The sequence below is a fragment of the Pelodiscus sinensis genome, chromosome 8, assembly GCF_052426305.1.
Source record: "Pelodiscus sinensis isolate ZL-2025 chromosome 8, ASM5242630v1, whole genome shotgun sequence".
NCBI classification, from domain to species: Eukaryota; Metazoa; Chordata; order Testudines; family Trionychidae; genus Pelodiscus; species Pelodiscus sinensis.
Genome location: NC_143059.1, coordinates 53,918,550 through 54,062,728, shown reverse-complemented (window position 1 = coordinate 54,062,728; position 144,179 = coordinate 53,918,550). Strand labels below are relative to the sequence as shown.

The 144,179-nt window shown below is 41.8% G+C and overlaps 1 protein-coding gene across 9 annotated transcripts; it reads right to left on the bottom strand.

Annotated features, from left to right (window-relative positions):
• Nucleotides 1-33,374: 33,374 nt before the first annotated feature.
• CHST15 (carbohydrate sulfotransferase 15) lies at nt 33,375-127,245 on the bottom strand. 9 transcript variants are annotated; one of them, XM_075935307.2, is made up of 9 exons: nt 126,882-127,245; nt 111,317-111,382; nt 77,966-79,032; nt 74,290-74,629; nt 67,439-67,618; nt 61,825-61,981; nt 48,799-48,955; nt 40,871-41,018; nt 33,375-38,128 (listed from the first exon to the last, which is right to left on the bottom strand). In XM_075935307.2, exons 3-9 carry the CDS (start codon nt 78,503-78,505, stop codon nt 37,938-37,940), a joined length of 1,713 nt encoding a protein of 570 aa, XP_075791422.1. In that variant the 5' UTR covers nt 78,506-79,032; nt 111,317-111,382; nt 126,882-127,245; the 3' UTR covers nt 33,375-37,937. The 9 variants fall into 9 exon arrangements, with proteins under 9 accessions (XP_075791422.1, XP_025033778.2, XP_075791421.1 ...); XM_025177993.3 differs by lacking the exon at nt 126,882-127,245 and adding an exon at nt 125,778-126,069; XM_075935306.2 differs by lacking the exon at nt 111,317-111,382.
• Between the last annotated feature and the right edge of the window lie 16,934 nt (nt 127,246-144,179).

Sequence of the window (144,179 nt, the reverse complement as noted above, 5' to 3'; positions counted from 1 at the left end):
CAAATCAGCTCCCAGCAGTTTAGGACTACCTAGAGCAAATTAGCATCAGAGTGATTTAACAATCAGATCAGAACTTTTTCAAATAACTTGTGGGATTTGGAACAATAATCTTGCCAAACTCTTTTAAGTACATGAATTTCTAAAGACTCACCATTTTCTGCATTCCATCATTTCTAGATGTAGTTAGTAAGTTGGGTGCAATATATTTCATTCGTTTTGACCAATAGCTCTAAAAAGTTTCAGTAGCCATGCTACCGTTGTAAGAACAGCACCTATTTGTTGCCAACTTGTGTCCGAGCTGAATCAAAGGAAGGGGCATCCTCTTGCAGGATGCCACGGGAGAATCCTAGACTAAGGAATGAAGGACCTGATCCAAAACCTGTGAAAACTTAATTCAACCTCCTTGGGCATATGCATTGTGATAGCATTTAATTACATAGTTAATAGGCTATAGTCACCTTGATGCAGAAGTTATCAGTAAGCTTTTTCAACTGTGTTATGCAGAAGATCAAATTAGATCGTCATAATGGTCACTTCTGTCCTTAAAACCTATTAATCTGTGATCACATTATTTTTTCCCACAGGACTATCACTTTTGCCCCCATATTCTGTGGCACTTGTGCAACCACTTGCAGTTAACTCTTCCCCACTTACCTTTGTCACCATTCTGCAATGGTTCTCAAAGTATGGGGCACACCTCCCTAAGGGGCACAGACAAACATTCAGGGGGGCATGTGGCAGGGCTAAAGCCAATCCCAATAGGGAGGGAGCGCCACACTTCTAACTCTACTCTGCTTCCAACCTGGTGCAACCCCCACTTCTGCTTCACCGCTACACCTAGCTCCACCCTCACTTCTTCTACAACCCCAAACCAGTTCCAACCCCAGCTGCAAATTCACTTTGCCCCTCCCCCCCAAACCAAGCTTTCCCTGAGTCTGTCTCCACCACCAGATCAGCATTGGCCCGCAGTCCCAGCTCCACTTGCCTAGCTCTGCCTTCATTCCCTTTCTGAACCCAGACTAGCTCCACCTCCTGCTCCAGCTCCTTCCCCATCCCCAGTTCCACCTCCAGCTCCACCTTCAGCCAAAACTGCACTGCTGAGGAAGCCTCGGTTGTGTGGTAAAGGAGGGGGGCCATAGATAGATTCCATAACTGGTAAGGGAAGGATGACTTGGAAACATTTGAGCCCCACTGCCCTTCCACATTATAGTAATGTAATTTCCTCCTTCCCCTTCATGCTGCTTGGACAACAGCATGGGGAGCATTGAGTCGAGAGAAAAGACAGTGTCCTAGTTCTCAGTTCCTTTGCCTAGGATCACTGTGACACATAGGAGAAGCAACCTTCTCAGTCCCTGCAGCCCTGGGACAGAGAATGCTCAGCTGCTCTGGAAGTTGGCTCACGGGTGCTATGAAGGGGCAGAGCAGGTTCTGTGCAGACAGAACCTTTAGAGAATTTAGCTGCCAATGTCATGCTGTCTGAAGTGGTTTACAACAGTGAGTGTCAACTGCACAGCAGACTGTTAAAAGCATGGCTGACACCCCGGACTGATGATATGTTCTATAATTACTAGGGTCTTACCAAATTCACAATCCATTTTGGTCGATCTCACGGTCATAGGAATTTTAAAATGATAAATTTCATTATTTCAGTTACTTAAATCTGAAACTTCTCAGTGTTGTAATTGTGGGGGTCCTGACACAAAAAATGAGTGGGGGGGGGTATGGCAAGGGGTATTGTGGTACTGCTATCCTTTCTTCTGCACTGCTGCTGGAGGGGACACTGTCTTCAGAGCTGAGTGGCCAGAGAGTGGCAGCTGCTGGCAGAAAGATGGCATGGTAGAGTATTACCACCCTTACTTCTGTGCTGCTGCCTGCAGAGCTGGGTGCTCACTCAGCAGCCACCACTCCCCAGCCATCTAGCTCTGAAGGCAGCAGTGAAAAAGTAAAAGTTGCATATTATGTTATTGCCACCCTTCCTTAAGCCGGGGTGCTGCTTTCAGGGCTGAGCAGCCGGCCAATAGCCGCCACCCTCCAGTTGCCCAGCTCTGACAGCAACACGGAAGTAAGGGTGGCAATAAGCTTCCCCAAAATAAACTTGTGGCCTCCCCTGCTATTGCCATTTAGATCAGGACCCCTCTGGTCTCCACTCTGAAATCTGTATAGTATAGAGTAAGAGCGTACAGAAGACCAGATTTCACAGTCTGTGAAACTGGCTGTGAATTTGGTATGGCCCTTATAATTAGATTTCATCAACCCAGTAACTAGTGCAAACTCCAGAGGCACTTTAAGGGTACATCTAGACTACAGATACTGTCGACAAAGCTCTGTCAACAAAGAGAATTTAAACTACATCCAGTTCCGCAGACAAAGCAAGCCACTTTGTCGACATGAGAGTGTAGACGCAAAGGACAGTGTAGATACAACAATGCCTTCTATCGACAGAACTCTGTCGACAAAAGGTGTTATTCCTCACAGAATGAGGTTTACTGCTGTCAACAAAACTGCCGAGTTGTGTCAACATTATTTCGATTGAACTCGGCGGTAGTGTAGATGCAGGTATAGTTTTGTCGACAAAAGTCCACTTTTGTTGACAAAACCCTGTAGTCTAGACACACCCTAACTGTCCTACTATGGACTCATATGGACAGTCCCCTTGGTCATGCCACTCTTACCACGTAGGCAAACTGGACTAAGTGATAGTTGGTTGCCATACACCAAAGTTCACAAAGGATTCAGGTTACTTCCAGTCCCAAGAGATCAGTCACTCCAGGTTAATTTGTGTTTTAGATCTCACACCAAAACTAACACTTGCAGCCAATCCTATAGGATTTATTAACTTGAAAAAGAAATGAATAAAATGAACCATTTAAAACTGCTGGAACCATTCCATCTTAATATCAGCCAATAATGTAATCCATACCTCAAATACTTGCATCAAACTTTTAGTTCCTAAAAACATTATTTTTTGTGTGTAGACAGATGGGAAAAATCTGTGAATTTGTATCTCAACCCAGAATAAAGGCATCTCTTTTTTTAGCAGAAAAGAAAGATTATTTAATTTAACTATTCCTCCCCCCCTAAAAAAAATGTAGATGGCTCACTCTAAGGGTATGTCTACACTACCCCGCTAGTTCGAACTAGCGGGGTAATGTAGGCATATCGCACTTGCAAATGAAGCCCGGGATTTGAATTTCCCGGGCTGCATTTGCATAAGCCGGGCGCCGCCATTTTTAAATCCCGGCTGGTTCGAACCCCGTGCCGCACGGCTACACGCGGCACGAACTAGGTAGTTTGACTAGGCTTCCTAGTTCGAACTACCGTTACTCCTCGTGGAATGAGGAGTAACGGTAGTTCGAACTAGGAAGCCTAGTCCGAACTACCTAGTTCGTGCCGCGTGTAGCCGCGCGGCACAGGGTTCGAACCAGCCGGGATTTAAAAATGGCGGCGCCCGGCTTATGCAAATGAAGCCCGGGAAATTCAAATCCCGGGCTTCATTTGCAAGTGCGGTATGCCTACATTACCCCGCTAGTTCGAACTAGCGGGGTAGTGTAGACATACCCTAAGGGATAACACTTAATGGTATCATTTATAAGTATTCTTCATGGAGATTTGGTTTGCTTGCAATGTCTGAACCATAGGAATGAAAGAGGATTCCTTTGGACTCTACATTAAAATCTCACATATATAGATAATATATATTATATAGATAATCTACATTTCCCCTTCATACTTTAATTAAAGTTCTTTGAGCTCTAGTACCTTTCCCTGATTTTTTTTTCCTCTTGGACATCCATTTCTGATATCCCAGACATATGTCATTTATGTGCCTGCAACAGTCTACAATTATTGTTATAAGCACCAAGATCCTAAGCTATATTAAAATTTGATGAGGCCTTCTCTCATATGGGTTAAAGGATTCAGCATTTCACCTAAAAGAACCCCTTCTATTTAAATTCGTTTAGATCAGTCAACTCTCCAGTCAGATAGTCTCACCACAAGTTGTACTTTAGCTTTGTATTGGTTTGCTACTGAAAACCAGATTCCTATTCTGAAAAGGACTATGTAAAAATAATAATAGAGAGAGAAAATGGGCTGAGCAATATCTTCTATTGCTTCCTGGGGAAAGAGGCAAGCTTCTTACACAGAGCTCTTCTTTATTCCTGGGAAAGGTAGACAGAGTGTCACAGCTAAATATAAGGTAGAACAGATTGTTAAACATTAAGGAGTTAACATATGTTGCAAGAGACCATTCAGAGTGAAGTGGGAAGTTAACGCCTATGCATTCCATGGACAAAGGTGGGTTAGTAGGTTACAGACTGCGGTTATGGCTCATTATAACAATGTAAAAATAAAAACAGCAGGGTGGTCTCTACCAATTCCCAAACTATGCAGGTGTGTGAGGCCTCAGGGCATTTGGGGGCCCTACACAGCTGCTGGACTGGAGAGACAGCGTTCCAAGCATTCCTCAGGAGTCAGCCAGCTCATGTGCCCCTCCCTTCCAAGCAAATGAGTACACACCAAACTGGGGTGCTGCAGAACGTGGCATGGGTAACAAGTCCCCCTCTAGCCCCCACAAGGAGAGCCCAGCTCCAGACCGGCCCCTCAGCATTGAGTAGCAGCCCCTTGTGGGAGGTTAGGGTCCCCCAGCCCTGGTGGGGGAAAGGGTTGCTGATCAGCTCTGGTCCAGGTGCTTGAGCTGGCTGGCTCAGCTGAGTGATTCACACTTGCACCTCAGCAGCTGACCCCAGTGGGTGGGCCTCAGGTGTTAACTGGGAAAGCAGATCCAAGCCCACCACTGCACAGCCCCTCCAGTGCCCCCCTCCCATGCCCATTTACTGGCTCCCCTGCTCCCTACCTCCCACTTCACTGCCCCCTCCTCTGCCCTTGTCCATCCCCCATTACTGCTTCCCTTCCCCTGAGGGAGGCAGTGAAGGGAGCAGGGGAACAGGGGGAATTATGTCCTAGGTCCCCCCTCACTGTCTCCCCTCCCCGAACTGTTCCCCTAATCCCTACTCACTGCCTTTCCTCCCCTGACTATCCTCCTGCCCCCCCCACACACACACTCAATGCCCTCCCTATGCCCCCCGTCTTCATGTTCCTCTCCTGTTCCCCTCCCCAGGTCTGTCCTCCTTTTTTCCCTGGCCTTCTCCATCCACTGTTCTCCTGTCCCTCTGCTCTTTCAACCTCACCATGGTCCCCATTACCTGCCTCCCCTCCCCGACTATCCCTCTGCCCCTCACTCATTGCTTTCCCTGCCCCACACTGTCCTCCTACCTCCTCTTTTCCACACTGTACTCTGTTCCCCCTCACCCTTCCCACTGTTTTTGTTCCACTGGCCCCCATCACTAGTCCCACACACACACACTGTCTCCCTGTTCCCCAGTCACTGCATGGGGAAGGAGGAGCAACTGCTGCCTCGTAAGTCCCCCATCCTAGAGATGCCAGGCAACAGTGACAGGTGGTGGGACGTGATCTGAGGGTTTGCTGCTGCTTTTAGCACTCTGCACCCCAAGAGATGGATTTTTGAGTTCCACAGATTCCATCTATTGTGGCCATTGGACCAGCTGGCTAAGAGTGAGCCAATTTGCAGTGCTGCTATTGATCAGCTTTGAACATGAACAAGTTCTTAGCAACAGAACATTATCATAAGATCAGAGCTAGTTTTTATTGTGGGTTATTTTCTCTTTTTTACATGTTTTCAACCATATGTTTTGAGCAGGGTTCATAATGGACTGGTTCTCTCTCTTTTTTTTTTTTTTTTTTTTTTTTTTTGCCAGCTTTGGTGACATTTTAAATACCTTTATCAAAACCATGTGAGATTATCATTTAACAAATGGGCTGCCAAATATGCTTCCCAAATAATCCTCAATCCAATTTCAATACTTAAAAACAAAACAATATCTTAGCCAAACATAGAAAATTAAGTTGACAGTTATTTGTGACAAACTTGGTTTGGGGGGGTGAGTGGGACAGTTTTCATCGGAGAAACAAAAAATGTGGACATTGACATTATAATCCTGTTACTTCTAAATAGATGGCTTAGTCTATCAGCATTGTAGTATGCTTAATTTGTTTAAACTGGTTTTAATACAATACATGTAGCAAGTTTTCCAGTACTGTAACCTTATGTTTGTTTTGCTAAAAGCAAGTCAGGCATAGGCACTGCAGTTTATTAGTACTGTGTAGGGCACCAAAAATCTAAATTACAGTCCTGGAGAACAGTTCCTGCTATGTATTCAGAATCCATGTGACACACATTCACTTAGGCCAAGTTTGTGCTTGGTCAGTGCCAAGTGGAGAAGTTGAAACTAGTCTTCCCCTGACCTAGCACATTTGCCATAGGGCCAGGTGGAATTGTAGTGGAACGAGGTGTACCGGTAGTTCAGAATAGGAACCCTAGTCCGAACTACCTAGTTCGAGCCCCGTGTAGCCGCGCTACACGGGGTTCGAACCAGCGGGGATTTAAAAATGGCGGCTCCCCGCTTATGCAAATGAAGCCCGGGAAATTCAAATCCCAGGCTTCATTTGCAAGTGCGGTATGCCTACATTACCCCGCTAGTTCGAACTAGGGGGGTAGTGTAGACATACCCTTGTAGCTCTTGGAAACACTAGAACTGCTCTATCCCGACTCCAATGCGGTGACTGGTGTTCCAATGTCATGGGAGGCAGCTACCACTATATTCCACAAATCAGGAAGACAATTGTGTACCACAAAAGGGACATAAAGAGATTGCACACCTAGTAGCCAGTGTGGGAACTGTTCTGATTCCTTGAGGGACAATGCCTGCAGCTACTCAATCTGGGACACTACAGCTCTGCATCCCCTTTTACTATGGGCTCTGTGGAACTGTAAATAAGACTTTACTACTGTTTATCTTATCAGCCATGCAGGGCCAATACACCTAGAAAAGGCTGGGCTGGATTTGGTTCTTTCTTGTGCATCGTTAACATAATTGTTCACAGAATACTAATTAAACAGTCAATCAGAAAGTGAGAAAAGGTAGCCCTATCCTCAGGAAAGTGAAAGAAGAGCAACCTCCCTTTAGAATGGTGGGAAGTGCCCATTGGAGGAAAAGGGGGAGGGGAATTGAGGGACAGCAGACAGAGGAAGCCTGAGAGAGAGAGAGATGGGAGTGACAGAGAGTCTGTGAATAAACTGGGAGAAACAGATTGAGGAGAACAGGCAGCCAGAGGAATGCAGGGAAACTGGGACTGAGGAAAACCAAGAATAAGTTTGGAGATCGAGGCTGAGCAGGACAGACATGCAGAAGAGGGTCTCTTTAGTTTACAGCTGGCTGGTCAAGTCTATTCAGTTTTGAGGGTGTGTTCCTGAGTCTGAGTTCCTGCTTGTTCCTGACCACTAATCTATCACCTCTCTTTACTCCATGTGATATCAGAACTCCATGAAAGGAGAATCAAAGGTCATTCATATCTAGTGAGTCTGGTCTAATGGGCTCCACCCTAAGCAAGTGTCACTGGAGATGGGTCCATCTCTTCAATAAGTCACAAGAAGTGCCTGGGACTTTATAGACTGATGGGCATTTGACAGTACCCAGTGAGACCTTGGAGGAAAGGAGAGCCTTGAAAGAAAATAATAACAACCTATAATAACCTGTGGTTACAGCGAAATATATATCTATATTTCTTTATCTAGGTAAATAATACTACCGCTGTGATGGCACATTACTAATGCTATGTCTATGCTAAGGAACTCACACTGTATAGTTACTATTTGCTGGGGGAGAGAACTCTCCTATGGTCATAATTAAACCACCACTAATGAATGCTGGTAGGTATGTCGGCTGGAAAGCATCCCTCACCAACATAAGCGCTGTCCCCACTGGTGCATTTGTCAGTGAAACTTATGTTGCTCAGGGGGGTGCTTTTATTCATGCCCCTAACCAACAGAAGTTTTGCCAATGAAAGCACTGGTATACACGAAGCTTTAATCTTCGTTGGTGGTTTTGGGCCAGGATGACATATGTATTTCAAATTATAACACATTAATCTTCCTCTGAGTGGTCTGTTCACAGCACCTTAAGAAATAAATCATCTCAAAATGAACATCAGCTGTGATCATGTGATCCAGAACCTCACCAGTTAAAATTATTATAATTCAAGATGGGCTGGACCACTTGGGAGGGCCCCAGAGTTCCCTTTAATTATTACACTTCCCTGTAAGATTGTCATGAAGCTGAACCATCTATTACATAAGTACCATAGATATGGCATGTCATAATCAGGAGTGCTGACCAGCACCTGGTGACTAAGGGGTTAACTAAAGTCTCCTGTACCTAGCTAGGTATCAGGTGGTCAGCCAATAACAATGCAGGAAGGAATTTCAAACTGGAAAATAGGGGGTTTTCTCTCTCTTCTGTGTTTGAGATGCAGAGCAGTTTCCTCCCAGACTGAGGAAAATGGGAGACACTTCTCTCTCCAAGAATGGACTGCTTAAAATGTGTAAGTAGGGAAAAGTTTAGATAGTCCATCAGGATTTGTTGTTTTCCTTGTTTGGGAATTTGGAAATAATGTCTGAGCTGTTAATTGTGTTTTTCTTTTTTCTTTGTAACTAAGTTTTAGCTCAGGGGGCTTTCCTGAGTATCAAATGGTGGTTCTTTCCATCTAGCCACTTTACTATGCTTGCAACTGTAGCTTTGTTTTGATAATAAAGGATTGTTTTCTTTTCTAATTAACCAGAATTGGTTGATTGTTGTGTCCTTAGGACTTAACACCTAGTTACAAGGGTAGACTCCATTGTTGGCTGTGAATTCCCTCTGTTTTAACCAACTCCAAGTAAAACGGAGATCAGGGTTGGGGGAGAGTTTTACCTTAAGGAGGAGATTTCCCAAGTGATCTCTTCCCTGGTTTTCTTGGAATTACTTGGGTGGTGGCAGCAGATTCCTCAAACTCTGTGTATTAGGATTGGGGGGGGGGAGGGAGTTTTTTCTTACCAGAGCCTGTAGAGGCAAGGTTTTGAAGTGCTCTTGCAGGTCCCCACTTCTGCATTCGTCATGCCAAAGTGGAGAACAGCCTTGACACAGCAAATGAAAAAGAATGATAAACAAACAGTTGCAGCTCTTGAGAAATGATGTCAGCTAAATGGATTTTCTCATTGCTCAGAATAAAAGCATAACTAAGAGATTGTTTGGATTACATAAGGAGCTTGAAATTAATGATTCTTATCACATTTTCAGTCATGCTTTTGGAAAGGCATGGCAGCAGTCTCACTGAAACTTACAAGACATTTTTACATTTATATTTTAAAGGTATGTCTCACAGAACCTTACAGTGCCACATTCAGACCAGTTTAATTGAATATAGATAGCTAAAGTACAATATTTCCCTGAAAATAATATCTGATGCACTACATGTTTGTTTCTGTAATTTTTGCCCCCTCCCAAGTGTAGGGGTTAATTGAGGAAGAACTGTGTACGTGCAAGTTTACGGGTGGTGAGACATGCATTCCCCCCTTCCCCTTTTCTCTATATCTGATGAGCCAGAAGTAAGCCTCTAGGAACATACACCATTTAAGATAAGCAATGGTGCCAATGTAGCAAAAACAAATTATAGATAAGGGTAAAGGGCAGGAACATATAAACAATCCTGTTTACCCTAATGTACTGATCATGTAAACAAGGCCAAACGACAAGTAGAACCAGATCAGTACCAGATCGATAGTTAACAGCTAAGCCACACACCAGCAAGTAATGAGTAACTCCTGGGAATTTCCAAACTGCAAAACAAGGCAGAGACATTGTATTTAAAGCTGCACCAGAGCACAGCAATTTGGACTTCACCGATGGGCTTTAATATCAGCGCCTCGAAGCTTAGACAGTCTCCCACTTTGTCCGCAGCTGTAATGGGGTCCCTAACTTGCAGAAAAGATGTAAGATGCCGCTTTTCCTATCATGTTGTTCTTTTAGTTAAAGGGTGCAGCTGATAAATGTCAGAAAATTAACTCCTTGTGTTTGTCATATACCTGTGCAGCATGTTTTTGTACTTAGAGAACCCAGTATCGGACCTGAGTTTTTTGCCAGCAACTCCAAGAAACTTGGAAACAATTTGGTTTCAGTATGCAGTAAATCATCATAAACACAATTGACTTAAAAATCATTACTTCTGCCACTATACATTTTAGATAGATTATTAATATGTGATGGGATTTTTAAATTGTGGTAAATATTACTCTGCACATCTTTCTAGTATTTCATTTTTCTCTTATGACTAATTCACATTAATTGTTGTTACTGACCAATGATTCCTGTGGATGGCAATGCTAAAATAGGATATTGTTTTGGTCTGTAAATTTGGTGATATGTCACACTGGTGTTACCAAGAGACTAAGCCTTCATTTGTAATACTTAAAGTCACAACTCATTCTTCTTCTTGACCTTTTGAAACATTGGACTGCAATCTCATGATTTGGCATAGGCCAAGCACGTTGGGTCTGATCAATAAAAGGCCAGGAGGTCTCTATGAAAAACAATGGTACAGCAGGTGATTCAGTAGATGCTGTTCTCCCTCTGAATCAATGTCGAACAAATGTCCCTTCATGACATTAGCTAAGTGAAGCTTAAGACACCAGCATGTGGTGAGATGAGCAGTCATGTGGAGGCAAATGAGGAGCTGCAGTTGCCCTCCTGGCTTTGGAGTCAGAGGAAGTTAGAGCACCCTCACGATTGTTCTAGCTGGCGCCTGCTTTCAAAGCCCTCCAGGAGTCTCTGAAGCACAAAGGAATGCTGGCCACATCCAGGGGTGGCCTGTGCATATAGGCCTACTAGGCCATCGCCTAGGGCGCCGCGTTAAATGGACGCCCAGTGATGACATCACACTGTTGAGGGCTGTGGATGCGGGGATGCCGATCACGCATTCTGCCTGGGGTGCCAGCTGCCGGCTGCTTGCCTCGGGCCGCCCCTGGCCATACCTCCCTCCTTCAGCTGGCATCTGCCAGTATGCTGGAACTAGCTATACCAGCCCTATCAAATGTAGGTGTTCCCCTAAAGGAGGTAAGAATACAGGCCATGGTTAAAATTAAACATACAATGCACAGAAGGCATTATTGATGTAAAAATAAACAGGGTCCACTGATAGACTTTTCCAGGCTCTGGACAAAGTGGGGAGGCTCAAATCCAGCCCCTCCCCCCAAAGTGGCAGGACCCCTGGTGAAAGGGCTAGGGCTAGGGACCACACCATGTGGGGCTCCTTCCCAAGGGCCTGTTCTCCTCCCTCCTCAGGCCACCTCCGCCAGCCTGCCTGGGGCCTGTTCTTCCCTCCCCCTGGCCACTCCATAGCCTACCTGGGGCTTGTTTTCCCCCTCGGCCCATCCTGTTCTACCTGTCCCCAGTCCCTTCTCTGGCCACCTCCCCAGCTGCCAGCGATGTGTTCTTCCCTCCCCGCCTCAGACCACGTCCCAGCCTATTCATGGCCTGTTCTCTCCTGCTTGTCCCCCCACCCTGGATGATCCCAGCCTGTCCCAGGGCCTGTTCTCTACCCCCCACGACATTGTGGCCAGGAACTGGGAGTCGGAGAAATGGTTTGGGGTAAGGAGGCTACTTACCGGTGTGCTGCCAGACAAGATGGCCAAGCCCCAGCTCTGGATGGCCACTACCTTAGTGCTGCAGCTGCCCCCAGTGGACACTGCATGATAGCTCTACCTCATATTGCATCCCTTGGAGAAGCAGCCCCTCCCTTTGCATTTTATGGAAACTGCATACCAAATTTTGTGGCCCTAGCTCTTAGGAGTCTTGAACAATCAGACTCACAGACAGACACACAGACAAATGCACTTTAAGACAAACAGATAATAAGTCAATATAACACACTACTCACACCCCACTCACATCTCCTGCCCCAGAAGTACAACTATCAAAAGAAGAGATTCAAACAAACCTCGCTGTTTTAAATGTATACTGGACATGGTCAGAAACTTAACTTAGTTATTAGCATCGTCGTTCCCTCATTAACATCTTTATAAAGACAAAATACAGATGTAGCAGCCGATACACATGGTGATAGAGGGATAGATATTGATTGCATCCACAGGAAAGAAAGTCCACAAAGAAAACCCATTAAAGCTAGTAGAAAAATTATGAATTTAAAAACTCTTCAACAAATAAAGGGACACATTTTTTGCCAAATTTTTGCTACCAGCTTGAGATGCTAACTTTTTGAAAATGTGGGGTAAGATGTAATATTATGGTGAAAGTGAGCAAAAAATTACAATGACCATCTTGTACACAATACATGTGGACTGATTATGGTCATTTAAACTTTATAAGTAACTAAATATAAGGAAACCAATAGAAACTCTGAGTACAACTGTGATGATGATTTATTCACTTCAGATATAGCTTACACAAGCACCTAACCTGCAAATCTGTTGCTTTGTTATTTCTGTTTGTCAGTTCTGCTCATTAAAACATGGCCAGTATGAAAGATGCTTTGAAGATCACAAAGAACAAGAGTCTGCTTATCATGGAGATCTTGTGTGGGCTGCAGAAACAAAAAGCTACAGAACTTGTCCAGGCTTCAGTCACCTTGAGGAAAACTAGCACAAATATATCATGACAAAATGGAATAAAATGCAAATAAAATAAAATACAGGCAGTCCCCGGGTTATGTACAAGATAGGGACTGTAGGTTTGTTCTTAAGTTGAATTTGTATGTAAGTCGGAACTGGTACATATTGTAGGGGAAACTCTAGCCAAACATTTCTCCAGAGCTCAGTTTTATTCTCCCACACTTCACTTCCCTCAGTCCTTTATTCTCAAGCTGAGGTGTCTGCTGAGAAAAGCCACTCCGCATCTCCCTGCTCTGCTGGGGGGAAGCAGCTAGTGCGGGGTTGCCTCGCCCCATTTGTAAGTAGGGATCCGATGTAAGTCGGATCCATGTAACCCGGGGACTGCCTGTAAAATAAAATAAAATACTTTCTTTGGAGTGAAAATACCTTAAACTAACAATACATTTTGATATAGCCTTAATACATTAGAAATTATGCTTCATGGACATACCACAAACATAGTAGCAAACAGAAGTTATAAAGCCTCCTAAAAGAGTAGACAGCACACCAAGGACATTTCATGGGACTTTGTTGATACTGCTGGCATGCTCTAGGGGAAAAAAGTGAGGTACTGTACTAGTAACCTGTGCTGTTGATGTTTGCTGGAGATATTGCTCCATTGCTTTGAGTTCTGTTACTGCTTTCTGACCTTTGGAAGCATTAGTTCAGAAGGCTCATCTCTTCAGTTTGCAATTGTTCCGTACAAGGTAATGAATACATCATAAAAAAACATTCAGTGAGAAACCTGTCTCAACTGAATGTCTTTCAACCACAGGACTCTGCTGGGGGAGGGAAAAACTATGTGTAAAATGACAGTTAAGAAAAGAAAAGTATGTTTATCTTCTCTGGACAGAAATATGATAAAACAGCCAAAATGGTTTCATTACACTTGGCTTCGAAGACACACAGTAGCTGGCAGCTTTCAGATTGTTGTACCTATACTGTGTGAAAAAGTCCAATTTTAAAAGGACATGGTGAGCTATTTGAAACCCAGATTGAATATATTTTTCAAGCTGCATAGTTTAAAGGGTTTTCCTGTTCATCTTATTATACTTTAATGTTGCTAAGTCCTTTGATCCAGCAGGAAACAAGTTGGTCATTTGCAGCAGTGAAATTTCTCCCCACATTTCTCCTACCACAGACCTTACAAAGCTGGCTAGGTTCTCTGAGGGAAGGCTTTTCTTTTCTTTGAGGCATCTCTGTCTTGGTACCCCGTTAGAGTAGAAGCTTAACACCTGAAAAATGGGAATGAATTGTGCCTCACAACACCCCATGTGAGGTTGGGAACTTCTATTATCTCTGCAGAGGGCAGAGGAGCTGAAGAGCCTCCACAGGCCCCTGGGCAATGTGTGTGTGTGTGTGTGTGGGGAGGGTGGCTCTGTGCTCCCAGAAGGGGTAGGACTGTGAGCAGCTGGCCCTCAGTGCCACCCGGAGCATGGTGCTTTTCACCCTCTCCCCTCGCCAGCCCTCAGACCTGCACAAAGCATGCAGTGCAGCCCTCCAGCAGCTATTTTTAAAGGGCCCAGAGCTTCAATAACTGTCACTGCCACAGTAGCGGCGGTGGTGGCCAGGAGCCCCAGTCGCCTTTGAATTGCCGGGCTCCGAAGCAACTGCTCCCTTTGCCCCTCAGACCACACCACCTCTGTCAGTGGGCCTGCCAATACAGCACAAAGAGACTTACTGGCATGCCCAAGAGCAGACAGGAGTTCTGTGACAGGGCTGATTAGTGGTTACTGCTGAGATATTTTACTGGATTAAATCTCTGACCCAACAAGGCACCTAATAAAAATAAAGAAAATGTAAACAAAAATGTGGGCACATAGGGCCACGTTATCAACAGAGCTCAGGGCTATATTTTAAAGCACTCAGCATTCACCATCGGCAACACCTTCAACTTTAATATTATATATTATAAAACAACTTTAATGATAAATAATCAGTTAACATTACAGAACTTTAGTTCAAAACTAATATACCTTGGAATATAGCAGGCCTTTTGCAGCTATCATAAACTCCCCTGGCTGACACACTTAGCATTCCAACAAGTCTAGTCTCTGAGTCTCAACAGAGGATCATTTCTTCATTCCCTGAAGCCTAGTGAGGACAGGAAGCAGTCCCTATTGTGCAAATGGAGAGGTATTCACTTCCCTTTACAACATAGTCAAACTATTCTGGCATGCTAATAGAATCCCACTGAAGAAAAGTTGCTTCTTCTGCATACTAGACCTGCACCTGGCCCTTTTTTTGGGTTTCAATCTTGAATCTTCTCTATTGCTTCAAGTTCCTGAACCTCAGAGTACTCAGATCATCAACTTCTTGCCTCCTACTGCTCCTGCCTCCTACAATTCTTATCAAATCTGAATTATGAATGCTTTGAATATTCTGGATGCATAACCTTCTGAGTTTGATTGATTGCTGAATTAGTCTCTTTCAAACACCCTTCTTAGTTCATGTGTTTCTTTCAGCCCCCACCTCAAATTACATAAAAATGCTCCCTGACAGCTACATTAATTTTTGCGTAAGTAATTCAGACATTTATAGTCATAAGGACCCTTTAAAAACATTTCACAAATACAATAACATAAATCATTGCAAAAGTTACATTTTCCTTAAACCAAAATGAAACTGCTCAGGACTGCCATCTAGTGACATGGAGCACACTTTGCATACAATCAAACTTCCAGAGCTGCCATAATACCCATGACACCTGTTGTCATAGATAGCATGCTTAGTTAGCTTTGTGTTTGGAAGAAATGCTCGGGGAATGAACCTGACCTGTGATACACAACACTAACTAAATCTTTCATTGCAAATGCCAGCAGAAGTATTGAGCCTTAAGTGTCTTTGGGGGAGTTTTGTTTTTAAAAGTGTATTTACTTCTGCAGCATGGTAAAACGGAAACCTGCAAAAGAGAAACAGTCATTCCAGGAAGGACTGCTTGGCGGAGATGGAGTTCACCTTTCTAGGAGCGGGAAGGCCTTGTTTGGACACAGACTGGCTAACCTTGTGAGGAGGGCTTTAAACTAGGTTTGTCGGGGGCAGGTGAGCAAAGCCCACAGGTAAGTGCTGCATGTGCGGGACTGGGAGATGGGTTGGAAATGGGGGGGACTACGGCCTATAATGGCAAGGAGAAAGGAGGGTCAGGGCACAACAGGGAGGCAAGATCAAATCAGTATCTTAGATGCCTATATACAAATGCGAGAAGTATGGGTAATAAGCAGGAAGAACTGGAATTGCTAACCAATAAATACAACTATGATATCATTGGTATTACAGAAACCTGGTGGGATGGGACGCATGATTGGAATGTTGGTATGGAAGGGTACGGCTTGCTCAGGAAGGACAGACAGGGAAAAAAGGGAGGAGGGGTTGCCTTGTATATTAAAAATGTACACACTTGGACTGAAGTGGAGATGAATGTAGGAGATAGCTGTGTAGAGAGTCTCTGGGTTAAGCTAAAAGGGGTAAAAAACGAGGGTGATATCATGCTAGGAGTCTACTACAGGCCACCTAGCCAGGTGGAAGAGGTGGATGAGGCCTTTTTTAAACAATTAACAAAACTATCCAAAGCCCAAGATTTGGTGGTGATGGGGGACTTCAACTATCCAGACATTTGTTGGGAAACTAACACAGCGAGGCACAGGCTATCCAATAAGTTTCTGGACTGCATTGGAGACAACTTTCTGTTTCAGAAGGTTGAAAAAGCTACCAGAGGAGAAGCTGTTCTGGATTTGGTTTTAACAAATAGGGAGGAACTAGTTGAGAACTTGAAAGTGGAAGACAGTATAGGGGACAGTGATCACGAAATAATAGAGTTCATGATCTTAAGGAAAGGTAGAAGGGAGACCAGCACAATTGAGGTAATGGATTTCAGGAAGGCAGATTTTGATAAGCTCAGAGAACTTGTAGGTAAGGTCCCATGGGAAGCAAGACTGAAGGGAAAAACAACTGAGGAGAGTTGGAAGTATTTCAAAGGGACGTTGTTAAGGGCCCAAAAGCAAACAATTCCGCTGTGTAGGAAAGATAGAAAATATGGCAAAAGACCAGCTTGGTTTAACAAGGAGATCTTGCACGATCTCAAAATAAAAAAGGAGTCATATAAAAAATGGAAACTAGGACAACTAACAAAGGATGAATATAGGCAAGCAACACGGGAATGCAGGGGCAAGATTAGAAAGGCAAAGGCACAAAATGAGATCAAACTAGCTACAGGCATAAAGGGAAACAAGAAGACTTTTTATAAATACATTAAAAGCAAGAGGAAGACCAAGGACAGGGTAGGCCCACTGCTTAGTGAGGAGGGAGAAGCAGTAACAGGAAACTTGGAAATGGCAGAGATGCTCAATGACTTCTTTGTTTCGGTCTTCACCGAGAAGTCTGGAGGTGTGCCTAACGTAGTGAATACAAGCAGAGAGAGGGTAGGTTTAGAAGATAGGATTCACAAAGAACAAGTTAAAAGTCACTTAGGAAAGTTAGATGTCAGCAAGTCACCAGGTCCTGATGAAATGCATCCCAGGATACTCAAGGAGCTGATAGAGGAGGTATCTGAGCCTTTAGCTATGATCTTTGAAAAATCATGGCAGACAGGGGAGATTCCAGAAGACTGGAAAAGGGCAAATATTGTGCCCATCTATAAAAAGGGGAATAAGAACAACCCAGGAAACTACAGACCGGTCAGTTTAACGTCTGTCCCAGGGAAGATAATGGAGCAGGTAATTAAGGAAATCCTATGCAAACACTTGGAAGGTAATAAAGTGATAGGGAATAGCCAGCATGGGTTTGTGAAGAACAAGTCATGCCAAACTAATCTGATAGCTTTCTTTGATAAGATAACGAGCCTTGTGGATAAGGGAGAAGCGGTGGATGTCATATACCTAGACTTTAGTAAGGCATTTGATACGGTCTCGCATGATATTCTTATTGATAAACTAGGCAAATATAACTTAGATAGGGCCACGATAAGGTGGGTGCATAATTGGCTGGATAACCGTAGTCAGAGAGTTGTTCTTAACGGTTCTAAATCTTGCTGGAAAGGGATAACAAGTGGAGTTCCTCAAGGGTCTGTTTTGGGACCCGTACTGTTCAATATCTTCATCAATGATGTAGATATTGGGATAGAGAGTACGCTTATTAAGTTTGCGGATGATACCAAACTGGGTGGGGTTGCGACTTCTTTGGAGGATAGGGACATAATTCAAAATGACCTTAGCAAGTTAGAGAAATGGTCAGAGGTAAACAGGATGAGGTTTAATAAAGAGAAATGCAAAGTGCTCCACTTAGGAAGGAACAATCAGTTCCATACATACAAGATGGGAAGCGACTGTCTAGGAAGGAGCATGGCAGAAAGGGATCTAGGGGTCATAGTGGACCACAAGTTGAATATGAGTCAACAGTGTGATGCTGTTGCCAAAAAAGCAAATATGATTCTAGGTTGTATCAACAGGTGTGTTGTAAGCAAAACTCGTGAAGTCATTCTGCCGCTCTACTCTGCACTAGTTAGGCCTCAGCTGGAGTACTGTGTCCAGTTCTGGGCGCCACATTTCAAGAAAGATGTGGAGAAATTGGAAAGGGTACAGAGAAGAGCGACAAGAATGATTAAAGGTCTAGAGAACATGACCTATGAAGCCAGGCTTCATGAACTGGGCTTGTTTAGTTTGGAAAAAAGAAGATTAAGGGGGGACATGATAGCGGTTTTCAAATATCTAAAAGGGTGTCACAAGGAGGAAGGAGAAAATTTGTTCCTCTTGGTTTCTGAGGACAGGACAAGGAGTAATGGGCTTAAAGTGCAGCAGGGGAGGTTTAGATTGGACATTAGGAAAAAATTCCTAACTGTCAGGGTGGTCAAAAATTGGAATAAATTGCCAAGGGAGGTGGTGGAATCTCCCTCTCTGGAGATATTTAAGAACAGGTTAGATAGACATCTGTCAGGGATGGTGTAGGTGGAGCTTGGTCCTGCCTTGAGGGCGGGGGGCTGGACTCGATGACCTCTTGAGGTCCCTTCCAGTCCTATTATTCTATGATTCTATGATTCTATGATTCCTTATCTCAACGCACAAGGCAAAATATGTTTTGGGCTTTAACACCTGGGAGATTTTGTATATGACTTTATTGGAAATTTTAAAAATACCTTTAAATAATTCAGTAAATTCATAAGCTGATGGTTTTATATAAACATAAATGTGCTAAAGAAATAAATGTATCTGTGAAACAGATATATATATATAACAAATGTGTCAGTGGAGATGACGAGTTATTAGAATGTCTTTTTTTCTGTTATATGAAGCTATGGGATATATAAATAATGCATCTAAATAACCTGACAGAAGTAAGATTGTCAAACTTAAGTTTGCCTCCAATAATGCCTGGCATCATAGAAAAATGGAGTTGTCACTTGGTACCACCTAAATACAGCAATTTATTGTGTACGAATTTGGGGTCGGAATCTTCAGGGTAGTAGACTGTAGTTGTTTTTTATGACCGCTGGTTTAGCTGTTAGACTTACCAGTCTGTAATTGCTGGTAAACAGGAAACAATCATAGATAATGTAAATATTTATGTCTGGACATAGTCAATACCGGGTCAAGTCTAAAAATCATTGTACTAAAACACTAGAGATTAATGCTGTTCCAGTTCTTATATTTTTCTCCTTTTCCACAACTCTCCCAGGGACTTTTTGTGCTGGTGAAACTGAATTTTTAAATGGACGTAAGCAGAGCAATAAATCTAATTCATGCTTTCCCTTGGGCTTTCATACAAAACAAAGATGTGAATTTAAAACTTCTTATCTCATCTTAGTGGCCTAGATTGTCTCATGAGCATTAGCATTAACCTTATCCTCATGAAGAACCCTTTCTTCCCCTTCCCCCTCCCCCACCTACATCTCCCCTGCCCAAGGATGTCATCTTTCCACACTGAATATGTTTGGGTGGGAAGAGAGTATCCTATAGCACCGTTTCCTTGCCCTGGATCTAGCTGCCTCTAGTGTGATTTAGGAATGGGTGTGACATAAGATGGAAGGCTGAAGTAGGTTAATGGAACATGCATTTCCAAGGCTCTCAGAAGAGTCAGCAGAGACCCAGCAATGCTTAGGGCTTTATTTACAGTTCTGCCACAGCCCTCTGTACTGTGTGTCCTGCACAGTGACACTGTGGGAAGGATTAGAAGTCCAGTGGTATTGGAACTGTGCTTTGACAGATAGGATTATAATTCAAAATGATACGGGAAAACTGGAGAAATGGTCTGAGGTAAATAAGATTATGTTCAATAAGGACAAATGCAAAGTACTCCACTTAGGAAGGAACAATCGGTTTCACACATACAGAACGGGAAGTGACTGTCTAGGAAGGTTTACTGAAGAAAGGGATCTAGGGGTAATAGTGGATCACAAGCTAAATATGAGTCAAAATTATTGCCAAAAAAAGCAAACATGATTCTGGGAAGCATTAACAGGAGTGTTGCAAGCAAGTCATGAGAAGTAATTCTTCTACTTTACTATGCACTGATTAAACCTCTGGACACCACATTTCAGAAAAGATGTGGAGAAGTTGGAGAAGGTCCAGAAAAGAGCAACAAGTATGATTCGAGGCCTTTAAAATATGACCTATGAGGGAACTGGGTTTAGTTTGGAAAAGAGAGGACTGAGAGGGGACATAACAGCTTTCAAGTACCTCAAAAGGTGTTATAAGGAGAAGGGAGAAAAATTATTCTCCTTAACCTCTGATGATAGGACAAGAAGCAAGGGGCTTAAATTGCAGCAAGAGAGGTTTAGGTTGGACATTAGGGCTTCCTGTCAGGGTAATTAAACAATGAAATAAATTTCCTAGGGAGGTTGTGGAATCTCCATCACTGGAGATATTTAGGAGCAGGTTGGATAGACATTTATCAGGATGATCTAGATGGTTCTTGGTTCTGCTGTGAGTGCAGGGGACTGGACTTGATGACCTCTCAAAGTCCTTTCCAGTCCTAATATTTTATGATTCTATGCTCTTTGGGCTGCAAGGAGAGCCACCTGGTGTCTTGAAGACAGTGGGGACAGCCCCTATGATGTATAACAGAACTACTGCCCACTTCTTAAGAGGGAAGGACAGAACTCATCCTTAAACCCTCTCAGAAGAAATGCCTCAAGACAAACTCCATGATGGAGTCTTCCCAGAGAATTCTTCAACCATTCATGCTTCCACAGCAGAACATGACTTATTTAGTTTGATTAGCCATGAAACTCATAGTAAAGTACCTTTCCAAGTGCCGTTCCTTTTCCTCACATTCCTTTCATCAGAAAGGGACCCAGTGAAGTCCACCTCCAGCAGCATCACTTTGGTATTAGCTGTGCTGAATTTTCTCTAGCTTTTACATTAATGAATCCTTTTTGATACTGCTGAATTTCCAGATTATCCTGCCCTCTTGTGGTCCTTTGTTTTATTAATCGTGCAGGAGAAGTAAAGGCAGGAGAAGTAAAAAATGCAGGTTGATCCAAATCTAAGTTGTATTTGTGTGCATAGGAGAGATGGATCATTGAGTGTTCCCACTGTCTTGTCAGAACACTGCTTTGAAATGCCATGTAAGAGTCTTCAGGCTGTTATAAATCACATTTTTGTAATTCCCATTTCCAGGCCCAGGATTCTATCATTTCCATCAACAGCTTCAAACTGTGAAGATTTGAATCTGGGAGGATGGGCCCTCTAAATAAAAAATTAAAACTTTATTTATATATACAAAAAAATATGTTCTCCAGGTCTGTGAGCTAAGGCAAGTCACCAAAAGCTGTCAGGAAAAGAGTATGCTTATCTCTCTCTCTTGCTGTTCTTGGGCAAATACCTCTGGAATGGAGACTGCTCCTATTTCTGAAATGTTCATAACTCTGAACAAAACATTATAGCTGTTATTTCAAAAATTTGCAACTGAACATTGATTTAATATAGCTGCAGAAGAAGAGTGCTCCTTTTAACAATATTAATTTAAATAAAAACCAGATAAACCATTACCTGGTCACATCTTTAACACAGTACAGTACTGATTTTTTTTGTCTCTGCTGTTTTTTGATTGCATAATTCTGGTTTCCAATGAGGTGTACTGTGGACCAGTCGGTTCGTATTGCTGGTGCTCACAACTCTGGGATGCTATCATATTGTATGATTCACAGTGGATGCTTATTTACAATCTGAACAAGATGAAAATCAATAGGTTGTATGGGCTGCAGGAAAAACAAAAACATCAGAGTTTATTCTAGTTAGCAGTAAAGATAATGAACATTTTAAACTATGAGGGTATGTCTACACTAAAGGGGAAGGTCGACTTAAGATACGCAACTCCAGTTACCTTAATTACGTAGCTCAAGTCGATGTATCTGAAATCACCATCCACACAGTGGGAGGTCGATGGGAGCAAACGCTCCCTTCGGCTTCCCTTATGCCTCGTGAGGAGCAGGAGTACTGATGGGGCTGCCATCTCAGTTCAAATAAGTAGGTCTTCACTACACCCACTAAATCGAATCCCAGAAGATCAACCACAGCAGTGTCGATCTGCCGCGTAGTATAGACATGGCCTAGCTGAGGTGCAGAAGAACCCCCAATTATCTTTCATTAGTGGAAGATAGATTGCCAGTGGGTTTGGCCTTATGACAGAAGAATCACAACCATCCTGATTAATAAACACTGCGAGCAGGACTTCGGGATACACAGTAACTTATTTATTAGACAAGAGGGCATCTTGTTAGTTGAGTGTAGGTTCTACAATGATTTTATTTTATATGTAACCCTTTGTTTCCAATGTTTCTCTGTTCTTTAAGTAAATGGGGATATTTAATAAATAAAGTTTGCTTTCAGTAAAAACTGGAAGTGCTCCGTGTTAAGCAGAGCTTGTTCTAAGGTGTAGCTAGCAAGCTGTGGTGTGCATTCCTTGGGGAACGGGGCGCCTGGTAATTCTGAGAGAGTTCAGTGACTAAGGGGCGGCACACTACAAGGGGATGCTTGCAGGGCTCAGGGCCTGTCGCTAGCCTGTACGCGGGACAGCAGAGCCTGTGTGGGCAGAGAGGAGTGCTTATGTGGCCTGTGATTGGGAAATCAGGGAACACATGCAGCAAAGTCCCTCAAAAACCTGGGTCTCCCTGGAAAGCATTGCACTCACTCATTTGGGAAATGAGATGTTGAACCTGCATTTCCCACATCCCACAAGAGTGCCATGACCAGCAGGCTATTAGCTACTCTGGTCATGAGTCTCACGATAATTATTGTTTTCCTTAAAGCCCCAACTTCTGGAGTCAAGGGGATGTGGGACAATTTCAGGCTTCATTCTGAAAGAAAAAGTAAGTTTCTAGCCCTGGTGGTTTGGGAGAAAGCGTCAAAATGTGGCCCCAGTGCACTTTAAAGTCTCAAAAAGCAGAATAAAAAAAGAACACCATACATAATCTCATGATTTTAAAGCTAGTCTCGTGATTTTTGCTAAGCCTGACTCATGATTTGATATCTGGGGTTGGCAATACTGTTTGGGTAGCTATTTCTAGGGCATTTTTGCAGTGAAGAATGATCATTCAGATACTCTCTGGGGTTCTAAAATGAAATCTCCAGGATCATGTTCACATTCCCTCTAAGGATCCAATCAATCCTTAAGGCCGTGTCCAGACTCAGGGGTTTTTTCGGGAAAAGTAGCCTTTTTCCCGAAAAAACTTCCCCTGCGTCCAGACTCAAGCCGCGTTCTTTCGAAATTATTTCGAAAGAATGCGGCTTTTCTTTCGATGGCGGTAAACCTCATTTACGAGGAAGAACGCCTTCTTTCGAAAGTTCCTCTTTCGAAAGAAGGCGTTCTTCAATGTAAAGAGGCCTCTTCGAAAGAGAGCATCCAGATTCGCTGGGTGCTCTCTTTCGAAAAAGCGGATTTCTCTTTCGAAAGATCCGCCTGCAGTCTAGACGCATTCTTTCGAAAGAGGCTCTTTCGAAAGATGCTTTCGAAAGAGCCTCTTTCGAAAGAAGCCTGCAGTCTAGACATAGCCTAAGTTATTATTTATTATTTATTTGTTTGTTTGTTTATATTGCCAAAGGAACTCAGAGCCTTAGTCATAGGCCAAGACTCCATTCTGCATTTGTATCCTGACTGGCACAAAGGGACAGTTCTTGCCCTAAGGAATTCATAATCTAAGTACGAGACAGGAGACAACAGACTTACAGGCAGACAGACCCATGAACAATGAGAGCACACTGAAAACTAATAGCCTGACCACTGTCATGTTTGTTTTCCTGGCAAGAGAGTTCGGAGGAGGGATTTAACTGTGAATAAGGAGGCAGTTTTGCCAGCGTTCATGGGGGAGGGGCACCTCTTAAGCTGTGGGGCAGCCTAGGGGAAAGCACAAAGGCTCTTGTATGAAATTTAACAAATGATCTGAAGTGAGCAGTGAGAGCTCTGTAGTGAATGAGAGATGTTAGGTAGGGTAAGGATTAACCACCAAGGGCCTTGAAAATGAATGCAAGCTAAGCAACTTATGTTTTATTCAACAGAGAATGAAGAGCTCATGGAAGAAAGTGATCTTTGCACTAAAATTTTCAATAGATTTGCGTGGAGCCAATTTTCATTTGTCACGATCAGAGAGAAGGATATTTACAATACTAGAGATGCAAGAGGTTGTGAGCTTGGATGAGAATTTGGGCTTTCTGTCCACCCATACAGCTATGTCTTTGAGATTTTATGCCGAAAGGATCTGCAAGATGTAGATATGAAGATCTAAGGGGAAGTCCAAGTCCAAGAGAATGCCCAGATTACTGCTCTAGGTGACAGACAAGATGGTGATGTTGGCCACAGTGACCAAATCCATACCTATTCAGTAAAACTACTACAAATTTGTGTTTAAATCCTGTAAAAGTCTGGAATTTAAGCATGCACTGATGGTTAATTATGTGCTTAAGTGCTTTGTGGAATAAGGATGGATGACTGATTTGGAACCAAGATAATGAAGTCTAGTTGTCAATAATTATTATTTAGTTAATAATCTTGTTCTGTTACTCTTTCTCCTCAATGTCTCTCTTGGGAAACCCCCAAAACCATGACCATGAACATAAATATTGCCATTATTACTTCTTTTCTGTTATAAACTGCTTCTATTCCATCAGTCCAAAGCTAAAACCAAATATTGATTAATGCAGACTTAGAATCCAAACCAATCCAATAAAATTAATAATTACAATACGTCTCATTCAAATGTTATAAACATAGGACCAGCTCCATAAAAGGCATTAAAGCAGGGGTGGGCAATAATTTTTAAAAGAGGGCCACTTAAGAAATTTCTGAAGTGGTCCCGGGCCACCCTGGAATGGGCGGGGTCACAGGCAGAAGGGGCGGGGCCAGGAGACTTCTTGTGCTTCCCCCCACCCTGATTGGCCTGGGGTGGGGGAGCACGAGTGCGTGTGGCAGCTAGAGAGCCTGGGGTGGGCAAAGGGCCCTCCATGGGCTAGATCTGGCCTGCAACCACCTTGCTGCTCCCCCACACCCAGGCCAATCAGGGGTGGGGGAGCATGCAAAGTCTCCTTGCCCCCCACAAGAGCATGCAGTGGCTAGAGAGACATGTCGGCTGTTTTAAAACAGCCAGAGTGTCTCTCTAGCCACTACACACCCCTGGCAGGGTGGGAAAAGGACACGAGAGACTTCACATACTCCCCATCCCCAGGCCCTGATTGGCCTGGGGCAGGGAGTGCACAAAGCTCCCCTCCTCCCCACCAAAGTTGTATAGCAGCTAGAGATAAAAACCAGCTGTTTTAAAACAGCTGGCGTGTCTCTCTAGCCACTGCGTGCTCTTGTGGGGGCAAAGAGACATCGCATGCTCCCCCGCCCGCAGGCCCTGATTGGCCTAGGAGCAGGGGAGCGGCAGAGTGGTCGCAGGCCGGATCCACCGGCTTCGTGGGTCAGATCCAGCCCGTGGACGGCCCTTTGCCTACCTCTGCATTAGAGCTACATCTACGTACTACACACAGGGCATGTTTGGTGTCAAGGTTTTTGTTAGTTTGTGTTTTCTTCTTTTGTCCCCACATTTCAGCTTATCAAAAGATCCATTTTTCTTTTTTCCCACCTACAGGAACTATATCTTTATTCTTTTTCTGATTTCTCAGTTTGATTTCTTTTATTTTGGGCTACATCTCCTGGTTTTATTTTCCACAGTGTAATTTTGACTTACTGATTTCTCTTACTACTTTTAGTTTTTTATTTGGCTCAAGTGCATTTGTTATTACTTTTCTTTCTTCATTTTCACTCCTTTATACTGTTTTGTAAATGCTATATATGGCATCTTTTTACTGCTCTTTTATTTAGAATTATACTGTTAGGGTACATCTACACTAGCTCTCTATCTTGAGATAGGGATGCAAATGAAATGTACCGAAATTACTAATGAAGCGTGGGCTTCATGTCCGGTCGCCATTTTGAAATCTCATTATTGCGAAATAAAATGCCCTGTGTAGCATCGTTATTTCAAGAGAAAAACCTTCTCTCTTGAGGTTTAACAGTTATTTCGAGAGAAGAGTTTTCTCTCGAAATCATGCTGCTACACAGGGTATTTTATTTCGCAATAATGAGATTTCAAAAAGGCAGCTGGACGCGATTATGCTAATGAAGTGCAGGATATTTAAATCCTGCGCTTCATTAGCAATTTCGGTACACTACATTTGCATCCCTATCTCGAGAAAGGGATGCAAATGTAGATGTACCCTTATTCCATATACTTCAGGAGAGTTTTTCTGCACTGTGTCCTTTTTATGCATAGTTGATACAAGGTTGGGTAGTGCTTAGTGTTTGATTTTATAGAAGCCCATAATTATTTCTCATTCTCATGTCAAGTATTTCAATGTGTACTGCATTTTTCAGACTCTTTATCCTTTACTTTGGTATAAACCTTAGAGAAGCATAGAACCATAGGGCTGGAAGGGATTACAAGGATCACCTAGTCTAACTTCCTGCCAAGATAACCATCCAAGAGAGATGCCTACCCAGACTTTCTGAAAACCTCCAATGGAAAAGCTTCCACAACTTCCCTCGCCTTCTACAACTCTTCCTAGTCATTCTGTTCTAACAGTTAAGAGGTTTTTTCCAGATTTAATTTATATATACTATGTTGTAGTTTGAACACATTGGCTCTTATCCTGCCCTCTGAGGCAAAAGAAAACAAATTTTCTCCATCTTTTTATGGCAGTTTTTCACATATTTGAAGACCACTATCGTGTCTCCCTTAATATCCTGTTTTTCCAAAAACTAAACATAACCTGTTCCTGAAGCTTTTGTTCATATGGGTTGTATTCCATCCCTTTGATCGCCTTTGTCACTCACCTCTGGATCCTTTCCAGTTTCTCTACATCCTTTCTATACATTGATGTTCAAAACTGGACTTAGTATTCCACCTGAGGTGTAATCACCATTGAGTAAAGTGGTACTATCAACTTGTATGACATGGCTCTGTTAACGCAAGCCAAAATTTAACATACTTTGGTTTTTTTACATCATGGTTCTCTGATTTTCCTCTTTTGTGTTTGTTTGTTATACTAACTAGCTTACTTTCATGCATATTTTATGGTAGTGCCATTTTTTAAAAAAATCTCACCATTGATTTATTTATTTAGGTATTTGTAACTCGATGTCCCACTTTAAGTTGGTGTCATGAACCCATCTATGATCTCACTTGACAGAATGACCAGACTGAATCCCACCCGGAGTGCTGTTGCATGTTCAGAGGCCTTAGCCAGCTTTTGGATACTGCATGAGGAAGAGGATTTGAATGGGCTCTCACCACTGGGCTAGATTCGATGCATGGCTAAAGTAAGGAATAGTTACAAGTGGGAATCAATCTAAGGATATGAAATGCTGTAGTTGAAAACGAGAGATAATGTTTTTTAATTGTCAATATTTAGACTACTGAAAATGTTGACAATTGAACAATCTGGTAAAAACAAAAGAAGGGAAAATATTATAAAATATTTTGATTTTTTCCACAAACCATTTGTTTGCAGTTTCAAAAATCTGAAAATGTTGAACCAGCTCAACTCTTTGCAAACAATAATCAATTGGGACTCTCAGTCCCCCAGGATGTCATCTTGGACAATGACAGGGACTGACCAACAAGTTTTAATTAAGTCTGTCACCTCAGACTTGCATTTCCCCTGAGAACTTTGCCCTTGAAATCCTGCTGGCTGGCTTTGACAAGGGGCTGGTAGTCTAAACAAATTCCATAAGAGCTGTTGCCACACTGCACCCCCTCTTTGACTCCAACCCCTTCCCATCAAACTTCAAACGCAATCCTGCCCCTTTCACTCTTCTATTCATTACTGAAATCTGTTTTAAAAGTGTGCAACTTCCAAAATATACTTCATTTAAAGAGAGCAGGTGTCTTAAACAATATTATTTTGTGACCCTATGAAGCATTGTTCACTAATAGCTCATCTATATTTTTCCTTAAAAGGTTGTCATGTACAGTAGTTCTCATATGCCACATGTGCCATGTGATAAGTTACCGCAGCAACTGCTACTTAGGTAACAAATAGCAGGCAGAAAGCTCTTGTCATTCACACATGTTCCTTCATACTTTTCTCCCTGAATTTTCCATTCCTGTTATGCATAACCAAAAGGTGACCACATACTGTGCCATATAAGGGGGGAAGGAATTGGTAAGTTTCAGGAAATAGTAAATTGTGCTTACAGCACATGGTCTTTGAACTTTTTTTCCCTTTGCTTCTGCAACCTGCAGGGAAAATAATAAAATGATCTATGCATAAATACAGGCCTGAGAGAACTGATGTTTTTCAATCTGACTACCAACATTCAAACTCAGATTTAATGCTACTATTAAGATGTTTATACATAGCAAGTTATAATCAGGGGCATCGTTTGCATGGGGCTGGAAGAGATGGCTGTTTCCCACCCAGACTTGAGGTTATTTCATCATTGCAAAGATTAGAAGTGCAAAAATGCCATGCATGTCTCATTTCTTCTCCAGTATGGTTTTGTTTACTTTGTTGCCTGAAGCCCCATGAATATACACAGGGCTCCAGAAATTCCTCTCCCTCCCCATCCCCCCAAACACCACCTGCCCTCCTGCAACAACTTTGAGACAGCCCAACAAGGCTGTGTTGTCAGTTACAGCGAAGGAAGCATTTCAAACTGAGTGACAGTCTAGTTAGAACATAGCTCTTCAGAATGACTGTTGGAAATCTTTTACACAGGAGAAGAGGTTTTGGTGTTTTGTAAAGTCAACCTTTCTAACGTCACTTAAAACGAGAGCTACTCACAACTTCTCACATAAGGCACAAACCAGTGAGCTGTGGCATTTTAGAGTGCTTACAATATTATGGGCCTGTTTCAAAGCCCTCCAAACTCAATGGAGATTCATGTTGACTTCAGGGAGGCTTGGACCAATCTGTAGAAACCTGACACTGCAGCTTTGCACCCACCGTCAGCTGCTGCCTCAGCCTAAATTAGCCCAAAGAGCCTGGCTAAGTTATGGTAACCTTCTTGGGCTGCCTTACAGGCTGCAGCACTGCTTGGAAACTTGCCAGCAGTGGGCTATGGCTCTGCTTCAGGCATGCCCCATGTATCTCATCACCTGCCCTAGCTTGCTGTCCCTTCCCCTGGGCATCTGAGAGAGCATTCTGAAGCTAGCCTTATGGCTGCCTTCAGCAGTGCCTGTGCAGGAGCTATCCTGCCATAGCTCATTGCAAAACTTGGAGAGTCCATCTGTGCTATTCCAACCCTGTTACCCAGAAGTATCCCCCCACACTGCAAAGTCCACAAGAACCCCTTGCCCCAGGGGATTAGCCTGTGTCTTTCCCTCAGCATCTCAACTGGTTTTATTTTGTTTTGCTTTGCCATGTCAAAAATGCCTAGCTCCCAAGAATAAGCGTTAACAGTGAAATATATTCTTGCCCTGGAAGCAAGAGGTTGAGGACCAAGTGCCTCCAGCGCTGCTGAAATGCATGTATCTCACTTCAACTCCTTGCCAAGGGTGTACCAGTGAAAGTAGCACTTGCTCTTACAAAATGTTTTTCCTGTGCATTTCACTAACTGAAGCATTACAAAAATTATACGTACTTTGCACAAGCAATAGTTTTTATTGTGTATATGGATACTAAAATCACAAAAAAAAAATCTCCTTCCTGTGAAGTGTGATATGGTGATTACTATTTGGAGCTCTTTAAAAAAATATTTCTGTTAATTGCAGCTTAGCATATACACTGCAGGATCCCAATTCTGTATGGCAGCTTTCAGCCTGGCTGTCCATTAACCTCCTGCCAGACAGACTTGACCAGTAATTACTTTAAATGCTTTGAAAATAGATTGACACAAAACAAGAATTTTCACCAAAGTCGATCATTAAAAATAGAGGTTCCCTGCAGAAGCTTCCAAGTGCGGAAATCAACTGAGGCCAGTATCTGTCAAGGGACTAAAGATGTGAGGCCTGATTCAGACTCATAATCTTTAAGGTCAAAAGCAACCATCCTGATAATCTAGGCTGACCTCCTGACCATCACAGGCCACAGAATTTCACCCATCCACTCCTGTAACAAGCTCATAACCTCTGGTGGATTAAAGTTCTCAACATTTTTATTTAATGGCTTCAAGTTACAGAAAACCCACCCTTCATTCTAGTTCAAACAAGCAAGTGACCTGTGCCATGCTCAACAGAAAAAGGTGATATTCTTCTACCCTTCACGGTCTCTGATTGGGGAAAATTCTTTCTGACACCACAATATGGTGGTGTTAGACCCTTAGCATTTGGTCAAGAACCACCAGCCTGATGGGAGAAAATTCTCTGTAGTATCTCAGAGCTCCCTTCAGCTAGTGTCCCATCTATGGTCATTGGAGATACTTGCTAATAGCAGTCCCAGATAGGCCATATGTTACTGGTAAAAACAAAAACAAAAAAAGGGAAAAGATTATAAAATATTTTGGGTTTTTTCCCACAAACTATTTGTTAGCAATTTCAAAAATCTGAACATTTTGAACCAGCTCAACTCTTTGCAAACAATAGTCAATTGGGACTCTCAGTCCCCCAAGATGTAGGTCATCTCAACTTGAACAAAGACAGGGACAATACAGGCAATGTTGTCGTACCATCTTCTCTGTAAACATATCCAGATCCATCATTAAACTAATGGAGTTCAATAAAGAACAATTTGTAAGACCTAGCAACATGGATTGCTAGTGGAAGTGTTAACAGGCTCCTTATCAGAGCTGGCTCTATGATGGTGTTGCTGGTGTATATATGTGGGCAGAGCTGGCACCGAGGTTTGTAGCAGGAGGCTTCTGGGTACACGTCTGGCTCTGTCAATCCCGAAAGCCTACCGACTGCTATGCTTACCTGCATGCCTCCAGCTTCCATCCCGGACACACCACACGATCCATTGTTTACATTCAAGCACTGAGGTACAACCGCATATGCTCCAACCCCTCAGAAAGAGACCTACACCTACAAGATCTTCAACAAGCATTCTGTAAACTACGATAGATTGACAGAGCCAGACGTGTACCCAGAAGCCTCCTGCTACGGGACAAGCCTAAGAAAGAAACCAACAGAACACCACTGGCCATCACCTACAGTCCTCAGCTAAAACCTCTCCAACGCATCATTAGTGATCTACAACCCATCCTGGACAACGATCCCTCACTTTCACAGGCCTTGGGAGGCAGGCCAGTCCTTGCCCACAGACAACCCACCAATCCGAAGCATTCTCACCAGCAACTACACACCGCACCATAATAACTCTAACTCAGGAACCAATCCTTGCAACAAACCTCGGTGCCAACTCTGCCCACATATATACACCAGCAACACCATCACAGGACCTAACCAGATCAGCCATACTGTCACTGGTTCATTCTCCTGCATATCTGCTAATGTAATATATGCCATTATGTGCCAACAATGCCCCACTGCTATATACATCGGCCAAACTGGACAGTCCCTATGTAAAAGAATCAATGGACACAAACCAGATATTAGGAATGGCAACATACAAAAACCTGTAGGGGAACACTTCAATCTTACTGGACACACAATTGCAGATCTAAAGGTAGCCATCTTGCAGCAAAAAAACGTCAGGACCAGACTTCAAAGAGAAGCTGCTGAGCTACAGTTCATCTTCAAGTTTGACACAATCAACTCTGGATTAAACAAAGACTGTGAATGGCTTGCTAACTACAAAAGCAGCTTCTCCTCTTTTGGAATTCACACCTCCAGATCAGCTACTAGAAGTGGGCCTCATCCTCTTTGATTGGATCCACCTCGTCATCTCCAGCCTGATTCTGGCCTGCATATTTATATCTGCCTCAGGAAATTTCCACTACCTGCATCTGACGAAATGGGTCTTTGCCCACGAAAGCTTATGCTCCTACACTTCACTTAGTCTATAAGGTGCCACAGGACTCCTCGCCGCTTTTACAGATTCAGACTAACCCGGCTACCCCTCTGATACTTTTCTGGAACAGATATTCCAAAAAAACTTCTTCTGAAAGAGAGCATTCACACTGCCAAAGCATGTTGAAAAAGCGGTCTACTTTTTTGAAAGATAGCATCCACATTGATTGGACGCTCTCTCACCCAGAACCAGTTCAGCCAGGGTTTTAGGTCACCAGTTGTTTCCGAGTGCTGTTGCCGAAGCCTAGCCAAGAGACACACTTGAAGGCACCTCCCTGGACAGCCGTTTTTCTGCTTCTGCTGCATGCTTGCCTACCTCTCCGAGGGATAGCAAAGCTCTTGCAGTGCCTGTTGTGGTTGCCCAGCCACACATACATGGAACTCCCCTCTGATTGCACAGGGGAACTCCAGGTGCTAGCTGCTGCCAGCGTCCAAGCTCCCACTGACATAACTGATGCTGGAACAAACTCCTTGTGTTCTTACGGGATCACATCCTATGTGTAAACACTGCTGCATAGTGAGTTTGGCTTGTGCTCACAGTAGAGTATACCAATGGAATCTTGGGACAAAGACCTGTGGTGTGGAAAGGCCACTGGAAAGAATTTTGTTGCAGCGTGCTGTGCCTTGCTGTGACCTCCTTGAAAGGGAACCACCCATGGATAAAAATGGACTTCGCTCGTCTCCCAGACATTATCTCCTGGCAGAGTTCCAAAGGAGCCTGAACTAAATTGTAAAGTTAGCTTTCCCCTCCCACCCCAGTGAAGAGCCACTGTGCAAACACTGCATGTCATTCACCAGTGCATGGGTCTCCATCATTGGAAGGATGTGCAATCTAAATCTTTCTGCACTAGTAAGGCTGAATTAAATCTCTTAAATGTTAAACATTATTGTATCAGAGACCTCATGAGAGTACTGTGAATTAGCAAATATAGCCCGTGGGTTGTCCATGTTTTTACCTACCATGCTTCCCCCCCACTCCCCGTGGGGTATATATGTCCGCGTCTTATGCAATTTGATTTTTACTCATATTACAAGAAGACAAGATCAACATAATAAAATCAGCATCACCAGATTCTTTTATGAAGGCAGCAGAAGTCTCTGCAGGTTACGTCCGTCCATGGGCATTCTAATATATTTTTTACACATGATAGAAAAACTGTGGGTAATACATGAGTGCATGTTATACTTGGATGCATGTTATATTCACTAATTTACAGTAATTAAACATGTTCTGTGCCTTTTCCAGCTCCTGCAAACACAGAGTTGAGAAATAAATTCCTGTTTTGCACACATTTGTGTAAAGAGAAATACTGATCCTTAGAGAAAATTGAAGTGGGTTCATTGGACAGTATTTCCCCCTTGTTGACCATAAGGTGGCACTGCAACATAAGTATTTTCTCTTAACTGTGATCCATATTTCAAACATCTTACAAGAGAGAGTCACATGGTACAGCGTTAATATTAAATATGCCTGTATTCGATTTACATGTTCCATCTATGTAAATCACATTCTGACACACAGTTTTGTCTTGTCTGGAGCTTTGCCTTTGTTGGGAATGGCATTAATTCTCGACAGGAAGACATTTTCAAAGCTGTAACAACTTAATTGTTTATTAAGCTGAAACATACAAGTCTCAACACTGGAATCAATAGACAGCAATGTATCATTTTTAATGTAAATAAGAAAGTTTGTTTATCTCAGAACAAGGCTTTTTTGTTGTGTGTTTACTTCATTTTTCCAACTGATCAAAAATTCTTAGATTTAATGTCGAGGATCTTACAGAAAACATATTTTGCATTCTCCTGCAGTTTGGCTGCACCATAATAAAAACATTTGGAAGTGTCCCTTTCATTAGTGACTCAGGAACCAGGCTTTCCTGATAGTTATGGCTTTCCTGATTACTATTATTTCAGGGGAGTAAGTGAAAACAGTAGGTGAGATATACATATTCCATTTTCTTCAAGTTGCAAAAAGCCACTGACACTTTGGCAAGCCTTAAAACACAGTATACTGAAAATACATACAAATTTTAAATTGTATGGAGTTGCTGGATGGTTCTGTGCTAGAGCAAATAGCACTATCACTTATGCTTTCCTCATCTGGTTTACCTCTTAGAATCCAACCCCCCATCCACAGTGTCAGAAAGTTACCATCCTTGAATTAGTGTCCAGCAGAGGAACAAAGAGTGAATTATCTCGGGAACTGAACTATTCATCTTCTGACCCATAGCGGCTTCTTGCCAAGTCAGGCTTCAAGTCCCTGGATAGGCAACGCCAGGAAGCTGGTATGATTCCACCCATAGTTTACTTGTTCTCTGGTGAAAAAGACAGGGTTTGGATCTCGAGAACCGTCAGTCTGGCATCTTTGAAGAACACTAATTTACCAAATGCTATTCTATGGGGAGAGACACTAGTCTCATATTTTCTTTTTCAGTCCTGGGAACAAACAGTGAATTCAGCACATAAATGGAAAAGTCCCACTTCATCGACCTGCTCCTACTGTTTTACCATGTGATATCACAATCTTATGTGATGCTGTTCTAATTTGTGATGTCACTTTTAGGCGGTACCTGAAGAGATGGGGCAATAAAATCAGCCTAGCTTCCATTTTCCTAGTTACTACAGTAACCTGAGAAATCATAAATGACCATTATTAGCATTTGATAAAGTACACAGTTTGCTGGAGTACAGCAGTACATCTTCAGTGTTGCTTTAGGACATAAAATCATGAACAAATGCATGATGATAACCTTAAAACATCCTAGCTTTTCTCAGATTCCTACTGGGACATTTTTCATTTTTACATTTAAAAAAGGCACACTTCAACAGAGACCCAGTCTGTGTACATTTAGCAGTCCTTCTTTTGAGCACAAATGAAATCTGATCTTTTCAAATCTTCATCTATTTTCAGAGTATGCTAGTTTTTCCTTTTCCCATTTTTGAATCAATAATCTTTGTACCAATTACCAGCTGGTATCTTTCCCATACGCTGCTGTACATGATCTGGCTGCGACCCAAGAGGTCTCTGGCTGTAGTCCCATTATTGTCCACACGAGAGTAGGCAATATCCACACAAAGTCAGGGTGCTGTGGGAAATAATGTTGGTGAACAAGTAGCGTCGGTTCTTCTGATCAATGGGTTACAACTGAACAATGCCTCAACATGGTGCTGGGGGCAAATAAGACTTACTACAAAGGTTGTGATCACTAAAGGTTAGGCTGTGATTTGGACTATGGCCCACAGCTGGGACTAGGGCAGGAAGTCCAGAAGGCAGCAATACCCAGAGACAGATGGCAGTCAGTTGGGATACAGAAGGGAGTGACCCAGAGAAGCTTAGTTGAGGCTGACACAAGATACCAGAGGGTGAGCGGAGCTGAACCAGCCTGCCAGGTAGGAACCCAGTAGAGCAGGAATGTTCGGGTTGCTTTTCCCCAGCCAGGAACTGTATCCATTCTGTCTGTAGAGCTGCTGCCTGGAATCTGAACCCACGAGGAAGAGCTGCTGTTTGTGGACTGGACCCACGAAGTTGAGTTCCCACCAACTGTATCCATTAGGTAAAGCTGCTGCTTGTGACCTGCACCCACTAGATGAGGTTGTCACCAGAGATGAACCATTGGGTATAACAGCCACCAGGAGCCCTAACCACTAGTGGAAGTCATTGCCTCTTGCCCAAAATCCCTTTTACAACCACTGAATTCAAAGGAACTAATCATGTGAGCTAGCACTGCTCAGCATAGATGAATGTTGTACAGTCCAGTTCAATACAGTTTGGTCATGTAGTCATTCCTGATACAAAGTGCTAAAAACAATATCTTTGCACTGGTAAATTTTGTACCACCAGTGCAAGATCTGTGCTATTGACAAATGAATGAAAACTAGTGAAAAATCTAATTTGGTACCATGAACTCTCCAAGAAAAATGCTTTTTGTAGTTTTCATCTGCCTTTCTGACAACAGATTACTGACTCTGATATACAATAGGACTGACAACATTGTTCAATGTAAAATAATAGTTGTTGAAAATAGACCTATTTAGACCTATGTCTGTTCATACATTATTTCAGCAAATATGTCAAATATTCATAAATATTCACTGAATAGTTCTCATAAACAATTTTGAATATATGTTTATAACCTATTTTTTCCTGACCTAAACAAGAGGTCTGTGTAGACTTGAAAACTTGTCTCTTTCACCACCAGAAGTCAGTACAATAGAACATACTAGCTCTCCTAATTTGCCTCTGTAAACTATTAACATTTGTGGTATGAGAATGGGTCACCTGCATCTCATGGTATTGTTTCTGTTCCCTAATTATTCGATGAATGAATCTTTTTAAACAGGAGATTTGCCAATAGTGACTACGCAGTGATGAACTTCTGGCATGAATTTTCACATGAAGAATCATTGGTGAAATGTTCAGGTTTTGTGAACAAAGGAGGATTGGTACATAATAAATAATATGACCCCACAAACAGCAATGCAGTGAAGTCAGTACAATTATTTGCTAATATATTTACACATCTGGTTTTTTGTTATTATTATTCAGCCAGCTCTACTATGGACACAGGCACAAGATCAGAATGACAGTATTAAAAAATAAGGGCACAATATACTGGTTAGAACCGGTTCTTTGGACTTTGGTGCATCAGCTTTAGTTGATCCAGTTTGGATGCACTTCAGTGAAGACATCATCCTAGCCCTTGAGAAGGAACTATACTAAAAGAAGTGATTTTGACTATCATCCACTGTGATTATTTAAAAATCAGCTTTACAGTTAGAATATGCTGGGCCAAATTCTTCCTTCACTGAGGCTATGTGAGTATAACTGAAAGGTGAATGTAGTTTGCCGTATTTTAAATAAAAAGCATGAAATATTGCACAGCTGAACTTGCTTTGGACTAGATGCATACAAATGGCCTCAGCAGGGAAACAAGGAATGTGTGAAACTTCAATCAGTTTATCTGCATCTATCCTACAAGAATGAAAAGCATTATACTGCAATGCATGATACTGTATGGTACCAGTATATACATTTAATGATTAGGTTTTTAAATAGTTTCATAAATTCAACATGTGTCTTTATAATGGAATATTACATAGTAATGCATGTAGGGCCTGATCTAAATCCCACTGAAATAAGACTTCCACTGACATCAATGGAGTTAATTATCAGACCCATTATTGGTTTCTTGAGAAAATATGTATGTGAATGAATTTTACATATCTGATTTTAAATAAATAACAGTTTAAAAAAATCAAATGGAAACTTGTAAATATGTTACTCTATATATACTCTACGTATAGCTTTTTCTTTAAGTTTATATTTTCCAGTTACTCATTCTTGCACTGAATATACAATTCTTCTCTTACTGCAAACTGTAAAATACTAGAAGAATTAATTAGGTTTGGGAATTTACCTAATTGCAGTCAGACACTGTATAGTCACTTGGTTATGCTTTTATATATCAAATTAATTAATTAATGTAAAGCAATAGTTTTAATCTGGGTGAACAGATTCCAAGCTATGTGTTGATGCACTGCAGTATTAAAACAGAATTTTGTATTCAATTCAAGTAAATGTTTTCGTGGCTAATGGATATATTTGATTTCTTTGGAAAGAGCGAGGGAAGAACATACCTTGAAAGTGATGACATAAGTGAAGTTTTAAGAGATCAATGCTAATTATGTATTGTACTGTTTTAGAGAAGATTAAACTTCGAAACCACAGCCAGATGGTGTAAAATAACTCCTTCATTCCAATTTTATTTCCACACTACTCTGTTGCTGGGGGGAAAGAAATGGATAAGCATAATGTTTTACAGACTCACAAGGAAAATGTGGTTTAGCTTCCGTGAAATATTGTACACTAAAGAAAGAGAACTCTCATCTCATTAGATCTGCTTTTTCTTGGAATGGATAAAATGTAAATATGTGCACACAAAAATAGACTTTAAAAAATAAAAACTCCTTAAAGAACTGTATTTGTGTAAGTGAATTTACATATTATGTCTTTTTCCATAAAAATGCATCATCAAAAAGAACTTGTGCCAGTTTTGTATTAAAAGGCCTATAGAAGTCTCTTAGGATCGCCTTTGTTGTTGGTAACATGGGTCCCAGATTTCGGTCCTCAGGCCGTCTAGTGTTTGATGCAGGACTCTTTGTAATTAGAGCTTCTTGTTTCTCACTTATAGGCCCTGCATTGAACAGAAAACTATTTTAATGTATTTTTTCTCAAAATATTCATATTAAAGAATGTAATTGGCTAAGTGAATAGGTTTGTCAAGAAAAGATTAATGGAATTTTTTTAGCAGTGGTTATGTCCCAGAATTAAGGATGTTAAGGTGCAGGTAACTGACTAATCGTATAGTCGATACAATTTGTATAAACTACACAATTAGTCAATAAGGCAGGCCTGGGCAAAGTACAGCCCATGGGCCACATCTGGCCCACCAACCCATCAGACCTGACCTGAGGACGCAGCAGAGCACCCCAGGCAGGCTCCCTGCTCGCCTTGCCCCACCCGCATGCCGCTCAGAAAAGCGGCTGCCAGGCCGTTTCTCTTTTGCAACTGTGAGCCCGGGCAGGGGGTGGGCAGGCGGGAAACTAAGACTTCAGGGGCTGCCCGCACCCCCAGCACACCCATTGGCTAGTTTCCGACAAGAAGCTGGCCAATGGAAGTTGCCTGTTTGAATAACAGGCAGCACATGAAGCATCACTCCTCACTCCCCTCTGGCTCATAGTTATTCACACATGCACCCAACTCCTGCAACCTGTACAGAGGTGGAGCAGGCAGACAAGCTGCCTCAGAAACATGCTGGTCTGCTAGCCATGAATTACCCTGGGAAATCTCCTGGCCAGAGCCTGCCTCTGTCACCTTAGCCCCTCCCTTCCCCAACCTTCTGCCCCCCACTCCACATAACCCAAACCTCTGCCCCCCCTCCTGTACCAATATCCCCTCCCAGATTCAGCACCCCGATCCTTGTCCCAGATCACAATTCCCTCCTGCCTTAGGTCCCGGACCAGTGTGAGCCAGGACAGAGCCGGGATCACTGTGGATCCGCATTTTAAATGTAGTAAGAGCCACCTGGCTCTTACTATGTTTAAAATGCAGAACTGCAGCAGTCCCAGGTCCAGCAGACCCTGTTCACAGCAGCCTGGGCTGGCCACAGGCAGAGGCTGCCCTTGCAGCAGCCCCTATCCATGGTCAGACCTGGCTGCTGCGAACAGAGGCTGCTCCAGCAGCAGCCCCTGTCCACGAGGGGGGCCCAGCTTTGAGGCAGCAGTGGGGCAGAGGGGAAGCGGCACCAGGGAGACAGTGCTGGGGGAGAATCAGCTTTTAAGCCAGCTCCCGTCAGCATTGCCTTCTGTTTCACTCCCCCCCCCCCTTTCTGCCTCTCATGAAAAGGCAGCAAGGGGGGGAAGCAAGTAGTCAAGCTGCCAACTCAACTACTCGCTTTCATCCCTATCCAGAATATTGTCTATGGGTTTAGTTTAGAAAAATAAATTACAATTTGAATACATGGAAATACTTTGTTTTCCTTTCATATCAATGAATCATCTGTGCTATAAGTAAATATATATCATGCCTAGAGGTAGAGCTTTTGTTTCAGGAAACAAGTATTACAGTAAAAATAACCATTAATGTGCAGGAAAAACTTAAAAAACAACTAATAGTCTAGTAGCACTTTCAAGATTAACAACACATGTAGATGTTATCATGAGCTTTCATGGACACCATTTGTTGCTGTTTAAGGTTCTCCTGATACAGACTAACGCGGCAACCCCTCTGAAGCTATTGAACATGAATGTGCATTCTTTGGTAACAATTATTTCATTTTATTTCCTGGTCTTTGTTATTTTAGGAAGGAGCCACCTGATACCTTTTAAAGTGAAGTTCACCTACTCAAACAGTGCAGCACTTATATCTGACTTCATCCCTCTTTAAGGACTTCAATGGGTTAGAAGTGGTGCATAGGTGCTATGAGGACTGTTAATGCAAGAGCCAATCTTCTCTCTCCTGAATCGTACTTAAGCATTCTGCTACCACTGGCCTCTTTCAATGCAACATGGATGGGAGAAACCAGGGCTCAGGTTAAATTCAATTACTTAGTCCAATATTTTGATTCAACTCAGTTAATTTGCAAACATATACTCCTCCTCCCCCTAACAAATAGGAGGCACCATTCTTTCTGCAGTGTTGTTCTGATGATTAGCTATACGTGTCTCAGTAAATGACAGCCAAAACATATTCTCCCAATACTAGAAATGCTGCTTTTTATATTAGATTTTGGATTGGCTTATCTAGCAGTGAAACGCATCATTTAGAGAGCTTGGGCCTGCTCTTGCTTCTGGCTCCAGTCCATCACAAAAACTCGCACTGACATCAAGAGAAGTAGTATCGGCCCTAACTAGGGATGTTAATGGTTAGCAGGTGAGGCTTACCAGTTACTGGATAACCAGAGGGACTGGAGCAACCCTCCACCCACGGCAGGCCCAACCCCGGTGTGCCGTGGATGAGACACTCCAACACAGCCAAAGCAGCCCCATCTGCAACAAAGGAGTCACTCCAGCTCATCCACAGCAGGAGGGGTGAGGGAAGCCACTCCAGCCCTAATTAAATGGGATTTTACACTCTGAGCCCTAACTGCTAAACACATGCATGGAGTACTGTGTTTCTGATTTTTTAATATAGTTTTTAATTCTTTATAAACTCTCTTGCACTGTCTTTACTCAGCCAAAACTCCCATTGAAAACAACAGGCACTTTGGAGTGCTGCCCCCTGCAAAAAAAAAAAAAAACTTGCTTGAGTTAGGACAGTACAATTTGCCCTTCTATCCACACAGTTTCACATTTTGAATCTCTCTCCATAAGCATTAATAATCCAGAAAGTAAATGTGATTTTTGCACTTCACTCAAACCAGCTAGACGATGCCTACCTAAATCCAGAAACTGGAACACCATGTGCATGGTGTATTTAACATTGGAGGCATGATCCTCTAAACGGAGAACTAGTATTTGATCTTTGTCAAAAACAGTCAGCCAGTCCAAGAGATACACAACATAAAGGCCAACCTGTAGCCTTACCTACAAAAAAACAAACAAAAGGAGGTGAGTTAATTCATTTATACTGTCTTGTATCAAAATCAATGAATATTCATTCCACTGTTCTCTATGAGAAGAAAAATCTATTTTGGATTTGATCTAGAAGACTTTTAAAATACAGTAAGATGCCTACAACATTTTAAACTTGATTATGTCGCTCTTATGCATGGAGTTGTCTATTGAGTTCAGTGGGGCTACTTACATAGTTAAATCCTTCCACACTGGACCCCTATATTTGTAAATTATGTCTCAATTTAGTAAGGGCCTGAGCCTGTGTGCTTAGGCTCCAGTACTGCTAAGTGCAGAGCGCTCTGACCTTCAACCATTGAACAGAATAGGCATTCATGCAGGTATTTCAAGCTAGACATATAGCTGAGTACATTCACTTTCACTAGAGTCTAAAGGCACAGGAGTCCGCACAATGGTAGCTGAAAGCACTCAGCACCTTTTAAATGTGTCTTATAAACCTTATGATATATTGGGGTTACAATTTATTCCTCTATTTTATCAAAAATGCATTCTGTCAGGATACTCACAATATCTGCACCTAGGGTTGCCAGGTGTCTGGTATTGTACCGGACCAGTCCAGTATTTGTGAGCTTTGTCCGGTAAAAAAAGAAAATCAGAAAATACTGGACATGTGCAATGTCCGGTATTTTCTGATTTTTCCGGCTGCACACCGGACGGAAGCCTGGCGTGGGCCAGGGAAGCAGTTGGAAGTCCCAGCTGGGAGGCGGGGCCACGATTGCTGCCGGGAGCTCTCAGTCGGTTGAGTGTAAGGAGGAGGAGAAGCCTCCTCCTCACTCGTGCGTCGCCGAGAGCCTGCACGGGACAGGCAGCAAGTCCCGAGGTCAGTCCCACTCCCCGCCGGGCAATTTGCTCCCCCTTCCCTTCCCAGCCGGCTGTTTCTCCCTCACTTCCCCTCCCTCGCTTCCCTGGCCAGCCCCCCTGCACCCTCCCCAGCTCCGCTTCCCGCTGGCCCGTTCCTCTTCCTGATCTCCCCAGCCAGCGCCATTGCACACCCCCCCCCCCACTGCCAGCTCTGCTTCCCGACCACCCTTCCTCCCAGCCAGCGCTGCTGCCCCCCCCAGCTCTGCTTCCCATGCCCCCTTATTCCCAGCCAGCCCCCCACCGGATATCCTGCAGACAGCCCCGTTCTGCCTGACCCCCCCCCCCCCCAACCAGCCCTGCTTCCCGTTGGCCCCCCATCTTCCCTGGCCAGACCCGTTCCCCCCGCTTCCCCCCATTAGCTGTTTCCAGGGCCCCCCTTCCTGGCCAGCACTGCTTCCTTCCTGTCTGGTCCTCCTCCCCGCCCCCTCCCCCCCCTCCCGATGAAGCATGTCTGGGTTTTTGTTTGTTTTTAAATGACTACCTGGTAACCCCTAGCAGTGATCCAGGTCCTTGGAGTCCCCCCCCCCCCCACACCTTTTTTTTTCCTTCAACAAAATTTTTTCCCGGTGTTTTTTCTTGGGGGGGGTTGGGATGTTCAGTGTTTTTGTTTCAGCCATCTGGTAATCCTATCTGCACCATCCTTAAACTGTTGGACTACTGCACAGAATGGCATGAATTGCTATGGTACACCCCTCAGGTTTTCAAACCAGTTAGAGTGTGAAGAGATAATCAGTTAAGTTTTGCTTTATGAAGATCAATCCTGAATAGTTCCGCCTGACAGATTCTGCCTCACAAATATCCAGAAGGAAAAAGTCACCAATGTTATCTTAAAATGAAGAAAGCAGAGGATTTCTGTACTATTAAATCATACTCCTGTCAGTCAATAATAATAATTCCTAGAGAACCAAATAGATGGTCAGATACTAAAATTAGGGGCATTGAAAAATACCTTGATAGACTTAGCAGTACACCATCTAACAGTTAGTCTCTAAGGGTATGTCTACACTTGCACCCTCTTTCAAAGAGAGGGATGCAAATGAAGACATTCGAAATTGCAAATGAAGCCAGGATTTAATATCCCGTGCTTCATTTGCATATTCGCGTTATGGCGCTATTTTGAAATAACAGACGCTGTTAAGACGCGGTTATTTCGAGAGAAAATCCTTCTCTTGAAATAACCCTTATTCCTCATACAATGAGGTTTACTAGTTATTTCAACAGAAGGGTTTTCTCTCGAAATAACCGCATCTTAACAGCGTCTATTATTTCAAAATAATCCTATTTCAAAATAGCGTCATAACGCAAATATGCAAATTAATTGTGGAATATTTAAATCCCGGCTTCATTTGCAATTTCGAATGTCTTCATTTGCATCCCTCTCTCAAAAGAGGGTGCAAATGTAGACATACCCTAACTGTTCAACAGAAGACCTATAGGCTACATCTACACAGGCACCCTTTTCCGGAAATGCTTAAAACGGAACAGTTTTCCATTATAAGTATTTCTGGAAAAAGCGCGTCTACATTCGCAGGATGCTTTTCCGGACAAGCACTTTTTCCGGAAAAGCGTCCGTGGCCAATGTAGACACGCTTTTCCAGAAAAAAGCCCCGATCGTCATTTTCGCGATCGGGGCTTTTTTGCGGAAAAGAAATCTCTGCTGTCTACACTGGCCCTTTTCCAGAACAGTTTTTCCAGAAAAGGACTTTTGCCTGAACAGGAGCAGCATAGTTTTTCCGGAAAAACACTGACAATTTTACAGTAGATCGTCATTACTTTTCCGGAAAAGCAAGCAGCCAGTGTAGACAGCTGGCAAGTTATTCCGGAAAAGCAGTTGCTTTTCCGGAATAAGTGGCCCAGTGTAGACACAGCCATTCTGTATTATACTATAGAGGAAAATATGATCATTCTCTTTTGTGTCAAGGGCCAAATTTTTAGTCTGGCCTTAATCAGGTCTCAATTTTTTGCATAATTTTGCACAATAATTTAAGGGTTTAAACAAACATTTAAAGGTGCAGACTAGGCTTCTTAAAACCCCAAGTGCTTGTTTGGGCTTATGTGTTGGTTTTTTATAATCATTCTTTCAGACACAGAAACAGAAGAATGTGAAAATGTGGCCTCAGGTGCCTTTGATAAGATAAATTTGGTACATCTCGGAGTCATATTCAGTACAGACTTGACAAAAGCAGACAACAAAGTCTTGTGCTCTTTTAGTTTGACTTCTGTAATGGCAGTTATGGCCTAAGTATTGCTGAAAGAATGAATGTTTTGAATCATTACTATCGAAAATTGAGAGCTTTTTAAAATTAATCTATAAAACAACTTACACATCAATAAACAACATGAAACCATTTAAAAAGACCCACTTTGCTGTCTCAGTTGCCAGAAAAGCACAAAAGGAACATTAATCCTATCCTCCAACAATTGTCAGAATATTATTAAATTAAAATTCCAACTCAAGAACACAAACAGAATATTTTGGTTTCTACTTTTATGAGATGACAACAAGCAGAGAAACTAATCTATGCAATCTGACTCAAAGTCTATTCAAACTGAAAAAATCAAGTTTCCAAAGCAGCCTCTGCATGTGCACTTTCAAAACTGCAGATCTACATTTTTTGGTATTTAAATATTAATTCCTGAGTTTTTGCATGGCAAACAACTTTTGATTTGCATTAAAGTAGCTACAGGTTGAACCTCCTATATCCGGGACTCCCTGGCAACATCTGTGATCCGGAAGGATCACAGATGTTGCTGGACCAGTGATCCCCGGCACCTGGAAGTGTGAGCTGGTCAGGAGTCCAGCGGTGGGGAGCACTGCCATCAGAACTGGACAGCCTTGTTCTGGGAAGCCCTAGCTGGTCTCAGCACAGCGGTGCAGCTGCAGAGCCCCAACCCCATGCAGCACAGTGGTGTAGCCGTGGCACCCCAACTCAGTGTGGCACAGACGCAGAGCATCAACCTGGAGCGGCACAGAGGGGCAGCTGTGGAGCCCCAACCATGGGAAGCCCTGGCCAGGTGGGAAAAAAGCAAGGCAGCTACAGAGCCCCGTTCATGGAAAGCCCCAGCTAGGTGGGACAGAAGCAGAGCCGTGGCAGCTGGGGAGCTCCGTCTCCAGAGAGCCCCAGCTGGCTGGCAGCAGCGGGCCAGAGCCAAGCCAAAGCCCTTTAGCAGCAGGGCTGGAGCGAAGCCACCCGGAGGGAGGGGCGGTGTCCTGGAAGGTCAGCGGCAGAGGAATTCCCCTAATCCAGCAAGCCTTCATTTGGGATGGTTCAGATCCCCAGGATGCTGGACCAGGGAAGTCCAATCTGTATTTTGCATATGCAAAACAGTCTTTGAGCAGAGAGATTTAGAAATCGTGATTCAAAAGGTCTCGCTACAAACTTAGTCTTTATTTTTGGCTCAGATTTTATGTGGAATATTTTCTGAGTAAACAGTGCCCACAGTTTATTAACTGCTTGTTATTATTTATACCGCAGTAGTGCCCAGAGGCACATTCATTATCATTATGATCCACTATGTCAGGTAACGAACAAACATTCAGTAGAAGACCGTTCCTTTCCCAAAAATTAATTATGGTTATCTTAAAAGCTGCAACCTGACATCAGTCTTGGGTTGCTTGGGTAACCTATATAACAAAATCCCTTATGTATGTATTGTATAGAATGGAAACATGTAGGGCAAGCTTCCCTCCACACAAGACATTATATGTGAATGCTATGAGCTCTAAATAATTTATTTTAATTATTAGCCTCACACATATTGCACTATTGCAGGATAAGGGCTAAATTAAGCTAGACACTGTACAATCATACAGCAAATCATCTCCATGTATTCCTCACCTTTATTCCTCTATCTCCCAACAGAACGGTACTGGGCAAGTGAAAGCCCAGTATCGGTTGTATAATGTAGGCTGGGATGCTGGATTTTATAGCATTTTTTTCTACACAAAAAACTCAAGTCTGTGTATGTCTCTCTCTCAGGTGCCACAGGACTACTCATTGAACTCAAACAGAAACTCATTGAACACTTCATCCAGAAAGAAGAACTTCAGATGTAAAGTCCCCGTTTTGCTCAGGATAGTCGTCTTCACTTCTCTTGGGACCTCTGAAAAAACGACATGATACACAAGCCTGTGTTTTCCCCCTATTGTTCCAAAACAAATTCCCCTTTTCAGGAAAGTCACTTGCTTTTTTTCCTATAAATTATGCAGTACAACTGAGCATTTTCCCAAGAATCCTCTGCAAATGCAGCCTCTCCCATTTGAGTTTAACACCTCTAGCTCTCCTTCCCTTTCCTTGCTTTCTATATTTTCTATTGATGGTAACTGAAGATAAACTGATGTATGCCCTTTCTCTGTACAGAGGATTACCTATCAGCAGACGCAGTCACTATAGTACTTGCTTTTCTTTTAGGAATACTGCTGTAGTCACACAACATACAGTGTCATAGAAAAAAATTCTACTCTTTCAATATATAACAAAATACACATATATAGACTGTGTCAGATATGCTTGCGAGGAAGCTGAAAAGTCCATTCATGAGTCTGGCTAGTGTTCCATGCTTTTTTAAGGATGCCCACTGGTAGCTGTCTGGACAGCTAAATGATCTCAGAAGAAAGAACAAGGAGTTAATTTTCAGAAGTACTTTCTTCAAGGTGCTAAGACAAGGAATAAACTGTGGGACAAATATTGACTTCTGGGTACCTGGGGGAATAAGAAGTTGTGAGCAATGGAAGCCCATTTTTCCATCAAATGTAGTTTTGCCACAATGCGATGGCATCTGTTCTAGGGAGAGAACTGACAAGCATTGCATTATAGTGGTGCAACTCCAGAGTGGGCATGACTGGAGACACTCAGAATTGGCCTCAGAGGGGAAGAGATTGTTGCAGCCATTGATTTTAGAGTTTTGTTCATATACTGTGTGATGTTATGATTAACTAATATTTTATATCACAAAGATTCATTGTCTGCTCAATAGAGTTAAGCTGTAGAATTAAGACTGATCAGTGGTTAGAAGTGGTAATTAGATATCTAAGTTAAGTAGGGCTGAAACACAAGGGCTACGTCTACACTGGCATGATTTTCCGGAAATGCTTTTAACGGAAAAGGTTTTCCGTTAAAAGTATTTCCGGAAAAGCACGTCTAGATTGGCAGGACGCTTTTCCAGAAAAGCACTTTTCCCGGAAAAGCGTCCGTGGCCAATCTAGACATGCTTTTCCGCAAAAAAGCCCCGATCGTCATTTTCGCAATCTGGGCTTTTTTGCGGAAAACAGTACTGTGCTGTCTACACCGGCCCTTTTCCGGAACAGTTTTCCGGAAAAAGACTTTTGCCCGAACGGGAGCAGCTTAGTTTTTCCAGAAAAGCACTGATGATTTTACATTAGATCGTCAGTGCTTTTCCGGAAATTCAAGCGGCCAGTGTAGACAGCTGGCAAGTTTTTCCGGAAAAGCGCTGATTTTCCGGAATAACTTGCCAGTGTAGACACAGCCAAGGCCTACAGGCTGAAACCTGTAAAATGTCAGCTTAACCTTACTAGGCTACAGGCTTAAGATGTGATTGACATAAATAGATGACCAAAGAATGACACTATGCTACACAAGATTACAGGGGAAAATGTACCAATAGGTGACATTACAAAAAATGAACTGTTTGCTTACAAGGTACCTGGTAGTCACATTTTTCTAACTTATGCCATAACTGCAAGGTGCACTATGCGTGTAAATGCTAGTAAGGTACAGTCAGAATCACATTATAATAAGAGGGTGTACAGGTTAGGAAAACTGAGCTCCCTGCAGGAGCATTCCAGCAGAAACCAGCCCTGTACGGATGATCAGCTGGCAAGGCCGCCACCAGACCTTGGGAATGGTCTCTGTGTGTGTCATAGCCAAAGCAAGTGGCAGAGGGGACTTTCATCTTGTGGAGCATTAAACTGTAGCCCCCAGAGACATGGGAGCATAATACCACATTACAAAATAACTTTAAATGAAATAAAAAGCTTCCCTCTCTCTTTAATATTCTATTTCAGTGTGATCAGAATAGCAGCACTATGGTATATGGAGCTTGATTCCCATTCCCAGTATGGGAAAGGCTTTCCTTTGACTTCAGTGGGCTTTGGCTAGAGCCTATGATGCATGATGCAATCTGGAGAAAGAGAAGAAAAGTATCCCTCCACTCCAATCAAGAAAATGGAATGCAAAGGTCTGGATCACACTGATCTGTTACTTTACAAGTACATCCCACAGTAAAGATGAAATACTGTTATGTATTGCCCTTTCCTCATCCTCAAATGAAATATAAAAAAAGCAACAGTAAAATTTGAATTTTGGAACAATCAACACTGAGAGTTAGCTGTGTTCTTTGCCAACATCTTATGTAATAGATTTCTCAATTTCTGCTGTGCACAGCTTAAAGGAGAGAGGGAGAGCATTTAATCTAGCTATCAATAGCCTTTTCTTGAGGAAAAAAAATCCAGCATAAATGATGTATTCTTACGGGAAGTTTGAAAATTGCCTTATCTTTGCCAGAGCTATTTTTTGGGTAGGTTTGCAAGTAAAGATTAAACTGTAATCTTTGCTAAATGTGCTCTTCATGCTCCTGCACACTAGAAAGAATGCATTATGACTGTCGGCATTCATCAGGGTACGGTCTGAAAAGACAGCTGAGGAAGCACATCAGTTTTTACATGCATGAATCTATTTTTTGTCACCAATTTTAAAAAAAGAAAGGGTTTTTTATAGTGACAAATTAAACCACATCTTGAGTATAATTATAACTATTATTACTATTTTATTAAGGATCCTGGTATTTTAAGAATCCAGACAAAATGTACTGTTGTTTAAGCAAGGAATAAAACATTTTTGGAAATACATACAGGCATGGCATTGTTAAGGGTGTTGTTGTAGACACAGGCTCTCAGTGAGTAATCCAACATGCAATTTTCAAACAGCTGCAGGGATTCTGCCACTTTTTCATGAAAGTCTTCTGCAGATTTATTCACACTTGCAAAGTATAGATAATCTGAGTACAATCTGTGAATGAAATACACATGCACAAAGACAAATGAAATTAAGGAAAATCAATTTAAATGATAATGAAAACAAGAGGGCAACATTACTTGAGAAAAGAGGACATGAATATAACATGTATCCATTAGCGGCTGATCCAAAACCTACTGAAGAAAATAACAGTCTTTGTTGATTTCAGAAGGCTTTGGCTCCGACCTTACAGGTCCAATCTTATGAAGTTGCTAAGCATCTGACACTCTTACTAAAGTCAGCATCTAGCCGGATTAAGCTGTAAACTGTTGGGAGCCAAACCTTTTCTCAAGAGAAACTCTTGAAATAAATTTTTGTTCATTCTGTATTATTAATTATTATTTATTATTTATTATTATTATTATTCTGTTTAGGTCTCAAACAAAATCAGGGTTCCATTGTGCTAAACCCAGAAGGTACCCATAATAAGCAACAGGCTTTGCTTCAAACTTTAGTGTCCAAACAGACAAAATGGACAAAGAGTGGGAGAAGAAACTGAGGCATAGGAAAGTGGAGTGACTTTTCCAAGGGGCCTATACAAGAGCTGAGAATAAAATCCGGGTTTCCTGAGACCACACTCCCACTCTGTAGCTTGGTAGGCAACCTGGGGAGGAGCTGTATCATGGCACAATCTCGTCTCACCCCTGCAGTCTCTATTTGGGCAAAGTTCCCATTTAATTCAACACAAGGTTTGCCTAAGTAAGAGTGTGGTCCACATATGTATGCAATGCCAATATCATAAGCAACTACAGCAGAAGTATTATAAGAAGTCCAGAGACCCTGAGTACATTCCATTCTCTGTAAGAGGTTGGGGGTGTGTCCAGACTCCATGCCTCCGTCGACGGAGGCATGTAGATTAGCCAGATCGGAAGAGGGAAATGAAGCCGCGATTAAAATAATCGCGGCTTCATTTAAATTTAAATGGCTGCCCCGATCTGCCGATCAGCTGTTTGTCGGCAGATCGGGAGAGTCTGGACGCGATGCCCCGACAAAGAAGCCTTTCTTCATCGACACAGGTAAGCCTCGTGAAACCAGGTTTACCTGTGTCGATGAAGAAAGGCTTCTTTGTCGGGGCATCGCGTCCAGACTCTCCCGATCTGCCGACAAACAGCTGATCGGCAGATCGGGGCAGCCATTTAAATTTAAATGAAGCCGCGATTATTTTAATCGCGGCTTCATTTCCCTCTTCCGATCTGGCTAATCTACATGCCTCCGTCGACGGAGGCATGGAGTCTGGACACAGCCTGGCTGTGTCTACATTGGCACCCCTTTCCGGAAAAGGGATGCTAATGTAGACTTCGGAATTGCAAATTCCGCGGGGGATTTAAATATCCCCCGCGGCATTTGCATTTACATGGCTGCCGCTTTTTTCCGGCTTGGGGATAAGCCGGAGAAAAGCGCCAGTCTAGACGTGATTCTCTGGAAAATAAGCCCTTTTCCGGAGGATCTCTTATTCCTACTTGAAAGGGCTATTTTCCGGAGAATCACGTCTAGACTAGCGCTTTTCTCCGGCATATCCCCAAGCCGGAAAAAAGCGGCAGCCATGTAAATGCAAATGCCGTGGGGGATATTTGAATCCCCCACGGAATTTGCAATTCCGAAGTCTACATTAGCATCCCTTTTCCGGAAAGGGGTGCCAATGTAGACACAGCCAAAGTGTGTATGTAAATCATTATCTAACCCTACAAATGTAAAAGTGGGCTTTATTTCACAGCTATTGCTGGAGGAACACTGTATTCACTTCCATCTTTGATGGTCTCCCCTCATTTTTATTACACCAAAAATATCAGGCTGGCCATAAATTTCCACAGAAGCTTTAAAATGCTAGGATTTTTTTTTTTTTTTTTTTTTTAATTTAGAGAAATTAGGACTGTTTCTGCAAAGCACCAGCATGTGAGCTTAAGTGTTTTGGTGGATCAGGACATTTATTACAGTATGAGTTTATGACCTCCCAACTCATCTGAAAAATAGAAAGACAGAAAGAAAAGACAAATGAAAGAGACTGAGTAGAGGAGAGAGAGAGTTTGGAGGAATAAAAGGTAGTGTTTTTTATTGACAGACCATTCGTTTCTAAACTTTTATGTTTGTTTTTAATTTTATTTTTAAATATTCATAAACATTACTGAAAACTGTTGAGAAACTGATGATGAGACATGAAAGGCTCTGTGTAACCACTCAAACCAGTGAATACGGACTCAGCAAGTAGACCTATTGACTTCAAAGTGTATATCTACACTGCAGCTGGAAGCGTGCCTGCCAGTACAATTAGACTGACTGGCACTGAATCAGCTTGAATTAGCATGCTAAAAACAGCACTGTGGATGTTGCATGGGAAGCAGCAAAGACTAGTCACCCCAGTTTAAACCTACCCAAACACCCTGGATCTGAGCACCAGTGGCTAGCCCAAGGCACTGCCCACCCCACAGTGTCCACATTGCTATTTTTAGCGTGCTAGCTCGAGCAAAAAATAATCTGTATCTGTCTGTCACCAGAGACCCAATTAAGACTTCTGTCCTGTGTGTTTTCTAATTTTTGGCCCATTTCCCAGCCCAGCTGTTTGGTTAGCAGATTGCAGAGCATTTCCATAGAGGAATATGTATCTTGTTTAGAAAATTTAACTGGTAGGCAGTCAGAGCTTTCTGCTATTACATTTCTGCTCTTTGGCAAAATTTCAAACGTGCATTGATTTCTCTAGATTTATCTACAGAAAGGGTATGGAATTGAGCCTCCCTTACCTGCATTGTTCTGTTTATGTGCTGAAACAAAATTGGTTCATGTGTGTTGAAGTTACCCATTTTCAACAATATTCTCTTATAACAGGAGAAAGGATTTGAATTCAAAATGATCTTGATAAATTAGAACACTAATCTGAAATCAATAATACCAAATTCAATAATGACAAGTGTAAAATTGCACTTAGAAAGGAAAATACAAATGCACAAATAAAATATGGAGTATGATTAGTTAAGACAGCAGTATTGCAGAAAAGATGTTTTTAATGGATGACAAATTGAACAAGAGTCAACAGTGTGATGCTGTTGTAAAAAAGGCACACTGGGTTGTATTAACAGGAGTGCTGCATGTAAGCTGGGCAAAGTAACTGATCCACTCTACTAGTCTGTTCTAAAAAGACCTTAGCTGAAGTATCCAGATTTGGGCACCATGCTTTAACTAAGCTGCGGACAAACTGGACAGAGTCCAGAGGACAGCAATAAATTTATAAGAAAACTTGACCTGTAAGGAAAATTTGAAAGAAAAGAAGATTGAAAAGGGATGTACATTTGGGCTACGTCTACACTGGCATGATTTTCCGAAAATGCTTTTAACGGAAAAGTTTTCCGTTTAAAGTATTTTCGGAAAAGCACATCTAGATTGGCAGGATGCTTTTCCGCAAAAGCACTTTTTGCGGAAAAGCGTCCATGGCCAATCTAGACGCGGTTTTCTGCAAAAAAGCCCCGATCGCCATTTTTGAGATGACGATCTTACATGCTTTTGCGGAAATTCAAGCGGCCAGTGTAGACAGCTGGCAAGTTTTTCTGCAAAAGCAGATGATTTTGTGGAAAAACTTGCCAGTCTAGACACAGCCACATTGTAAAGAAGACAAGAGTTAATTCTTGCCCTTGATTTTCCCCCTGTGGACATGAAATACAGTCTAATATGGCTACCCCTCTGAAAACCCCTCTGAAAGAATGTTTTAGGGCAATGTTTCTCAAACTGTGTTCCGCAGAGCCCCAGCAGCTCTGCGAGACATCTCCAGGAACTCCGCGAAGTTGACAAACTGGAAAGATCGATAGGTACAACACATACAATCAGTGGACCGCTGGGGCTCCGCATAAATTTTTATGCATGTAAAGGGCTCCAGAAACCAAAAAGTTTGAGAATCACTGTTTTAGGTATACTTAGCTCTCCCTTGACACAGAGGGCTGGATGACATGGCCTTGTTAGGTCTCTTTTTACCCTACATTTCTGATTCTGAAAAGTAATAGATGCATTTCAATGCTCTAAAGGCTGAGAAACATTGCCCTAAAACATTCTTTCAGAGGGGTTTTCAGAGGGGTAGCCATATTAGACTGTAACTGGAAAAACTTTAAAAAAACAATGAATAGTCTAGCAGCACCTTAGAGACTAACAAAAAATGTAGATGGTATCATGAGCTTTCATGAGCACAACCCACTTTTTCAGATGAATGGTGTTTAAGGGGTCCAGTTTTCAAATAAATAGCACAGAGAGGGGATGGCAGGGGAAGCGGAGGGGGGGGGGGAGAGGAAGGAAAGAAATTGTCAATTAAAGTTTCCATGCTAAATGAAGCAGATAATAATACTTAGTCCACTCTCTAAGTACTCTTTGTTGGGGTTTTTTATGTCATTAGGATGTGGAATATAGAGGGCTGTCCAGCCAAGGGTCTTTGTTTAGACTTCTGTTGTAGGAATCAAACTTGTAAATGAAATTAAGTTCTGTAGCTTCCCTGTTGAGCTAGCTTTTGAAATTGGTTTGAAATAATATAGTGACTTGGAGATCCATTAATGAGTGCTCAGGCAAGTTAAAATGTTCCCCAATAGGTTTCTGTGCGTTTCCTTTTCAGATATCTTGATAAGTGTATGTTTAACCTGTTCTTTAAAAACTTTAAGAAGGATTCCACAACCTCCTTAGGTAACCTGGTCCAGTGTCATCTTATCCTTTGTAGTTTGAAAGTTTTTCCTATGATCTAATTTAAATCTTCCCCATTACAAACTAAACTGATTACTTCATGTCCACAGGGGGAAAATCAAGGGCAAGAATTAACTCTTGTCTTCTTTACAATGTGGCTGTGTCTAGACTGGCAAGTTTTTCCACAAAATCATCTGCTTTTGCAGAAAAACTTGCCAGCTGTCTACACTGGCCGCTTGAATTTCCGCAAAAGCACTGACGATCTCATGTAAGATCGTCAGTGCTTTTCCGGAAATACTATGCTGCTCCCATTCGGGCAAAAGTCTTTTTCCAAAAGACTTTTGCGCAAAAGGGCCAGTGTAGACAGCACAGTACAGTTTTCCGCAAAAAAGCCCTGATCTCAAAAATGGCGATCGGGGCTTTTTTGCAGAAAACCGCGTCTAGATTGGCCATGGACGCTTTTCCGCAAAAAGTGCTTTTGCGGAAATTCAAGCGGCCAGTGTAGACAGCTGGCAAGTTTTTCTGCAAAAGCAGATGATTTTGTGGAAAAACTTGCCAGTCTAGACACAGCCACATTGTAAAGAAGACAAGAGTTAATTCTTGCCCTTGATTTTCCCCCTGTGGACATGAAGTAATCAGTTTAGTTTGTAATGGGGAAGATTTAAATTAGATCATAGGAAAAACTTTCAAACTACAAAGGATAAGATGACACTGGACCAGGTTACCTAAGGAGGTTGTGGAATCCTTCTTAAAGTTTTTAAAGAACAGGTTAAACATACACTTATCAAGATATCTGAAAAGGAAACGCACAGAAACCTATTGGGGAACATTTTAACTTGCCTGAGCACTCATTAATGGATCTCCAAGTCACTATATTATTTCAAACCAATTTCAAAAGCTAGCTCAACAGGGAAGCTACAGAACTTAATTTCATTTACAAGTTTGATTCCTACAACAGAAGTCTAAACAAAGACCCTTGGCTGGACAGCCCTCTATATTCCACATCCTAATGACATAAAAAACCCCAACAAAGAGTACTTAGAGAGTGGACTAAGTATTATTATCTGCTTCATTTAGCATGGAAACTTTAATTGACAATTTCTTTCCTTCCTCTCCCCCCCCCCCCTCCGCTTCCCCTGCCATCCCCTCTCTGTGCTATTTATTTGAAAACTGGACCCCTTAAACACCATTCATCTGAAGAAGTGGGTTGTGCTCATGAAAGCTCATGATACCATCTACATTTTTTGTTAGTCTCTAAGGTGCTGCTAGACTATTCATTGTTTTTTTAAAGTTTTTCCAGTTACAGTCTAATATGGCTACCCCTCTGAAAACCCCTCTGAAAGAATGTTTTAGGGCAATGTTTCTCAAACTGTGTTCCGCAGAGCCCCAGCAGCTCTGCGAGACATCTCCAGGAACTCCGCGAAGTTGACAAACTGGAAAGATCGATAGGTACAACACATACAATCAGTGGACCGCTGGGGCTCCACATAAATTTTTATGCATGTAAAGGGCTCCAGAAACCAAAAAGTTTGAGAATCACTGTTTTAGGTATACTTAGCTCTCCCTTGACACAGAGGGCTGGATGACATGGCCTTGTTAGGTCTCTTTTTACCCTACATTTCTGATTCTGAAAAGTAATAGATGCATTTCAATGCTCTAAAGGCTGCTTATAAAATTTCTCATGGCACCAATGGATTTAATCCTGTCCTATTATTTTTGCTTATAGGAAATACTGATACTTTTTAAATATCAAGCTCCTCAGCATCTGTACTTTAAAATTATTCTTCTCTTTAAGGAGAAGTCCATAGGGTTAAATGTACACAATCCTAACCGTATGATTCTTTGATAAGATAATGAGCCTTGTGGATAAGGGAGAAGCGGTGGATGTCATATACCTAGACTTTAGTAAGGCATTTGATACGGTCTCGCATGATATTCTTATTGATAAACTAGGCAAATATAACTTAGATAGGGCCACGATAAGGTGGGTGCATAATTGGCTGGAAAACCGTAGTCAGAGAGTTGTTGTTAACGGTGCTAAATCCTGTTGGAAAGGGATAACAAGTGGAGTTCCTCAAGGGTCTGTTTTGGGACCCGTACTGCTCAATATCTTCATCAATGATGTAGATATTGGGATAGAGAGTACGCTTATTAAGTTTGCAGATGATACCAAACTGGGTGGGGTTGCAACTTCTTTGGAGGATAGGGACATAATTCAAAATGACCTTAGCAAGTTAGAGAAATGGTCAGAGGTAAACAGGATGAAGTTTAATAAAGAGAAATGCAAAGTGCTCCACTTAGGAAGGAACAATCAGTTCCATACATACAAGATGGGAAGCGACTGTCTAGGAAGGAGCATGGCGGAAAGGGATCTAGGGGTCATAGTGGACCACAAGTTGAATATGAGTCAACAGTGTGATGCTGTTGCAAAAAAAGCAAATATGATTCTAGGTTGTATCAACAGGTGTGTTGTAAGCAAAACTCGTGAAGTCATTCTGCCGCTCTACTCTGCACTAGTTAGGCCTCAGCTGGAGTACTGTGTCCAGTTCTGGGCGCCACATTTCAAGAAAGATGTGGAGAAATTGGAAAGGGTACAGAGAAGAGCGACAAGAATGATTAAAGGTTTAGAGAACATGACCTATGAAGCCAGGCTTCATGAACTGGGCTTGTTTAGTTTGGAAAAAAGAAAATTAAGGGGGGACATGATAGCGGTTTTCAAATATCTAAAAGGGTGTCACAAGGAGGAAGGAGAAAATTTGTTCCTCTTGGTTTCTGAGGACAGGACAAGGAGTAATGGGCTTAAAGTGCAGCAGGGGAGGTTTAGATTGGACATTAGGAAATAATTCCTAACTGTCAGGGTGGTCAAAAATTGGAATAAATTGCCAAGGGAGGTGGTGGAATCTCCCTCTCTGGAGATATTTAAGAACAGGTTAGATAGACATCTGTCAGGGATGGTGTAGACGGAGCTTGGTCCTGCCTTGAGGGCGGGGGGCTGGACTCAATGACCTCTCGAGGTCCCTTCCAGTCCTATTATTCTATGATTCTATGATTCAAGCACATTACTCCAATTCAGCCGCGAGAACATCAGTTCTGGTTTAAGGAATGTGTCAATAAGATTCCATCATGAGATGAAGTGAAGGGGACAGGCTTCTAGTAGGAAAATTCTACTATTCATCCTGAAATGATTGTTGCTGGCTCAGTTCCTCCATCTAGCACATAAGAGAGAGAACCAAATCTCTGCATTTTCTACCCATCTTCACAGGTGAGGACAGAAATACCTGCTGAGATGCTAAATGTCAGAGATGGCTTGTAGGAAAGCAATGAAGATGTATGTAGGTGGGGGATCTTATTCTCTCACAAGTATTTATGTGGTGCTGTAGGTTCAACCTTCTCCCAAATAAACTGATTAATGTAATCTGATTTTTAAAAGAGAGAAGTGTGGTAATTGTCAAAGTAGAAGACACTAAGGCTTTGTGTACACTGCAGGGTTTTTGCACAAGAAGTTTTTTGCAGAAGAGATCTTCTGCAAAAACTTCTTGCACAAAAGTGCATCCATACCTCAAAAGCACATTGCTTTTGCACAAGAGAGCATCCACATGACATGGACACTCTTGTGCAAGAAAGCTCTAATTGCCATTAACAGAATGGCCATCAGAGCACCTGTGCTTTTTCTGATAGGCTCTTTTAGTGAAAGAAACCCCTGTGCAAGAGCTGTAGCGCAAAAAGGAGTTATTCCTCATGGGGAGAGGAATAACTCTAACAGCAAAAGCCCTCTGTCCTGTCAATTTACTGGGTTTTTTTGCGCAAAAACGCACTTGAGATGTGGACATTCCACCCGTTTTTGCGCAAAAACCTTGTAGTATAGACATAGCCTAAATCTTGATGTTTGATGAAGGCAGAGAGAAAAATGTATGCCTGTTTAAGCCCCTATTCACTGACAATAGACCCTAAAGACTTTCTTTACATGGCCAACTGAGCCCAAAACTTTCGTCATTCACAGATGCTTAAAAAAAAGCAGCAGGGTAAACAGTGCATTGTTGGCAGGAGCACTCCCCTGCTCATAGAGGGTGGAAGAATTTTGTCAGCAAAAGTGCTGATAATCAGCATTTACGCTACCTGGCTTTTAGTGACATGGCTGTGTCACTGAAAGCTGTGTAGTATAGACATATACTCAGTGTTTGGCTGCCCCTAATATTTTTCCGCTTTAGGCAGCTGTTTGTTCTGGTGTATATGTAGAGTGGAGAATATGAAAAAAAAATGGGGAAAAAGCTGAGGGACAGAGCCAGCTTGTTTAGCTGAATGTAGCAGGCATTAGGCACAGTATCATCTTCTTGCAGAAATATGTGTGCGAGTAAAGACTGTTTGTTAATGGCACGTTAACAAAAACCCTAAATGAGGAGCAAGCTGGCAGTGTTTCTCTCAGGGAGAACAGGATCAGGCTAACAGCGCCTGCCATCCAGAGTAAAGAAGAACAGGAACTCACAGGAGGAACTGAGCCAGCAAGAATCATTTTCAAGACGAGTCATAACTGCATTCTGTTTAAAAGATTTAATTTTCTGATTGTTCTAATCAACCAATTTAAAATATATAATTTTAAAGAGCTGCTGACACCTCATGGAAAGCATCTCTCTCTCTATTGGGCTGCCTACATTTCCTGCATTTCTTTCCATCTGTTTTTCAATTCTAGGGACATCTGCATGAAAATAAAATCTTTGGTGATTGGGATTTCAGCTGCTCCTGGTACTTAATGCTCACTTGAAGTCATTATCTTCAGTCATAATCCAACATGATTAAATGACTTGGCCATGACTGTGATGTCGTCCATCAAGGATTATGAAACAAGTCAGCCCTGACATAAGCAGCTGAAACTCCTGCTGAAGCCATTGGGACAGTATTGATCTCAGTAGCACTGGGAATCTACACAACTGATGTCATTGGGAGTTCTCCCATTGACTTCATAGGAAGCAGACTCAGGCCCTAAATACAGAATGACTGTATTGAGCCAAATTCACCCTGTGCTAGCCAAAGGGCAGGACAAGAGGCACTTGCGTGGAGAACTGCCCTAAATTATACTGTCCAAGGCCCACATGAGCCTTGCAGCAGCTAAAGACAAGCCTGGCCACACTCCTTCCCATAACTCTGAATGCACCAACAGATTTCAGAATGCCCTCTCTACCAGCAAGCTCAATGCAACTGACAGCAGAATCTGGACCAATGAGCATTGCACCCATTTATGACAGGGCTAAATTTGCTCCAATCATTTCAGATGAGGCACAACCAAAAAGGGCAAATAAAATCCTAAATGTACAGAATCTAGTTCTCTGTAAATAGAGTTAGTGAAATGGTGTTTAAACAGTGGCTTCCACCAGTTCAGTAGTTTGACTTTCTTTAAAATTCAGCAGCAAATGTGTATTGCTTAATATTTTTTTAAATTTAATTTAAGTGATTTTAAGTGATTTTAATAGATTATAAGTAGTTTAGGCCTTAACATAGATTGTCAATTTCAAATTGAATTTTAATTATTATGTTACCACCCAAATGTCCCAGTGGAGCCCAATTGTGCTTGATGATATGTAGATATACAAAAGACAATCTCTGCCCATCTTAACCCATCACCTCCTTCCTCCAGATTTAGCATGGTTCCTAGCACACTGTTGATAAAATAATGTTCAAAGTTTGCAGGTCAGCTGAGAAGATGAGGTTTCTTCTTTCCCCACTTGACAAACTAGAATTTCACTGATGAGGTTTATCGCTAAGTCAGTTAAAATGGAAGAAAACTCTGCAAGGGTAATGATAGAATCTCACACTTATCACCTAAAAACATTTCTAATCCATGAAGTTTATGAAGATACATGAACTGATTAAAACTCAGGAACTATGGATATTTCTATACTGCAATTAAATACACACATGTGAAACACACATACCTGGCCCATATCACCTGACAAGGCTTGGTGTAGAGGTAATGAGGACTCAAGCTAATGAATGATTTAATTGTGGTGTAAACATTCTAGTTAAACAGCTCTTTGGCCCAAATCCTGTGAGCCTAAGTCAGTTTACATAGGCCAGCCATAGATTTTTACTTGTAATGTACATGTATTCTCTGGAACCAACCCAATGCCAACTGAAGTCCATTGATCTAGGTGTTGGATCAGACCTCAGAGACACAAGCATCAGGAGATATGCAATGCTATCAGCTGAGGAGCCAACTTTATATTTCTAAAATCACTGATCCAAGTGATATCAGTGGTTGCATCTGTAGTTAGACAGACTTTAACAATAGTTCCACTCTCAAATCGGAGAACTGCCCATGCATTTTAATGTTTTAGCGTTCCACTGTTTGGTGGGTTCTGTCAACACTCACCCAGGACGACGGTGTGTGTGGTAGCCCTTGTTGCCATCAACCCTGAGGTGGTATTGGCAAAGCCACATACACAGAGTCTTATTTGCTTGGGTAAATGGGGGCTGAGTCATGGGCAGGCCCTAGCACATTTGACAGAGAATGGTGAGCTGAGGCTCAGCCGGTCCAAACAAACATGTCGGTGGGACCCCACCAACCTACTAGATGTCTTTTATGTGGATGAACCATGGCAGTGCACACTGGATCCCATGAAGCACATGTCATGGGCTGGAATGATTTGGTTCAGCCCTGGTTTGGACAGTCCCTTTAGAATGATGCTTCTCCAGTCCCTTCCCCCAATTCTTACGCCCTTGATATATTGCCTTTATCTTAGACTCTACATATCTAGCCAAATGTGTCTAAATCCGTAATGTCCAACCAGTTCTCTAGTGGCGATAGCAAACTAGCCCCCACAACCCACCAAATAGCCACATTGTTCAAGCCAACTAGCCACACTCAACCAGCCAGATTCCCACATGTGGCTAATGGCTAACGTGTTGGACATCACGGATCTAAATCTTTAGAAGGGGAAAACTAATGTCAAATATTCCACAACAAACAGAGAAAGTACACCATTATAGATTCTCGCCACTTGTGTGTGGCATTAGAGGGTTCCCAGAGAGGCATAGCCCACAACCATAAGCAAGAGCATAGGTGGGAAACTCTGGCCCAAACTGTGTGGCTCTTATAACACTAGTGAAGACAGTCTACACTTCTACTAATTTTTCAGGTTGCCTCACTGCTTTCCTATGAAACTTATGGACCTTTTATCTAAGACCTTATCCTTCATGGATGGGGAAGCCTTAGTCTACAGCTGATTGAGTGGATCTGAAAACGTATGTGTGACAAAATGTTTTGCTGCCATGGAGGGACTCTGAGCAAGAGGATCACGCTGCACAGCTTCACACTGATTCACAGGGCTTCTGTCCTTTGCTACATTCTGCATCACACGTAAATGGGAGCCCAGTTCACAGAAATCCAACTCTACTGACAGCTTGCTAGATCACAGCTGCTGAGGAAAGAGCTAAAACATAAATGAAAAAAGGATTATTGTGTCTAACACAAGGAAGAACAGCTCAAGAACAGTTTATCTTTGTAAAAGTACAACCCCATACCACTGCCAAAGTCAGCAAGATTAAGGATGACCTGATAAGTAGGTGTTAGCTGTGGAAGTAAATGTCTGGGGCATATTTAGCTTAATACTGAACCAAGTCTTTCCAAGATTTTAAAAACAAAAACAAAGATACTTGTATAATTTGCTTATTTTTGAACTATTCCCAATCTTCCCTTTCAATATTCTACCAATTTGGAGAAGTAAACCCTAGTAATCATTGAATTGAAGTATTACACAGCACCAGTTATTGTTTCCCAACATTTAAAAATCCCAAATACTTGGAATGAAGGCATAAATATTTACAAAGTCTCAAGTTAATTATAAGTCAGTAAAGCTATGGGGATTTTTCAAGTATTAATACTTAGACCAGAAAAGAATTAGACCTCAGACATATAAACAATATCAGTACATTACAACTTTAAAAGCCCTAGTGAGAAAGAATTCCATGTGTTGCTTTATCACTAGAGCCCTATGCAGATACAAAATTGGTATCCACAAAAAGAAACTGTGAATATCCACAACAACATCCGTAGATGCAGATACCCACAGATATAAAGTGGATATCCAGAAGTTTGCAGGGTTCTAGATACAAAATTTGTATCCACATCCACAAAAATAAGCTGCAGATATCCACATCCACATCTGTGGATGTGGATATAAAGCAGATATCCACAGATTTGCAGGGTTCTATTTATCACTAACCTTTCAACAGGATCTCTCAACATAATGATGAGTTTGGCATGGGGTTGAAAAGCATGGATGAAATCCTGGATTAAAAATGGAGGTTCTCCATCAGTACTGTTGTCATAAAAGAAAACCCAGGCATTGTTATCCCACATTGTAGATGCACTGGCCTCTCCTAGAAACGAAAAGCATTTACAATGAGTATCTGTGATTAAATTTATTTCTTTATATCAGCACAAAAGATATAGGTCTTGAACCTCAACTGGTGTCACTCCATTGACTTTGATGGATTTATGCTTATTTACACTGGCTGAAGATCTGGCCCACGCTTCTGCAGAATCAGGAAGCAATTCCTGTTTAAATGTAGTTATAATTAAAGCCACGTGTATGTAATTACACAAATTATCAATGTCATTATGCTGTACTTCTCAAAATGGTTCATATGCAAATATATTTAACTTTAATAGGGTGTGACCAATTATATAATGCACAGAATTTGTATTCTAGTGGTAGCAAAGTTATTTCGTACCATCCAGACAGGAAGAACTTATATCCCATCAAGATTTTCAGTTCTATTTGACCTTTAAAGAGCTTTCGGTTACTCTGAACACTTCCCTAAATGCAAGCTCTAGTGCAGGGCTATTCAACATGTGGCCCATGGGCTGAATGCGGCCTGTTTGTTTGCGGCCCGCGGGTGGGAGCCAAAACAAAAAAAATAGTCAATATAATGGTCTTCTGTTGATATGCGTTTTAGTAGTTAAATTCCTGGACTGTCATTGCTCGTTAAAAGTGCTGTTATATGGCTGAAAATCGGGTAAATATTGTATTTTATTAATATCATCAGAACTGACTTAAATGGGGCTTGTGTTGTATAGTCTTGCCTTAATCTTTGTGTTCAAGCCCGTCAGTGTGAAAGAAGCTATTTGCATATATTTCCATGTATATTTGCCTGTATATGCAACCACACTTCAGTTGCAGCCCTCGGCATGTGCTGTGAGTATCATTGTGGACCCTGGGGCTTCCAAAGTCGAGTAGCCCTGCTCTAGTGAATGGCAGTGTTTGAAATTGGCCAGCCTGACAAAAAATGTAAAGAACCACTCTAGACAATCAGTGTTGCTTAGAACATGAACTGAGGATTTTAGAGATACAGAGGCAACGTGGGAATAAAAGCACCAGCCAGCTTGGGTGTGTTACACTGTATTGAATCTTTTCTTTTTCTCAGTTATTATGAGTTATTATCCAAGCTTTATTATACACTGTACAATGGCACCATGTCCCACAGTCTCAAGTACAGATATGCAGTTAATTGGAAGATAAAATGAACTGATTTCACAATGAATAGTAATATAAAGACCAGCTTCTGGTATCTTTCGGTCAAGAAGAACTCTACTCTGGAAGCAGTGTCATTTATTTCAACAGGATTACTCCTGGAGTAGGTTGCTACTCAGTAAATACACAGCTGATTAAAGGATATCGGAATCTAGATGCAGTATGTGGCAATATGTGTCACTATCTTTTCTTCTGTTGAGTAACATTAACATTTATGAGAAAAAATTTGCTTGAACAAAATATGATTTAGCCTTTTGCAGTGTGGGAGGCACTAATTTCTGTTACTGAGTTTTTGAACCAAAAAGGACAAGAAAAAAAAATCTCATAACTGATAGTTCTGTGATTTACTCATGACATGTACATATATGCAAATATGTTCTTATATCATTTTTGCCTCCTCCTCATTGTATTTGAAACCTAATTTTGGAAAAAATCCAATAAAGTTTTTAATTTTAAATAAAAAATTGCCAAAGCCTTCATACTAAATAAGCATTTATTAATTCCTTCGGGTTCCACTTTTACTCATTGGCTGTGTCTACACTGGGCCACTTATTCCAGAAAATCAGCTGCTTTTCCGGAATAAGCTGCGAGCTGTCTACACTGGCCCTTGAATTTCCGGAAAAGCAACGATGCTCTACTGTAAAAAATCAGCTGCTATTCCGGAAAAACTATTCTGCTCCCGCTCGGGCATAAGTCCTTATTAAAGAACACTGTTCCGGAAAAGGGCCAGTGTAGACAGCCCAGTAGTCTTTTCAGGAAAAAAGCCCCGATCGCGAAAATGGTGATCGGGGCTCTTTTCCGGAAAAGTGCGTCTACATTGGCCACAGATGCTTTTTCGGAAAAAGGGCTTTTCCGGAAAAGCAGCCTGCCAATGTAGACGCTCCTTTTCCAGAAATTCATGCCAGTGTAGACACATCCATGGTATTTTACTAAAAGCACCTGGAAGCCATTAGAAAACACTGTTGTTTACGGATATTCTCATTGCCACTGTTTTGAAATGAGAAATTGAGGCTCTGCAGTCTAAGACTATGTCTACACTGCGCTGGTTTTGCGCAAGAAATATGCAAACGAGGCTAAGCATGGAATATCACCGATCCTCATTTGCATAATTAATGAGCAGCCACTTTTTGTGCAAGAGGCTTTTGCGCAAAAAGGAGCCGTCTACACAGCTCCTCGCACAAAAACTCTATCTTGTGCAAGAGCCGTTCTTCCGCATTTTTTCAGGAGGAACAGCTTTTGCACAAGAGGGGGTTTTTACGCAGGAAGGAGCCATGTAGATGGCGCCTTTTTGTGCAAAAGCCTCTTCCGCAAAAAGCAGCCCCTCATTAATTATGCAAATGAGACTTGGCGATATTCCACGCTTAGCCTTATTTGCATCTTTCTTGCGCAAAACCAGCGCAGTGTAGACGTAGCCTAAGACTGGATGTCCAGAGGATCTTTGGTTTCTCATTCCAAATCAATTATAAACACCATTGCATGAGTTTGAACAGATCACGTGCCATATTAGTTCACCAGCAGGACAAAATTAAACTGCAAAAGATTAAATTCAGCATTGGAGCAAACTTTCCACACCAAAACAGGAGAGTCATATTTGCACTACCATATGAGTTCTCTGATAGTTGATTGACACCACTCTACTAAAGTGTATGGAATTACACAGATTTACACAGAGAATGTGCTCAACAGCCTAAAGCCAATATAAGAGTTGTGTTAGGCCACAGATGCATTGGGTTGTCCTGTTGTATGAGAAGAGGGTAGGAATCTAGACAGAGAGAAGGCTTCATCTACCTATTGCAGAGAGCTGTTTGAGAGCCAAGCAGCTGTTCAGGGCATGAGTCCATATATTCATGAATCTACCCATGAAGGAAGCAGTGTACAACAGCTATAACAACTATATTAACTGCTACAGAAAGTCTCTGCAAATAATCTGTAGGCTTTCATCTATTTAGCCAGCCAGCTAGCTATCCTTCAGACTATAGCTGCCAACCCTCTAGGATAGGCCTGGAGCAACAATGGGCAAATACCAGCCACCGCCACTATATTTACCTGAATCTCCACAGGCAAAGGCCCCTGTAGCTACTGTTGACCACTTATCACTATTTCCAGCTAATGGGAGCTGCTGGAAGCAATATCCCGGTTCACGCCACTTCTGCTGATCCCATTGGCTAGGAATAATGTATCTGCAGCCAATGGGAGCTGCAAGCACCTATACTTGTGAAGGTGCAGGTAAAAAATAGCGGGGGCAGCCCATCAGGGGCTAACTATGGCAAACAGCCACCATCGAATTGCTCACCCCTGGCCTGAAGTCTCCAGGAATTAAAGATTCATCTTTTATTAAAGATTATGTCATGTAATTAATTCTCCAGCCAAAATTGGCAAGCTCTGATTAGCATAGTGTCTGAACAATTAAGATAGTCTTTCTTGCCGTCACTCTTTTGGAACTCTTCTGAACACAATTCATGTGGAATCAGATTCTACCACCTTTAGCTATTGAAAGAAGGAGTGTAGCCCTTTCTCTGGCTATAGATTTGGCCCACGTAATATTTACTTTTGTATACATGTTCTCAGTTTACTAATTAAGCAGAGTGAACCTTAAGCTAAAGCTGCTACTTTTAGTATGGTTAATTCAGCATTGATTAGTATATAAATTCAGTATGGAAGCTGAACAGGAATACTGTGAGGAACTAAAAGGAAATTAATTCCTATGCATATGACAGTGTCTCTTTACACAGAATACAGATTTGATATCTGTAAAGAGTAGGGATATGAACATGTACCCATTTACACAATTAATCAATGAGCCTGAGCTCATCAGTTAATCCTAATGATTACACGCTGTCCCTGCCCCCGCTACATCTGAATCAGCGGCAGGAAAGGGGGCGGGCGGAGGAAGGGAAACAGGGAGCGAGTGCGCATTGGGTGCTGGCTTTTAAGCCAGTTCCCCCTGAGCACCGGCTCCCATAGAGCTACCTCTCCCTCCACACACACACACTTCTGCCTCTGAAACAGAGACAACAGCAAGAGGAAAGAGGCAGGCTGGAGTCATTGCACATGGGGAGCCAACTTAAGCCAGCCCAGCTCCCATTATGTGCCAACTCTCACAGCATCACCTGCCCCAGTCCCTGGCCCCGGCCCCCACCTCCGCCCCCGCCCCCGTCCCCGCCCCCGCCCCCGCCCAGCAACCTCTGCTCCGGCCTGGCCCCTGCATGTAAATATGTGACCACTGTAAATTTCAGTGGTTACACGTTTAGAAAAATAAACAGATTTTAACATCCCTAGTAATGAGGGTGCCCTATTCAACAAATGTTGAATTAATCACTGTTATATCTACTTCATTTTTATATGAAATTACCATAACACAATCAAAAATATACTAATTTTTCATATGGACTTAAAGCACATTTTGTATGATTAAACTGCCTACTTTCATTGAAGAATAAATTTACAAAGTCCTTATCCTGAGATTAATGGAATGAAACAATGTCATGTTATCATAAAACATTATTGTGAATTTATCATATTAATGATCATAAATAAGTCAGTCCTGCTTAGATTGCCTGAAGCTGGAACAGCAGTGTAAGCTCTTCTAAAGATCTATTGTTTTATTTGAGAAAATATATTACCTAATAAACATATAATTCAAAGATGGTTAGAAATTGAAAATACTATTACATGATAAAGTTAAAGGAATGTTTATAGTTTTAATTAAATTTTCCTTTTTAATAATCTGAGTTTAACAATGCAGCATCTGAAGGAAACCTGATTTTCATATATCATGTAGACTGTCTCTAGACTAGATTGTTTTTTGTTAACTGAGGTCATAAAAAACTGTTTTAAATGAGCATAATAATTCAGAACTTTTCCTACAAATTTAATAAGAGCCAAAGTAACCTTAGCACTAAGGGAACCGAGACTACAGAAAAACATGAACTCTAGAAAAAACTGTAACGAGGTAAAAATACTCAAAAATGTACATGATTAATTTAAATGAGTGAATTGAATTTATCTAAGTGTTTCACCTGTGAACGTTTTGTAGCTTGTAATATAAATTACAGGAATATCTGCAGATGTCCTTGATGGCAGAGCTTCATAGGACCTAATACTGCAATCTTGCCAAGAACAGCACATCCATTTAAGAAAATGAAAGCTACCTGCCTCCTGAGGAAAACAAATAATGCTCCTACTTGTAGACAGGGGTATTAACTGACATCAACGGCCCTCTGTTATGATTAACTTACCCCAACACAACACCTTGATTAAGCTTATTTTACCATTACTATAAATGTTACAACAAATTTAGTACCATTGACATTTTCATAAGCAGTATTTGCAGTACCGATGATGATGTGGTTCAGCTTGTTGTGCCCTTTTGTTACATCATTCTGTAACACTCCCTGAATCTGATGTGCAGCCAAGTCAAACAGATCAAGGTAATCTTCCACTGGATAGCGATCATGAAATCCATCCCTCAGACGAATTATTCCTAAAAACAAAATCCTAATGAGTAAAAAAGAAGCTAGAAAAAAGAACTTAAGAGCCAGATCCACAGTGGAATAAATCAGCAACACTCCACTGACATCAATAAATCTACAACAGTTTACAGCTACAGAGGATTAAGCCAAGGAGCATAACATTAAGATAAAAAGCCAATTTTGAAGTAGTTGATATTCAGGATAGAATAGTAAGATTAAAATATTTGCTCTCAGCATAAATGTGTAAGTGCATGTGTTATAGACCCTGAATGACTAGCTTGGTATTTCATCTAAATTTAGCTTTTGAGATTAGCATAGAAGGTAAGATTCTGCTAATTTACACCATCATAAACTGGAATAATTTCATTTTGGATTTACACTGGTGGGTCTGAGAGCAAAATCTGGCCCTGAACCTGTCAATTACACCCATCCTTAACAAAACATTGACTGTCTTCCAAATTTGAGGTAAACAGTATCATTCTGTGATTCCTGGCTTTAACATCAATTTTACCTGAGGATGAATGGATTTCACAGACACTTTCAAACAAGACAGGTAAGGAAAATGAATAAAACATCTTCCCCTCAATTTTTTAATTCTTTCATTTCACCTACCAATGTAATAAACAGCAATAGTAAATTAAACTTATTACAAAATGATATCAAGACATAATTCCTATTTTATTATTTTGGGGCAGATCCAATTCCTGTGAAAGCCAACAGCAAAACACTGTAATCCCTATGCTACTTTTCCTTTGACATTTACCTTGCATCCTGAAGTGTTTCAGTTTTACTGGCTGTCAATCTTCATATCCAATATCAGCAATAACCCCTCACTCCCTTCCCTTTTTAGGGGCCCGCTCTCTCCACTTGTTCCTAATACAGGTTGGACTTCCCTAGTCATCACCCTTTCAACCTGACTGGTCCCAAAGGAGGGAATTTGCTGGTCCTGGGGAGGTCTGCCCATCTGCTGATGGACTCTGGGCTCTCCTGGGTCTGTCAGCAGATCACTAGGCTTCCCTGCCCCAAGCCATCAGGTTCCCAGCTCCCCAGCCAGCCCTGGGCCACACTGCCCCAGGCTGCTGGGACTCTGGCCGAGGGACCTTCTGATACACAGCATCCATGGTCCAACAAAACCACACAAGAGAGCCCCAAATTAATGAAAGGGAATGTGTTAGTGTAAGGAAATCTAGCATTACACTCCACCTCTGAATTTGGTTTTGTCTCCCCCAAATGTACTATTGTGGCTGATACAATCAGCTGAGATTCTTTTGTTGACAAACCCTACATTTAAACAACTGGGATATGTCTAGACTACATCCCTCTGTCACCAGAGGAATGTAAATTAGACATACCGAAATTGCTAATGCGCTTCATTAGAATAAAATGCCTGCCACTTTTTGACGATGCAGCACTTTGCTGGCAAAAAGTGGCAGTCTAGACAGGGATCGGTCGACAAGGAAAGCCTTTTCAGACTGATCTCTTATGCCTCGTGTAGTCTAGACATACCCCTGGAGATTAGAAGCAGACTATTCTCAGTAGAAGGTTCTAGAATCTGAATTTCACTTCCTGAATTGATCTGACAAAACTTGAGCCTATTAACCATCAGATTATTAAATAAGGCTTATCCTTTTTTTCCACGCTTTTTCCTGAGGGTCTGACTGTGAAGAATGAATTTGATTTTAATAGATTTTTAAGAGGAGAGAATGCATTATGATCATCATCTCTGACATCCTGCTTTGTACAGTCCATAGAATTTCATCCTGTGATTCCTGAAGTGGAAGGAATTGCTTCTTTTCTATTATGTTTGATTTGGTGGGGAGAAACCTATTTGAGAATGATGTTATACTTGTGCAATATTACATGATTCCTAAATTATGACTGTGCACTCAAAATGTCCAGCAGACAATTCCATAAAAAGTGCATTAAATTTATTACCTTACAAGAACTAAAGTGGAAAAGGAGTTCTCTTCTTTATTCATTTTGCTTGCCTATTTATGTGTGTTTGTGTGCATTCACACAGATATTTAAAATATGTTTGTAAGTACATAGAGTTCTTCTCTTCCATGTGTGCATGTGGTCGATATTTAAAGGTTTAGCCAGAGAGATGAACCCAAATAATAGGGTTGCCAGGTTTTTGCCCCTGTCCGGTTAAAAAAAACAGAAAATACCGGTATTTTCTGTTTTTCTTGGATGGAAGGCTGGCAGGGACATTCTGGCATGGGGAAACAAGGAGCACTGGGATTCTGAAATCCCAACTCAGGTTTTATTCAAGCTTCACTGAAGAATATTTATATAAATAAACCATCTGTGATATACATGAACATTAAACAAAATTTCCATGCTACTAAATCAGGAAAGTTGGACTTTTCTAAGTTCTGGTCTATACGGCAGAGTTAGGTCAACAAGAGGCAGCTTACATCGACATAACTATGGAAGTGTCTATTGCTTAAATTTTGCTCTTGCTGATGTAACTGCTCTACTATGCCGATTTAATAACTCCACTTCCATGAGCAGCAGTGTCAAGGTTAAAGTAATTAGGGCAACACGCTATGAGTGTAGGCTTATGTTGACTGTTGCTGGCTTTCAGAAGCTGTCCCACAATACGCCATGTTGACAGTACAATCGAGTCAAGTGCTCCTGGCAAGGATGTGCACTGCCGACATGCACAAGCAATGTAATTACTTTGATGGCTGACAGAAGTTAGGCCAACTTAATTTTGTAGTGTAGGCATGGCCTAAGTCTGAGCCAACATTCTACTGAGCTGCAGCTCCACAAATGAAACACTCTTATGTGTTCATTAAGGGCTGCTTTTCCAAGAAGTTAAAAGAAAACAAATACAATCAAAAAAGAGTAGGTAACTGTAGCCCTGCAAGTGATATAGAACCCCAGCATAACAAGATAAATACATCAGCAGAAAAAGGATATGCTTTTAAACAAAACTAAGGAATACAATCACAGAATTATAGAAATATAGGACTGGAAGGGGCCTGGATAGATCTTTTGGTACGTAGACCATCCCTGACAGGTGTCTGTCTAGCCCATTGGTTCTCAAACACACGCCCTCTTTTCACCCCACTGCCACTATTTCCCCTACCTCACCACACCGCCACCTCCAATCTATCCCTTATTCCCTTCAAGGCCACCAATTCACCTTACTTGGGTGTCCTCTCCAGGATCCAGACACCTAATTAGTGGAGACATAACTCCTCTAAATTAGGTGAGCAAGTCTTCATTCTCTTGTGTACAGCTGACCAAGTGTACACTTGCCCAAGTGTGCACCTTAGAGGGAACTATCTACCATCTGAATGGAGCTCACAGACACCCAGTAATCTGTGGACTAGAGTTTCAGAACCTCTAGTCTAACCTACTTTTAAAAACCTCCAATGACAGAGACTCCACAACCTTCCTAAATAATTATTCCTGTGCTTATATTTAGCAAGTTTTTTCCTAGTGTCTAACCTAAATCTCCTTTGTTGCAATTTATGTCCATTGCTTCTTAGCCTGTCCCTAGTGGCTACAGAGAACAATTTATCATCTTCTTTATATAAATTATAAAACTTACATAATTTTGCAAACTTGAAGATTTAGGCTCCCCTCAGTTTCTCTTCTATAGATTAAACAAACCCAGTTTTTACTTCATACATCATGTTTTCTAGACTTTTAATAATTTCTTTTGCTCTCCTCCAGATATTCTCCAGCTTTAGCTACAACTTTCCTAAAAGTGTGGTTTTCAGAACTGAACACAATATTCAAGTTGAAGCCTTGTCAGTGCTGAGTAGAGGGAGAACAATTTATCATCTTCTTTATATAAATTATAAAATTTACATAATTTTGCAAACTTGAAGATTTAGGCTCCCCTCAGTTTCTCTTCTATAGATTAAACAAACCCAGTTTTTACTTCATACATCATGTTTTCTAGACTTTTAATAATTTCTGTTGCTCTCCTCCAGATATTCTCCAGTTTTAGCTACAACTTTCCTAAAAGTGTGGTTTTCAGAACTGAACACAATATTCAAGTTGAAGCCTTGTCAGTGCTGAGTAGAGGGAGAAGAATTTCTCATGTCTTGCATGCAATACTCTGAATGTTTTTTATTTGCAACAGTATTACATTGCAGATTCATATTTAGTTTGTGATGCACTATAATACCCAGACCCTTTTCTGCAGTACTTCTTCCTAGGCAGTCATTTCCCATTTGGTAATTGTACAGTTGATATTCCTTCCTAGGCAGAATACTTTGCATCTGTCCTTACTGAATTTCATTCAGACTATTTCTCCACTTTGTCAAGATCATTTTGAATTCTAATCCTGTCCTCTAAAGCACTTACAACCCCTCCCAGTTTAATATAAACATTATAAAAGTATACTTGCTATGCAATTATCCAAATCACTGAAGAAGATACTTAATAGAAACCAATCCAGGACTGAGCCATGTAGGAGCCTATTCAATATGCCCCTTCAGCTTGATTGTGAACCACTGATAACTACTCTCAGGGTATGTCTACACTACAGCGCTAATTCGAACTAACTTAGTTCGAATTAGTTAATTCGAACTAAGCTAATTCGAACTAACGCATCTAGAACTAAAAACTAGTTCGAATTAGCGTTTTGCTAATTCGAACTAGCACGTCCACATTAAGTGGACCCTGAAGCGGGGTTAAGGATGGCCGGAAGCAGTGCCGGCAGGGCATCAGAGGAGGACTTAGAGCGTGGAGATGCTGTCTCAGGCTAGCCGAGGGCTGTGCTTAAAGGGTCCCGACCCCCACCCCGGACAGACAGTTCTCAGGGGTGCCCCGCTTGCAAAGCAGTCCTGGCTTGGAGTGCCCTGAGTGCCCACACTGGGCACATCACAGCACTGGGCCATCAGACCGGCTGCACTTGCTGCAGGCTGCCATCTGGGGAGAGGGGACAATTGGGGGGCTGCAGGAGAGCTTCCACCCCCAGAAGCCCACAGAGCCAGCCCAGTCCTCCCCATCAGGGGCTCGTGCCCCATTCCTCCCTCACCTCCTTCCACTTACCCTTCCCTAGCCCCTCTTCTTGATGTACAAAATAAAGATAACATGTCTTCCAAAATGGAATCTGTCTTTATTGAACAAAACTGGGGGAGACTGGGAAAAGGAGGTGGGAGAGGGGAAGAGAGAGGCTGGGAGAGGGGAGGGCAACTAAAATGATCACGGGTTGGGAACAGGTCCCATATGAAGAGAGGCTAAAGAGACTGGGACTTTTCAGCTTAGAAAAGAGGAGACAGAGGGGGGACAGGATAGAGGTCTCTAAAAGCAGGAGTGGGGTGGAGACGGTGCATACAGAAAAGTTCTTCATTAGTTCCCATAAAGAGGGACTAGAGGACACCAAAGGAAAGGAATGGGTAGCAGGCTTCAAACTAGTAACAGAAAGTTCTTCTTCACAAAGCAAATAGTCAGCCTGTGGAACTCCTTGCTGCAGGAGGCTGTGAAGGCTAGAACTAGAACAGAGTTTAAAGGGAAGTGAGATCAAGTCATGGAGGTTGGGTCCATGGAGTGCTATTAGCCAGGGGGTAGGAGTGGTGTCCCTGCCCAAGGTTTGTGGAAGGCTGGAGAGGGATGGCACGAGACAAATGGCTTGGTCACTGTCTTCGGTCCATCCCCTCCAGGGTCCCTAGGGTTGGCTGCTGTCGACAGACAGGCTACTGGGCTAGATGGACCTTTGGTCTGACCCAGGAAGGCCATTGTAAGCTCAGGGCTCAGTGTCGGGGGTCTCACTGGACCCCCTTGGTTCTCTTGCACACCTGCTCCTGGGTGGCCAGGCTGGCAGCTCTCCTGCCCAAGCCGGCCACTTTCCTGTGCCTAGTGCGGAGATCGTGGACGAGGTCCACGATGTCTGCACTAGCCCAGGCGGGTGCCCGCCTCTTGCAGTCCCGGGCAAGCTCCCGGGAGCTGCCAGCCTGGTCCCGGGAAGAGGGGGAGGGCTGGGGGGCATCGGGTGGGTGGCTCGATCCGTGCCAGGTGCAGGGTCTGCTGGCTGGGTGCTGGCAGGCTTGCACCTAGCACGGGCACCGTAGCCAGCCCGTGCCCCTTTAAGGGGTCTGGGCCGGGAGGGGGGCAGAAGAGTTTCCCTGGTGTTGGCCAGAACTAGCTAGTTCGAACTAGGCTTAATCCTTGTGGAATGAGGATTACCTAGTTCGAACTAAGCGCTCCATTAGTTCGAATTAAATTCGAACTAGCGGAGCGCTAATGTAGCGCCTATGAAAGTTAGTTCGAACTAACGTCCGTTAGTTCGAACTAACTTTGTAGTGTAGACATACCCTCAGAGATTGGTATTCCAGCCAGGGTTAGCTTCTGGCAGGCTGCTGAATGCTTTTATTTGCCTGGTATCCGCAGGTATGACCACTCGCAGCTCCCATTCCTGACCAATGGGAGCTCTGGGAAGCGGTGTCCTATGACCTTTCTGGGTATCAGAATTAAGCTGACTGGGTCTATAATTACCTGGATTATCCTTCTGACCTTTTTTTAGACACAGCCTATATTTACTCTTTTCCAGTATTTTGGTATTCTTCCGCTCCTCCACATATATTCTCCTTTATCACTTCATCAAAAGTTAATGGGGGATATACTAACACTTTGAAAAAAGGCACTATTCTCTGAAGAGTTATGCTTCCATTTCAGTAGTTGCTATTCTTCTGAAATGTTAGAATACATATTTACTCACCAAATCGCTTTCTTGTCCACCAGTGTGGTTCTTTAATTGCTGAGAATCTAACATCAGGATGTAACCTGAGTCTGTCATAAAGATCAGTTGTTCCACATTTTGGCTGACCTATTATGTAGAAATGAGGAAGACAGCGTAGCCGATAATGCTTGTCCTGATAATGATACAAGTGGTTCCAAAATACCTTCCTGAGGTAATCAAATATAGTCCGAAAACGTTTTGAATACAGTGCATAAGAATTTGTTGTATAAGGATCCGTAGTAGTATTTCCTCGATATTCTTCATACCAACAAGGATTCTTGCTATTTGGTAGGAATTTGTTAGGGATTACTGAAAACATCTGCAACAGAAAGAACAAATAATTTCAGTCAAGGCAGCAACGAAGTTTTTCAAGACACCTTCGTATTTAGCATAATTTGTGAAAACAAAATAACCACTATCATCATAATCTTTCCTTCTATCTTTTTGTAATTGCACAGTAAAATTCTGTGGTTGACCAAACTGGAGTCAGATCCTATACAGCTGCATGAGGTGGAGAGAAGGTACAGAGTTAGATGGAGAAGGGAAAATAATCATACACTCACCCATTTTAAGGACAGTGGTAACAGCTCTGAATATCTAGTCTCACTTCCTGCATAAACCTATAGTAATCTCTACGGCAGAAGGATATTACCTCATGAATACATAAGTGAATGTGATCAAAGTACAGCACTTAAAACAAGAGTCATACAATGCCTTTTACACCTCCCCTGGGGAATATGCACCTCGGTACCATCCCAGTGGCTGCCACCATCTACATGTTTGGTTAGTCTTTAAGGTGCTGCTAGACTATTAGTTGTTTTTTAAGTTTTACCACTTTTAGTCCAATTTCTCTAAAAGACAATGGAAAGGCTCCCATTGGTATCAATTGGCTTAGGTCCTAAATAAACAAATGAGTCCAGAAATATATATGTGTAAAACTTAAAATCACCCAATTGCAAAGTTTTTGGGAGGCGGGGGAGAGGGGTTAATGAAGGAAAAGACTGAGGACAAAAACAAATTAGTAAAAAATACATTCTGCTGTTAGCTTTATCTGGTCTAATCAGAAGAACTGTATGACTCTTGCTTAAGTGCTATACTTCAACCACAAATTGAGCACCTCTTCAGCCAAATCCTAAAATGCTAATGCAAGTTTTTCTCAGTCTTCACTCAGGGATAAATACAACTCATTCGGGACTTTACTGAAAGTAAAAGATTTTCCAATTCGACCCACTGACTTCAATGGGAGCTGAGTGTGTTCAGCCTTCCAAGGACCAGGCCTTATCTTCATGCTGCGAGCACAGGTAAAGTCTACCAAGCCTGCTGGAATCTGTAGTACTACTTCATTTAAGGAATCCTTAAAATAAGCTTTCAAAGAATAATAATTAGGAACACTGATTTAACCAAAGATAAAAATAATCAGATCAAATTAACTTCCAGTTTTTAATTCTGAAATACAAAATTTGCATGAGTGATTGGAATACCAATTACTAGATTTCTGGAAAGGTACATTAGCAATTAGTTATTAAGGGGAAGCTGCTCTTTATTTATAAGGTAAGTGTTTTGGCATATCTGACTAACTCCTCTGAATTATTTTGAATAAAATGATAAGAAATAAGTTCAATGTAATTGCACTATCACAAAAGATTGTCAGACTTCTTGTCTCAGATGTTAAGATCTTCTGTTTTGCCTATGGCTCAAATACAAATTATGACAGACAGACAGACAGACACAGAGAGAGAGAGAGAGAGAGAGAGAGAGAGAGAGAGAGACAGAGACAGACAGACAGACAGAGACAGAGAGACATGCATGGAATAACAGGAAATTATTAACCAAAATGAAGATGTGCATTTTTGAGACCTGTGTGCTGTTATCCCTGCTTTATGTTTCAGAAACATGGACTACATATGCTAGGCACATCAGGAGCCTGAATATTTCCATGTGAAATGCCTGCACATGAGCCTGAAAATAAAGTGAGACAATAAAATATGAAACAGAGGTACTGGAGCACACAGGGCTAACTCTTACAAACAATTATCAAGAAGAGGTTGCAATGGCTTGATCATGTTAGGAGAATGAGAGGTGACTGAATCCCCAAAAGTATTTTGTATAGCAAAATTTGAGACTGCACTAGAAAATGGGGTCACCTTTACATGAAGTCATTCAGCATAATATAGAAAACTATCCCATCCCACCTGAATGGAATATCTGACTGGGTGCAAAAGTGTCAGAGGAGTAGCTGGGTTCGTCTGTAACTTTAAAAAACAGCTTAAAAAAGCGAGTGGTTCTATCGCACCTCAGAGACTAACAAAAAATATAGATAGTATAATGAGCTTTGTGGGCACAACCCGCTTCTTCAGCTGACAAATATGGAGCAAGATCGTGAGTGCAGTTCAACATGAAGCAGCTTTGATATAAAAGATGGAAGGAAAGCGAAAAAGAAGAAAGCAACAAATCTGTATTCTTAGGCTACAACTCTAACAACACATGGACCCACAAATTATGTAACAAGCTGTGTCACTCTTGAATTGCGATGGTCAGCCATAAGTGGATTCCTCAGGAACTTAATTAGATCTCTTACACATGCACAATGATCTAGCGGATCAACAGTTGTCTGTCTGTGTATATAGTGGCAAGGCACTTTCTTTGTCTCCTCAGTTTCAGTACTTCTTTCTTTCGCGAAATGGGCCTGAGGTAAATCAACCCCTATCTGCCAAACTGGGCAGTAAATCTTTGCGCTAACTGTAATAGAGAGGTAGCCGTTTTAGTCTGATCTTGCTAAAACAAGAGGAAAAACTATGTAGCCCTTTAAAGACTAACAAGATTGTTTAATAGGTGATGAGCTTTCGTGGGCCAGAAGTGGGTCTGAGGAAGTGGGTCTGGCCCACGAAAGCTCATCATCTATTAAACCATCCTGTTAGTCTTTAAAGGGCTACCTAGTTTTTCCTTTTGTTTTTGCCCTAACTGGCACTCAGACCTGTCTGTTTCCCCTATAGGGAAGAAGCAGAGCCTCTCCTTCTGGAGATACTTACTCCTCTCCTGCCACTAGCCTAGTAACAACATGTCTATCTGTGTCTCTCTCTTCCCCCCATCCTTCAATCTTATCTCAACAGGCAGCAGGGCAGACAGCTTGCCTGAGCCCCTGGACAAAGGGGGGAGGGCCTCTGGGCTCCACACTCCCAAAGGCACAGGTCCTCAGGACGAAGGAGTGGGGCAGAGGGCAACCAACCTTCACAGCCACCCAGAGAGCACCAGTGGTGATATAAAGGGCCTGGGATTCCAGCCACCACTGTTACTGTGGTAGTGGCAGGAGCCCCAGGCCCTTTTGAATGACCAGTCCCCAGGCAACTGTCCTCTCTTCCCCTTTCCCTTCCCTCCACCCTCCCCATTCGGTGGGTCCGTCAACAGGGGAGCAGTTTAAGAAGGTCTCAGGTAGTGCTTAATTGAATCCTAATTGGGAAGAGGGCCTTTAATATTCTAGAACTTTCATGTCTGCCTTCTAATACCCTCTTGCAGCTGGCTGGCCTGACTTTGTCACTATATATATGGACTAGTCTTCAACTGGTGAGCTATATTGTTTTACTTCATCTGAGGATCCAGCCCAGAATACTTGAAATAAACAAGTAACAGTTTCAAGGGAAATTTTGGTTCTACTTACATGCAGCTCTTGTTTCTTCAGGTCTTCTAAAACTGGACTTTTTCTGGTTATAAACTCAATCTTTGAAGTAATAGCATCAATAATTAATTTCATGCTTGGATAATCCTTTACATATGAAATATTAATTTCAGAAGGCTGGTAATGGTGTTTCATATCACTAAGGCTTTCATTGTCCATTAAGTTTGGATTGCTAGTAAAATCTCCATAATGGAATGGCAACGGTATCAACAGTAGGCCATGTTTGGCTCCAGTCAGTATGTATGATGCCATGACTAAAGTCATTATTATCAACCCAAAAATCAAGCTGCATAGCTTCCCTTTCCTCAAGCAAAAAAATCCATTCCAACTTTCATTATGATCAGTCCTTACTTCCAAAACAGCAAGTAAGTTCATCTGCTTATCCACACACAAAGGAATTTTATTTTCTTGTTTGCGTACAGAACACTTTTGATTATTATGATTAGGCCCCCGGCATCTGAGACACTGTTTGTGCAAGTCATTTGATAATAACTGTATGCAACAATTAATGCAATGCCTCATATTAATACCTTTAAACTGCTATATTAATGAGCCAGGTATAGCCATAAAAAATGTCTGATGCATATAACTTATTTTCTGAAAACCTAAAATAATTTAATTCCTTACATTAGTAGATATTTTGTCATTTGAAAAGCCAGTTTAAAACCAAACAGCTGAAGTAGACTAAAATTAATATACCAGCTCAGTCAAAAATGAAAAAAATAAATGTATTGTGGGAGTGTTTCAAAAGGTATTTGGCTCATTAAGGTAAATCTAGTAAAATAAAAAGCAACAACAGGTCTTGCTCAAGTTTTTCCCATTGAACAAAATGAAATGGAAGCAACTTCACTATATGGTGTGAAAATATACAAAAAATAAAAAAGCCTCATTGTCCTCTGCTGTATTTAGGAGTAAGCAATATATGTAGTCCAGACGGAAGGTGCCTTGGAAAATCCCATATGCTCTGAAAAAAAGTGTTCCAAAATGGAGTGCTGCTTCTGAAAGTTTCATCTACATAAAGGTAGCTTCAAAGATCTGTGTTGCATAACCTAAAAAAACAAAACAAAAACATATGGATATATGCCAGCGGGTAAGCCATTATAATAACCAGCTGCAATACAAATACAAGCTATCAGTCACAAATTCTTAGTTGATTTAGCAATTTTAATTGAAACTATCTTCTACTTAAAAACAAAAACAAATAGCTATAAAACTTAAAACACTGAAAATTTGGAAACTCCCAGCTAAATGTTGTCAATGAAGAATCACTCTCTTTAACCCACATTTAGATTGAGAGCTCTTTACTTATACTGTTGACCTGTTACTCACACAAACTGTACCACTGCCTTTGATAAATGCTCACCAATGTAAATTTGTAATCTGGCCTTTTCTTTGTTGACCTCTTTCATGAAATACATGGAGGGAATTAGGCATTGCAAACAAAGTGTACCATCTAAGGTACTTAGAAAATCAACGACACAGGAACAACACTGTGATCCACAAACTTAAGCTCCCAATGAATGGGAAGGGCTGATATCCTTTGTCCCACCTCTTTCTCAGAGGGTATGTCTACACTAGCCCCCTAGATCGATCTAGGGAGGCTAATGAGGGCGACCGAAATTGCAAATGAAGCGCGGGATTTAAATATCCCGTGCTTGATTTGCATGTTCACTGCCGGTCGCCATTTTAGAAATTGACTAGCCCGAAGTAACTGCCCGCGTCTACACGCGGCAGTGAAACGGAATTCTGAAATAAAGCCCTAACTCAAATTAGTTGGTAAACCTCATTGCAGGAGGAATACCAGCTAATTCGAGTTAGGGCTTTATTTCGGAATCCCGTTTCACTGCCGTGTGTAGACATGGGTAGTTACTTCAGGCTAGTCAATTTCTAAAATGGTGACCGGCAGGGAACATGCAAATCAAGCGTAGGATATTTAAATCCAGCACTTTATTTGCAATTTTGGTCGCTCTCATTAGCCTCCCTAGATCGATCTAGGGGGCTAGTGTAGACGTACCCAGAGATAAGTGCCTAAGTCCAGGCTACAGGATAGCAGGCTCTGCTAGCTATCCACAAATGGGGACTCATCTCCTGGATTGTGGGAATGAGTTAAGTTCTTGCCTCACTCCACAGGAAATAGCCAGAGCCAAGAGATAGTGACTGTTTTTTCATAGATTCCAAGGCCAGATGGGATTACTGTGGTCATCTAAGCTGCCCTCCTGCATAACACAGGAATTTCCCCAAAATCATTCCTGGAGCACATCTTTTAGCAAAACATCCAATCTTGATTTACAAGATATCAGTGATGAAGAATCCACTATGACCCTTGGTAAATTGTTCCAATGATAACGTATTCCTTATTTCTAGTCTGAATTCATAGCTTCAACTTTCTGCCATTGCATTATGCTATACCCTTCCCTCCTAGAATGAAGAGCCCTTTATTAAATATGTGTTCCCCAGGTACGAATATATAGGCTTAATCCAGTTACCCCCTTAACCATCTCTTTGTTAAACAAAATAGATTGAGTTCCTTGACTTTATTAGTATAAGGCACATTTTCCGATCCTTTTATCTTTCTGTAGTTCTCACAGTCATTTTGAATTGTAGGCATTAGACCTGGATCAGTATTCCAGCACGATTTGTGTCACTGCAGCTGCATCGATAGTGACGAACAAGTAACTTTTAGCCCAGTGGTGAAGTGGGAAAATGAGGTTCAATTCCCCCTCTTGCCTGGCACAGGAGAGAAAAGGTCTGAACATGGATCTCCCAGTTCTCCGGCAAAGGCTCTAGGCTCCAAGACAAGGATATTCCACAGGGCCTCCCTCAGTCTGTCCTGTTGAATCTGTTTGATTGTAGATAAATACTTAGTCACTGGGGGGAAGAAGGGGGGAGAATGACTCTGTAACCCAGTGTTTATGGCATCCACCTGAGGGGCAGGAAACCCTGTGTCAAGTCCCTCTCCTCCAACCGCTCTTAACATATTCATCCACAGTGGAACAACTTCAACAGAACCTGAAGGAACTTAAGCACCCCAAAAAACCTAGAACTTGTTTGCCTAATTTGGGTTTAGGCACTAATTAGCTTCCTGGATTCGTTTCTGCTCAGTGCTCAAGAGTCTAGTATATGAATACTATACCCAACCCTGTTCATGGAAACTACATCGGTTATATTCCCAAACCTGAGGCAGAAACGAAGAAAAAGCGAACACACACAGCTTGCACAAGCCCCTTTGCTGCCCAGTCCTTTCACAGAACACCACTGCAACCAACCGGAGCTGTCCCCTTTGACCTCATCAAACTGTCAATCCTTAAAGGAACACGGAGTATCAGAAGCTGCATTTCTAAAGGTTGAAAAGGAGTGTTCCTGACAGTTCCTCTCAATGCAGCAGGACTTAAGTCAGAATGAAGTGTTCTGTTGAGTGACAGTTGTGGATGTGCTAGCAGTTAAGAGGAAGAATTCAAGATAGGAGCTCGGGTGCTTACACTCGGTAGCTCTGGGATATTTGGGGGAGCTACAGATAACACATGATACACAGAAAAATCTCTGAGAAACTATAATTAGTAATCAGTTTACATTTTGGAAGGGCACTTTTGTAATAAAATGCTTAAGAATCCTGTATTTCTTTAATACAAATATATATTAGCAATGCCATTTAAGAGTTAAGGCCCTAGCAAAAGCATGTAAGCACATGCATATCTTTAAGTATGGGAATAGATCCACTCGAGTAATCGAAGGCAGATTTCCTTTGATCAGGGTGAATGCTGGATAGAATATCTCATGCAAAGACTTTTAGACACTGTTGTATCATGCAAGCAAGGTACTAACAAACTTCAACAGGACTTTATTTACCAAAAGTGAAACCTCTTTACAAAACTGCTGCATCACTTTGTAGCTCTCACTCAGCTTCTCCCTTCTCCCTCTCCTTCCCCCCCCCCCACGCTAATCTTCTCTCCCCTCCTTCCTGTTTCCTGTGCTTCCAGACTCCCAACGGCCAATGGTCTCAGTTCTAATCATTACAAGCAGTATTACATCTAAAACACCACATTCCCTCCTCTATTATAAAATAAATGTTGTTCTAACCACAGCAACAGATATGGAACAAGCCACTATACCATTGGCAGAAATATTACACTGAAAACACTGTAAATACTACATAACACAGTCTCTAGTCCAGACAGGAGGTCTGGGTTTGACAGACCATCTCTCAAACCCCGTTTCTAGTGCAATGTCTTTTTGTGTTGGTACTACGGTGAAGTCATCCAACATGGACTGAGTGTTGGTATTATCTCCTCTTAGTGCATAGGCAGGTGCAAGATAAGAAGCAATCCATACATGCCCATCAGAAAGTCGATAGGTGCAAGGTCCCCTCTTCTCAATGATTTCAAGAGATGTGAATTTATGGTCTCCTTTGCGTAGAATTCCAGGTTTTCTTACTCTAACGAAGGAACCACACTCAAACTTCGGTTCTGTAGCACCCCGCCATTTGTCTGTGAAAGCCTTATACTTTTCTTGGTTCTGTTCAACTGTTTTTCTCACATCATCCTCTTTTGGTGCATCAGATCTTGACTTTAACAATCCAACAATGTTCAGTTTAGTATTTATCTATTTTCCATGCAGTAACTCTGCGGGTGATCTTTGCGTTGTGGCATGTCATGTAGCCCTGTATGCTTGCAAGAAACCAGTAGTGAAGGTTATCCATGATTGCCCTTCCAATTTAGCCATTTGCAAACTCTCTTTCAAGCTTCTGTTAAACCTTTTGATTTCCCCATTGGCTTGATGGTAATACACGGATGATCTTCTATATAAAATGTTCCCCTCTGCTAGAAAAGTTTCAAATTCCAGGGAAGTAAATTGATTTCCATTATCCGAAACCAGTTCTTTGGGGTTACCTTCCCTGTGCTAAAAACTGTAGAGAGGAACTTAATTATCACAGAAGAGGAGATTTGTGATGTAAACACTACTTCAGGCCATTTACTGAAATAGTCTATTAAAGTGATGGCATAACAACAGTCAATTGGAGCAGTGTTAAAGGGTCCTACAATGTCAATCGCAACTTTTCCCAAGAAAAATCAGGAAGAGGAACAGGCTGTAATGGTGGGGTACATGTCACTGCTGTTTTATCATGCATTTGGCAAGTGACACAAGTAGCCGGTGTGTACCTCGTAGCACACGGCCATCAAGGAAAGAAAGTTCATCCCAAACTCTAAAATAAGGCAGCAAAACTGGGTCAAGGTTTTTAGGGTTACTGGGCCATCTCTTTGTCAGAAATTCCCGTAGCTTTTGTTGAATTGGACATGCTAAACAAGCAGCTTGGAATTGCTCTCTTGTAACTGCAGTAAGAGTGTTTGTAATAAGCGCAACTACTTCATCCTCATCCTCCAGTGAACCATCTGGTGAAGACAAAGGCAGGCGAGAAAGGCAATCAACTACCACATTTTGGTTTCCAGGCTTATATTCCAGTTCATAATTGAAAGAGAGTAGTCTTCCAGACCATCGAGCAACACTGCTCTTCCTAGTCCTTTCAAGGTTAGCAATGTTGTCAAAGGGCTGTGGTCTGTGCGCAACTTGAATGTGCGGCCCCACAGGTAAGTTCTCCATTTTTCAGTAGCCCAGATACAAGCAAGTGCTTCTTTTTCAATTGTAGAATATTTTCTCTCAGCATCACTCAGTGTCCTTGAAGCAAATGCAACAGTTCTCTCCGTGTTGTCCTCATGAAGTTGTGTGAGGACAGCCCCAAGTCCATAACTGGAAGGATCAGTAGTCACTATTGTGGGCAATGTGGGACTGAATAGTGCAACTACTGGACTATGTACAATCAAGTCTTTCACAGTTTCCAAACAAGCTTGTGCATCCGTTGTCTACACCAAGGTTGAACTTCTCCGTAGAAATTCTCATAATGGTTCAATGACAGAAGCATAATTGGGAATACATTTTGCATACCAGGAAGTAAGACCCAAGAAGGAACATAAGGTTTGCAAATCTGTTGGAGAAGGAGCCTTTGAAATTGCTAGGATATGAACTGGATCAAGTTTTCATCCAGCTGATGAAATTGTATGTCCCAGAAAGGAGAGTTCTATTTGTCTACATTTGCATTTAGAAAAGCTGAGCTTAAGGCCCGCTGTGCTGATGCAGTTCAGGACAGACTGCAGGTTATTCTCATGCTCCTCAGAACTATTTCCAAACACAATAATATCATCCAGATAGAACTGAACTCCATGTTGATTCTTCAGAATCAATTACATCATTTTTGGAAGGCATTTGGGGCAGATGCAAGACCGTATGGAACACGTTTAAAATGAAATAGTCCCTCATGTGTAATAAATGCTGTGAGGTCTCTGCTGTCTTCATGCAACATAACCTGGTGGTATGCACTCTGCAAATCAAGAGTAGAAAACATCTTTGCTCCACAGAGTTCTGCAAATCATAGAAGGAAAAGACCTCAGAAGGTCATGAAGTCCAGCCCCCTGCTCTAGGCAGGACCAATCCCAATTAAATCAACCCAGCCAGGGCTTTATCAAGCCGAGACTTAAATAAATCAATTCCTCTTAAAATAAGGAATAAGGGATCTTTTGGAAAAGGCTTTATTTTCCAAAAGATCCCCGTCTAGACTGGCGCTTTTTTCCGGCAAAGCTCCGAGCCGGAAAAAAGCGGCAGCCATGTTTATGCAAATGAAGCGGGGGGATTTAAATCCCCGCTTCATTTGCAATTGCGATGTGTCTAATTTGCATCCCTTTTACAGAAAAGGGATGCAGTCTAGACACAGCCAAGATGTGGCCTCACCAGAGCTGAATAAAGGGGAATAATGCCATCTCTGGATCTGCTGGCAATGCTCCTCTTAATGCAACCTAATATGCCATTAGCCTTCTTGGCTACAAGGGAACACTGTTGACTCATATCCAGCTTCTCAACCACTGTAACCCCCAGGTCCTTTTCTGCAGAACTATGACTTAGCCATTCGGTCCCCAGCCTGTAACAAATACTTCTTCCATGTGAGGCAGTGGGTGGCTGTCAATCACAATAGCTTTATTTGGCTCCCTTAAGTCCACACAAAGGCGAATGCCTCCATCCTTCTTCTGTGTCACCACTATAGGTAAAACCCATTCAGATGAGTCAATCTCTTCAATAATGTCCTTTTGTACAAGTTTTTTAAGTTCCTCTGAAACAGCTTCCCTGACTGAAAATGGTAAGCTCCGTAACTTCTGTCATACAGGCATCACATTATGTCACATTTTAATTTTGTGCACAAACCCATAAGCACAGCCAAGTTTCTTCTCAACCTGGTCTTGGGGTTCCAGCTAAAACTGGTGTGTGTACTACAAGAAGTGTTTTGCTGAGGAATATCAATTTGTCCATTAACTATCCTGAAGTTTAAAGCACCCAATAAATCTCTGCCAAGGACAGGAGTGCCTTTGTGGACAATGTAGAACTTTTCAGTTACACAGAAATCACCAAAAGTCACCGTTGCTGGCAGGCAGTCACATACTGGAATTTGGTTTTTCAAATAGCACACCAACTGAAGTTTGGGTTCAGTAAAAGGCACATATTTAAAGGAATGCAAATAGATGGAATCAGGTAGTATAGATACTGCTGAGCCAGTGTCCAACATTAACTGAACAGAATGTGATTTGCCTGAAGATGTGGCAGAAACATTTACAGTGCACCTTATCTGTTCTGGAATATGTGCAGTAGTGATTTTGTCCATACTCAACACAGTAACATCTGGTATTGTAACAGCATGCACCTGTTGATTGGACTGGCTACTATGGCATACCTTAGAAAAATCCCCAATCTTTTTGCAGTGATTGCACTGAGCTACTTTTGCAGGACATCTTGTGTAGCTTACGAGGTATTGTGGGGATTGTGCTTTGAATTTGCTGATTCTATGGTTTTCCATTAGTTTTTGCCTTCTAAATGTTTATCTGTAGTGATGTGGACTTTTCTGCAAAGGAGTCACAGCCTGGACTGGGACTCTTGTATCCATGCTCATTATTTTGGCTTCTGCGATAGCTGACTCAATCTGGGTAGCAATGGTTATTGCTTTTTCCAGTGTAAGTTGTGGTTCTAGAAGCAAGTGTTCTCTTACACGAAGCATGGTTGTTTTCTCAATGAGCTGGTCTCTAATCTGCCATATTCCCAAAGTTACACATTACAATCGCACTCCTCAGAGAAGCAATATACTGCATTATAGTTTCCCCTGGTTTCTGCTCACACTGGCAAAATCTGTAGTGATTAGCTACTACATTCATTTTTGGCAGAAAAAAGTTCTTTAATGAAGTAAGGGCAGTCTCATATTTATCATCTGCAAGGGGAAAAGTGTAAAGTATATGCTGCCCTTCTGCTCCAAGGCAGTGGATTAGCAGAGCACGTTTTCTTACTTCAGAAATCTCTGTAGCACTGAATGTAAGCAGATACATCTCAAACATATGAATCCAGGCAGTAAAAGCAATTGGAGGCTCACCTGGGCTTTGCAGAAAAGGTGCAGGTGAGTTCAGAGGCAGAAAATCCATCCTTGTCGCCAAAATGCTGTATCATGCAAGCAAGGTACTAATAAACTTCAACAGTACTTTATTTACCTAAAGTGAAACCTCTTTACAAAACTGCTGCTACATCACTCTGTAGCTCTCATTCAGTCCTCCTGCCCCCCAGCTAATCTTCTCTCACCGCCTTCCTGTTTCCTGTGCTTTCTAGACTCCCAACAGCCAGAGCTCTCAGTTCTAATAATTACGAGGAGTATTATGTCTAAAACACCACAGACACCAAAGCCACCAAGGCTCCAGAGGTCAATCGTCCAGCATGTTTAGTACAGACCCATAAATCGAACATTGAGGGCAGTTTCGGTTGACATCCGGTACTCCTCCTTTTGTGATGTGGATTTTAAGAGGCAGGTGATTCGCTAATTGTGTAGCTGACAGATGATAAGGGGAAACACTCAGTCCCAGCTCGTGCTAGGTCCAGGACCAAACCCCACTGTTGCTCTGGAGTTTAAATGTAGTAAGAGCTGAGCAGGCAGGCAGCTTGGCTTTTACTACAACTAAACTGCAGAGGCTCAGCAGGGACAGTTCCCCGGCCCAGCCCAAGCTGGATCTGAGCCAACCTGGCTCAGTCCCAGCTCGTGCTTGGCCCAAGACCTACCCGCACTGAGGATCTGCAGTTAAAATGTACTAAGAGCCGGGCTGCCTACCAAGCTGAAGCAGCCCCTGTCCACAGCAGTCTGGGCTGGCCACAGGCACAGGCTGCTGCCGCAAAGTAGCTGAGAACCCCAGCAGACAGGGGCTGCTGCCAGAGCAACCTCTTCGGGTATGTCTACACTACCACCCTAGTTCGAACTAGCGGGGTAATGTAGGCATACCGCACTTGCAAATGAAGCCCGGGATTTGAATTTCCCGGGCTTCATTTGCATAAGCCGGCCGGCGCCATTTTTAAATGCTGGCTTGTTCGAACCCCGTGCCGCGCGGCTACACGCGGCACGGGGTTCGAACAAGCCGGCATTTAAAAATGGCGCCGGCCGGCTTATGCAAATGAAGCCCGGGAAATTCAAATCCCGGGCTTCATTTGCAAGTGCGGTATGCCTACATTACCCCGCTTGTTCGAGCTAGCGGGGTAGTGTAGACATACCCTTCCTGTGGCGAGCCAGAGCCTGCTGCTGGCAGAGGAGGCTTCGCGGCAGCCTCCCCTTGCCCTTGCTCTCCCTCCACCCCACCCCACCCTCCGCCCCGTGCCGCTGCCTCTGATAGAGACAGAAATACATGAGGAGGTGGCAGACAGCGTGCTGGTGGGAATTGGCTTTTAAGTCAGCTCCTCCCAGCTCCTTCTCCTGCTTCTTCCACCCTCTCCCTTTGCTGCCTTTGATACAGAGGCAGCAAGGTGGGGAATGTGAGTAGTCTACTACTCTCTTACATCCCGAGCTTGCTCCTGTCGGCCTCCCTCTGTGTGAACGGTGAGGAAAAGCAATGTAAGATACGTCAACTTCAGCTACATAATTAACAAAGCTGGAGTTGAGTATCTTAATTTGACTTTCTGCAGTAGTGTGCACCAGGCCTGAGAAGACTTCAATAACACTATTCACAAGATTAAGTTTACACTGGTGCTTTAGTGTATAACTAGATTGGAGACCAAATTTTTCTCAGTTAAATACTTCACCATCACAAGGTGTTCATGTAGAAGCAGGGAGCATAGTAATTAATAACTTCTTTATTTAAACAATTTTGTTTGAAATTACTCTATTACAGGAAGGATTCAGAGCAGAGAAATCAGAAGTCATGAATCCAAGCATTAGCTTCCCAAATGGAGCTAGAGTCTTTTAACTAAGGTCTGAAACCTATTTTTTTTACTGTCCTTTTACTCAAAAGCAGATATGTTGATTTGCTTCAAAGTTTTTATTTTATGTATTCATTTAGTAAATATCTTCTTTTAAGCCTCCACATATTTGGGGGGGGGGAAGTGTTTTAAATTTGTTTGTGACAAAACTATGAGGACAGCAGCATCCAATATAAAGCTTTGGGGGGTAGCAAACAAAATGTGCCAACCTCCAGCAGATCTGACATCTAATAATCATTTAGTTTGGGCACATTATGCCAGAAAAGCTTTTAAAATACTTTTGAAAACAAAAATCAAACATAACAGTGAATGTAAGGTGAGAGGCCCAGAAAAACGATGAAGGAAGCCAAAGAGGAAAACAGCAGGGACACATCATTATCAGTGGGTAATGTTTAATTTTGCTTTTAATATACCAGTAAACTATAGAAGTGTCTCTTTTACAAAGTGAGGAGGCTCTTACTGAAGTCCCTTTCCCACAGACTTAAAAAAAACTATATTTGATCCTTATTTAAGGCTCAATACAAAACCTACTGAAGACACTGGAAAGACTACCATTGATTTCATAATTAAGTAGATAAAATGTAACCGACGAAGGAAAAACAGTCTATTCGATTGAATCTGTGACAAGGCTTAAAAAGCATATTTCCTGTATAGGATTCTCAAAAAGAACTACACACCAAGAGCCAAAAGGCCTAAGCAGGAGGAGTGAGGTCCATCCTGTCCCATAAGGAGCTTAGAGGGGGAAGAAGAGGGTTGTGCTCATTTAGGATGATGCAACCTGATGCCCCCAGTGTGGCTGGCCTTGGCCATATGCTTCCATGGAGTGAAGTAGGCACATGATTCTTCCTCCGTGCTTACCTCTGGGCTACTGTAGGCTTCCAGGATCACATAAAGGCAGGGCTCATTTCTCTCCACTTTCACTGTGCCATTCACACAATGAATTGCCAGAATCTAGGTTTAAATGAGGCTGCCATTTAGAGCAGTGACTTAACTGGATTTTACAAGACATCTAGTGGTCCCCAAGCTCAGAGTGATAAAGCTTCTATTTGCCTCCAAAGTCCCATATGCTGTTTTCTCTAGCCCTTTGTCTCTTGGAATTAGAAAGAACAGTACTAGCAAATTACATTCACCACCAACGCCAAGGTAGTAACTTGGGAAACTGCAGTTGGCTCTCGCTCTCTCGAATAGGCTCACAATTAGAATAACTCTTCAGCTAAAGAAGTTAAATAAGGAACATGGGACAAACGAGACTGGAAGAAATGAATGCCTTATTTCCTGAAATACAATCCAACACATTCTTTCTTTGATCTGTTTTCCATTTCCTTCTTCGCACAAATAAAAAGAAAGCATTTGCTCTGCATTACGCTAGCATTTTCTGAGCCACACTGCACTGCCAAGCATCCTGCATTCTTTGTATATGTATTTATAAAAGTCAGAGAGTTATGTTCCAAAACAGGAGTGGCAAGGAGAAAATGGAAACTCGAGAGCCAACAGCTTCTCAGCACTATCTCATAACAGGTTGAACCACAATGGTGGGTTGTGTTAGAGATGAGATACCTTCCTCAAAAATAAAAGAGCATTCTATTTTCTATAGCCCCAATTTAGGCAGCTTCAATATTAACCTGAACAGAAAGATCATTAGTAAAACATTTAAAAAATTGAAATGGAGAGGCTCAGAAATACCACTGCAGGCTAGATAATGAATGTCCCTTCCGTACAAGATCGATAAAGGGCATCCAGTTTCCCCATAACAATCGTATCAAATTATTACAGATAAAAGCTTAGATAGCAGAGATAAGAGAGCTTGAAGAGTTCAAGTGAACATTAGCTTTAATCCAGAGGAGGGAGAGAAACACTAGTTAATTAAATTATTTTTTTAATTAAATTAATCTATGGCCTTGACTAAGAGAGAGACTTCTGCCAACTTTTATGGTATCCCAAAAGGCTCACTACCATTTTCAGACTATTTAAATGGAAATACATTTTTCAAGGAGGTTTAATCAAAAGGTGAAATAATACAGGGGTCTGATTATTCATATTTAACATAAAATGAATGAATATTGTCAGTGTGGCACAAAAAATGTACCAAGGCGTCACTATAATAAGGAGCAACATGTCATCTGCAAATAGGTCCATTTATAAACAATGTCTCCAATACAGACATGCGTTGGTGAGCTGTGACTTCAACTACTGTAATGGTGTCATTGGCCTCTGTGAATCCCATCTTGCCCGTGGCCCATCTATCAAAAAAACTTATGTTTATATCATCTTCCTTGCCTGCAGCTGCTGTCATCACTACCTTTCTCTTTCTATTAGATTCCACCTCGCAATCTCAAGCTCACTTTAAAGGTTCTGTACAACTTCTTCTGCCTGACTCCTAAGCAGCTTTGTTCTCCCTTCTTTTCTCCACTACCTCTGGCTCCCTGCTCTCCAACCAAGCTTCCAGGCTAACTCATCCTTTTGTTTCCTTCTCTCACTATTGCCTTCTTCCACATTATCCTTTATGACTTAGAATCACTCTCTCTGCTGACACATCCAGGAACCATCCAATTCTTTCAAATCCCACCATAACACACGTTTTCCACTAAGCTTAGTATTGTTAATCCACTGAGGAGAGAAAGGTTACAGGAGAAAAAACATTGCTACATTTTAAATCTATATATATTTACTAGGGGGCTCTGCCCCCTACTTGCTATGCATGCCAACCCTGGTCTCTGGATGTAGGCAGGCTGGCTCTTCCCCTGGGCTGCCGCCAGCCCCGACCTTTCATCCCCATGCCTCTGGCTGCTGGTGAGGGGAGGGCCAGGGCTGCTGGCCATAGTCATCCCCGGCAGCCATGGATATAGGGCAGGGCAAGCGGGGCAGCTGCCCCGGGCCCCGCGCTTCAATAGGCCCAGCACACGCTCTACCTGTCAGCTGTTGCTGTAGCGCATGTGCAAAATTGTGCTGCCCTGGGCCCCTCAAAACTCTCATCCACCCCTAAGCCCCGGTCTCTCACCCCCACTCCCAGCCACAACCAACCCAGGTCTCTTGCCCCACAGCCAGCCTGGGCCTTTTGGGCCACCCCACTCCTCTCCCACCACAAGCCGTGGTTACGGTTACCAGATGGTTTCAAAAAAATACCGAACACACTTGATCTCAGATGGGGGTAGGTGACTGGCTGGGAAGGGAGCGGGGCTGGCCGGGAGGAGGTCGGGGGGAGCTAGGCTGGCTGGGGGTGATCGGGGGGAACCGGCCAACAGGAAGCAGGGCTCGCCGGGAGGGTGTCAGGGGGAGCAGGGCTGGCCGGGTGGAGAGTGGGGGGGGGGGGGGGAGGGAACCAGTTGGTGGGGAGCGGGGCTGGCCCAGGCGCACACAGATCCCGAGGTGCTGCCTGTCCTGCACACGGTCCCAGCAGGGCACACAGGCGAGTCCGGCCCCAGGGATTCTATCCTGCCCTGGCCCCACCCCCTCCTCTCTACCATGAAATTGCGTACTGATACTCGTGATAATAATAAAACATACTTAATTAGAAAATACCAGACATTTATATGTCTGGTATTTTCTCAATTTGTTTTTCGGACAGAAAGCTCAAAACCGGACACTTAGCAACCCTAGCTGTGGTCTCTCGGCCCCTCTCCAGCTACTGTGTAGGCCATGGTCTCTTGGCCGCCAAAGGAGGGCTGGGGCTGAGCTAGGGCTCTCCCCTGGCTGCTGGGGAGGAATGGGGAAGGCCAGCCAGGCAGGGGCTGCAGCACCCAGGCTGGGAGTGGGTGTGGCTTATTCCTGTGGATGCAGAGTGACGTAATGATGTCACTCTGTTGTCCTGCAGGAAAAGCTTTTTAGAAAGAGAGAGAGAAAGAGAGAGATGTATGTACGCACATTTTGAACTACTTTACGACAAACCTACCTAGTTTTCATCTAGTGTATTATTAATTATTACTAAAGTGCCATAATATACGAGTCCTGGAACATATTCCTACCTCAAGGAATGTGAAATCTAACTAAAATATTCCAAGTAAGGAATTACAATTTACAGAGTGGAGAAAGGGGTAAGAAAGGACAAGGGTGAACAAGCATGAGACATGCTTGCTTTCAAATATGATTCTTGAAGAAACGTTTTTTGTGTTTGATTTTTAAAACTGTATATATTTAGATAAAATAGATACTGAAACTCAGAGCAGTGTCCAGCATGAAGTCTAAGGTGAAGGCTAATGATGAAAGTAAGTTCAGAACAAGGCTATATCTACCCTGCATTAAAAGACCCCCAGCAGTGAGTCTCAGACAAAGTGTCAAATAACAGGGTGCCAACCGTGATGCTAAAAAAAGTCGTGAAGATGCCTGGGCTGAGGCTCTGAAACCCAATGAGGGACGTGGATGTCTGAGCCCAGAATCCAGCCCAAAACTGAAAATCTAGACCACTGTATTTAGTTCTGCAGTCACAAGCAGAATCAGTTGATCTGGACTACGAGACTCTCTTCTATTGTTTGTTTTTACTGCCATGTTGACATGCAATTGAAGTTCTGAGGTATGTAGGGTTAGGTTGTGTTTCAGGCATAGGAGAAACATATGAAAATAATAATTAACAGGGGTATGTCTACACTACCACCCTAGTTCGAACTAGGGTGGTTAATGTAGTCATACGAACTTGCAAATGAAGCCCGGGATTTGAATTTCCTGGGCTTCATTTGCATGTTGGCGGGCGCCGCCATTTTTAAATGTCCACTAGTTCGGACTCTGTGCCCGCGGCTACATGCGGCACGAACTAGGTAGTTCAGACTAGGCTTCCTATTCTGAACTACCTAGTTCGTGCCGTGTGTAGCCGCGGGCACGGAGTCCGAACTGGTGGACATTTAAAAATGGCAGCACCTGGCAACATGCAAATGAAGCCCGGGAAATTCAAATCCCGGGCTTCATTTGCAAGTTCGTATGACTACATTAACCACCCTAGTTCGAACTAGGGTGGTAGTGTAGACACAGCCCAAGGGCTTTAAAACCCCAATGTCAGAATGATATTGCAGATGACAAAGTGCACCTTGGGATGCATAAATTATTAAAATAATACTTAGTGACTAGAGACAGAGCAATAGTGTCCTTCAAAAAAGTGGCTTGAATAGTCGATCTCATTTAACTATAACAATTAACCTATGTAGATATATTCTACAGTTGGATGATTGACTACAAGAAGAAAAACATGGTATTAATATGGGGTCTTCTGCTCTGCTCATTAATGTAGTGAATACTACTAACAATGATGTGACTATTCTACTGTGTATAAGCATCATGGCCTTCCATTGTAGTAATAGCTATTTTTTCCATTTTTAAAAATCCCTTAATAAGGGTACAAGCAACTACAACAGAATATTTCACCTTTCAAAGAAGTAACATATCCAATATTGCATGTAAACAACCCAAGTTCATAGCAACAATAGCACTGCAGAGACCCAGACTAGTACCAAGTGCAGCCATATAAGAATAGCCAGGAAGATAATAACTAATGCAAGATATGAAATGAGATGTGATGAAGTCCTTATGTCCCAAAAGGAATTCTCTAACTTCCAAATATTTCTCCCAGTTAACAGAAGTTGTGCATCAGGTAGCTCCTGCACCCATTCCAAGAAAGCCTGTGAGACTTCCAATCGACTCAATACCCATAAGCTGGAAGAGAGGTCTATATTTTCCCAAAAATTCCACAACTAAATAACCATGAACAAAATGCAAGGTTGGTTGGCATACTGCTGCTAATATTTCTGGAATTTACTGTGATTCTTTAGTGATGCCTAGCAAAGACATCCAGGGATCCAGTAAAACCTCCTCAAGATCTTGTTTTAAAGGGAATGTAAGGATAAGAAAATATTAAAATAAACATTTAGACAATATAATGAATTTCCATGCTACTTTAAAAATATATACCTTGTAAACCATTATACCAGTGGCTAATATGACTGACATGAGTGGTGTCACTAACCAACAGAATTATCCAGGTACCGTTAAACACATAGAGGTATTTAAGAGATCAGATCCTTAGTACTACATGTTCCCTGCCTGAATAAACTTACAGCCTAAATCAGACAAAGCAAAGATAAGGCAGAGCATAACCATGTATGGAAAACACAGTGAGGAGATTCTATGAGTAAAGAGAAGGGAGGAGGGAGAGAGGAAGAAATGAGAGTTTCAAGGACTGTTCCAAACAGTGGGGCAGGTATGATTGTGATGGAAGGCTGAATGGCTAGAATGAGCAAATCAGAGACTCAGAAGTGGAAATTTCAATTTACTAGTCAGGCTTAATAGCAACTTGAATTCTTGTTGTTTGGTGATAATTCAATGCATTTTTAAAATGAGTTGATGGACTTAGTCCTGCTGACCAATGTAATAAGACAAATGTTAACGATATAACCCGGAACACCATAATCACTGACTCTTATTAGCTAATGACTTTAACAAAAAGGAAAAGGATTGAATGGGAATGGAAACTAAATTCTGTTTTCTCTAGAACAGATTGAGTCATTTTGGCAGAGCAGCGTGGGGAAATTTAAACGACTGCTGAGCATCCTGTACATAAACGGTGAAAAAGCCCCCACAAACAATACAAATAACTTTAAAGAGGGAAAAAAGGGGGCAGACGGAATAAAGAAAAACTAATTCTTCACTGGATGTTGAGCGTATTTGGCTTTTCATGTTAACAATCTGATAATAAACTTGGTCTCAAGTCACAGCTGTTTACTTGTAAGCAATCAACTATCTGCTCCCCCCGCCACCCAAAAAACCCCTCTAAATGATACAAGAAATTGTTGATCTCTACAACTGTACCACAAAAACTTCAAGTAATAGTTCTGAGAGCCCACATAATTCAATATGAAGGTCAGCAATCTTCTCTGGGAAGCTTCCTTGCTCACTTGCTAAAAAAAGTCTCCAAGTTCAAGCCACAGGGAAAAAACACTGTGAAAATAATGCTTGTCAAATGATTTCCATAAAGAAAGCACTAGCATTATTCCTTTTGTCAAAAATTAGAACATTTGGTAGCAGTCAAAAGATTATATACACAGCCTGCATAACAGTTGTTCAAAGCTAAACTTGTCATGACTATTTAAGGCCTTAATCTTAAAGTCTTTAATAAAAGCTGAAAACCTCCTACTGAAGTCAGTAGTTTTAAGCAGTAATCATGACTTCAGGATTGTTCCCTAACACTTAAAATTTACCCTAACAGATTTAATCCAAACATGTTGTAATTCCTACTCATCAGTATACTTATGTCAAAACTGCACATACTGAGCCACATCCTCATTTTCTGTAAATGAGCAAGCTCCACTGAAGTAAATGGATCTTCAGCAACTTAAACCAGCAGAGGACTGGGCCCAGATTTTTTGCATTTCTTCCTTGAAGGAAGCTTGAGACTTTTGAGCCTTGTTTTTCTCTTCACTTATACTGTATTTTAGAGCAGGTCAAAATATATGGGGGGAAAGACCCTACAATTATATTTTGTTTTGAAATTTACCATTAAAAAATGTTGGTTACAGATAGACTTTCACATTGGAGAAATTGTTTGGGCCAAAAAATGTTGCTCAAGTCTAGTGGGTTTAGATCTATAGGGCCCCGACCAGATACAAAATTGGTATCCACACCTGCAAAAATGATCGGCGGACATAAAATGGGTATTTGCAAATTTGCAGGATTCTAGATGCAAAATCTGTAAACACATCTGTAACCACAAAAATGAGCTTCAGATCTGTGTATTTGCTGGCCTATACCTCTGTGCTTCTCCAATTTATGCCTGTGGAAGCAGAATGTCCATTCCTTTATTTTATTTTCAGAATCAAATGATTTCCTGTTAGAAAATATAGCAAAAAATCTTGTGTACTCCTAAGAGTATGGCAGAAAGGGATCTAGGGGTGACAGTGGACCATAAGCTGAATGTGAGTCAGCAGTGTGATGCTGTTGCAAAAAAAGCAAACATGATTCTGGGATGCATTAACAGGTGTGTTGTGAGCAAGACACAAGAAGTCATTCTTCCGCTCTACTCTGCACTAGTTAGGCCTCAGTTGGAGTATTGTGTCCAGTTCTGGGCACCGCATTTCAAGAAAGATGTGGAGAAATTGGAGAGGGTCCAGAGAAGAGCAACAAGAATGATTAAAGGTCTAGAGAACATGACCTATGAAGGAAGGCTGAAAGAATTGGGTTTGTTTAGTTTAGAAAAGAGAAGATTGAGGAGAGGACATGAGAGCAGTTTTCAGATATCTAAAAGAGTGTCATAAGGAGGAGGGAGAAAACTTGTTCATCTTGGCCTCTGAGGATAGAACAATAAGCAATGGGCTTAAACTGCAGCAAGGGAGGTTTAGGTTGGACTGCCAGGGTAGTCAAACACTGGAATAAATTGCCCAGGGAGGTTGTGGAATCCCCATCTCTGGAGATATTTAAGAGTAGGTTAGATAAATGTCTATCGGGGATGGTCCAGACAGTATTTGGTCCTGCCATGGGGGCAGGGGACTGGACTCGATGACCACTCGAGGTCCCTTCCAGTCTTAGTATTCTGTGATTCTATGATAGGAATTAGTCCAATTGCTTCTTTGGTATAGGGATGTTAAATTTTGATGAGGCAATAAGGGGAGGTGCTCGCTATCCCGCTGTTCCTCTCCCTTTGAAATGCACAGAAGCCGCCCTGGCTCTTGTACATTTCAAAGGGAGAGACCCAGCGGGTTCCCACTGCCCCTTTCCCTTTGAAATGCACAAGAGCCGCCCTGGCTCTTGTACATTTCAAAGGAAGAGAGGCATTGGGAACCCACGCCAGCAGGGACAGAAACAGTCCCCACTGGCACGAGTTCCTCTCTGTGCCTCTTCCTTTGAAATGTTCAAGTGGCAGCTCTTGTACATTTCAAGGAGCAGGAGTCAGACCAGCGCAATTTCCGCTCAAGCTGTTTCCCTGCTGTCCTCTGCTTCCCCCACCCCGTGCAGACGCTGCTGGGAAGGAACCAGCTTTTAAGCCAGTTCCCTCCATCACCTGCTCATGCTCCCCCCCCTTACTGTCTCTCTCTGATAGAGGCAACAAGGGGGATAAGCATTTGCTTATCCGGTAGTCAACTAGTCGCTTACATACCTACTCTGGTATTGACACTGAAGGTAAAGCAAGAAAGATTTTAAGGCTTGCCTGGGATCAAGACTCCCATGATGCTTTACAATTAGATAAAGAAATCTAACGAAGAATGGAATTTTACTGAACAATAATCCCCAACCTAATTTGACAGCTGTTTTAGATATATTTGTATAATATACTAACCTCAAGATGCATAATCAATGAAATTATCCCCAAAAAAGGCATAAACACTAACCACCAGGTGCTAAGACAGCTGGAAAGATGCAATAGAACAGGGAACCTTGGAAATTACTTAAGATAAATAGAAAGAGGAAAGAGATAAGGACCAGTGATACATAACAAGGGTAACATGAATACAACTGCCCCTAAATTACAGGGGTACTGAAACTGTCAACGGACAGGATGCAAGCTGTCAAACTTTAGGGAAGCTGCTGGTAACTATGTTTCTCTGAATATGTGTGGTCTTTCCTAACTGTTTGATTACTAAATCTAATCAAAGCTGACTTATCAGCTGTTCTGCTATTACTGAGCTGTGCTCAACTAGAAAGAACACTCTCACTAAATATAAAATCAATGTTAAAATTCCTATCCATTATTGAGATACAAATTATTGATAATTGATCAATTCTTCAAACTGGTCAACACCTTGCTACATTAGAGCATCGCCATGAAATTGAGTAGTCAGTAAGCATTCATAGTTTGTGCTAGACAAAAATCATTCCCTTGCTCTTCATTATAAGAGACATTTACTCATCTTACATCTTAATTCACGTCTGTTCTAAGGAGATATAAAAATCCAGTACACCTTAGTTGAGGTTATAGAAAATGTTAGCACTCAATAAATCAATCCTTCAGTCACTTGCAAAAGGACTTTTTTCTCTCCTATTAATTACCAACATAGGGCCTTGTGCTTGGAAAAATTCTGTCCTAAAGGTATTTGCACAGCTCTTGCCAAGAGTTTCTAGACTTGGCATTTGCAAAATGGTGGACATTAAAAAGAATCACATTATTTCAATTATCATGTTGCTCTTTTTTTCCCTTCCAGTCTTACATGATTTTAGCAACTGCTATGAAGAATATTTAGAGTTGGAAACAAATTCTTTACACCATCTGAAAATTAATGATTTATGCCAATTTTTAAATGCATTAATCACTAACTGTAGTGGTTTTTGAGTGATTAGCTGCTAACTTACGATTCTTTTGATAGATGAATACCATTATTAGTAAAAGGAATAAATGGAATGTGCATAACATAACATCATCATTGCCTATTTATTCTGTGCTTTGGTAAAACATGTTTTTGCATACAGCCAAATGTTCCACTAAAATAATGCAACAAAATGCTATGTACTAGAATTCATCTGACAATACTTTCCATTCTGCAAGAAATCAGTATTATTTTGTGTAGAGGTGTTTGAAGGCCAATTCTTAATATTGTTATAACGTAGTATTTGTGTGACAATTGTAAAACCACATGTATTTTAGCAGCAGCTACCTGATCATCACACTACATGAAAAGCAGTTTTCTCCACATCCTAAACTGATTTCTCTTAAAAAATCTGTTTGCTTAAACCCCACATCTAAATTAGATGTTTCTTTATGAATCAAGCACAGTATATTCTCCAAAAGACATACGTTAAAAATGGGTGGAAAAAATGTATCTAGATTACATACGAGTACTGCATAACCTCTTTTTTTCCATGAACAGGGCACTTCATCTTTCATCTACTGCTGAGTGGGAGAAAGGAAACATACACAGCTGCATCCTGAGAAGATAAACTGTTTGCGTATTAGAGCCTATCATTAAAGTTTCTTGTAGAGTCAAACAAAAATTAACCCACAAAAACTAACCATTGATAACAAATGACAACTCTGGTTTTGCTTTAATAATTTAAAAAAAGTGTTCCAAATTTAGCAAAACTTCTACAAATTTTCAGCAACTTAAGTTTTAAAAATATTAACACTATGTATAAAAATTCATCTAATTCATTCCACAGACAGATAATTGATTAGTAAATCACAGTCCAAGGGTTGGACTAATGCAAGGTCTAGATGTTCATAAGAAATCACGAATAGGGAAGTTCCTTTTTTGGAATATAAAAGTAAGGTGGCATCACTGGATGAAACCCAAACTGCCTGCAAATAACTTCTGGCTACAAAGGGAAGCAAACTTTTCCTACGGAATACATTGCGTACACCAACAAACAGTACAAACACTAGAAGTGTGTGTATTCCAGCAGTCATATGTATTTCTCAAGTCTCCTTCCCCATTCAGTATAAGGCTTGAACTCCACCACTTTTCTCTTATGTTTTTACCCATCCTTTAACAAGAAAGTGCAATGACTATTAACCATTTTATAAGATACTACCACTTTCAATTGTTTCCATATGGATACACTTAGTTCTTGCATAAGTCACATAGAAAAGTACTAATTATGACACAAAATAAGTGTCACTCACACTTGATATAGTACCTATGACAAATTCATAATTCACAGTTTAAAAGCTAATCACTACTTACATCATCCACTTACACCAACACACATACCCATTACAATATACAACTCACCCTTTCACCAGCCTATCAGCATTCAGGATTCTCCAACATAGGACAAAAATCACTATGGATACATCTACACTACAGTTGGAAGTGAGCCTCAAGTTCAAAGTAGACAAAGCTCACACAATATGCTAAAAACAGCAATGTGGCCACTGAGGCTCAGGTTCTCAAACCCACTCATTCTCTACCCCTAATCCAAAGAACTCCAAACCGAAGCCCATATTGCAACATCCAAATCCTGCTGTCTATCAGGACGGCTCCCAGTTGCAATGTAGACATACCTTATAAGACCTAGTCAATTATACCTATAATTTGGTCAGGAGATGCAGTTACAGCACAGCAAAATGTTATAGCATATATGGGCCCTGGCCAGGCCCCAGTAAATAAATTAAAACTGTGTGATAACTAAAATCCTTGACTTTGACTGTATAGTACGTACAGTCCTAAACGTTTTATAATCAGTGTATGTTTAGCTTCAAACTTTAGCTTTTCATGTGGAAGAATACAACCAAGACTATCTGAGCATAAACTATGTATATAATGCGGATTGCACAAACAAATGAGAATATATCCTCATACTTTTCCTCCCTCCTCAAATTCACAGGAAAAGAAACCAGGAAAAAAAAATAAATTTCCATAATGATCAATGAACCAAGAAGAATTTGGCACGCACTCTCTCACACTCTCTCTGCTTAAAAGGCAACATTTGCCACAGCACAGCAGACCATATTAATTTATAGTCAAGAGCAAAACCAAAGCAAGCGCCTCAATAGACTTTTTAATATTCCAGCAGTATTCTGTAATCTTATGCTATTTATTTCCACAGTCTGTTTTTTAAAATAGAGGTGTTAACCACTTAATTCTTGTTGTACTAGATAGAGACCAGCTCAAATTAAACCCAGGATCTATATTATAAAGGGCTCAAGTGTGCTTTTAAGGTCCAGTCTTGCTTGCACTGAGGGGTTGAAGAATGCTTCCCAAGAAGCAGAACACTTTCTGAAAGTGCTACTTGGTGCAAAGGAACATGTATGATGCTATGCTTCTTCATGGGCTTCTGTCTACTCCACCAGCATGTTAGCTGGTGAGTAGTAGGACAAGAGGCTATGTCTCTTACCTGTTCCCAGTGGGGTACATCTTGTGTCTCACAGGATACAGAGAGGAAGAAATCACTATGAAAATGAAGACTACAATTTTCCTCCAGTATCCCACAGGAGCACAGGGCACAAATCTTTCTGCCTTCTACAAACCCCAAAACCCTTCTGGGCAGCATGACACAAACTGAGCAGAGGAAACAGATTCAAATTGAGCAGAGAAAAACGGAAGGTCCTCAGATATAGCTGCTTATTCTTAGATAATAATTACCTCATCATAAGAACATAAGAATGGCCACTCTGGGTCGGACCAAAGGTCCATCTAGCCCAGTATCCTGTCTGCTGACAGTGGCAAATTCCAGATGTATTAGAGGGAGTGAACAGAACAGGGAACCATCAAGTAAACCCTTCTGCTGTCACCTATTCCCAGCCTCTTAAAGAGACTAGGGACACTATTCCTACCCATCCTGGCTAATAGCCATTGATGGACCTAATCTCCATTAATTTATCTAGTTCTTTTTTGAACCCTATTAAAGGCCTGATCTTCACAACCTGCTCTAGCAAGCAGGTCCACAGGCTGACTGTGCACTGTGTGAAGAAAAACTACTTTTTTTTGTTTTAAACCTGCTACCTATTAATTTCATTTAGTGATCCCTAATTATTATCGGAACAAGTAAATAACTTTTCCTTATTCACTTTTTCCACACCAGTCATGATTTTATAGACTTCTGTCATATTCCCCCTTAGTCTCCTCTTTTCTAAAATGAAAAGTCCCAGTCTTTTTAATCTCTCTTCATATGGCACCCATTCCAAAGCCCTAAACATTTTTGTTGCCCTTTTCTGAAACTTTTCCAATGCCAATATCTCTCTCTTGAGATGAGGCGATCACATCTGCCTGCAGTATTCAAGATGTGAGCAGTCCATGGATTTCTATAGAGACAATAAGATGTTCTCTGTGTTATTCTCTACCCCTTTTTTGAATGATTCCTTACATTCTGTTTGCTCTTTTGACTGCCACTGCACATGGAGTGGATGTTTTCAGACAACTATCCACAATGACTCCAAGATCTCTCTCTTAAGCAGTTACAACTTAATTTGTCCCCATCATAGTGTATGTATAGTTGGGATTATTTTTTTCCAATGTGCATTACTTTACATTTATCAGCATTCAATTTCATTTGCCATTTTGTTGCCTAATCACTCAGTTTGGAGAGGTCATTTTGAAGCTCTTCAAAGTCTGCTTTGGTCTTAACTATCTTGAGCAGGTTAGCATCATCTGCAAATTTTGCCATCTCACTGTTTACCCCTTTCTCCAGATCATTTATAAATAGGTTGAACAGGACTGGCCCCAGTTCAAACCCTTGGGGGACACCACTAATTACCTCTCTCTCCATTCTGAAAACATACTATTTATTCCTACCCTTTGTTTCCTGTTTTTTAACAAGTTATAAATCCATGAAAGGACCTTCCCTCTTATCCTATGACAACTTACTTTCCTTAAGAGCCTTTAGTGAGGGACCTTGTCAAAAGCTTTCTGGAAATCTAAGTACACTATATCCACTGGATCCCACTTGTCCACATGTTTGTTGACCCCCTCAAAGAACTCTAGTAGATTAGTAAGGCATCATTTTCCTTTACAAAAACCATGTGGACTTTTTCACAACAAATTATATTCATCTATGTATCTGACAATTTTAGTCTTTACTATAGTTTATACCAGTGGTCCCCAACACGGTGCCCGCGGGCGCCATGGCGCCCGCGGGGCCATTTTTGTGCGCCCGCCAAGTGCTCGGGGCTGGCCTGGCCCTGGGCACGTGGAGCATGCGCTGTGCTGGAGCTGGCCCGGGCGCATAGTAAGCGCCGGCCCGGGAGCACCGTGAATTGGCTGCTCGTGCCCCAGGCGCGCGGCGCTTGGAGGAGGGGGGCGCCGGCCCCGGGCGTGCGGCGCTTAGGAGGAGCGCCGGCCCCGGGCGCATGGCACCTGCGGGGGGGAGGGACCACCAGCCCCAGGCGCACGGTGCCTGCGGGGGGGGCGCCAGCCCCAGGCGTGCGGCACGCGACGGGAGAACGCCGGCCCGGGCACGCAGCACTTAGGGGAGGAGAGGGCACCAGAGCGCGGCGCTTGCAGGGGGGGGCTGGCCCCGGGAGCGTGGCGCTTGCGGGGGCCGCCCCCGATCACGCGGGTATGGGGGGGGCCACCCACCCCCTGGCGCCCCGCAGGCGAACGGCCACGCCCCTTGGCGCCCGGCAGGCTGTAAAGGTTGGGGACCACTGGTTTATACTAATTTGCTGATCATCAGCTGTAGAGATTCAGTTCTGCACAAACAAGATGTTGTCCCTCCCTCCCAGAGGTAACAACTGAAGACAGACAGAGTAAGCAATGGTTATTCTGTGGAAAAGGATATCAATTACTAATAAATACAGGCTCAATTCTACAACAACTTACACATTTAAGAGCAGCTTGTTTCCAGACATCCCTAAACTTAGCTGTGACATTTTCTTTTGAGATTTTGCTGCAATAGAAGAACACTAAAAGACATGGAATGGATTTAGCTTGTTGTAGACACCCAGGATTTCAGTCTCCATCCTATCACATCAACATAAGCAATCAAGGCCCACTGTCATCACAGTTTAATGGAAATCAAGGACTCTCAAAGATGCTAGGAACTTCACCTCTGAGAACATAGTTTCACTTTTAATAACTCCCTCAGCATTCAGTGAAGGAAAGATGGGACCCTTTCAAGAAATATACCATAGAGGAGAAACCAATGAAACGGTCCCAAAACTTCAGCCCCTGGTGCCACAGTAATTGAGTTAGAACATTTGACCTAAAAGGCTCACTAACAGGGGTGAGGAACCTTTTTTGGGTTGGGGGCCACTGACCACACACAAGCGAGAAGCAAAAAAAAAAAAAAAAAAGTGTTTTGGGAAAGTGACCACTAGCCACAGTTATGGACACACTCAGAGGCTACCAAACAATTTGTCCTGAGAACCCCTACGTGCTGAGAACCTCTATGTAGTAAGAGATAATCCCTGTCCTGAAGAGCTTATATTCTAAATTGAGGAGACAAAGTGTGAAGGACAAGAAGCATTATTATCCCTACTCTAGATCTTAATGGCAAACTTATTCTTCAGTTTTTAAAAATATATATGGCAGCCAAAGAAATGATAAAAAAGCAATAAATATTTTTTTCATGCAGATAATGCCATCAAAAAATGAGCATAAGTAAGATATATGAAAATGTAACAATAATAAGAATCCAGAGTTGAGGTAGTCACATTGCAATTCTAGAGAGGTTAGAAATGTGTTATTTGATAAGTGCCTCACAAGAGTAGAGAGGTTTGAAAAATGGATTACATGTATATTTGTTTCATATACAATACCACGATGATACATGTGCCAATGTTATGTGATAGGAAGAACACCCTTACAGTCACAGAAATATCTCTTCATACATCATGATAAAAGCTCAACTTGTTATGCCTTTTCCTCCTCTCCTCAGGAATGGCGTTGTCCCCTTGACTGTGTATTTTATTGCACAACACAATGCCTTTCATAGCAGCTGTCAGTTTCAACAGAGGATCAAGCATGGAAAACCTTCAAAGCTATGGGTTGTTGAACAAACTTTAGTCCCAAATGCCTCTTGCATACTTCTTCATAAAACTGATCCTTGTAGTCCTTGAAAAACTTTAAAACAAACAAGCAAACTTTTTCTGCAACTTTACATAAACAAATTTCTCACAGCTGTAAGGAATATTTTCTTTAAAAAACAAAAACAGAAGTACTTGGGTAGACTAGGAGCTTAAGATAACAAACAACTTGTAAAGTAGCTCAGTTTGAGGCCAAATGAAATTGACAGTGTCTCTTTTACCAGGCTTGTGAAAGCTCTTAGGGATAGCAGTTACTACTGAAAAGATATTCGTGTCGCCATAAACATGTTCCCTTTACTTGCAGAGCAAGGAGGTTTTTCACCTCCTATTTTGTCTAAATAATAGATATAAATACAATTATTTTTCAATGTTTGTCCAAAAACCACAGCAAATGACTATTGTTCCCTCTGTGATGAGAATTATGATCTAAACAGAGAGCACAGAAAAGTATCTGTACTGGACAAAGTTATTTGGATTTCTATTCTATTAAACATACATTTTCAGCAGCTTCATCCATGGAGTTTCAATAGAACTTCTCAGGCTCAAATGTAATGGAGCTTAATATGGGTCATAACGGAAGAGCCAATATTTTAGCACTATTCCCATGGAACATCCTCAGCTTTTGGAAATCTCTTCTTTTTACTACTTCATCTCTTCCCACAGGTCTTTAGAAAGAGAACCACATCTGATTCTTTTATCAGTATATTTATACTGCTTTATTTACACTGCCATTACGGAGATCAAAATCAAAGGCATCAATATAGAGAAAAGAGCCCTTGGATGCTGTTACAGGATATCCCTGTAGTAGATCAAAGAGAAACACACTATTTATGTCTTACATGTGGAGAGGGTATGCCAAAGAGGCATTTTCAGCCTCTGGACCAGAGGTGGGCAGCAAGCGGCCTGTGGGCCAGACGTGGTTCGCTAGGGTTACTAATGGCAGGCCTTAGGACGCTTTACAGTATTTATCTGTGCATCGATAGGTATTGTCACTCCCAGCTCCCATTGGCCAGGAATGGTGCTCTGTGGCCAATGGGAGCTGTGATGCGCAGGTAAATAAAGTGTCTCGTGGCCCACAACAGGCTAACCCTAGCAAACCATGTCCGGCCCACAGGCCTCTTATTGCCCCTTCCCTCCCCGCTCCCCCCTCCGCTCTGAACTACGACAGCCCAAAATTGCTCAGTAAAAGCAGCTGGAAGAAGTTAAAGAGGAGAAAAGTAAGATCCTCCTTACCCTAATCCAAAGATTTAAGCCTTAAACTCTGGGCTCTATCACAAAGGAATTTTGTACTCTCCAGCAGCTCACTTCAATACAACCATAAATGGGTAATTAACTCCTGGATCTCCAACATGAAGATGCTGCTTGGAACCTCTCTCTCTGAACTCTGAGACAACTACAGGTTTATCCATTGTCAATCTGATACCTGCCTCCTCCTCCCATGTGGAGCTGGCTGATCCTATCCTTGCCTTTCCTGCAAATGGGTGGAGATTTATGATCAGAACTGCCTTACATGTGTGAGCCACTGATTCTTTATCAAGACATGAGTGATTGTATTGTGAAAATTCGTGATTTGGGGGAGTATAAGAATCTACAACAGATTAGTAGTAGTACTAGTGATAATACACAAGAAAGGAAGCGTGTTGGAGTGCAATAACTACAGAATGATTGCCTTAACGAGACATCTAGACAAGGTGCTGATGATGATACTGACGGAGAGATTGAGATCACAGATAGAAGAACATGTAGCAGATGAGCAAGTGGAATTCAGGAAAGATAGAAGTAACCTACAGCAGATATTGGCACTAAGTTGGATACCGGAGAAAGCTTGTGAAAGAACAAGAACATCTACAACTGCTTTGTCCATTTTCAGAATGCATTTGATAGTATAGATCATAAAGTGATTTGGGTGGTGCTGAAGTCATACAGAGTGGATAGCAGACTGATACGGCTGTTGAAGGATATCAACAATAATGCGTAGGCAGTGGTGAGAACGTGTGGACAGTTGGGAAGTTGGTTTAGAATGAGCAGAGTTATGAGACAAGGAGATCCTATATCGCCAAGTATCTTCATCACACACCTAGAGAGAGCAATGAACAAGATCAAGGAAAAAGTAGAAGAGATATTGGTGCACAGGATGAGAATTAACAACTTGAGGTTCGTGAATGATACAGGTATCATTGAGGAGTATGAGGAGAAGTTAGTGAGAATGGTGCAGGTGCTAAATGAGGAAGGGAATCGGTAATGACTTATTATGAATATTGATAAAACGAAGACAATGGTATTTGGAGATAAGGAAATAGGAAGGAAGGATCAGTGTAAATGGGATCAAACTAGAGAATGTAGAGAAGTTCACATATTTGGGTAGCAACATGACATACGATCTAAACTGTAAGCAGGAAATAGCGACTAGAATAGCGAAAGCAAAAGCAAGTTTGAAGGCGATGGATAAGATCTGGAAAAGTAAAGCGATTAGCTTAGGAACAAAGCTGAAAATCTTGAAAACATGAGTATTTAGTAGCATGTTGTATGGATGTGAGACATGGGTGATAATGAAAGATTCAAAGAGAAGGATACTGGCATTTGAGAGGAGTTGTTATAGAAAAATTCTTAGAGTAGGATGGATGCAGAAGGTTACCAATGAGGAACTATATAGGAAGATAACGCCACAAGAGAACCTACTGCAGAAGGTTATACAATGGAAATTACAGCTATTCGGGCATATCTGCAGAATGAAAAACAAGTGAAAAGTTAAGACCCTGGTATTCGGCATAATGGATGGTCTGCATAGGAGAGGCAGACCCCACAGAGAATGGTTAGATGATATAGTAGACTGGTGTGGAGCTATACAGAAACTAAGCCACTCTAAGATGGACAGGGAAAGATGGAGGACATAGTGAGGGAGGCATCGGACACCAACGGGCGCTGAGCCCTTGGTTGTTAATGATGATGATGATGATGATGATATTAGTAGTGAATAGTACTCGTCTTCCTACAGGACAGACATCCCCATTTTTGGTTAACTGACTATATTTTTAATTGATGGCAGGAAATATGGCATTTGAAACTGGCATAAATTTGGATATTTTAAAAATCAAGATAAATACAGACACCACCATAGCACTAAGCCGGTGTCTCCACTTATCGGAGGGTCCACACCTTGGTGATCAATCTTCTGGGGTTCAATTTAGTGGGTCTAGTAAAGACCCACTAAATTGAATGCTGAGGGTACCCCCCATCAATACTGGTATTCACGCAGTCGCAGGGAATAAGTGAAGTCCAGGAGAGTTTGACCTTCCGCTGTGGGGCTGCCCCAGAAAAATTGATGCAAGGTGCATAAGAACATAAGAACATAAGAACGGCCGTACTGGGTCAGACCAAAGGTCCATCTAGCCCAGTATCCTGTCTACCGACAGTGGCCAGCACCAGGTACCCCAGAGAGGGTTGACCGAAGACAATGATCAAGCGATTTGTCTCCTGCCATCCCTCTCCAGCCTCTGACAAACAGAGGCCAAGGACACCATTTTATCCCCTGGCTAATAGCCTTTTATGGACCTAACCTCCATGAATTTATCCAGCTTCTCTTTAAACTCTATTATAGTCCTAGCCTTCACCGCCTCCTCTGGCAAGGAGTTCCACAGGTTGACAACACGCTGTGTGAAGAAGAACTTCCTTTTATTAGTTTTAAACCTGCTACCCATTAATTTCATTTGGTGTCCTCTAGTTCTTCTATTATGGGAACTAATAAATAACTTTTCTTTATCAGCCCTCTCCACACCACTCATGATTTTATAGACCTCTATCATATCCCCCCTCAGTCTCCTCTTTTCTAAACTGAAAAGTCCCAGTCTCTTTAGCCTCTCCTCATATGGGACCCGTTCCAAACCCCTAATCATTTTAGTTGCCCTTTTCTGAACCCTTTCCAAGGCCAAAATATCTTTTTTGAGGTGAGGAGACCACATCTGTACACAGTATTCAAGATGTGGGCGTACCATAGTTTTATACAGGGGCAGTAAGATGTTCTGGGTCTTATTTTCTATCTCTTTCCTAATAATTCCTAGCATCCTATTTGCCTTTTTGACCGCCGCTGCACACTGTGTGGAAGTTTTCAGAGAACTGTCCACGATAACTCCAAGATCTCTTTCCTGATTTGTCGTAGCCAAATTAGCCCCCATCATACTGTACGTATAGTTGGGGTTATTTTTCCCGATGTGCATTACTTTACACTTATCCACATTAAATTTCATTTGCCATTTTGTTGCCCAATCACTCAGTTTGGTGAGATCTTCTTGGAGTCCCTCACAGTCTGCTTCTGTCTTGACTATCCTAAACAGTTTGGTATCATCTGCAAACTTTACTACCTCACTGCTTACCCCTTTCTCCAGATCATTTATGAATAAATTGAAAAGGATTGGTCCCAGGACTGACCCTTGGGGTACACCACTAGTTACCCCTCTCCAATCTGAAAATTTACCGTTTATTCCTACCCTTTGTTTCCTGTCTTTTAGCCAGTTCTCAATCCAAGAAAGGATCATCCCTCTTATCCCATGGCCATGTAATTTACACAAGAGCCTTTGGTGAGGGACCTTGTCAAAGGCTTTCTGAAAATCCAAGTATACTATATCTACTGGATCCCCCTTGTCCGCATGTTTGTTAACCCCTTCAAAGAACTCTAATAGATTAGTAAGACAGGATTTCCCTTTACAGAAACCATGTTGACTTTTGTCCAACAAATTATGTTCTTCTACATAATTCACAATTTTATTCTTTACTATTGTTTCGACTAATTTGCCTGGTACTGAAGTTAGACTTACCGGTCTGTAATTGCCAGGATCGCCCCTAGAGCCCTTTTTAAATATTAGTGTCACGTTGGCTACCTTCCAGTCATTAGGTACGGAAGCCGATTTAAAGGATAGGTTACAAACCACAGATAATAGCTCAGCAATTTCCGATTTAAGCTCTTTTATAACCCTTGGATGAATGCCATCCGGTCCCAGAGATTTGTTAACATTAAGTTTTTCTATTTGTTCCAAAATCTCCTCTAATGACACTTCAATCCGGGACAGTTCCTCAGATTCATCACCCACAAAGGACGGTGCAGATTCAGGAATCTCCCCAACATCCTCAGCCGTGAAGACTGAAGCAAAGAAATCATTTAGTTTCTCCGCAATGGCTTTATCGTCCTTGATTGCTCCTTTTATAGCTCGATCATCTAGGGGACCCACAGGCTTTTTAGCAGGCTTCCTGCTTCTAATGTACTTAAAAAACATTTTGTTATTTCTTTTTGAGTTTTTGGCTAGCTGTTCCTCAAACTCTTTTTTTGCTTTTCTTATTACATGTTTAAACTTGATTTGACAGTGTTTGCTGGAGCTGTGTATCTTGCATCAATTTTCAGTACCAATGCAGACCTGACCGTCGTAATACCTTTAGAGTAGGGATGTTAAATTTCGATTAACTAATTGAATAGTTGATGGGATTTCCATCAACTGTTCGATTAGTCAATAAGAATTTCCATGTTCCACCTTTGAAATGTGGAAGAGTCCCCGCTGGACTCCCCACTGGCTCCAGACTTCAGGTGGCATGCCAGCTTTGAAATGTACAAGAGTCCCCAGCGGGGGCTCTTGTGCATTTCAAAGTTGGAACGTGGTGTGGAGCTAGGGGACTTTTGTACATTTCAAAGCTGGCATGCCACGTGGAGCCCAGGGCCAGCAGGGAGTCCAGTGGGGACTCTTGTACATTTCAAAGTTGGCCGCCACTGCATCCCTGGTTCCTCCCATGGAGCTGGAGCTGGGGGGGAAGAGGCTTTTAAGCCAGCTCCTTCCAGCACGCCCTCGGCTTCCCTCCCCACTTCTGCCTCTTTGTGATAGCGGCAGCAAGGGGGGAAGCGAATAGTTGACTAGTGTGTCGACTAGCCGATAAGCAAAAGCTTTTGCTTATCAGATAGTTGACTAGTCAATTGGTCACTTACATCCCTCCTTTAGAGGGAGTCAAAGTTCAGTAGGCAAGGACAGAACAGGTCCAGAGAATCAAACTCCAGATTCTTAGAGATATTCTCTTTGGTCCAGGGCTGAAGCATAAACGTATGGTGAGCTTGCTCAACCATTGCTCATCACTGGGCTCCAATTCTGTCCATGTAGCACCTTTGGTGAACAGCAACCAAAAAAAAGTCAATACTTTAAACGTTTTACACTCATAGGACCAATCTAAATAAGTCAATTCACACTATTTGTGTCAGTAACCACTTACCAACATCTGTAAGGAGTTCAGAGTCTATGAGAGTGACTGGTTTCCCATGTTGCAACTGATTTTCTATTAGTCATTCTTTTAGGCTTTGAAGAAATACAAATTATGAATGGATGGCCATTAATTCAGAAGTGAACCTTCACTTTTCTATGGACACTATTAGTCTTACCTTCATTTGCTGTCTCAATACATTTGCTTCGTGTTATTCACCCAGTCCTGTGTTCGTTTTTGTCTTATTTCTTTTAATCTTGCTGAGGATGTATACATATTTAAACCTTATATCTCTCCCTAATACTTGGACATTTCATATGGTTAAGTCACACAGGGCATAAAAATATCATAAAATGTGTTTTAATATGGATAAATGTAAATGTATGCAGCTGGGAACAAAGAATATAAGTCATACTTACAGGGTAGCGGAGTCTCTCCTGGAAAGCAGTGACTCTTAGAAAGATTTGGGGGTCAGAGTGGATCATCTGCAAGAACATGAGCTCTCATTGTGAAGTTGTTGCCAAAAGGACTAATCCACTTCTGCTATGCATAAATAAAGGTATCTGCAGTATAGGGATCTGAAATTTCGATTAATCAGCTAATGGAGTAGTTGATGGAATTTGCATCGACTACTCAATTAGTCGAGAAGGGGGAGCACTCGCTATCCCCGCTGCACCTCTGCATTTTTAATGTATTAAGAGCCCCACAGGCGGCTATGCCTTGAGGCGCAGCAGTCACGACCCAGAGCAAGTGGGTACTGCTTGAGTCCCCACTCGCTGCAGTTTCCCGACTACACCTCTAACTCTCCCCTCCCCCGGGAGATGGTGCTGGAGTGGGGGGGGAAAAACGGCTTTTAAGCTGGCTCCTCCCAGCACTGGCTCTTGCTCCCCCATTGCTGTCTCTGATACAGGCTTATCAGGTAGTCGACTAGTTGCTTACACATCCCTACTTCAGTAGGAGGAGAGAGGTTATTTTACTTCTGTATTTGGCATAGGTGAACCAATATTGGAATACTATATACAGTTCTGGTGTTCACAATTCAAGAAGGATGTTGATAAATTGGAGAGGACTCGTTAAAGAGCCAAAAGAATGAGTAAAGGATTAGAAAACATGTCTTACAGTGATAAATTCAAAGAGCTCAATCTATTTATCTTAACAAAAGAAAAGTTAATGGGGGACTTGAGTAGCAGACAATCAGTATCTACATGGAGAACAGTGATTGAAATTTAGACGTGTTAGTCTGGTGTAGCTGAAACAAAATACAGGACTATGTAGCACTTTTTAAAGACTAACAAGATGGTTTATTAGATGATGAGCTTTCGTGGGCCAGACCCACTTCCTCAGATCAAATAGTGGAAGAAAATAGTCATAACCATATATACCAAAGGATACAATTTAAAAAAAGGAACACATATGAAAAGGACAAATCAAATTTCAGAACAGAAGCGGGGTGCGGGGGGGGGAAGGGGAAAGGTAAATGTCTGTGAGCTAATGGTCGTAGTAGAGTCTCCATCTCTAACAATTTTTAAAGCAATTTTGGATGTATTTTCCTAAAGATATTTTCAAAGAATTATTTTGGGGAAGTTCTCTAGACTGTGTTATACAGGAGGTCAGATTAGATAATCACAGTGGTCCCTTCTGTCCCTACAATCTATGAATAAGGAATCATGGTCCCTCTTAAGGAAAAAACGTTTTGTTTCCAACAAAAACTACCACAAATTATGGACACTAAAAAATAAGTTACATTGCCACACAGACTGCATTTCAACTTTGTGTCCTTTATGTACCAGGGCACACATTGCATGGAATTCTATCTACCTCATAGAGACATGAAGTGGGTGTATAGTATACTGCCACTAAACAATTATCGGTTGAACCTCTCTAGTCCAGCACACTCTGGTCCAGCAACATCCATGATCCAGCACGATTTTAGTTAGCCAAGGTGAGCATGGGTGTGGCCAAATTTTCTATGATCCCATAAGTATATTTACAGCCACCAGTCCTGGTTCTCAGTGTTCTGTGCTGTTATTTAACTCTAATGTAGCCCTAAATGTCTTCTAAGAGCCCAGTAAGCAGTGGAAGTGTTGGTAATGCTGTTAGATAATATTGATCTTCCGTGGTTCAGCAAATTCTCTGGTTTGGCACCAGTCAGGTCCTGAAGGTGCTGGACTAGAGAGGTTCAACCTGTAGTTTCAAACCTAAACTTCAGACTACAGGCAGTCCCCGGGTTACATGGATCCGACTTACATCGGATCCCTACTTACAAACGGGGTGAGGCAACCCCACACTAGCTGCTTCCCCCCAGCAGACCAGGGAGACGCAAAGCTAGCACCCACCCCCAGCTGACCAGGGAGACGCAGAGCGGCTTTTCTCAGTAGACACCTCAGCTTAAGAATAAAGGACTGAGGGAAGTGAGGTGTGGGAGAATAAAACTGAGCTCTGGAGAAATGTTTGGCTAGAGTTTCCCCTACAATAAGCACCAGTTCCGACTTACATACAAATTCAACTTAAGAACAAACCTACAGTCCCTATCTTGTATGTAACCCGGGGACTGCCTGTACCCTTTTATCTGCTTATTTTTCATTTGTTGTTTCTTAATACAGTTGTGTATATTTATTTTTATCTTATTGTTAGGTATTATGATCCATGAGAATGGTACAATCTAAAGCATACAATAGATGTGGGAGTGACATATACACCTCAGGGGGAAAATATGCTTCAGTTAAACTGTCAAAGCATTACACAGGTTTAGCCAGGGAACGCCAATGAAAGTCAATGAGACCAGTTAAAATCCCTGAATAGAATTTTTAAAAAGTAACCCTTAATCATGCTTAAGGAATTTAATATCAATTTGGTGTTATCAGAACATTATTTTTTTTCAGAGAACCGTTGTGCATATTTAAATTACGATTTTCATTCCGAGGTTAGCAGCACTGTGATCTGTGACTGAATCTGGTCAGTTCCCGTTTTATTTTCCCAAGCAGACACTTCAAATATAAGACAATTAGCACCCAACACCTACCATTTCATCAGGCTGAAATAAAATCCCTTGGAAAGCAAAGACATCTGCAGAGTAATTAAGACTACACATATGGCCAAACCAAAGTTAAAAGTACAAAACTGTCAACACCATAATTTCAAGGTTCATAATCATGGCTTCAGCAATAATAAATATTTGGATACACAGAATTTAATTTTATAAATATCATCTTTGTGGAAGGAAATGAAATAAACACACTTGCTGCATTTATCCACATGAAAGTTCAAGGATATCCCTACTAAATAAAGAGCTACCGCTGAATCATGCAATGTTCTTATGAGGCCGTGCTGGGCGAGACTTTATTTCAAGCTTGAAAAGGGGGAGAAAGATCACCTAACCACCAATTCAACTGTACACAGAAGCTTGTTTCCAACAGGACAAAGCTAGGAATGTTGCCATGACTAGTTCTTAATACTGTTACTTACTGAAGATGACTCTCAGAGCTGCACCATAAATGACATAAAACAATACTTCCAGCAAAAATTGAGCGTTGGGACTTTTAGCACTTAGCCCTCCTTAATAAAGCACACATCCCTCAGGATGATCAACACACTCAGCATCAAGGTGAGCTGAAGATACTAAGTACCTACAAGGTCTGGATTCCTTCTGTGTAGCAATTACTGATTTATTATTTCATTTTCATATATGAACTACAATTCTGGTTGGTGGTAAATTCTATATAACACTTCTTGGCTGATCTAATGAGCAGCCCTCATTCAAGGCTCAATAATTCATCAAGAGCTAAAACATTTCAAGCTTACCTCATTCTGTGAAATCCTGACCCCACTCAAGACAATTACAAAATTCACATTCACTTTAATGAGGCCAGGATTTCACCCAGTGAGTTATCTGGAACACATGCACCAGGTAGAATACCTAACCTTGACTTTTACAATGTATCATTAAACACAATATTGAAAATAACAGTTCAATGGGAAATGAAAGCATTTTTAAATGAAAGAAACAAAACATCAAAATAATAAAAGGTTACTATTTCTGTTTAGGGATGTGAAAGTGTAACCATGTACATGGTTAACCAATGCGTCTGGGCTCAACAGTTAACATTCACGGTTACACGCAGGCTCCTGGTATGTGCGGGGAGCTGGCTTTTAAGCTCCTGGGGAGCCGCCTACCACCTCCCAACCCCCACCCTCTGTTGCTATCTCTTGAACAGAGGCACCAACACGAGGGTGGGGGGCAGGTGGGAGATGGTGGGGGCAGGTGGAGAATTCCATAACATGAAGATCTTTTAAAATGAACAAACAGAAATTGTCGCCAAGTTTTCCTTTACTCTCTTGCTGTTAGGGATGTAAAATCGCATTTAACTGGTTTACCTGTTAAATGCAATGTTTAACCAGTTAATAGGGGAGGTGGGTGGGTGGGCCACTCCAGCACCCACCAGTTTTCCCAGAACCAGTAAGCCTCACATATTAATGGTTAACCCTTCACATCTCTACTAGCCGTGAAACAGCTGTTTTATAAAAAGAATCAAATTAATCTGGCAAAATATCTAAAGGTGTGTGTGGTACCTATATGGGTACTCGTAGTTTTATAATATATACTTACATTTTTGTCATTTATTATGCAATATGCCAAAACAGAATAAGAGCATAAAAGGCTCAATAACTTATTAAACTCACTAAAAGGGTACGATTAAAACACTATTAAAACACTGCAGATGCTTTTTGTACATTTCATTGTACAATTCCAGAATGAACTATTGCAAAATTTTAGCTATGACATCAAAAAGTATGTATTATTTAGCAAGAATACTCTGAAGTGCTCAAACTGTGTCTAGCAATTATCAATGAGTGACTTTGAAAGTCGTTTTACAGAATATTTCAATCATAAAATGACCTAAATATGATTTAACAAACCTAAATAGCAGTGACTTTTAGTTTAAAGCTAAAAGTTAATGAGTAAATTACAGTGATCTAGCAGCATAAAGTACTAGACAGTTACAGCAGACTGTTTCTTAAGTTTTTACTACTTTACAGGGGAAAAGATGTGCCTTACTCATAGATATCCTACAGTACTGCTTAAACCATTCGTTTGCAAGCTAGCAAAGGAAGTCAAAATATCATGGGTCCTTTACTGAGTGCCATTGCTAGTACTTGACTGAGGCACTATGTAAAAATCTAAAACATAGATGTGAAACCCATGCATGCAACCTGAACCACTTGATTGTTGTTTCACCTTAATTCTCCAGACCAGGTAGGGTTGCCAACTTTCTAATCGCACAACACCAAACATACCTGCCCCACCCCTGGCCCTTTCTTTAGATCCCATCCCTTCTCCAAGACCCCATCCCCCACTTACCCCATCTCCCCTCCCTCAGTTGCTTGTTCTCCCCACCCTCACTCATTTTCACTGGGCTCAGGAAGGAGTTTGGGGTGCAGAAGGAGATGAGGGCTCCAGGTGGGGCCAAAAATAAGGGGTTCAGAGTGTAGGAACAGGCTCAGGGCTGGGACAGAGAGTTGGGGTGAGGGCTCCATCTAAAGGTGTAGGCTCTCAGGTGGGGTCAGGGATGTGGAGTTCAGGCCTCTGCCCCTGCACTGGGATCACAGGGTATGTCTACACTACCCTCCTAGTTCGAACTAGCGGGGTAATGTAGGCATACCGCACTTGGAAATGAAGCCCGGGATTTGAATTTCCCGGGCTTCATTTGCATAAGCCGGATGCCGCCATTTTTAAATTCCGGTTCGTTCAAACCCCGTGTCGCGCGGCTACACGGGGCACGAACTAGGTAGTTCGAACTAGGCTTCCTAGTTCGAACTACCGTTACTCCTCGTGAAATGAGGAGTAACGGTAGTTCGAGCTAGGAAGCCTAGTTCAAACTACCTAGTTCGTGCCCCGTGTAGCCGCGCTGCACGGGGTTCGAACCAGCGGGGTTTTAAAAATGGCGGCTCCCCGCTTATGCAAATGAAGCCCGGGAAATTCAAATCCCGGGCTTCATTTGCAAGTGCGGTATGCCTACATTACCCTCCTAGTTCGAACTAGGAGGGTAGTGTAGACATACCCACAGAGACATGTTGGGTGCTTCCAGAAGCGGCATGGAACCAGGGCAGGTAGGGAACCTATTTTCGCCCCTCTGCACTGCCAACAGGACTTTTAGAGCTTCCAGGGTCCCTTTTCGACAGGGTGTTCCAGTCAAAAAGCAGATGCAGGGCAACCCTAACACCAGAGTCTCTCTTACACTGATCTGCTGGTGTAAAATAATCTCTCCAGGCCTGTTCCATTATTAGCAGGTGAAGACAGACTCAGAAGAGTTTCATGAACAGTTCCCCAGCCCTTCAGGAACTACACACAGGGCAACACTGGTCAGATATCTAGTCCCAGGCTTATACTCTGAGAAATATGAGCCTTGCACTGCCCAGTTCACTCACTATGCAGCCTATATTTAAGTTCAGATAAATTTCATCATTCCATCAAAGAGTAACGAATATGCAACTGCCTTTGTTAGCTGAGTAGAGATTCTCCAGACACTTCAATCAACATACTGGTTTAGATCAGGGATGTAAATTTCCATTTTAAAAGTTAACCAGTTAAACATTATGACATGATGAGCCTGGCCGGGCTGGAGCAGCCCCTCCCATCTGAGATACTGAACTGTTTCGTAGGATTATTATTTATGAAATTTCCCTTCTCTTCAGTAAAGGCTCCAATGAGACACTCACAACCTAGACCAATAACAATCAACCTTGACTACCTGCTTTGACAAGAAAGAGACCTTAAAAAAAAATCACACAGTAATTGTGAAGTGATGATCCTTTGTCACCGGACCCTCCATCCCCAGTCAGATGGGTCTCTCAGCCAGCTGGTGGAACAGAAGGTTTATTAGTCCATGGGGATACAGCATAAAAGAGACTCATTAGCACAGGAACTAGAAGCAGTCAGTACAATCCATCTTGAGGAGAAGGGGCTCAGAGCCAAGGCCCCAGCACCCCATCTCTGCCCCCCAAGCCACCGAGACACACACAGCAGTCACTCACACGCACAGCAATTTTATTAATGGCAAGAACAATATCTTGGACCTCTGGCCATTGTGGAATGAGCACAACTATATAGTTTCTTTCCTTTTCAGCAATCATTGTAACTTGGCATCTTAATTTTGTTCGTTTTTGCTAAAGATCATGTGCTAGAAGTTCTCCATTTTCTGATCAATATCTAAACTATCATGGAGGATGGTGTGTTCCTTACAGGAAGCACTTACAAGTAGTGTTCAACAGTGGCTAGAAACTAGGCATAAAATATATGAATATTCCATTGCAAAAGACACATTAACCCTTTGCCCCGGAAGTGCCAGTCATTGCCTACAATATCAGTGTAATCAAAGACTTGCAGTGCTCTCGTTGCACTCAAGTTCCCCGATTGCTTGATCTGATTTTTAGGCTACTAGTCCAGAATCATGACCACATTTTCAGTTATTTGGTCAAAAAGCACAAGTGAAATGGCCATAAGGACAACTACTACTGTGACTGTGTTGGCTAAAGAGTTGTTTGTGGCAAAACTGGAGATTAGATTCAACAAATTATGAAACTGAAAGATTTTAATGCTTCTTTAAGTGCAAATCTCCACACAACGTGAAGTCTAAAGATTCTGCTGATGTGTCCATACTTTTGAACACTTGCCAGAATTGCACAGTTATGTACGGATTGTTGATTCACTCTAGTGTATGTATGGTGGAATGTAATGCTTACATTTTTAATTGAAGGTTTATGGAATTTTTCATATTTGTATATGAACCAAATAAAAGACAAAGTTGCAGGCTGAGAAGGGGAACTAATGTGTGCCATATAAATGGGGGACACCCCCCAGATGATGTACATTGTTGTATCTATGACAATTCTATGGAATAGAATTTCTAGTTTTATTTAGTAAAGTGCAAAATGTAGTATATTTTAGTAAAATAAACTACCGGCAAATTTGGACAGGATAGATTTTTTTTAAATGATCCCCACTGAAAATTTCCTCCATTTTCCCCATATTTCCCTAGATTTCTCTAACTAAACACCCACAGTCCTCAGTAAGGAATGTGATGGGACTCAAAGACAGCTATTAGGATGAGGGGGAAATAAGTGGACTATGTGGCTGGTGGAGAGAGGAAGTGCAGGCTGAGAGAAGGAACTGATGAGTGCCATATAAATGGGACACACCCTTCACTGATGTACATTGTTGTATCTTATGACAAATTACTCCAAAGAATCTGCCCTGGAGCACTCAATCACTTACCTGCATTTTTCCTAGATGTTTCTGATTTGTAGAACACAGTATAGTAATCTTAATGTTAATGAAGATTTTTGTGCAATAATGTAATGGCATATATTTTGGGCCTGGTTATTTTCTGCTGCGTTGATATATCTATACAAAAGGAGCAAAATATCTGGATGTTTTAACTTCCTAAATCAATACATCAATAAGGCAAGAACAGACCATTGGTGTTAGTTTAAATCTAAAGAAAGCATGTCTGGTATTATTAAAGCTAACAATGTAATTACAATGGAAAGTTAAATACATTGCTAAGTAGAAGATCTGCAACTTTGTCTTTTATTTGGTTCATATACAAATGCGAGGAAGCACTAAACAAAGTATGGTTTGTTTAAGAAATAATAGGCTATGATTACATTATTTAGCAAAGATCATTTTGATAAGTGCAAGAGATCTCCAGTTAATTTTTTAATTTGTGTATTATTTTTTCAGTGGGGAAGGGCTGATGTTCTATCCATTTAATAAACAGCCCTTAAACATTAATTAATTAATTAATCCTCAGAGAAATGTATGAGTGCTGTTGGAAACATCTCTCATCATGTAATGTAATTTTCAGAAACAGGAGTATATTTTTCCCGCCACAGTCCTGTCATATACTGCCTAGTGATGACATTATTTAAAAAAAAATCCCTAATATTTTACAGCATTTATGGTCATTTAAAGGACACTTTGTTGCTATTGTGGGATGGAGATTAAATAATGACTTGTCAACTGATTTTGAGATGGTTTCCCTATAAGCTGACTGGTTTTGCAATTGATTTTGAACTCTGAATAATATAAAGTGACTCTTATTTTCTAACTAACTTGAGCATTTTATTTCTCTACCAAAAAAATGTATCTCCAGCTTTAATTGCACTTCAGGCATTACTTATACTTAGTGTTTCATGTTTTCAGTTTTTACCAATTTCCACTAAAACATTACTAGGATTTTTTAAATTAAAGGAGTGCGGTTTTTACTGAGTCATACCTGTTTATCAATCCACTCAGTATTTTGGGGTTCCTTATTTTTGTTGACACTAAACTTTACACAATTATTGTGTTCTGCAACTCTGAGATTGAAATAGTTCCACAGGGTAAAACTCAGAACACATACGCAGTGGAGGTTAGAAAATCAAACACTGTTAATACTGTACGCTGATTGGCTCACAAGGAGACACTACCCGTCTATATCTTTTCATCCATTTAGCATGGCATTGAATTTAAACAATCAATAGTCCACAGATAAGGATATGTAATGTCTCCTTATCCACCGTATCCACGTGGTTACCTCCTTTATTTCTTCTGGATCCCCATATATAGCCAGTCTTGATTTTTTGGTGGCTGATTCCATACGAACGGCCATACTGGGTCAGACCAACAGTCCATCTAGCCCAGTATCCTGTCTGCTGACAGTGGCCAATACCATATAATCCTCAGGTGATCTCTCTCCTGTCACCCATTTCCAGACAAACAGAGGCTAGGGATGCCATTCCTACCCATCCCGGCTAATAACCATTGATGGTTCTAATCTCCATGAATCTATCTAGCTCTTTTTTCAACCCTGTTAAAGACCTAGCCTTCACCACATCTCTGGCAAAGAGTTTCACAGCTTGACTACTCCTAAAATGGCTCCTCTCCTCCCCAGAGTTCCCAAGGGAGGGCTTCTCACATGTTACTGGTCAGACTAGCTCTTCTTCCTACGTTTTCTCTTGTCAACAATATGACTCTACCCCTTCCTCTGAGCAGACATAGCTGTATTCCTTCCCCAACCCACTGGGGTTCAGATTGTTCTACATCAGTGTTTCTTAAATGTGTTCCGTGGCACACCAGGCAGTCGGAGGTGTGCCACGGAGAACAACAGAATTCAAAATGGCCACCCTTAAAGGGGCAGGTGACCTTTTATCGTGGAAAAAAGTTGGGGGGAAGAGGCAGGAGGGAAGTTCCCCCCCCCCCCCAATAACTTTCCCCCAAACCAACTTTCCCCAAAAACTTTTTTCCCGCAACAACTTCCCACCCACACTTCCCCCCACCTCCAACCTTTTTTTTTGGGGGGAGGGATGTCCAACAAAAAATCCTTGGTGTTCCTCATAAAAAAATTATTGTTTGGTGTTCCTCTGTCTTAAAAAGTTTAAGAAACACTGTTCTACATAGTGTCTCTCCTCTCTATCTCTGAGTTGCCTAGGAGACTGAGTCAGTCCTTGGTTCCCCATTCCAACCAGGGATAGTGTGCCTCTCACTGAACTACAGGAGACCTTCATGATTCATGGAATTGCTATTCGCAATATTGTGTATTCGCAAATCTCCCATATTTCTTCCATCCCCAAGCCATGCCCTCTCTTTCCCCACTGTATCCCACCCCCCACCTGTTGAGGGGCAGCAGAAGTGGTCAGGCTCCTTCCCCTCCTCCTCTGGTGCTCACTGCGGCTGCCAGGAGCTGTTGGTAAACGAAGCACTCGCTCCTCTTCCCCCCAAGCCCAGTAAAGTATTCACAGATTTAACTGTTCTCAGTGGTGTCAGGAATGCATCAATTCTGAATGGCGAAGGTTTCCTGTACCACCATAAGGGCCCTAGGAAGCTAGGGAAACAGTTTAGGGGTTACATATAGATAAGGAACAAAAATAAACATGGAGCAAAAAAGCAAATCTATGCCCGAAAACCAAGAAAATCGGTGGCTAAAAATTTTCTAGAACAGTAAAGACAGAGTGAAGAGGATGCCATGTAGTCTAGACATACCCCTAGGTAATGTTCATTGTTAAAAACTGGAATTACTGTGTGACATGTAGAAAACACTAGAGTTTTCTTTGACTACTATCAACATGTTGCTAGCCCTTACAGATGTTTACTAGATCCTGACAATGAAAACCTCAGCTGAACTGACCACAAAAGGAAGAGGAGAAACATATGTTAAGAAAACTCATGAGTTTCTGGAAATACTTCCTCCCCAATAACATGTGGAAACCAAAAAGCATTCCAAACCTTTAACACTACACTAAGTGAGAAATGGGAGATAAGCATGGTTTATAATCTGAATAAGTTTTTGGTGCCAAAAATGACGTTTGAAATGTAATCAAGATGTCGCACCCTTTCCTCAAGGTGAAATGTGCCACCAGCTACGGTCTTTATGCCGGAGTGTTTCAATCATTTACCACAAAAGAAAACATTTTAAAATGGAAAGGGGAATGTACTACTTAAATGAACTTGCCTAATCACGATAGTGTGAAATTGGATGTGCTTGCTTTTTGGAACAGTCATCAAGACACACTTTCCAATGTCAGCAAAGTGGCACTACAAGCTTTGAAGGTACCTCCTGGGTTTTCAAAGTTACAGTACCTCCAAGCAACAAGCAGCTCAACATAAATGAGGATATTATGAAGGAAATTATGCAAGTATATGCAAACCAGGAAGAACAACTAGCTCCAAGAGAGACAAAAGATACCTTAGTATGTTTTAAAAAATGTGTGTATTATACATTTATATTGTGGTAAAATGTGTATATTACAAAAGTTTTTGGAGGAGGCGGGTTTGTAATTTTTTCCAATTTTTTAATGTTTAACCTGACTTCATTCAGGTTTTCATGTTTGGAAAATAAACAGTAAAAAGTTCCCAGATTCATTTAGTTTTCAAAAAAATTTTGAAAATGTGAAACAGTAATTTTATTTTAGAATTACCAGCTTGTTTCTAGCAAACAAATCAAGATATGAGCAGATCACAATTTCTGTCTATCTTGGCAGTAATTTTAGGAATCCCTAATGTCAAAAATGAATAGGTAAGAAAAAAATTGTAAAATTTCACTGTACTAATCTGTTTAAGCAAATTTCCTGTGCTGATGAAATGAACTGAAAAAGTATCAATAATAAATTATGCACATACATCTATAACAGGAGGCTTGTTAGTACTTGTTGTGGATTGTCTAGTCTAATCCTTGTATTTTAGCCACATAAAATATCTGAAATGTCAACAGTCTGCTTTTATCTTCTCCTCTGTACACATTCCAGCCACTGTAATTTTACTGTAGCAATGTAATTAAGTCCATTATAGCATCTTCAGTTGTAACAACAGAATTATAAGTATTTTGTAATGCAAATTTCAACTAGTTAAGCACATTCCTCTTACAAATCCTCACAAAGTATTCTGCATTTGGAACTGGATTTTCTATCACAATTCTTGAATGATAAAATCAATTTGTTGTTGACTTCAGAATATAGGATTGGGCTCCACGTTGACTTGATTTACAACCACAGATACATTGTTCGGGATCTCCCAGGTTCCAGTGTCATCAGAAAACTGGTTGTTTCCACTGACTTTTCATACAAGTCATTCCTTCTTTTTGGTATTTAAATTAAATAGTAAAGAGCTAATGGACTACTTTGACTCAATGCCCAGGAGTGTGAAATGGCATCAGCAGCAGAGAATATGAGAGGAGCTCTATCATGGCATTGGAGATGACATTTTTTGCATCACTAACATAAGCAGAACATTTCAAGACAATTGTGCCATAGTATATGGTGGAAATTACTAATTTTTATGACTGCTGGTTTAAGATGTCTGTCCCCATTTAGGCAAAAACCAAAAGTAGTCTATAGTCAGCATTAAGCCTAATACCATTCAATTACATATTTGTTAATGAAGATAAGGCCATTTTTCAGGTACCCCTTCAAAATATTTACTCATCATGAGTAATTCAAGTGAATACAAAGCTTTAAATGTCAGCCTATAACTTGTTCTTTTGATTATTCTGGTATTATAAGTAGATGATCATTTTCTGACTACAACACAAAAAGTGTATGTTTGAGATGCATGCACCAGATGCTAAAGATCTTCCCTGGCTAATCATTCAGTTCTATTTTAATTATACACTTACAAGCAAATTAAAGCAGTGTCCAAATAAAGGTTATACAATGAAAAATACACATTGCATAGCTGTATTTGAAGGTTCACAACTATGTTAGACTGCACCTATCCTGAAAAGAGTGTCCTTTTAACCTACAACTCAAACTGTGGTCACTGCAGAGCAAAACTGTAGTATTATGATTAAACAAGGACTACAGCAAAAGGAAGATCACATGTGACATCTCCAAAAGTTCAGACTGATTCCTAGCTTAAAAGATTTAAATTGTAATAAGTGGTCACTAAACCCAGATTGCAGTCTCAATAAATGCATACTATGAAGCCATTTTTAAATGGTCAACAGCTTACCCTTAAGATACATCTCTTTCATCATCTAAAAATCTACATCACTGAATGACAATAGCCATCCACAATTTTATTCAAGGTACACACACTGAGTTAACTGAAGGAAAACGCTCCAGATAAAAACTGTTTTACAAATGTCTTCTCTTACAAATCACTGTAAAACTACTGTAATTAACCAACTGGCAGTTCTCAGGCAGACAGGCACCAGACCAACAGGCAGCCCAGCACAGTGACAGCAAAAAATGCATTATTGTAGTAATTAGACATTTCTTCCAAGGCCTCACTACAGACAGCTAACATTTTCACATTTTTAAAAAGTCAAGTACTCCCGATCTGTTCACAGAGTGGAAATGCTGAATAGCATCTACGGCCTAATCCCTGGGCATGCATATTAATAAATGACTAACTAGGACTGTACATAAAGAAAAGCAGACTACACAGCTTACCAGCACATTACCTAGTATTTGTCCGGGGGAGGAGGGTGTTAATATTGTACTGTTAAGACCTCAGAGGTAGTCCTTGCATAATCAAGAATGCCCGTCCCACTGTCTTTGATGCCAAGGTATTCTAAGCTGTAACTGAAAAAACAACAAAAAGTAGCACTTTATAGACTAACAAAACATGTAGATGGTATCATGAGCTTTCATGGGCACAGCCCACTTCTTCAGATGACCAGAGTGTTGGATGTCTAGGACCAAAATAAATAGGGGAGACAGGAGTGGAAGAAGGGAAAATTGGGAGCGGGGGGGGGGGGGGGGGAGGGGGGAGGACAAGAAAAGGCAGTGGGTAAAAAATATATCAAAGGAAAGCCTAAAGCACCTAAAGACTAGATAGTCAAAGGGGGCAGATAAGAACCATTAATTATCAAACAAAGAGTCAGGAAACACATAAAGACTGATGAAACATCTAGCCTTTTCTTGTGTTCCCCTTCCCCCTCCCCAATTTTCCCTTCTTCCACTCCCCCCCCCCCCCATCTCCCCTGTTTCTTTTGGTCCTAGACATCCAACATTCCAGTCATCTGAAGAAGTGGGCTGTGCCCACGAAAGCTCAGGATACCATCTACATGTTTTGTTAGTCTATACAGTGTTACCAGACTATTTGTTGTTTTTTTCAGTTTACCTATACAGACTAACTCTGTATAGGTAACCCCCTGAAGCTTCTAGGCAATTACTGTCATTCTTCACTTTGCAAAGGGGGAAAAAGAGTTAAAGCATCTTGCCATCACCAGCAGTTGCTACTGAAAATTGTCAGCAAGAATCACCTGCACATGACAAAATCTCTGTCAGTTTCTCCAACACAAAGCACGTCAAAACCAAGGACAGACACTTACAGATCACCCCCAAGGCAAATAAAATGCAAACTCTTTCTAGCAAGAAATCTGATCACACAAATCTACATACCTGCAGGAAGAAATCCACCTCCCCTACAAGTACCCTTATAATGTGCTCTGTTATAGACACAGCCGACAGAGATCCTCCCTAACTCTTGTATAAATACATATCCCAACACAGGGTCACATATATACCCCTGTATGAACACACTCTCAAACCCCTCTACATAGTCACCCTTACGCCATCTCCAAGCTGATCATATTACATCCTTTATTACAACACACAAAGTAATAGCTCAGCTTATCAAGCTGATCTTAATGGAAAGGTTGAAATATCACAGCTTCAGCGAGTCATTACTGAAAAAGTCAAAACCAAAAACGCTACCTCACAGCTGTGCGTGGTTTGGTGTCCTGAGGGCAGTCAACAGGAAACGCATGTCCCTAAATAGCTAATGCAGTTATGAAACAGATATGCAGCCACACGTACGGATGGTTAGGTCAGATGCCTGCCTTACACACCTCGTTGGGTATCTTAGGTAAAATCCCTGCTCATCTCTCACGAGTCGCGTGTGCGTGGCGAGGCTCCAATGCCTTTTTCTGCCCGCTCGCTCTGCGTGTGTGTGTGAGCGTGTGCACAATGCTTGCTCCGCACACCTCACGCCGTGTGTTGTGCAGGTCCAGTGTCTATTCTGCACGCCTCAGCAAGCGTGTGTGTTGTGTCTGCAGCACTCCCCAGTGAGTGTGTGTGTGTGTTGTGCAGGTGCGATGCCTGCTCCGCACTCGCGGGGCGTGCGTGATGGCTGCACCCCTCAGTGAGCGGGTGTGCTGTGTAGGGAGCGTGCCTGCTCCGCACTCGCGGCGTGAGTTGTACAGGCACGGTGCCGGCTCCAGCACCCCGGGTGTGAGGGCAGCCCCGCTCCACAAGTTCCGCGGCGCCTCTCCCACCAACGCGGGGCACTTCCCTGCTGCTGGCGGAGAAAGGCGCGTCGGGTCCCCGCCTCCCCCGCAGCCAGCAATCCCTGAGGCAGCAACTTCTCCAAGCGGAGCCGGCCAGAGACAAGAGCCAGCGCCGCAGCATCCCTCCTCCCGCGGGCCCGACGCGCCTTTCCCAGCGGCTCGGGCTGCAGCCCGCCCGCCGGCTCCTCCCTGCCCTGCCCCAGCGCGCTCCACTCACCGCTTCGTCGCCGCTCCCCGCTAGGGCGGCCCGAGCCCCCCAGCCGCGATCCGCCGCCAGGCCAGGCGCTGCGAGAGCGGGGTGGGTCTCTCCTGCCCCCGCTCGGCGTAGCGGCGGGGCTGCAGAGCCAGGCTGCTCCGGGCAGCCCAAGCCCGCTCGTCCCCGGCAGCGGCGGCGAGTCCTGCAGGCGCGGAGGAGCGAGACGGCACCGTCCACGTGTAGCTGCGGGCAGGGACTTGCCCGCCGGAGCTGCAGCCGCTGCTTCGCTCAGAGCCGGCCACGAGCGCCGCGCCGCCCCGCCCTACCCTGCCTAGCGCAGCGTCGGAAGTTTGACCAGTTTGTGGCTGCGAAGCCCCTGCGCCCCGGGAGCTGCCCGCCGGCAGGAGGCGGCCTGCTACAAGGATAGGGGGGGAGGAGGGCAAGCAGCCTCCCAGGCGCGGCTGGAATCACAGCTACAGCTAGCCTTCCCCACCTGGTCCCGCCAGCCCAGCCATTTGCACCGTGCTCCTGGGTCGGCAAGATTGAGCCAGGTTAGGGAGAAGAATTGTCTTGGACCCAGACCCTTGCCCATCCTTTTGGCTGCGAAGGCAACCTGGGCTGCAGTTGCCCCTGGCAAACTCCTGTTCCCCTTACTGTGCTTGTCCATGGCATGATCCCAGGGCCAGGTAAGCTGGGGAGGACAAGCAGTCTAGCAGCTGTCAACCACTTTAAGTACTGGGGAAACAGAAGGCAGCACCTCTAGGTCATCCAAACAGCCCACCCACCTCCTCTCCAGGGTCCAGTCTCACTGCATGGTCTAAGGGACCAGAGAGGTAGCACAACTTTCATTGCCAGCTGTCTCTCAGAACTAGGTCCATCACAGCTTGGGTCAAGGACAAGCTTCAGATCAACAGCAACATCAGCTCCTGGGGAAGGCTCTGTTTCTCTGTCTTCCTCCTATGCTCTTATAAACAGAAGGGCCTTTCCAAGAAAATGGGCAGTTTCTAGCTAGTTTAGTGTGCAGGTTAAAACCAACATCTTCAATTCTAACTGGAAGCCAGAAAGCTTCCAGAACAATTTTTGGATCACAAGTGTCAGATGCTCCTGAGAAGAAGCTCCTTTCCCCAAGCAAGCAGCTACTTTTTGCACTTGCTTCCAAATGGAGCTAGATGTATTCCCACCAGAGAGAACATTGCAATGGTTTAATCTTGAAGTCACATGTGCTAGTGGCAAAATAAACTACCAAGATGTATCCCTCCAGACAAGTATAGATGGAGAAAAGCTGTTTTGGACATAGCTTCTCCTTAGTCATCCAAATGTAGCTGTTAGTCCAACCAAACCCTTAGATCAATGGGTCAATAATGGCAGGCACACACCTTCCAACATGGGAACTAATATAAACTCTTTAACAACTTTATTCTCCTAGTCCACCAACATCACTTCTTTTTTATAGTTTTGCTCTCACCCTTGTTCCAACTTCCACCAACTCCTAGCTTAATTGCTCTTGCTAGTCAGTCATGATGAAGACACAAAGCTATGTTTCATCAGCCTATAGAAAATAAAGTAATTTCTGCAGCTTAATCTCCCTGCATATTCCTGAAGGCATCAAACCATGCACACAGCACAGCATCAGAAGCTGAAGACAACTCAAATGACAAAAGGCTTTTTGTCCATCTAACGTGAGATAATTCTATCCCGTCTGGTAAATCTTTCTTAAAAGATGATTCCCGTGTTTTTATATAAAAAAATGTAATGTCATAGAGAACGCATCTATACAATTGTACGCTTTCATGGAAAGAGAGTCATTATTTCCCTCACTCTTGAATAGACAGAATGAGTGTTTTTGACATCTTTTAAGACACTGCATGTGTAGGTTCAGAGGCATGGACAACTTTACTCCTTTCCTAAATCTTGTTATATGTTGTATGTTGCTCCACAAACTTACTTTGTCTTGGAATGTACCTTTGGAAAAAGCAATATCTGAACATGAAGGCACCTGCAGTATAATGCTTATATTGTAAAGGGAAAGTACAAACTTCATAGAATTCACGCCAGCCTGAATGAGAATTGAATGCCTTCAAGCAGCACCAATCTAATCAGGTAGATTTGCATGCAGTCCTAGTATTGGGGCCCCAGAAAAAGGCTTGGTAGCCAATTTAAATGTTGCCTAGTGAGGAAGAGAAAGATGTCTCATCAGTTTCTGGGGAGCTCCTAGATTTATCCATTGAGTTCCACAACCTGGAAGGATTTAGACTGGTGGTGTGGCACAATCTCAGCTGCCACTAATTTAGTAAAGTACTGCACTCAATCTTGGTGATAAGAATGTTTAAACTCATAGATTGAGGTACTCATCTTTAGGTTCAGGTGCATTTTTCTCCTCTACTGTGGTCTAGATGCTGGGCCAGTCTTATTGGAGCAGCAAAAGAAATGGGAGCTTACTGCTACTCTTTACAAGGAAAGATTTCACAGGAAGTATACCAGAGATTGACAATCTAAGTGAGGATGGGAAAGATATATTGCACCTAATATATATGCTGATTCATATTGGGGGGAGGGAATGCTGAGAAAACATTTTGCTATTCTGCTGTGCAGTAAAGACAAGGATAGCTCTAAGTCCAAAGCCTTCTTCCTTGATTTACAAATCACAGCGGTTAGGCTTGTTGTTGGATTATTCATGCAGTATAACCAGGCATACTGTGTTGTACACAGTAGTTTTCTTTAAAGTGTTAACCACCAAAAGTTGTAGTGTTGCTGTGAATTGTATGTGCTTTGTAGAGGTCTGCATGTTACCACAGTGGGGAATGTAGACCTTTGCACTTCTTTCCCAACAGTGAATATAATCAATGATCAGCTTTAATCTGAATGATCAGTATTCTACAAGGTTACAGTTAAACCAAATGAAATGTTAGTTAAGTGCAAAGCTGGTGAATAATACATCCTAGGTAAAGGTTTGATTTATTCATGCAATATTCTAGGGTTATCTAAAATTAGTGGGGATTTCTTTTAAGTAAAGTCATTTTTGGTGCTGTATAATAAAATACAAAGCAAAATGTTTCTTCTTCTTATTAATTATTATTATGACATCATCACTAGGAGCCAAGCAGCTTGAGTATTTCAAATTACTGATTATTTACCCACAAGACTAAATTTAAGCAGTTCTGAAGGGTTGATTTAAACCCACAGCTGCCCACAAATTCAGCTTTAAGGCCATTCCTGTGCCACAGCACATAAGGCTCTGGGTGTATCAGACAGGCTCATTTCATGTCAGATATGAATGTCTTCTAACCCTAGAGTTAAAAAAAGGTTTAAATAACAGATTTCGATACAGAGTTTACCACAACTCTTTTTAAGACATCTCCCTGGGTAAAACACCTGGGTAGGCAAATGATGAAGCTTGTAATTTTAAAAAGTTACATATTCTGTGGTCCTATTCTGTGTTAAGTATGACCTGCTTATGCTTCAAGGACACTGAGCAGCATTCTGCTTAGCAATAATTTTGCGTACTCATAATATTTTTAGATTTTTTCTGTCTTTTTATTGCTGTTTTAATATCTAAGACATTGCCACAAACACAGGTTTTATCTGCTCATATGCCTTACTCCCCACAGAAGGTCATAGGAGCAGGTCTTCACCTGATATAAATTAGCATAGTTCTGCTGACTTCAAAGTTACACTGATGGATGGATGATCTGTCCTGTAATCTCCGTAAGGGCCTGATTCTGTTCCTACTGAAGTCAATAGGATTTGGATCAGTTCCTAGGTTCTAATGGCATTAGCAAATAGGTTCTCCATAATCGTAGTCTTATTGCTCCACAAATGTGAATGAATTTATTTTTACAATACCCCAGTGAGGTAGAGGAGAAAAAATATTAACATTTTGTGACATAATAAATCACCTCTGTGGCAGCTAATTGTGATGTCACAAAAGATTATGGCTTCAGAAGGGAAATAAACAGCAGGAGCAAATGGTTTATTTAAAACCAAGATCCTGTTTTCACACTAGTGAATCTAGTTATTAAAAGAAGGAAGAGAAGAGAGATTAATACTGAGTATCGGTAAAACAGTCTCTAACAAGATTGTTTTTCATACAACATCAGCTCCTGGCCTTTCTCTCAGTAAATATGATGCATCACTAGTTCTCGTGCGCACCATTGCCAGCACAGAAAGGATCAAATCACTTTTCAAACAAGTTTGTTCATATTACTTGGCTCTGGGCAGGTTTATTTGCTGAGGAAAGATAACAAAACTCTTCAGCGATGTTGGTAAAAAGCAAACATTGTAACTAGCAGCATCAGTGTGTGGGTTTTAAAGGGCATTTTATACACATGTAGTTCTCATTGATATTAACTGGATTTAAGTGTGCCCATCTGGAGAAGAAAAACTGCTTAGCATGTCAATCAGCAGTAGAGTCTTGATAGCCAGATTTGTCTCTTTTAAAATTAAAGTCTGTGTTCTCAGTGCACAGCTGTACTGGGAGTCTGATTTTGAGGGTGGGGTGAAAGTGCTCTGTTGTTTTGTTTTCCTATTATGTTGTTAGGGTTTTTGTGATGGGTCATTTGCCCCCACACTGGCCCATTGGCAGTTAAAGCAGGGGACTTGAACACACAGCCTGGGGGCCATCTACAGCCCAAATGGTTCCGCAATCTGGCCTGCACATGGCTGCTGGCATGTGAATCCCAGCCCCTCTCTCTCCCCCATATCACTGCTTCCTTTAAGCCCCCTTCCCTAAGGGATGTGACATTGGGGATTACTGGGAGGGCTGGCATATGGTGGCAGCGATTTCTTTCTCCCTCCCCCCACTCACTGCAGCAGGAGGCAGAAGGAAGTGGAGTTATGCAGTAGCCTGCACTCTTTTCTGCTACCATCTCCCAGGCCCGACCAGTTGCTCCACTTCACCGTGGGGGCAGGAAGTGGAACACCCCAGTCCCAGCACAGACTGCCTTGGATGATGACAGCAGAGCAGAGCAGGCTGCTATGTAGCTCTGCATCGCAGCAGCTCCTGCTGCTGCAGTGAGTGCAGGGAGGAGTCCCAAATCCTGTTGCTGGCGTCAGCCCACCCTGGACCCGTAGGCTAACCTGAGAATGGGGTGTAGACGTACCCTTGGCGTCCAGCAAACCTCAGTGTCATGGCAGCACTCCCTGCTGAGGCACATGGTCCGTGTTTTGGGCAAGCGGGAATTAGGGAAACACCATTTTGCAGATTTCTCAATCCTTTCTTAGGCAAAGAGGGTAGCACAATAGCCACAGAGGATGCTCCAGCCCTTAGTCTGAATTATCAGGCTGGGCTGTAAGGCAGGATTTAATGCTGTGGGAAGTTAAAGAAAAGGATATTATCCTTAATAGTCTGTTCTGCCCTTAGTACTATTGTATAAGTCCCGTTGAAACTAATAGGAGAGATGTGTGCTGCTGAGGATAAACTGTTGATTTTGTTATTGCCATGGTACCATGGTGACAAGCACACTCTAGATACAGAGATCAATCACTTCAAGTCAGGGGAACAGGAAGATGATCTCTTAAAGCTTGAAAACTGTTTTCCTTACAACGTTACCCTTGCGAACAATGCTTATGGGGCATAAACTCCTAGACCAGGGCTGGACAAAATATGTCCTGGGGCCAGATCCGGCCCACCAAGCCACTGGATCCAGCCCACAGACTACCCTGCCAGGACCTTCAGGCACACAGCTGCCCCAGTTTAAAGTGCAGTCCCTATGTTTCTCTGCTCTGCAGGGAGGGGGGAAGTTTCGTGTGATCTCCCCACCCCCAGTCCAATCCTCAGCTCCTATTGGCCAGAAACAGCCAGCCAATTGGAGCTGAGAGATTGACCTGGGAGACAGGGCAGTGCAAGCCTCTTCCCCTACCTGGAGTTGAGAGCCATGTGGAGGGAGCAGTCTGTTTTTTCAAGTGGTCTGGGGCTGCAGCAGGCAGGGAGCCCAGTACTTGGTGTGCTGCAGGGCTGCAGGCCAGGAGACACTTAGGTAAACTCCTCCCAGCCAGAGCCTGCCTCTGGCATCCCAGCCCATCCTACATCCCAACTCCCTCCCCCAGGTCACCATCCAAACCCACTGTACCCCTTGTCCCAGGTCACAACTCCATCTCAGACCTTGCACCCTCTCCTATACCTCTGCCCTGGGCTAGAATCGTCTCCTGCACCCAAACACCCTCCCAGACCCTGCACCCTAATTCCCTGTCCCATGTCACAATTCCCTTCTTCACCCAAACTCCCTCTCAGACCCCACATCATCTTCTGAACCCCAGACCCTTACCCCATGCACCCTTCTGCACCCAGCCTCCATTCTAGACCCTGCACCTCCTCCCTGGAAAAGTGTGGACCACTTTCCAAAATCTTGGAGTGGTCCCCCACCAAAATTTCCCACCCCTGTCCTAGACCATACCTGAAGTCCTTTACTTTGAATTTTCACTGAAAATAATGGGAGTTTTGCCTATTTAAGAACTACATTAGAATTGATAAACATCAGCATTTGGCCTATTTGAAAATACAACACCAGATTTTAAATGTTCAGATTCAGGTTTTTATTCCTAGTGGTACATCCTTGTAATGCCCTTCAAGAAATACTTAAAAGACATAAACATTAATGAGACAAAGGAATTATGTAGGGTATCATTTCTTTCAGTCATTATTTAGCCAATTTATACATATTTCGATCCTTGAAATCTTTCCTCATAAGTCAATCTCTTCAGAACTTTAATCATTTTTAGTGCTGTTCTATGAATTGCCTTCCATTTATCTATAGTTCTCTGGTGCCCAGAATTGAATGCAGAATTTTATATGATCTCACCACAGCAGTACACAGAGGGAATATTACCTCCCTGCTACCCTTATCTATCACCAGTTTAATAACTTGTTGGAATCATGGAGTAGCCAGAAAATGATTCAAACAGAGGGTTCAGAAATATAGTAATAGTTTTGTGGCAATGCTTACATTAAGAAAAACAAAGCCACAACAAATGTACACTTAAATGCTTGGAAAAATGAAGGCATTAAAATCTGACAAACACAAGCATTTGAGTGTTTAAATGAATATGAATAAAGAATTATACAATTTAGAAGACAAATGGATAGGGTTCAAATTAGCACTAGAAATAGTACACATGCATACATACCTTGAGGGTTTCATACTGCACATCCTATAATTCACAAGTATATGACCAAACAATCGAAGATGAACTAGAATAACAGACCACTTGGAGTAAGAAGACATGTCTATAAGGCACTGGGCCCTGTATTAGGGCTGGTGCAGAGTTGTTCTACCTGAGGAAGAGCCCCTGTATTTCAGGATAACAGAGTTTCCAAGAGTTATAGAATACTCTATTCTGCTCTACCTTGAATAGTCTCTTAGGCTGTGCCTAGATTACATCCTTCTTTCGACAGAGGGATGTAAATTAGACACTTCGAAATTCCAAAGGAAGCCGAGATTTGAATTTCCTGCGCTTCATTTGCATATTCACATCATGGTGCTCTTTTGAAAAAGTGCTATTTCGAAATTAAAACCATGAAAATAGAAGCCTCGGTTTACAGGATCTTTTGAAAAAGGCTTCTATTTTTGAATGAACTGCGTCTAGACTGCGATTTTACTTTTGAAATAGCGCTTTTTCGAAAGAGCGCCATGATGCGAATATGCAAATGAATCACAGGAAATTCAAATCCCGGCTTCATTTGCAATTTCAAAGTGTCTAGTTTACATCCCTCTGTTGAAGGAGGGATGTAATCTAGACATACCCATAGAATATGTGCTCACTACTTATGCTAAACAACATGTTCCACTTTTCATTTAAATGTGATGTTTGGAGTACATTTCTCAGATCCTGAAGAAGAGCACTATGTGGCTCAAAAGCTTCTCTGTATCCAGAGAAGTTGGTCCACTAAAAGATATTACTTCATCTCTCACCACCAACCCCCCCCTTGTCTCTCTGATATCTTGGAACCCACATGGCTACAACTACATTACATATTACATTCTGTCATACATGTGAAGAATATCACCTCCCAGAAATACTAACTATGCTAATAGATTTCATTGTTGTGCCACAGATAAGGAATTGTGGGTCACTGGGCCATTTTATATGCTCTTCAGTGTTCAGCATAGCTTCTCTTTTCATGTCATTTATTATTCCTCCCCCCAGCTCTTGACTACAAAATACAGTGTTTAAAATTTGATCCGTGATGTATCCTAACCTGTCCTTGAATAATACATGTTGCTTATTCTTCTTTCCGTAACCCCTTTTTTCACCTTAACTACCTCAAGAGAAATCAGAATGAAGTTTATTTTACAAGCTGCATTCCCCTTATACAGTACTTTTCTATCCCTTATCTCAGCTATTCCTCATTCAAAATCTGACTATATGTTTCTTGCATACTTGCATTTACTTCAGTGGGAGCTATGCGTGTTCAAGCAGCATATACATACACATATGCATCTCTAGATTTTCAATTGACTCATAAGAATTATTTATATTCTGGACAAATATTTTCATGCTGCTGGACAAATCTATGCTCCTTAGGCCATACATTGAAATGTTTTCAACGGTCAAGATCATTTGGTTAATATTGATTTGGCTGTTACAAGTGCACAGTTTATGGTAATTAAATTGATTTCACTAGGAATTCTGAACATGAAGAGTGAGATCCTCCCTACATAAAGAGGAAGCTTAAGACTTGCTCAAAATGAGACTTAGTCTATGCAGTGCCTCTGCAGAGGGTGACTTTTTCCCTGGAGCCCTTAATGGATCAAGTTTTGTACCATATTCTGGGTATGTGTGGTGGAGGAGGGTAATTTGCTCACTTTTAGGATATAAAAATAGTCATTTGATTTACCAGACACCATAAGGAAATGTAGAGAAAGAGTACCTTTTGTTTCACTGGAAAAAAAAAAGAAAATCTCCCTGATACATAAAAACATTTATTCAATAAACTCAATAATCTTCCTTCTCTTTGGGAGAGGATGGCTATCTCAGCCTTCTTCACATAGTTGTTTCATAGTTGTTTGCTGCACTTTTCAATACATTTTAAGGTCACTTTTGTCACCTTTGTCTAGCCTGTCCTTGTCTGTCCCTCCATGAGCACACTGTCCCTCCATGAGCCACAAGTCGATGCCACACCATAGGGTCATAATTCAAAATGATCTGGACAAATTGGAGAAATGGTCTGAGGTAAACAGGATGAAGTTTAATAAAGCAAATATGATTCTGGGATGCATTAACAGGTGTGTTGTGAGCAAGACACGAGAAGTCCTTCTTCCACTCTACTCTGCACTGGTTAGGCCTCAATTGAAGTATTGTGTCCAGTTCTAGGCACCACATTTCAAGAAAGATGTGGAGAAATTGGAGAGGGTCCAGAGAAGAGCAACAAAAATGATTAAAGGTCTAGAGAACATGATCTATGAAGGAAGGCTGAAAGAATTGGGTTTGTTTAGTTTAGAAAAGAGAAGATTGAGGGGGGACATGATAGCACTTTTCGGGTATCTAAAAGGGTGTCATAAGGAGGAGGGAGAAAACTTGGCCTCTGAGGATAGAACAAGAAGCAATCGGCTTAAACTGCAGTAAGGGAGGTTTAGGTTGGACGTTAGGAAAAATTTCCTACCTGTCAGGGTAGTTAAACACTGGAATAAATTGCCCAGGGAGGTTGTGAAATCTCCATCTGTGGAGATATTTAAGAGTAGGTTAGATAAATGTCTATCAGGGATGGTCTAGACAGGACTTGGTCCTGCCATAAGGGAAGGGGACTGGACTTGATGACCTCTCGAGGTCCCTTCCAGTCCTAATATTCTGTGAGTCTATGACCATTTTGTTGGAAGCTAATTCTTTCCATTTCTAGCCAAAGACTTGTTATGTGATCGGCCCAGCATATTTTGGTCTACCCTATGGTCATTTGTGCTCTCTAGTGATCCAGTCTCTATATGGGTTGCCCACCTATTTCCTTGCCTACAGACTATATGACCCACCTATCTCCACTTTCAGTACATCTCCATTACATCTGTCACTTTTGTATGCCTTCTGAGCTCATCATTTGGTATGTGATCACAGAGCGATAGCTTATATATTCATCTTTCTATTGCTCTCTGGGTGACAGCAAATTTTTCTCCCTCCACTTTTATTATTAATCAGTTTTCCACTCTGTATAGCAGAGGTGGGGAACTTCAGGCTCAGGGGCCTAATGCAGCCGCCGGTTTGGCTAGATCCAGCCCCTGAGGATCATGGCTTCCCCCAGTATTGGGGAGCCCGCACTGGCATTCTAGTCCCCCCGCCACTCGCCTGTGGGGCTAAAGCACACAGTTTACTAGCCTGGGCCCCTACAAGGCTCTGTTGTGTGAGGGGAATATGGGGAGTATCTCTCTCCTTTTCAGACCAGGGACTTCTCACTTTGCTTCTCACTTGTGTGTGGCCCCCAACTGATTTTTCTGTGGACCAGTGGCCCCCAACCCAAAAAATGTTCCCCACCTCTGCTGTATAGTATTGCAGGCAGAATAGTGGAGTTAAACAGTTCTTTATTTTTCTTCCTGGGAAGCTCATCATCCATTAGAGACATCTTTATTTTGGTGAAACTTGTCTACCCCACCTTTCTTCTCCTACTGCATTCCTCTTCAAATGAATTATCTCTGTTCAGCTGCTGGCCCAGGTAAAAATATGTTTGTCAACCTCCTCAATTACTTTCCCATTTACAGTGGTGATTCTTGTTGCTCAATGTACATCCCATATCCACTTCGTCTTTGACATGTTCACTTCCAACCCAATATTTTGTGAAAGTGTTTGCAGCTGCTGCAATTTGTTTTCCAGTTCTACTGTGTCTTTTGCCAGTATTACCTAGTTGTCAGCAAAGAGAAGTTGTGCTACCTGTTATCTATCAATTCTAATTTTTTCTTCCTAGTTTAATTTCTTGAACAGCAATTCCAGTACCATTGCAAACAGCTTTGATGAAATTTTGTTACCATTTCTGACTCCAATATGTATAATATTCAATGTCCAATGCACTAATGTTATCTGTCAAACAATTGTAGTTAATTTCCTTCAGCAATCAATGTACCTTGGGTCAATTCCCATTTCATTGAGTGCAACATTAATCTCCACTGCGACGAATGGTTTTTTATACTTGAAAAATGCAAGATGCAATGGTATTTTATATTCCTTCCATTTTTTGATGAGCTGCTGAACTGAGTAGATATGATCAGTTGTTGAACACTGAGTGGACACTAACTTTTCTCTATTTTCATGTATTTCAAGATCTTTCTTAACCCGATGGAGTATGATGCAGGTAAAGATATTATACATTTGTGAGAGAAGTGTAATTGGATGTTAATTGCTTAATTTTTCTGGATCATCTTTCTTCCTCAATAGTACTGTTTTCTATTACTGTCATGTCTCTGGAATATGCTTGCTTTTGATGCTGATGGTGTACCATCGTACCAATGTTTGAAGAGAGTATCTTTCCTTGCTTTCAGATATTCCAGATGAATATCGCCCACTCCTAGGCTCTTCTTTCTCTTTGTTACATACTGCACGTTTGATTTCTTTCCACATAATATCAGGAACATCTTCTGTAGTCTTGATGGCGTATGCTGGATATCGATATGCCAGGAGTAGAGATAATTGCAAAAAATATGTATATATTTCATTCATCTTTCTCCTTTCCTCATTTTCATTTTTCAGTGCTGCCAGCATAACCTGTTTCAGTCTAACATCGCTTTCTGCCTTCTTCACGCTCTTGTTCTTTTTGGCCACCTCTCTGTTTCTTCTTTCTGTAGTCTTCACAATCTTCTTTGATCTTTATGCAATTTATTTTCACAATGTTCTATATTCTTTCCATTTTCCTTTCTAATTTCATGTGTGTCCTCCTTGCCATCAGATTCAGTTTCCTCACTGATCCCCTGTTTGCTTCTCATTGTTTTCAATGCCTTTGCCTTCTTAGCTACAGAGATTATCTGCAAGATAAGTTCTTTCAAGTCTTCACTGATGTCCTTGTTGACCTTATACTCACACTTCCCACAGAATCCTGCCTCCCTATCTCAGTGTTGGTGGGGGGTGGGTGAATGGGATTCAGCAGTAGAGTGCAGTGGAGCATATTCTTTGGCAGACCTTGTATACCAAGGTGTCAAGCTAGTGTCCAGGTTAGTAGGGAGTCTAACTGTGTCTCTAGTACTCTAGGGCAACACAGCCAAAGTGGAGGGGATACCACAGCTACAGGGCACAAGGACCAGCCTTTCCAATGCACTGCTGAAAACAATTTCTGCCAGACAAGCCACACAAAGCAGAATTAATTGTGAAATTGAGCACAGTCTACTGCATGAGCAATGCTCACAACCAAAGGTAGCACAAGACATAAACCAGAAATGGCTAAGGGAACATTCCAAATATTTGTTGCAAGTCACAAGCCAAGAACCCCATAATGTGATCTGAATATCAATACTTACATCCAAGTTGTAAAATCAGATATCATGGGATATGTGAAACAAGGAGAACAAAATACTTCATTACATAGGGAAAAAGAGGAGAGCAAATATTCCTTGGAAGATCATTCAATAAGAGAGCAAGGATTGGAGGTGCTGGATTCATTGTCAGGAAAGAAACAGTTGCAAGGATCAGCTGTGACAGGACATCACCTCAGATAGCAGTTCTCATGATTCAGATAAAATGAAGAAGACCAATTAAAATCATTCAGGTATGTGCTCCTATGCAGCAAGTGGAAAACGAAGAAATGAACAATTCTACAAAATGCTGAAGGAGATAACACAGAAAAGATCCAGCTACACAGTCATCCAAGGGGATTTTGATGCACTAATAGGTGGAAAGGAGAGTGAGAAGGAAAAGTATGTGGTAAAGTTTGGTAAAGGTGTAAGAAATGATCATGGAGTGCATCTGGTTGCATTCATAGAGGCAAACCATCTCCACATAATGAATACAATATTTCAAAATGAACAACGTTGGTATGGACATGGAAAAGCCTGGATAGAGTCACACAAAAACATACTGATTATGTATTGATGGATACCAGAAGAATCTTCAATGGTGTAGTAACAATAGGAGAATGAATTATTTGCATAGACTCAGACCATTGTATGTGGCACTCAAGACTATGCGTTGACAGTGCTTACGAAGACCAAGTCAAGGGAAGCCAGAAACGAAAGAGAAATTAGCACTTCAACAAAGGCATTTGCACAGAAAGTGAAATTTTAAAGGTAATGATTAAAAATTTATCAACATTTAGTTTTCAGTTACTACCATAGTTGCAATAAAATTCTGGCTTTGGGAATATTAATAGAAACATTGGAAATTGGAATGGCATTCTGTATAAGAGTGAATTTCATGTTAAGTGGACAAACCTTTGTTGTTACCCCATTATCAGTGCATATTTTTCATGATATGTTTCTATTCATATGATTAAAATAATGGCATACTTGTATTTTCATGAAATTTCAACTTACCAGTAACTTTCTGCAGCCTGGTTCCTCAAAAACCAGGGTATAATAGAAGAGCTGCTTCACACAAGCTCATTTCTTGCTGAATCAGACAGTTTGGTGGGGAGCCAACTTTTTCAACCTCAGTGGCTTTGCATCAGAAATTACTATTGTCGAATAGATCTCTGCTTGTGACTTAAATACACTCCAGGAATAACATGAGGGTTTTTCTTAAATACATTTTACTGCTCTTTTACAGGTATAGTGCCTTCCTCTGAGATTTAGACATCTTTCTCTTCTCATATGTTCACTACTAGTGCTCTTATTGGGGCAGAAAGGAATTTAAAGGTAGGCTTTGTCAGTAGGATCATGCAGCTCATTTAACTTCTCTTTGTCTCAACTTCCTAATTCACCCATCTATAGGATGGGGATAAAAATAGTCATCATAATGACAGGTTTCAAAAAGGTAGCCATGTTAGTCTGTTTCAGAAAAAAAAAGTCCTGTGGCACTTTTAAGATTAACAAATGTACGAGGGTATTAGACCGTAAGTGGTGAGTTGTAGCTCACCCTAATACCCTAATACATTTGTTAGTCTTTAAAGTGCCATCAGACTCCTCATCATCATAATAAGCACTTAGTCCCTTGACTTCACACGCAGATATGCCCATTGATTCCAGTGGGACTACAGACCATCCTCGCTATAAGTCCAAGATACGTTCCAAAAAACTTGGACTTATAGCTGTGGAAGCAGGCTCTTTGCTGGCCAGGCCTCTCGCACGTATTGCCATCCAAGCAAAAGGTCAACTTCCCCTATGAAAAACCCTTATACTATGTAACTTAAAGATCAGCGACGAACAGGAACCAAAACCAGACCTAAAAAGTTCATGTAAAGTTCGTGCTGACCGTGCCATGCCCGTTAAGGCAGAAAAGGAAAAACAGGAAACCATCTCACCCTCTTATTCCTGTCACTTTAACAGGCAGGGTCTGATAGCCTATTACAAAAAGTGCGCAAAATCTCTCTCTATAAATCAGCTACCCCTCATATCAAATCGAGGAATCCCGAATAAACATTGGATGGCAGAATATGAGCCAGGTCCGAGGACTGATCACCCAAGGGCCACCTCCTGCTCACCGAACCAAACGAGTTCCTGTAGAGCGTAACATATACCAAACATAACGAATACCAAATATGTTGTTGTTATTGTTTAGTTTGTGTGTCTGTTAAATGTAAGTATAGTTATCTGAAATTGTTTAGAGATATTGTTAAGTAGTAGTGTTAAAAGTTTTAGATAAATGATTAGTCTTATAAGTAACACTGATGTAAATGTAACTGTTAATAATCCCTGGTCCCTTGTTAACAACTATTGGGATTTAGAGAAACCTCAAGGAAGTTTCTTTACTGTATTGCATTTTGCTTATTGGTCATTCTAATAATTATTTGGTGCCTACGTATGTAAGAAATTGATAAAATAATAATTTATACGTAGAAGCCCTTTAATAAAAGTTTAAAAGATATTTAGTAATAGTTTGCCTGTTTCTGCACCTCCCTGGGACTAGCCACATTTCCGAACCTTTTACTTTAAACCACAATAGAGAAACAACTTAAAGTGGGGATTTTTTTTCCAGTGCCCGACTTCCATTTAAGCAATTGTGGGGAATGTTTCGCACGACTTATAGCAGGGAATGGGAGGACTTATAACGCATCTGTTCCTACAAATGTCAATGACTTTAGTGTGGAACGGATGTATACCAGGGCAACTTATAGTGGGGATGCCCTCTACTCACATGTGTAGAATTCAGCAGGTCTGTAAATGGTTGAAGGATCAGAGCCTTACATACCAGCCAATGATTTTGTGAGGATGAATGATCATTTAGACCATATTTGTACTAAACAGAGGATTGATGCTTCGGAGGTCAGTTTTCTGGTGTTGGTAGCGGGTTTAGTAAGGACCCACTAAATCAAACGCAAGGATGCCCCATTGACTCTGGACTTCTTCACAGTCACAAGGAGTAATGGAAGTCAACAGGAAAGTTTCTCCCATCAACTTCACACTGTGGGGCCACCCCAGAAAAATCAATGAAAGGTACATCAACTCCAGCTATGCAATTCATATAACTGGAGTTGCACATTTTGCATCAATTTTCCCCGCCAGTATATATTCAGCCTTAGTGCTTGAACTGTCTTTTAATGTGTAAAACACCATCCACATTTTATTAATTATCAATATTATTAGTCATTATTTATTAGTGGTTAGATCTAGGAACTATGAGTCACAATCTCTTGGTTTTATTGCCAAGTCTGCTTCTCAGTGAGAAATACTAAACAAGTAGCCCTGAATAAGAGCTCTGTGTAGCTTGAAAGCTTTTTCTCTTTCACCAACAGAAGCTGGTCCAATAAAAGATATTACCTCACCCACCTCTCTCCAATATCCTGGGACCAACAAAAGTACAACACTGATATTGAACAAATTATTTAACTTATGTGTCATTTTTCCTTTCATTCAAGTGCCTACCTCAGTGTGATGAGAAGTTTAATTATGTTTGAAAAGTGCTTTGAGAATTTTGTATGAAAGGTAATATATAGATGCAAAATTGTACACAAGTTAATTCACCTCTGTACAAAGAGTTAGCACTAGTCCTATGCAACATTTCGTTGATAGTGCATAGGCTTTGTTCTAGGCCTTTGTAGACAGGTGGATTTCATTCACTAAGTAGTGAGATATACACTGAGGCTTTGTCTTCACTGCTGGTTTTGCCGGCAGTGAGTTTGCAAATGAGGTGCGGATTAGCATAACACCGTGCCTCATTTGCATAATGTATGCAAGTTTTTTTGTGCAAAGGGTTTTTGTGGAAAAAAGTAGTGTGGACATTTTTTGGGCAAAAATGGCTTGCATATATTATGCGAAAGAGGAGTGACGATATGCTAATCAATGCCTCATTTGCATACTCATTGCCTGCAAAACCAACAGCGTAAACATAACCTGAGTCAGAATTTCATATAGTGAGAGCTAAGGTCTTAAAACGAGGGGATAAGGGATGTTTCGGAAAAGGCTTTATTTTCCAAAAGATCTGTTGCCATGAGAAATTAAAAAGTTGAATTATTCTCATTTTCCCCCACCCCACCCCACCCCATCCCATCCCATCCCCACCCCCTCCCACACACATACTTCCTTCTTTCAATGATCCTAGAATAATGAAATGCAAAAACACTGTAATGCAATGTGTTGGCTAACTTTCTCAGTATGTTAAATTAGGAAATTTTAAAATTCCCCATCACAACCATCACTCGGCTGCTTTGCACATATTGTATGAATTATTTTCTAGTACCATTTATGCTATTTAAATGTATGTCTCAGTATATAAAATGTCTTTGAACTATACAAATATATGTGGTGTTGACAGTTCAATGTGATAGGTACAATAATTTTAAAATGCTTGACTTTCGTACATTTGAAAGAAACAGTGCTTTGAATGACTATAGTTTTGTTCATTTAAAATGTCTATGCTTGCCATCTGAAACCTGGGAAATATCCTTTTGATTCCACTTTCAGTAGTTTGGCTTAACTTCCATATTAGGCTAACAATGTAGCCTCTTTTTGATAGCTCTTTTTTCATAATGGATTATGCTGTCATAACAGATTATGGAACATATTACTTGAGTGTAATTGCTCCTATAAGAAATTTTAGCTCAACAAGGTTTATAAGCAAAAAGTGCATGTGCCATTTCACACAGTCATCATTCTGAATTTGGCCTTCGGATGAATGAACTGTAAATATTTTGGATATTGCTTAATTCCCTTATGCTATAATACTTTTCAGTATTTATTTGGAAATGACATTCTCTTTGGTTGAAAATGGACATGTGTGAAGGGGCCTGTATGGCAGGACACTCTACATACCTCGAGGATGGCA

Bases quoted from the DNA above. Each gene is read 5' to 3' on its own strand.
- CHST15 (XM_075935307.2), bottom strand. From the start codon at position 78,505: ATGAGGCATTGCATTAATTGTTGCATACAGTTATTATCAAATGACTTG. The intron at 61,982-67,438 runs GTACTAAATTTG...TTTCGTTTCTAG, and splicing joins TGCTTATGAAAATGTCAATG to GAGAGGCCAGTGCATCTACA. The intron at 41,019-48,798 runs GTATGTATTTCC...GTTTTTTTGTAG, and splicing joins CCCTTAACAATGCCATGCCT to GTAAGGCTACAGGTTGGCCT.